General features: G+C 45.2%; 4 protein-coding genes across 4 annotated transcripts in view; 2 read left to right on the top strand and 2 right to left on the bottom strand.

The window, feature by feature from the left end:
• The window catches only part of ryr1b (ryanodine receptor 1b (skeletal)), a 167,975-nt gene extending 130,373 nt beyond the window's left edge, over positions 1-37,602 (top strand). Inside the window, exons 82-109 of the mRNA XM_056283722.1 lie at positions 2,744-2,843; positions 3,021-3,100; positions 3,907-3,983; positions 5,857-5,930; positions 6,466-6,483; positions 12,232-12,312; positions 17,136-17,224; positions 17,772-17,900; positions 18,584-18,688; positions 23,703-23,732; positions 25,243-25,272; positions 25,486-25,567; positions 25,677-26,983; positions 27,074-27,156; positions 27,940-28,117; positions 29,111-29,197; positions 30,366-30,626; positions 31,459-31,589; positions 32,242-32,284; positions 32,390-32,523; positions 32,625-32,685; positions 32,790-32,936; positions 33,248-33,382; positions 34,455-34,611; positions 35,253-35,317; positions 35,420-35,520; positions 37,089-37,140; positions 37,507-37,602. Of these exons, the coding sequence (XP_056139697.1) occupies positions 2,744-2,843; positions 3,021-3,100; positions 3,907-3,983; positions 5,857-5,930; positions 6,466-6,483; positions 12,232-12,312; positions 17,136-17,224; positions 17,772-17,900; positions 18,584-18,688; positions 23,703-23,732; positions 25,243-25,272; positions 25,486-25,567; positions 25,677-26,983; positions 27,074-27,156; positions 27,940-28,117; positions 29,111-29,197; positions 30,366-30,626; positions 31,459-31,589; positions 32,242-32,284; positions 32,390-32,523; positions 32,625-32,685; positions 32,790-32,936; positions 33,248-33,382; positions 34,455-34,611; positions 35,253-35,317; positions 35,420-35,520; positions 37,089-37,140; positions 37,507-37,602 (3,933 nt within the window). The remainder of the gene's footprint in view (positions 1-2,743; positions 2,844-3,020; positions 3,101-3,906; positions 3,984-5,856; positions 5,931-6,465; positions 6,484-12,231; positions 12,313-17,135; positions 17,225-17,771; positions 17,901-18,583; positions 18,689-23,702; positions 23,733-25,242; positions 25,273-25,485; positions 25,568-25,676; positions 26,984-27,073; positions 27,157-27,939; positions 28,118-29,110; positions 29,198-30,365; positions 30,627-31,458; positions 31,590-32,241; positions 32,285-32,389; positions 32,524-32,624; positions 32,686-32,789; positions 32,937-33,247; positions 33,383-34,454; positions 34,612-35,252; positions 35,318-35,419; positions 35,521-37,088; positions 37,141-37,506) is intronic.
• A 9,072-nt stretch (positions 37,603-46,674) lies between these two features.
• LOC130115870 (uncharacterized) lies at positions 46,675-47,776 on the bottom strand. Its single transcript, XM_056283721.1, has 2 exons — positions 47,262-47,776; positions 46,675-47,215 (listed from the first exon to the last, which is right to left on the bottom strand). The coding sequence occupies exons 1-2, from the start codon at positions 47,774-47,776 to the stop codon at positions 46,675-46,677; spliced, it is 1,056 nt and encodes a 351-aa protein (XP_056139696.1).
• A 401-nt stretch (positions 47,777-48,177) lies between these two features.
• Positions 48,178-61,319, top strand: LOC130115997 (galectin-4-like). Its single transcript, XM_056283898.1, has 11 exons — positions 48,178-48,219; positions 48,364-48,452; positions 53,459-53,663; positions 54,912-55,025; positions 55,829-55,855; positions 58,123-58,158; positions 59,358-59,396; positions 59,501-59,530; positions 59,782-59,870; positions 60,187-60,352; positions 61,014-61,319. The coding sequence occupies exons 1-11, from the start codon at positions 48,178-48,180 to the stop codon at positions 61,158-61,160; spliced, it is 984 nt and encodes a 327-aa protein (XP_056139873.1). The 3' UTR covers positions 61,161-61,319.
• A 171-nt stretch (positions 61,320-61,490) lies between these two features.
• On the bottom strand, positions 61,491-119,067 carry LOC130115648 (tyrosine-protein kinase receptor UFO-like). The gene is given in 21 exon segments (XM_056283401.1): positions 61,491-66,679; positions 66,802-66,938; positions 68,316-68,475; positions 68,641-68,750; positions 70,106-70,227; positions 70,557-70,649; positions 70,884-70,961; positions 71,449-71,544; positions 76,425-76,516; positions 76,860-76,989; positions 82,327-82,350; positions 82,793-82,937; positions 83,839-83,978; positions 90,938-91,030; positions 91,033-91,135; positions 97,759-97,874; positions 98,063-98,143; positions 102,960-103,142; positions 103,490-103,590; positions 104,977-105,187; positions 118,485-119,067. Coding segments are annotated over 21 exon segments (2,832 nt in total). The 5' UTR covers positions 118,636-119,067; the 3' UTR covers positions 61,491-66,213.
• Between the last annotated feature and the right edge of the window lie 25,112 nt (positions 119,068-144,179).

Below are 144,179 nucleotides of genomic sequence, written 5' to 3'. Positions count from 1 at the left end.
ATTATTGGATACTTTGATGTTTACTGTTATATCAGGAATCAGTAACAATTTATTGTCATTTCTTTCATATACCTGCATACACAAAAGATACAAAATTCCGTTTCCCCCAGCCCACAGCAGTGTGACACAAAAGACAAACACACACATCCCAGATTTCCCAAAAACGACACCACCAAAACATACAAAAACAGAAAACAAATAAATATATATATATCTATATCTATATCATGTATTTAAAAAAATATATATACATACATACATACATTTATATTAAATAACTATAAAACAAGAGTGTATGTTTGTATGTTTGCTTAAAACTCCAGAAATACTCATTGTAGAACAAAAACAAAGGTATCTTTAGAATCAGCACTTTCCAAGGATTGCACAGTTTGAACAATATTTCAAAAACCAAGTAACAAATGGGATTTATTTGCGAAATTGAGTTTATTTTGTGGCGATTTGCAGCGGTGGCAGGGGATTTGCGGCGATTAATACACACATTGGCAAAGAAGCTTGAAGGATGGATTGAAAATTATGACATTTGATAATTTTCGTTAATAAGATTCATTTATTCGAGATTCGTTTATCATATGTATCATATCATAAATTATCCTATATTTCATCATCAATTATATCGTAAAGATCTGATCGTGTTGGTTGTTTTGGTGAGAACATTTTCCCCGGGCAACGCCGGGTACCTTTGCTAGTATATAAATATAGCATATAATATAGCATATATGGTATATAAAAATATAGCACCCTGCTTCTCCTGGATGGTAGCATTACATACACCTTTTTACAATGTTCAATCATTGGCATACAGTAAGAGTTTAAGGTACATTTTAGTCCATTGAACACTGTTATGGCTGTGAAATCTTTTTAATCCTTAATTCTAATCTGTTTATCCAGAAAAGTGATGTTGCCCACTAAGATTCACTCCACATTAGCAGCTGTTTCTGGAAATCTGCAGGTGTTGCTGTAATACACAGAAACTGACACACAAAACAGATTCCCTTACAGTAAAATCAGCTCTATGCTGTTCCGATAGTCAGTGACCAGTCTCTGGTCCGCCGACCCGACCCCTACCCCCCTTTACCTCGCCTTGCACCACTCTTTGCTGATTTCAACTCATCTCTGTACTCATCCACTAGTTTACATTCCCGCCCGTTCTTGGACTCACATGGTTAGCTCTTGTTTGAGTTCTAACAGCCCCCCCTGTTGATTTTTGTTTGTCTTTATTTTTGAATTGGACTCCATTAACAAGTCATTCTCTCTGTACTCACCAAGGACTACAGTAAGGACTACAGTAAGCCTGCACAATCAGCCAGACACACACACACACACACACACACACACACACACACTTGAACATGCTCCAACGCTCTCACACTACCCCACATACACACACATACACACCAGCCTCACTCACCTCAGTGTATTATGATTCAAACATATTTTCTCCGCAAGGAGAGGAGACCCTCTGCAACCAGAGAGACATGTCTCCCCCCCTTAATGCCTTCTACACCACAGTCAGGCCTACGAGGGAGGGGGGAGGAGGGAGAGGGGAGGGGTAGATAGGACTCTGGCATGCTTTGGGTGGGAGCGTTGGTATGCATGCTGGGGTGGGTCATGTCAATTGTCTTGTCAACAGGATGGTTGTCTACAGTAGTTGAAATAGTTTGACATTTGTTACAGGGGCTGTAGTGTAGCAGTAGTATAGGACGGTATTGTAGTATGTATAGTATGTATAGTATGATATACTTCAGTATGGAATAGAATGCCAGAATATGGCATCGAATATTTTAGCGTGCAGCAATAATATAGTACTCTGTAGTGTTTTGTAGTATTGTGTGATATAATTTAGTGAAGTATAATGTGTTATCAGATAATTTTTATTCTGTTGTATTACATAGTATTTCTCATATATTTTCACTTTACATTTATCATGTATCACAGTCGCAGGACTGGCTTGATAATCCTGGTTAAGCCTGGGTTGACAGTAAAATGGCTGGCTGTGTCAGAATAATTTAACTTTAGTGTTACATTAAATTCTTCCCCCAGTTTGTATTTTATCAGATATAGATTTGCCATTAATTTTACATATCCTATGATCAGGTTTCTATATTTAAATAGCTCTGCTGTAGAGCAGGAGGTGGTATAGAGCAGGACTGAGCCATGCTACTGGAAGTGGGTGGAGGGCATGCTGTCAGTGTTCCCCCAACTACTGTTGTACTACTCTGGAGGATTGTATGAACTATGTGTGTGTGTGCGTATGTGTGTGCGTGTGTGTGCGTGTGTGCGCGACCTGCTCTGGGAAGAGCAGCAGGGCCCGCTTGCTGATGTCAGATGTCCGCTGCTACTTCAAATGTCAAGAGCTCAAATAACGACGTCCATCACTAATACCGTCACTAATGCTCATTGTTTCACAGGAAGTGTGTCCGTGTGTTTGTATGTGTGTGTTTGTTAGCGAGTATGTGTATGTTTATGTTGTTGTATGCATGTTTGCATACGTGCTGGTGTGTGTATGTTTGTTTATGAAAGAATGTTTGTCGTGTGTGTGGGGGGGGTGATGTTCACTTGAGTTTATGTGTTGGTGTGTGTCAGTAAATGTGCCTGTTTTTGAGTGTAGTTGTGTCTCTGAAGACAGTACGTATGTGAGTGCAGTGCGGGGGGCAGTGCAGACTCGGTTTGCAGGGTTACAGCTTTTTCCTGTCTCCCTCTCTTCACCCCCCTCACACCACAGGAAAAGGAGATGGAGAAACAGAGGCTTCTGTATCAGCAGTCCCGTCTGCACAACCGGGGGGCTGCAGAGATGGTGCTGCAGATGATCAGCGCCTGCAAAGGTAGACATTTAGCCACACGCACACACACACACACACACACACACACACACACATGCACCCTCACAGACTCCAACATGGCTATCCATACATACCTTTACAGTTGTGCACACATCTGTTAAAATGCACATGCACGTGGAGAGACGGTAAACTCTCACACCTTTTTTCCCCTTTTCTCAGGTGAACCTGGAGCCATGGTCTCTTCCACCCTTAAACTGGGAATCTCCATCCTCAACGGAGGCAACAGTGATGTACAGCAGGTGAACGGCGAATTCGGGACTTTTTTTTCCCAATAGTTTTAGCCTTTAGCTGGTACTTCCCCTTGTATCGGTTTTAAAAGCACTGCCACTCCCCATCTGAGAGGGTAATTCTAGGTTTTTATACAACCTCGGTCTTATATTCATAATTTTTGCCATCATGCATGTTGGCTATGATATTATTTTACTCACTGGCTTCATTGTGGAGGTCTTGCACATGGGACCAAGGCTGGGCACAGCTTTACAACAGTGTCTTGTGATGCCACAGAATACGATCCCTAAACCCATCCTTTCATCAGCAAAAAACATTTGCCTCAGTTAAACTGTGTACTTGATTTCCCATTATCTATGACTTCTCAGTTGCGCTGGCCAGGTAGTTTATCCATGGTTACTACTTCCTGTGGGAGGAGCAGACTGGTCATTACTGCAAGTTCAGCCAGGAAGTAGCTCAGCAATACCATCGATCAACGATAGTGTCGGACATTTTGGATTACAACTTTTAACTTTCACATTCGTTTTCACCTGCAGATACGTGGCTTAGATAATTGGGTCGAATTAGATTCATTGCAGTATGTCTGAGGCTCTTTTTCCACAGCCCCATAAGACACTGTTGTTAAGCTGCATCCAATAGTGCTGCCGCGTCTCCACAAGAGCTCCACAGTGAAGCCAGGAAGTAAAACGCTGTCATCACCGGTGTATATACGATGGCAAAAACCATGAAAATAAAGCAGGTTGTAAAAAAACATAATTAAGTCTAAAGGTATTGTGGTCATTAAAAGTGTTTGTGTTATTATCCTGGTGCTGTGTAGAGGATGCTGGACTATCTGAAGGATAAAAAGGATGTGGGATTCTTCCTAAGCATTCAGTCTCTCATGCAGACCTGCAGGTGGGTTCCCTGGCTCTCACACCTTTTTGTTGGCGTATTGTTTGTAAAGTGGTTTGGCAGTGTGCTCGAAAGAGGCCAACTACTTTAATTTAGTGTCTTGATGCATTCTGAATAATCCAGGTAAGAAACCAGAGAAGGTTGAATCAGTTCATCTGGACACAGCGTTTACTGACAAATACATTTCATCACTCAGCTAATGGCCCTTTTCCACTGCCAGGTACCGGCTCAACTCAACTCTACTCTATTCAACTCTACTTGCTTTACTTTTTGGGATTTCGTTTTCCACTGCAGATAGTATCCCCTGACGGCGAAGGCCTGCTGATCATTTGTGGGCGTGTTGACTAGTTTTTTTTAAAGATTTTATCTATATTTAAATAAATATAAAGAAATATACATATATTTATATTTATTTATATTTATATGTGTGGCGGCACGGTGGCGCAGCGGTTAGCGCAGTCACCTCACAGCAAGAAGGTCCTGGGTTCGAGCCCCGGGGTAGTCCAACCTTGGTGGGTCATCCCGGGTCATCCTCTGTGTGGAGTTTGCATGTTCTCTCCATGTCTGCGTAGGTTTCCTCCGGGGGCTCCGGTTTCCTCCCACAGTCCAAAGACATGTAGGTCAGGTGAATTGGCGGTACTAAATTGTCCCTAGGAATGAGTGGGTGTGTGTGTGTGTGTCGGCCCTGTGATGGCCTGGCGGCCTGTCCAGGGTGTCTCCCCGCCTGCTGCCCAATGACTGCTGGAATAGGCTCCAGCATCCCCGCAGCCCTGAGAGCAGGATAAGCGGTTAAGATGATGGATGGATGGATATATTTGTATTTTATTTCTTTTATCTTATTTATTTATTCATAGTGGTATTTTCATGTCACCTTTTAGTATCGGCTCAGTTCACTTGGAACCTCGATGGAGGTGGTACCAAAAAACTTACCCGGTACCAGGTACTATCCCTAACTTTTGCCCAATGGAAAACCAAAAAAGCAAATAGAGTTGAGTTGAGTCGAGCCGGTACCACGCAGTGGAAAAGGGGCATAAGTGACATCTTCAGTCTAAACTGACTGCAAGTACCCCCACCCTTATAAACAACACAGTACAAAACGAGGCAAAACAAGTTGAGTAATGACTGAAACCAACGACCAGTTTCATATGCAAATATGGTGTGGCCATTAATTAGAGTTACAATGGCCATGTCTACTGTTCACAGGATTGGGGAATAGTTGCAATCACAGCATTGTAAGACGGTAACAGATGTACTCTTAGGCCCCCCCCCAGGTTCAGGGATGATCGTTCCCTCTCCACATAGATGGCCTATTTGACTCCCCGTTCAACCAGCGTTCCTCCCTATCAAGGATGTGCACATCCTCATCCCTGAAAGAGTGGCCACTGGCCTGTAGATGGGTGGAGACGGTGGAGTCCTGGCCTGACGTGTTAGCTCACCTGTTAATGTGCACATCCTTGATAGGGAGGAACACTGGTTTGAACGGGGAGTCAAGAGGCCATCTATGTGAAGAGGGAACGACCATCCCTGAACTTGGGGGGGGGGGGGGCTAAGAGTACATCTGTCACCATCTTACAATGATGTGATTGCAACTATTCTCAAATCCTCTGTGAATAGTACACATGGCCATTGAAGCTCTAATTAATGGCCACACCATATTTGCATATGAAACTGGTCGTTGGTTTCGGTCGTTATGCAGCTGTATGGTTTATAAGGGTGGGGTGGGGGGGGGGTACCTGCAGTCAGCTGAGACTGAAACGTATCTGTCAGTAAACGTTGTATCCAGATGAACTGATTCCACCTTCTGTGATACTCTTAAATTGGACTTTTGTTTGAAATGTTACTGTTAATATTGTATTGGCTGTCTGTTTGTTGTCAGCGTTTTGGACCTGAATGCTTTTGAGAGACAGAACAAGGCTGAAGGACTTGGGATGGTTTCAGAAGAGGGCACTAGTGAGTCTAATCCTCATTTGACTATTGATTCATGGACATTCTAATTCTATATAAACACACACACGTCTTTGTCCTTTTCAGTATGTCATGAAATAAAAAGTAATCCATAAGTGTGGTTTTATTTTGTGTACTGGTTAATGATAAAGTTTGTTATTTCTTCCACCTGCAATGTGTGTTAAGCCTTTACATTCTTGAGTAACAATAAGTCTGAGTGTGTTTGTTTTTGTCAGTACGTATGTGTGTGTGTGTGTGTGTGTGTGTGAGCATGGACCAAAGTTCCTATGTATATACTACATATGAATGAGTGTTTTGACGTGTTTTTGTGTCAAAAGTGTTTATTGTCGCCTGACAGCACCAGGATTGATGGACTCACACGTCTCTATCTCTCTCTCTCTATCTCTCTCTCTCTCTGCCTGTCTATCTCTCTCTCCCCCCAATGCCATGTTCACAATGCCCCTTCCAATCCCTTCCCAATCCCTTCCCCATCATACCCCCCCCCCCCCCCAACCACCTTTTTGCTGCTCTCGGTTCTCAGATATGAAGCTAGAACGTGGTAAATAAAATTTGGCTCTTCTGTATTCCTCATCTCTGTCCTCTCTTTCTGCCCTGTCCCCTGTCTCTTTCAGCTCCTTTTCATCTGTCTAGCCTTTTTTTTTTTTACCTTTCTATGTAGTTAATATGCATTTCATCTCGCACTCAAGGAATCGATGAAAAACAAGCTTTACAATCACCTGAGCAATTGGATGGTTAAGGGGAATTGGTGGCGCTACATGGGCAGGTGTCATGTTATCCTCACACTTTGTCTTTCTGATTTTTTTTTTTTTTTTGGGTGATTATAAAAGTTGTTTATTCATCCTTGAGTGCTCATACCACAGATCTACTGTAACTCCAGCTCTCTCAGCCTCGGCGGCTGACTGTAGGGAAGGATTGGCAGTACATTTCCTCTACCGCCCTGCGCCAATGTGGTGGCTGAGAGCTCTAAAATGAATTGCAGCGTCCGTAGGGGACTCTCCAAACACTCTCTCTCTCTCTCTCTCTCTCTCTCTCTCTCTCGCTCTGGTACGAGACGCCCAACACAATTTGATCCAAGTAAGTCATAGGCCACAACGTGTAAGGATCCAGGGATTTCACACGCGTGGCTCCTCGACCATCTGTGTCAATATGACCGCATATAAATCCCCACACTCCCCAAAATCCCTCATAACTTCCCATTGTTTCCATTTTATCCTCTTACCAATACACTGCCGAAGACGTTCTCTGGAAAAATCAAGTCATGCTCTTTCGCCTAACCAGGGCTTTATGAACCTGTGTATTATTCAGCACCGGGGGGGAAAATCCAAACAGATATGAACATTATTCAAATGACCTAATGAAAATTTCACTCTAATATATACACTATCATAACTTTTTTAAAACAAACACTCAACGGTAGGGAAAGTGCTCAACAAATAAGGAGCAAAATAATCCAGTGAGTCAAGTAAATTCTTTATGAGACAGTACAAGCCTGTTTCATGCCATAAGCAATCATCAGCTGTCAATAAAGCTGCTAAAGGAGTAGCTTTATATACAGCTGATGATTGCTTATGGCATGAAACAGGCTTGTACTGTCTCATAAGGGATTTACTTGACTCACTGGATTATATATATATATATATATATATATATATAAAGCTTTGTTAAGAGTAACACAAGTAAATATAAATATATCGACATTTCTGTTTATATATTTATATCATTTCAATTTGATTATAATTTTATATATTAATATTTATATGTGGTTGAATTTCTATTTTGTAAGCACATGTAAACTTTATGTAACTTACAAATGTAAGTATAAAGTACGCTTTGCACGTACATTGTGTAGAGAGCACCTTTCCTTATATAATACACAGGGTAATACAAAGTGGTATGTTGAAAAAAAATTGGCTAGTAAAATTTGCAGAATTTTTATCATTATTGCTGTTTGGTTATGAATGCTAGCTTTAAAATCTTTCTGCTTGATTCAGATTTACTGTTCTGTTTGACAGAGAGCATCTTGCGGTGGCCAATAAACGTCAAACCAGATTGCCGTTATATTTAAGGCAGTAAGAAAGCCAGGAAATGGCTCAGTTTAACCATGTCCACGTAACACACCTCATAAACCCATTTCTCTGCAAGTATCTGAGTTAATTTCGGCGGTGAATCCGGCTTCATTTTATTTCCTTTTTTACCTTAACCATGCTAATATGCATCTAACGTGTCTCTCTCGGCAATGTATTTACTGCACAATAAACCCCGGGCTATAAAAAGTGCCACTAATCAAGTCGTAACAAAAATACTGCGTTGTTGTTAAGTCTCTCAGCTACTGCGCTGATGCTGAGCAATTTATTCTGCGTTCAACTGTGGCTCTCATCCGCTCTCTTTTCCATCTGCTGAGAAACCGTCGGTCCTCTCTGGAAGTATCAGTTTCCATTTTGCTGCTTTTCTCTTCCCCTTTTCCACCACTATGAAACCCAAATCCTCTTTCTACACCACTTCTGCTGGCTCGAACGCATGCTGTCCACCTCTCACGGTAGCTGCAGAATAATATGCAGCCTTTGTTTTTTTCACCCTTCACCTGCATTCTGAGGCAAAACCTTTTATTACTACATTTTGCAACCATTTTACCTCAGGCTGTATTCCTGCCGCCTGCATGGCATTCTGGGTATGGGCCCTTCCCCAACTTCCAATTTTGAGGGTAAATCCTGTAAGGTATTGCATAAACAACTGCGTAAGTCCTGTCTAAGTACACCAGGAAATAAACAGTGAACCACGGTGTGCTGACCAGACCACTACACCTCAAAGAGGATTACATACATGATTGTACAACAGGGGTGCCCGGGTAGCATAGCGGTCTATTCCGTTGCCTACCAAGATGGGGATCGCCAGTTCAAATCCCCGTGTTACCTCTGGCTTGGTCGGGTGTCCCTACAGACACAATTGGCCATGTCTGCGGGTGGGAAGCCAGATGTGGGTATGTGTCCTGGTCGCCGTACTAGCATCTCCTGTAGTCAGTCGGGGCACTTGTTCGGGGGGGAAGGGGAACAGGGGGGAAATAGTGTGATCCTCCCACGTGCTACATCCCCCTGATGAAACTCCTCACTGTCAGGTGAAAAGAAGCGGCTGGTGACTCCACATGTATTGGAGGAGGCATGTGGTAGTCTGCAGCCCTCCCCGGATCAGCAGAGGGGGTGGAACAGCGACTGGGACAGCTCAGAAAACAGGGTAATTGGCCAAGTACAATTGGGGAGAGAAAAAGAAGAAGAGATACTACAACAGAGGTTACTAATGCACAAGGCTCAGCGTTTTTGGTTAACCGATTTTCACCAGAAAATACCCAGAATTTTTAAAAGGAGAAGATCAGTTTAAACTCATTTTCACCCGGATTTTATGTTTCCACGGATCTAAAAGTTGTTCCTGTTCGTGTGAGGTTATGTAACAGTGACCTCTTGTGGTGAAATTCGGCATGCTGGATGGCTTTGAAAAATAAAAACCCGAAGACGCTGAGCCTTGCTAATGCACTAATTTGTGCTTCTACTGTCTTCTATTTGCATTATGCATCGGTGTAGTACTTTCCCGACTCATCATTGAATTTTATTTCATTTTATTCTTGTTATTTCTTCTTTATTTTTAAGACACTCCCTCACCTCAGTCCTCCTGGAAGAACCTTTTACGCCGCTTGCTTTAAATGTGCTTTCAATACGACACGCCTGGTTTCCTGTATCTTTCATTTTATGTACCCATTCTCTTCATCCCTCCGTCCTCCTCCTGCGCCCCATTCCTGTGCCCTCCCCATCCCCACCCCTCACCCCCCCCCCTCCTCCTCCCATCCAGACAACCATCACGAACACATACGGTGGTTGTGGAGTTCAGTAGATCTGTCCTGCATGACGGTGTGGTTTTGAGAGGATATACTACAGTGTAATCTGGCTCTCCTTGTTCTCGTCTGTGTCTATCTCCATTTTTCTATGTGTCTTCATCTTCCTGTCTGTCTGTCTGTCTGTCTGTCTGTCTGTCTCTCTGTCTGTGTCTCTTTCTCTGTAAAGATTTCTGTGTATGACTGGGTGTCTCTGTCCTAACAGGTGGTCCTCTCCCATTTCCACCTGTCGTCACCCCATTCATTTGTCTGTGTCTTCCACATCTGTTTCAATGTGATATTGTCAATGTTTGTTAATGATTATTATCGTGGCGTGCGGGTAGTGTAGTGGTCTATTCCATTGCCTACCAACACGGGGCTCACCAGTTCGAATCCCTGTGTTACCTCCGGCTTGGTCGGGCGTCCCCACAGACACAATTGGCTGTGTCTGCGGGTGGGAAGCCAGATGTGGGTGTGTGTCCTAGTAGCTGCACTGGCACCTCCTCTGGTCGGTCGAGGCGCCTGTTCAGGGGGGAGGGGGAACTGGGGGGGAATAGCGTGATCCTCCCACGCGCTACGTCCCCATGGTGAAACTCCTCACTGTCAGGTGAAAAGAAGCAGCTGACGACTCCACGTGTACCGGAGGAGGCATGTGGTAGTCTGCAGCCCTCCTGGGATCGGCAGAAGGGATGGAACAGTGGAGTAATTGGCTGGATACAATTGGGGAGAAAAAGGGAGAAATAAAAAAAAAGAAGGTATCAACCTTTTTTTTTTTTTCACTTGGGTTTTTGTTGAATAGGCTCTGGCTGTTGTGTGCTCTCTACCTCTGTGTCTGGAGAGCTAGACAGGGGTGCTAATGGGGGTGGGGGGGATAAGGGTGTGGTTGTCAATGTGAATGGCCACTGCCTCCCTTTCCTGCTGTCTGACGTCCGCTTTCAAACGGACAGACAAACGGATGGGCACAATGAGGTTTTCGTGTTTTGTTGGTTGTTTTACTAATACAAATGAAGGCGGTACGAGTTGACGGTACCTCATGCACATGCACACTGCTGCAGACACAGAACAGAACAGATATAAATGCACACAAGAATTAACCATTTTAACCCTACAGCACTAGATGTGTAATACTTTGGGAAATACTAGTGTTATTATAGGGAAATACTAGTGTTATTATAGGAAAATACTAGTGTTATTATAGAGAAATGCTAGTGTTGTTATAGTGTTATAGGGAAATACCAGTGTTATAGGAAAATACTAGTGTTACTATAGAGAAATACTAGTGTTATAGTGTTATAGGGGAAATACTACTGTTATTATAGGAAAATACTAATGTTATAGAGAAACACTAGTGTTATTATAGGGAAATACTAGTGTTATTATAGAGAAATACTAGTGTTATAGTGTTATTATAGTGTTATAGGGAAATACTAGTGTTATTATAGGGACATATTTGTGTTATTATAGGGAAATACTAGTGTTATAGGAAAATACTAGTGTTATTATAGAGAAATACTAGTGTTATAGTGTTATAGGGGAAATACTAGTTATTATAATGTTATTATAGAAAAATACTAATGTTATAGAGAAATACTAGTGTTATTATAGGGAAATACTAGTGTTATTATAGTGTTATTATAGAGAAATACTAGTGTTATAGTATTATTACAGTGTTATAGAGAAATACTAGTGTTATTATAGGGAAATACTAGTGTTATTAACGTTTTTTTTTTTGTGGTCACATCATTCATCTCTGTGCCACATCTCACCCATGCAGACACATATGCAGAGAACGATGTGTCAAATATTCAACTTGCATAACTCCTCCTTGAAAACACACAATACTTTCTAGCAAATATGAAGCTGTTATCTAAAAATGCTTGTAAGTTGTTGTTGTTTTTATTTTTTTATACCAAACTGTTCTTTGCTACTTTTTGGATAGTAATTGATGACTAGCATTGCGTTCTCGGATAAACAGTGTTTGAATCAGTGCCATCAGTAAGGATGGTATCCTACTATGCACTGAGATTCATACTTACTGGTTTTAACGTTACCAACATATTGATTATCTATCAGAAACTTTAAGAGGTCATGTGACCGAGGCCCTTATGACGCTTTCATTCCCACTTTCACAACTTGACCAAATTCACACTCCATTTACCCACAAGGAATTGCATCAAATCTCAAAAAAGTGACAATAATTCTTATTATGACAGCAAAGAAAAGTGGTAGCTATTGAAAGAATTAAAATGATGTTCATCTGTTTTGCTCCCTTAAGACATTAGGCAAAATCAAGCGTATGTTCCTCCTAACCTGTCCATGCGTGTGCGCGCGCGCACACACAAACACACGCACACTCTCTTAAGCATGACTCTCCCACTAACACTCTTCCCTAAACACTGACTACTGTTTCCTGTCTCTCTGACCCAGATGAGAAAGTGATGGCAGATGATGAATTCACGTGCGACCTCTTCCGCTTCCTGCAGCTGCTTTGCGAGGGCCACAATAACGGTGAGTTAAAGGATGAGACAAGATGCCTCTCGACACGGTGGCACGGGGTCCTGCCGGTTAAGGTTATTGTCCAGTAAATGTAAAGGTCACAAGCCAGGTCTGAACAATGGTCACGTGTTTTGTGAAGTATTGAATGTCCTTCATCCAGTCCTGGATTGGGACTTCAGTTCGATGGGGAACATTGAACTGCACCCCCCCCCCCATCCTGGGAGAGATGGGGGGGGGGGCAAAAAGGGAATTTCCCTTTTGGTGATCAATAAACTCACATTATTAATTATCAGCACATGTCTAGAACCAAGATCTGATTTTTGCTTTATTAGCCCACTTAGTTTACATGCACATGGAATATTTTACATGGTGGGCTACTCAGACAAAACAGGTGAAATGTAAATCAGCACTGTTAAAAGTTGATAATTGATCTCTTCTATACAATCTGCAAATTGATGATAAATCCGGGGCGTCCGGGTGGAGTGGCGGTCTATTCCGTTGCCTACCAACACGGGGATCACCGGCTTGAATCCCCGTGTTACCTCCGGCCTGGTCGAGCATCCCTCTAGACACAATTGGCCGTGTCTGCGGGTGGGAAGCCAGATGTGGGTATGTGTCCTGGTCGGTCGGGGCGCCTGTTCAGAGGGGAGGGGGAACTGGTGGGAATAGCGTGACCCTCCCACGCGCTACATCCCCCTGGTGAAACTCCTCACTGTCAGGTGAAAAGAAGCAGCTGGCGACTCCACGTGTATTGGAGGAGGCATGTGGTAGTCTGCAGCCCTCCTCGGATCGGCAGAGGGGGTGGAGCAGAGACCGGGACGGCTCGGAAGAGTGGAGTAATTGGCCAAGTACAATTGCAAGGAAAGGGGGGGGGGGGGGGAAATCCACAAAAAAAAAAAAAAAAAATTGCAGGTAAAGACAGGAAGTAATATCTATCACGTTTATAACTAGAAAAAAAACCTTTAAAAACCACAAATTAATGCAATCACCTGGCTGATGCACTCTTTAACTAAGTTGTCTCTTTGTGTGAATCCATCTTTTTCAGGGCGACATTGAGACATTGCTGGCCTTACTCCCATACCACCTGGTCTCTTGCAGAGAGACCATGTGGTAGGGGAGTAAGGCCAGGAGCATCAGAGGTGGGTTCAAACTCTTCTACCATGGTGTGGATTAGGGATGTGAAGGTGTACTAAAATCTGTACACGTTTACACGGTGCAATGTTTGCCGTTTAAACGTGTACACGTTTCAGGATTTCTGTGAATTTTGAAAGTATGTCGGTGCTATACCGCTAGAGGTCGCTGTAGCCTTATTATTCCGTAGATTTGCCGCAGTTAAGGTCGCCGATGTCGTACGACGCAACTAGGCTACACCATTTACAAAAGATCAAATATCTCTGGATGAGTACGCGTTAGAAACTTGCTGTTTTTGGGGGGGGGGTACGGGAGCTTACCGCTTCCACGAAGCCCTTCGATGCGATTAGATCCCACTGAGAAGCTTTCTAATCCATACTCCCACATGGGACTTCGCAGATTTTTACTAGCCGCCATCCCATGCTTCAATCGTGCTTGCACTTGTCACGCAGCAAAGAATGATGACGTTATCACGCATTATATAAAAAACAAAACAAAAACTTTTACGTTTATCGGTTAGGGATTTTTATTAAACGGTTATGGTTTTATTTCCGTGTACACGTGTACACTGACACGCCCCTAGTGTGGATGGGAGGAAAATGGGGTAGGGGTAATTCCGAAGCAAGAGAATGTCAAGAGTGTGCTGGAGGTGAAGAGAGTGTCAGACAGAGTGATGAGTATGAAGCTGGAAATCGAAGGTGTGTTGATGACTGTTATCAGTGCATATGCCCCGCAAGTTGGGTGTAATGGAAGAGAAAGAGGAATTCTGGAGTGAGTTGGATGAAGTGGTGGAGAGTGTACCCAAGCGGGGGTGAGTGCGGATTGGAGCGGAATTCAATGGGCATGTTGGTGAAGGGAACAGAGGTGATGAGGTGATGGGTTGGTATGGTGTCAAGGAGAGAAATGTGGAAGGACAGATAGTGATGGATTTTGTGAGAAGGATGGAAATGGCTGTTGTGAATACATATTTCAAGAAGAAGGAGAAACACAGGGCACAGGGTGACGTACAAGATTGGAGGACAGTGCACACAGGTGGACTATCTCTTATGTAGGAGGCATGGTCTGAAAGGGATTGGAGACTGCAAGGTGGTGACAAGGGAGAACATAGCTAGGCAGCATCGGATGGTGGTCTGTAGGATGACTTTGGAGACCAAGAAGAGGAAGTGAGTGAAGGCAGAGCCAAAGATCAAATGGTGGAAGTTGAAGAAGGAAGACTGTTGTGTGGAGTTCAGGGAGGAGTTAAGACAGACACTGAGTAGTGGTGAAGAGTTGCCAGATGGCTGGGTAACCACTGCAGAAATAGTGAGGGCGACAACTAGGATGGTACTTGGTGTGTCATCAGGACAGAGGAAGGAAGATAAGGAGACTTGGTGGTGGAATGAGGAAGTACAGCAAAGTATATGTACAGAGGAAGAGGTTGGCAAAGAAGAAGTGGGATAATCTGAGAGATGAAGAAAGTAGACAGGAGTACAAGGAGATGCAGCATAAAGCGAAGAGAGAGGCGGCAAACACAAAGGAGAAGGTGTATGATGAGTTTTATGACAGGTTAGACACTAAGGAAGGAGAAAAGGACTTGTACCGATTGGCTAGACAGAGGGACCAAGCTGGGAAGGATGTGCTGCAGGTTAGGGCGATCAAGGATAGAAATGGAAATGTGCTGACAAGTGAGGAGAGTGTGCTAAGAAGGTGGAAGGAGTACATTGAGGGGCTGATGGATGAAGGAAATGAGAGAGAGAGAAGGTTGGATTATGTGGGTATAATGAATCAGGAAGTGTAGTGGCTTAACAAGGAGAAAGTGAGGGCAGCTATGAAGAGGAAGAAGACTGGAAAGGCAGTTGGTCCAGATGACATACCTCTGGAGGCATGGAGATATTTAGGAGAGATGCCAGTGAAGTGGCTTTTTTTTTTTGCCCCCTTTTTCTCCCCAATTGTATACGGCCAATTACTCCACTCTTCCAAGCCAACTGGTTGCTGCTCCGCCCCCTCTGCCGATCCAGGGAGGGCTGCAGACTACCACATGCCTCCTCCGATACATGTTGAGTCGCCAGCCGCTTATTTTCACCTGACAGTGAGGACTTTCACTTGGGGGAAGTAGCGCGTAGGAGGATCACGCTATTCCCCCCAGTTTCCCCTCCCCCCTGAACAGGCACCCTGACCGACCAGAGGAGGTGCTAGTGCAGCGACCAGGACATGTACCCACATTCGACTTCCCACCCGCAGACACGGCCAGTTGTGTCTGAAGGGATGCCTGACTGAGCCGGAGGTAACACGGGGATTTGAACTGGCAATCCCCATGCTGGTAGGCAACGGAATAGACCACCATACTACCTGGATGGCCCCGGCAGTGGAGTTTTTAACTAGATTATTTAACACAATCATGGAAAGTGAGCGGATGGTCTATTAAACCAGCGGAGGGCAGATCCTGAGATACCAAGCTCAGTGAGTGTGGAGAGGAGGATTTGGTGGTTAACCGTGTCAGAGGCAGCTGACAGATCTAGCAGCAATAAAGCTGAGGACTGACCAGCAGCTCTCGCCAAATATTGGGAGGATAGAAGTGCAGTCTCAGTAGAGTGACCCCCGCTTAAAGCCAGACCGATTCGGCTCATACAGATTGTTCTCAGAAAGGAATTCAAAGTTGGTTAAAGTATGTGCACTCAAGTATTTTTGAAAGAAAGTGTAGGAGTGAAACCGGTCTGTAGTTTTCAACCTGGGCTGGGTTGAGTGTAGGTTTTTGAGCAGTGGGGTGAGCTTGCTTAAATGCATTGGGGAACACACTCATAATCGAGGAGTTGATGATGTGTGTGACTGCAGGGTTAAGTGCAGGGGAAGCGGTCTATAGGAGGTTGGATGATATCGGGTCCAGCGGACAGGTAGTGGGACGAGAGTCCTGCAGAAGCTTGGAGACTTCCTCCCCGGTCAGGAGGGAGAATGAGGTGAGTGAAGCACTGTTAGCTGGCAGCGGCAGATGGAGTTGGTCAGGCTCAGAGAGCTGGTTACTGATGGCAGAAGCCTTATCAGTGAAGTACGAGGTGAACATGTCAGAAGTAAGCAGAGTGGAGGTCGGAGGAGGAGGCAGATGGAGGAGTGAGTTAAAGGTAAAAAACTTTTTGAGCATCAGTGGCGCTACAGATAGTAAGTGGTCTTAGCTGTTTTTAAGCTGGAGGAGAATGACGCTAGGAGATGCTGATAGTCACCGAGATCAGTGGACTCTCTGGTTTTACGCCATTTTCTCTCTGCCGCTCTGAGCCTCGCTGTTTGCTCCCTGATGACCTCAGTGAGCCATGGACTGGGGGGGCATTACAAGCAGGTTTGGATGCTAGAGGGCAGAGATTGCTGAGAGAGGAGGCTAGTGAGGAACAGAGTGTGTCTGTAGCCTCATTGACGGAGTGAAGAGAATAGTAAAGATGCAATCATACTGGTGACACATCTGAACATCTTTGACACCCCGGAAAAAAAAAAGTCATCAGCCAAAACTCGAGATCACTTTTCTAATAACAGCATGTGCTATTTACAGTAAGAGTAGCACCTACAGTCTATAAAACATCCAGCAGTTCTGGTGGGAGTGAGATCAGGACTTGAAGGGCTGTCGAGAGCAAACAGATGAATCTGGAGAACTGTGGGGGTCATCTTCAAATGGAGAGCTGGTTGGAGGAGTAAGACTGTCTTTAAATATCTCTGTTTTTTTTTTTGTTTTTTTTTTTAAGATTTCCAAAACTACCTACGAACACAGACAGGCAGCACCACCACCATTAACATCATCATCTGCACTGTGGACTACCTGCTCCGACTACAGGTGACATGTACACGCTGACACTGACCAAAATGAAATGAAATGGAAGAACTAAGCTGATTAAAGAAGCTGATTAAACTGAATCAAATTGAATGTTCACTGTATACCACTGAATAAATTATGTGTAAAGAATGTTACGTAATAAGGCAAAATTCTTAAACCAGAAGCTTGGGAAATTGATCGTTACATTGCAGGATTTAATTACAGAGCTTAAAAATTATTTCTCAAGGCGTCCAGTTAGCACCCTGACTTCATAAGGCCAATACGCAAATCATGATGACAGTCCCATTGTAAAATGATCTGGAGTGGGATGAGTATCATCCATGACAGAATGATGTTTACTCTCCATCCAGAAACATGCTATAGAGCCAGCTTGTAGTGTGAGTGCATCTCTTAAGTCTCTGCCCTCCAGCGTCACATCTTTATTTCCGCAGTTATTCTGTCTGATTTTTCTATTTTCCTCTCATTGTGGTCTGTTTTCAGTAGTTGACTATTCTCCATTTCCTTTTCCATTGCCCCTGCTCCACTCCCATCCTCCATCCGTCTATAGGAGTCTATCAGTGACTTCTACTGGTACTACTCGGGGAAGGACATCATCGACGAACCCGGCAAGAGGAACTTCTCCAAGGCCATGACGGTGGCCAAACAGGTCTTCAACAGCTTGACTGAATACATCCAGGTAAACGGGACAGGATGGGACAGAGTGAAGGCTCGATGAAGTGTGGACTTTAAAGGCTCTCTTTTTGCTTTTGTATTGATTTTCATTGTTTGAATAGATTTAAAACAAAGGATTCAACCCCCTTCCTCCTCTTCCATGTCTGTCTGTCTGTTCATTCTCACTGTATCTGTCCATTTCTCACTGTTCCTCAACATTTTTCTCATCACTTTCTTGTCCCTTCTATCTATCTATCTATCTATCTATCTATCTATCTATCTATCTATCTATCTATCTATCTCTCTCTCTCTCTCTCTCTCTCTCTCTCTCTCTCTCTCTCTCTCTCTCTCTCTCTCTCTCTGTCTGTCTGTCTGTCTGTCTGTCTGTCTGTCTGTCTGTCTGTCTGTCTGTCTGTCTGTCTGTCTGTCTGTCTGTCTGTCTGTCTGTCTGTCTGTCTGTCTGTCTGTCTGTCTGTCTGTCTGTCTGTCTGTCTGCATGCATGTATCTATCCTGTCTTTTTTGTTTGTCATTTCTCTCTTCCTCTTTCTCTCGCCATCCTTCTCTCTTTTTCTTGTTCTCTAACTCTGTCTCGCTTTCTCCTTTTCTCTGTTTATCTTTATCGCTCTCTCTCTCTCTCTCTCTCTCTCTCTCTCTCTCTCTCTCTCTCTCTCTCTCTCTCTCTCTCTCTCTCTCTCTCTCTCTCTCAGGGTCCTTGCACAGGGAACCAGCAGTCGCTCGCCCACAGCAGGTTGTGGGACGCCGTCGTGGGCTTCCTTCACGTCTTCGCCCATATGATGATGAAGCTGGCTCAGGTGAGAAATGATCAGACGAGGAAACTCATTTTCAGTTTATTTCAAACCACAGTCGATATTAATTTTGCCCTGTGTGCACCACAACACTTTGCGGGTATGTCTGTGAATGTTCTCATTCATCCAGGTCATGGTTATCCAAAGGAGTTGAATCAAGTGCAACTGAACTTGGTATATATCCATGAAGACGTTTCGCCTCTCATCCAAGAGGCTTCCTCAGTTCGTGCCTTTCTGACTAGACCAAGCTAGTCTGACTGGCTGGTGATGAGACTCAGAATTTATCTTCTTGGAGTCGTTGTCAGAGCTATAGATGTCCATGGCTCTTTGTGTCCCGATGTTTACCAATGCCTGTCGCTAACAGAGCCATAGATATGAGTGGCTCTTTTGTGTACCGATGTTTGACTGCACCTGTCGTTATCGGAGCTATTGATATGGGTGGCTCTCCTGTGCTCTGATGTCCAGCCGCGCCCGTCGCCATCGGAGCTATTGATTTGCATTTGTTTAGCAGCGACGGTCGTTGGGGGTGTTCGTTTCGACTTCATTATTCAGTGGTCATGAGAGTCGTTGGAGCCATTAATGACCGACTGTTGTTCTTGGAGGCTAGGCTTCTTGCGTCTCCTGGGTAGAGATGAAAGGACGGCATTGTAAGTGGGAGATAGGTGGTGTCACAGACCTCCTCCTCTGTTGAGGGATGGTTTTTCCAGTTTCGCATAGATGGCTTCCTTCACCCCTCTTTCAAACCATCTATCTTCTCTGTCCAAAATGTGTACGTTGTTGTCCTCGAAGGAGTGTGTCTTCTCCTTTATGTGTAGATAGACTGCTGAGTGTTGTCCTGAGGAGTTTGGCCTTCTGTGTTGAGCCATCCGTTTGTGTAGTGGTTGTTTGGTTTCTCCTATGTATAGGTCAGTGCAATCCTCATTGCATTGTACAGCATACACCAGATTGCTTTTTTGGGTGTGTGGTACACGGTCTTTGGGATGAACCATGTGATGCTGGGTTTGAAGTATACCGGGATGCGGTGTTTGTTGAAAATTCTCTTGAGTTTCTCGGAGACCCCAGAAGCATACACTCAGCAGTCTATCTACACCTAAAGGAGAAGACACACTCCTTCGAGGACAGCAACGTACACATTTTGGACAGAGAAGATAGATGGTTTGAAAGAGGGGTGAAGGAAGCCATCTATGCGAAACTGGAAAAACCATCCCTCAACAGAGGAGGAGGTCTGCGACACCACCTCTCTCCCACTTACAATGCCGTCCTTTCATCTCTACCCAGGAGACTCAAGAAGCCTAGCCTCCAAGAACAGCAGTCGCTCACTAACGGCTCCAAGGACTCTCAAGACCACTGAACAATGAAGTCGAGACTAACACTCCCAGCGACCGTCGCTGCTAAACAAATGCAAATCAACAGCTCCGATAACGACGGGCGTGGCCAAACATCGGTACACAAAAGAGCCACTCATATCTATGGCTCTGTTAGCGACGGGCGTTGGTAAACATCGGGACACAAAGAGCCATGGACATCTATAGCTCTGACAACGACTCCTAGAGGATAAATATTTGAGTCTCATCACCAGCCAGTCAAACTAGCTTGGTCTAGTCAGAAAGGCACGAACTGAGGAAGCCTCTTGGATGAGAGGCGAAACGTCTTCACGGATATATACCAAGTCCAGTTGCACTTGATTCAACTCCTTTGGGTAACTTTGCGGGTAAGTTCAATGTACAGTGAAGAGAGAGTTCAAAAAGTGTTGTAAATAACCTTTGATTTATAACACATAAACTTCTTAAACTTAGTGAAACCCAGAAAAAGTGTTAAAGCCATTTTGCAATAACACAACCTGGAGATTTTATCTTTTTTTCATGTGCATTTTTTTACTTATTTTATTTTCACCATTAGCGTATTCATTCAAGTATATAAATGTCCACTTTGAGTAAACTAATCCTGTGAACTGTCTTTCTCATGGCTCCTGCAGAGTAAAGTATGTATTTATTTGATTATTCTTTCATTTAATAATCTGGTTTTTACTGTTAACCGTCTTTTTCTTTCTCCCCACTCGGTTTATGTGAGCTTTTCTTTGTCAGTTTGTTTCTGCCTCTTTTCTGAGCTGTGCGTTGTTTAAGGTCAATGGCAGATTATTTAGGGACTAGGGGTAAATGGGGAATATCCAAATTAAACATAGCATTAAGTACTTAAGGTTAATGGTAATTCCATGGTGGAAATGTAGTCTCTTGGATGGACTTGTGAAGTAGCAGGAAAGAGACTCAACACGTCCGTATTTTCGGAAATTTGAAGACCAACTCTTCCTTATTGGGCACCGGTTTCTTTTCCAACCTTCCCGAATCTCTTGTAAATCAAAAACAGCCATAGAAGTTATACTAAAAGTCAGTTGGCTGCACAAAATAATGATCTGTCGTTTGACAAATATTTCAACATTTCTACTCAGCAATTATTTTAAATACAAGCCAAATTAGATTTAAAAATTCAAGTTTTGGCACTTCAGTGTAGTATCTTTCAATTATTTCATGGCAGGGCGCCCGGGTAGCGTAGTGGTCTATTCCGTTGCCTACCAACACGGGGATCGCCAGTTCGAATTCCCGTGTTACCTCCGCCTTGGTCGGGCACCCCTACAGACACAATTGGCCGTGTCTGCGGGTGGGAGGCTAGATGTGGGTATGTGTCCTGGTTGCTGCACAAGCGCCTCCTCTGGTCGGTCCGGGCATCTGTTCGGGTGGGGGGGGACTGGGGAGAATCGCGTGATCCTCCCACGCGCTACATCCCCCTGGCGAAACTCCTCACTGTCAGGTGAAAATCGGCTGGAGACTCCACATGCATCGGAGGAGACGTGGTAGTCTGCAGCCCTCCCCGGATCAGCAGAGGGGGTGGAGCAGCGACCAGGACAGCTTAGAGAGCGAGGTGATTGGCCAGGTACAATTGGGGAGAAAAAAAGGGGGGGAAATTTACTTCACGGCCAGTGTCAAATTACATCATTACAGATGACACCGACGATTTGATAAAACCGCCTCCACATAAGCAGCATGGATTTTACATTTGACGGCAGAAGCAATCTGGTGAAATAAGAGACCGTAACATTAATTTCACCTAACCAAATTTGAATTTTCTTCCTTTTTAACTTTTCTAATTCTGTTTAATGACACCACCTTCTCTGGTTGGAGTACCTGTTCATCTCTTCATACTGACCGGTGCTTTCAGTTTGATGGGAGCTTTACCCAGTAACCTGTGCCTGAGTGGTGTGAAAAACTGGTGTCTGCAATCTGTGGCCATTACCTTTTTGACCTTTGACCTAACAGGGACGTGCAGTGTGTCTTACTCATTCTAATCTGGTGTGACATTGGGAGTGCTTCACGGCTGGTGTCTCGGTTTATGGTGAATTTTTGTTTTCCTTCGTCTTGGGTGTGAGTCTAGGCTCAGTGTCAAATCACCTTTAAGAGCGTTTTTATGTACCTGAATAAATAGATAGTTAAATAAGATGTAGGAGGAACAGTTGGAAACTTGTTTAGTGATGCGGTTCATCATGTTGAAGTGATCCAAAACCAATCCTTTGTGTTTATATAATATAGGGGGGAAAAAAGCAACACGTACAACTCCCGAATGTCGTTTCCTCTGTTTGTGGTAGTAATGCGATTCAGGCCCGGCATCACAGGGAAATCCCTTTGTAAATCTTGATGCAGGCTGAGTAACCCAGGTAAGAAGATCAAAGAAGGTTGAATCAGTTCATCTGGATACAACGTTTATTGACAGATACATTTCATCGCTCATCTAAGTGACCTCTTCAGTCTCAACTGACTGCAGGTATACCCACCCTTATAAACAATACAGTTGCATAACGCCCGAAACCAACAACCGGTTTCATATGCAAATATGGGCACGGCCATTAACTAGAGTTACAGTGGCCATGTGTACTATTCACCAAGGGATTGCTGTGACTTGTATATTGCGGAAACTAAACAGAAGTTGGCCGAAAGAATGGCACAACGCAGTATATCTAACACATCAGGCCAAGACTCCACAGTCTACACCCATCTACAGGCCAGTGGCCACTCTTCCAAGGATGAGGGTGTGCACATCCTTGATAGGGAGGAACGCTGGTTTGAACTGGGAGTCAAAGAGGCCATCTATGTGAAGAGGGAATGACCATCCCAGAATCGAGGCGGGGGCCCAAGAGTACATCTGTCACCATCTTACAATGCTGTGATTGCAGACATTCCCAAATCCTCTGTGAATAGTACACATGGCCATTGAAACTCTATATAATGGGCACACCCATATTTGCATATGAAATTGGTCGTTGGTTTCGGTCGTTACGCCACTGTATTGTTTATGAGGGTGGGAATACCTGCAGTCAGTTGAGACTGAAGAGGTCACTAAGGGCCCAAACACACCAAACCGACTAGCGGCGATGAAGGCCAACTGTTGCGTCGCCTCATGTCGCCTGCCGTCTGGGCCAAAAAAGTAGCACTTGAACACACCGCAAAGACTAAAGCCGACAGCCTGATTCGCTAGCTTAGCACTGATTCGCTAAGCTGAACAGCCAATCAGAGTGATCTCAGTCACCGACAGGCTCCGCCGATTCAGCATGCTGAATCGGTCGAAAAGCTGCCAACAGGCATCCAACTAGTGCCGAGGGTGCGGGACACACCGCAAAAACTAGGGTCACAGACACTCACCGATGGCTCGATGTTGGCCGACCGTCGGCCTGGTGTGTCAGGGCCTTTAGATGAGTGATGAAGCATTTCTCTAAATGAACGTTGTGTCCAGATGAACTGATTCAACCTTCTTTGACCCTTTCTAAGTCGCCTGGGGGGAAAAAAGTGTTCGCTAAATAAGAAAATATAAATGTTATGTACCCTGAATTGGACTGAGTAGGTACAGGCCATGAAGAAATAAAAGAAACAGGACACCAGCTGTGAGAGAGTGGTCATGTAGGCCAGGGCAGATACAGAAATGAAGTGAAAATGTTGATGGATAACATCTTTATTCTCATGTGTAACCCCGTTAGATGCACCCTGATCCCGGACAACGAAATGGCGTAAGAATATGTGTCTTTCCACCGACGCTGTCTCATTCATAGGCCCCTAATGCTTCTGTAAATAGCTCATACTTCATCTAATTCTTTATCATTCATCCTAATGCCTGCCCTGTTTGTTTTCCTCTTTATTTTTTCTTTTTACATTTCCTTTATCACGCTATCAATTCAAATTTGTATTTAACTACAAAAAGCCCCGTAATTTCTCGGAGGGGCAACAAATTGCTAGAACGCCTAAAGGATCACAGGGAGTAAAGGTGTATTTTAAAAATGCTAACCCTTCTCTTAAACGGGAAAAGTTGCAAACACCAAATTGCAAAATCTACGAAGAGTTTTGTGCCACATCCTACAGACACTTTACTGTTGCTACCTGTTTAATACACCACACACTACTGCATATTGTTGTACATTGTGGAAAAGTCAATAATGTGATAGGTGTCTTGTTTCTTAATAATCTCAGGAGTTTCCTTGTGAGAGAAAAACAGTATTGGTCGAGTTATACCTAGTTAAGTAATTTAATTTCCCAATGTACTCAAAGTCCTCCTAACCTTCTGCTTATAGCTTCTGTTCATTAAAATTGTTGGAGTTTTGTCTCCCCTGTTTTTGCTTTTTTTTGGGGGGGAGGGTAGGTTATTGTTTCTGTCATGGCGGCACTGGCTAATGCTGTGGCGCTTTGACTGGCAGTTGATGCTTGCCCTCACCCCACCCTGCCCCCTTAACACACACACACACACACACACACACATACACACACCCTTTCCTTTAGATCTTCACCACTTGTACAGCGACCCTGAGATGGAAGTATTTCTGGTGGTGCAGATCTTAAAGATGCCTATTATCACCATCACAGTTTATCTTGCTCCGATGTAGCCCCCGTTCTGGTCTAGCACAAACCACTGTGTGGTCGCACAGAAATACATTAACAATTTCCTGGAAAAGTAATTTTAGCACGCTCTGCAGCACTTTTGGATTTGGTAGGGTAAGGTTTCCGGTCCAAAATTTACCAATCTGATAAGCTTTCTGGAATCCTTGAACCCGTTTTCCTTTACCTAAGTACAACATATTTTTTTGAGATGCTTTTAATGAAGTATAAAATCTCACTTTTTTGGTGGCTTGTCCAAGTCTACTCTCAAATGCATCTCTCTCTGCATCTCACAAATTTTGGTCAGGAAACCTTGGCCAACACAAGTCAAATGTGTTGCGAAGTGCACAAAAACGAGTTTTCCAGTAAATTGTCAATGCATTTCTTTGGGACCTAGCACCCATGCAGTGGTTCGTGTTAGTCCCAAACAGGGCTAGCTCCCATGCTGCCACTTCACAGGCAAAGGTGTGGGGCTGTGCTGTTTAACAGTGGCATTCCTCACCTCTCTGCCACACCTGCGTTATTTTGTGTTTCCAGCGTCCAGCTTTCATCGAATTCACTGACTCATGTCTGTATGATGCTATTTGTAATGGTTTGATGTGATGTTTAAAAAAAAAACTTCGTATTTGTTGTTTAAAAATGCAAACGAAGGATCATTTCTGGAGTAGAGCACACTCAGAGGTAATTCACACTGTTGTAATCACCCTTGACAGCAGAGACCTACCAGAAAGAAGCCCACCCTCTCCACTCAATATTACTTGCAATTGATTTTCTTATTGAGGCATTTTAAGTCAGTGCCTGAACACCCTTAATTGGACAGAAGAAAAACACAAATATTTTCTCCACTGTTCGTGTCCATTTTTTTCTTTGTGTGTTTGGACTTGGTTCTGAAAGGACTCCAGTCAGATTGGCCTGCTGAAAGAGTTATTGGATCTGCAGAAAGACATGGTGGTGATGCTCCTGTCTCTGCTTGAAGGTAAAATCCACATCCCAGACAGTTGTTTTCAATTCCCTTATGTTAAACTCATAAAACATAACTGCTACATTTTAATAGTCTCCTCTCACCTCTGGTTGGTCGGTCTTAGGCAACGTGGTAAATGGCACCATTGCCAGACAGATGGTGGACATGTTGGTGGAGTCCTCCAGCAACGTGGAGATGATCCTCAAGTTCTTTGACATGTTCCTGAAGCTGAAGGACATAGTTGCGTCAGATGCCTTCCGCGATTACGTCTCTGACCCCCGCGGCCTCATCTCCAAGAAGGACTTCTCCAAGGCCATGGACAGCCAAAAGCAATACTCGCCCAGTGAGATCCAGTTCCTCCTGTCCTGCTCAGAGGCAGACGAAAACGAGATGATCAACTTTGAGGAGTTTGCAGACCGCTTCCAGGAGCCGGCCAAAGATATTGGTTTCAACATTGCTGTTCTTCTGACCAACTTGTCAGAGCACGTACCCCACGACACCCGCCTCCAGAACTTCCTGGAGCAAGCCGAGAGTGTGCTCAACTACTTCCGTCCCTTCCTAGGCCGCATTGAGATCATGGGGGCCAGCAGGAAAATCGAACGTATTTACTTTGAGATCAGCGAGGCTAACCGCAACCAGTGGGAGATGCCCCAAGTCCGAGAGTCTAAACGGCAGTTCATCTTCGACGTGGTCAATGAGGGTGGAGAAAGTGAGAAGATGGAGCTCTTTGTCAACTTCTGCGAGGACACCATCTTTGAGATGAACATTGCTGCCTCAATTTCCGAGCCGGAGGGCGAGGGTGGAGAAGAAGAGGATGACGATGAGGAGGAGGAAGGTGGAGGAGATGAAGGGGACATCGGAGAAGGCGATGAAGCCAATGGAGAGGTCAGACCTCCAGAGTCAAGCTCGGCCTTTGCTGACTTCCTGAAGAGCATTGTCAACTTCTTCAATATGTTTACTTTCCGAAACCTCAGACGCCGCTACCGCAAACTGAGGAAGATGACAGTGAAGGAGATGATTGTCGGACTGGCTACGTTTATCTACACTGTTCTGATGGGTATCCTGCTCTTTGTCTACAGTATATGTAAGGGCTTCTTCATGCTCATTTGGAAGGCTCTGTTTGGAGGAGGCTTAGTGGAGGGGGCCAAGAAGATGACTGTGACTGAGATCCTCGCCAGTATGCCAGATCCAACGCAGGATGAGGTTCATGGAGACCTGCCACAAGAGCCGGGGGCCGGAGAGATACAAGATGCAGATGGAACGGCTGACCTTTTGGACGTAGAAGGAGGAGAGGAGCAGGAGGAAGATGGGGAAGAAAGGGAAGGACGCCTGCCTGGTTTAGATTCTCCTGGTGGACTCGGTGACTTTGGTGAAACGACACCTGAAGAGCCCCCAACTCCAGAGGGCACCCCACTGCTGAAGAGGAAACTGGTGAGTGGATGTTGCAGACAGCCATTCGTTTTATTAACTTATACCTTATAACCTATGTGTTTTGACAGTCTGTCACCTCTGTTTGTACAGTTGGCAGCAACAGCAGGAGGACAGGGAGAAGAGGGAGAGGGTGAACCCGAGGGAGAGGCTCCACAAGAGACTGAGAAAGCAGAGTGAGTTGTTTGTCTGTTGGTGACATGAACAGGTTTTTTTGTATTTTCTGTTATATATTAAAACAGAGAAAATCCTCACTCCTTATGCTGGTGGCTTCTTTAAATAACAGAGCAGGTTCTTTCTCTCTTAGTAGTAAATGTTAATGGTAAACAATCACAATTTTCAACATTATCACTATATACATATATGTCGTAGGGCTAACACTCCATTAGCAGCCATAATACAAAGCAGTCTTCTGTCCCCAACCACAAATGTTGTGTTTGTCAGTGATGTCCCAGGCAGACAGTCTGTGAATCTGAAAACGCCCACAGGCTGCATTGTATAAGAAGATGGGAATATCGATGCTACATACAGCTGTATGAGAAAATGTGAATAACAACACTAAATTGTACAGCTGTTTGTAGCATTGTTATTCACATTCTCATTAAAATGTAGCCTGTAGGCAAAACATGAGGTAAGTTTTCACATTAATGGATTGTCCACCAGTGATGTCATCGGTGGACACAGTTTTGACGACGTTTTAAAGACTGCTCAATGTTACAGCTGCTAATGGAGTGTTATCCCTACAACATAGTGTATACAGATATAATGTTGAAAAGACCTCTGTCTGTCTCTTATTTCCAAAGAAGTTCAGATTCTTCCCTAGCGGTTAATATTAAAACATAGAATGTTCTCTCGCTCGCTCTCTTGCTCTCTCTCTCATATCTCTTTCTATTGGTGATACAACTTAAAAAGAAAAAAGAAAAACAATCTTTCAAGTTCCCGTCCCTTTTCTCCTCCAGTATGGAGAATGGTGAGAAAGAGGAGAAGGTGGAGCCCGAAACTGAACCACAGCAGGAAGAACCTGAGGAGCAGGACGTGAAGGTGAAGACCAAGACCAAGACCAAGAAGGAGAAGAAACCTGCAGAGGAGGGCTTTGAGCTGTGGAATGAGCTGGAGATTCAGAGAATCAAGTTTATGGTGAGCAACCGACCACTTCGTTTAATCACCTTCTCTGACGGTGAAAGGGTCATGTTTTTTTTTTTTTTTACTTTTAGATTTGATATATGAGATATGAGACATATGCATGACATATACTAGTATGATATATAACATTTATTAGATGTTGTATTTTTTTATATATTAACTGCCTGCCCTTCCAACTGTGCCCCAACACCACCCCACTATATTATATACATAAATTACCACATTTGACGTTACCTTGTGATATTCTAAATGTAGGCCATTACAACAGTGCCCTGGTCATTTATACGCTTTTTCAAAACAAGCCCCAGCCCCTTACCCCATTGGTTGTAATGATTTCTACCCCACCATTGGTTGCTGTGCATCGTAATTACCTACCCCCTTGGTTGTAATAGTTCACATATTTTCTCCTCTGATTGGTTGCTGTCCACCAAAATTAGGGGTGTGACGCGGGGCAACGTATACTGTGTGTTTTCTTTGTTGAATCACATTAGCAGCTGATGAGTGTGCGACGCATGAAACAAGCTTGTACTGCTGTGTATTAAAAGTTTTTTTCCTACATCTATATACATATATATAATGAGATACATGCATGACATATAGTATGTTATATATATATATTATATATGTGGTCAACTTTTTTAACATATTTGAGGTCAGACAAGAAGTTCATGATCAGTGATTCACTACTTTTGTTAATATCTGACAGTTTACATGTGAGGTCATATTATCAACTGCTCTAAAGGGGCTCTAAATACTGGGGGATAAGAATAACAAATTCACATTAAAAAAAAGGCAAAAGAAACTGGTAAAATGTACTTTAGGGTTGTGAGTTGAATAAGCATAACTGAGTCTTCATCATGTGATAGCACAATATTTTTGCTTATTTACAATACTTTTACAGTTTGGTTCACATTGTAAAGGAAAATGCTCCCTCATTGTTTTGCTAACACAAACTGAAGCTCTGCTCCTCTCTTCACTGCCCCCCAGAATTATCTGTCTCGTAACTTCTACAACCTTCGTTTCCTGGCCCTGTTCATCGCCTTCGCTCTCAATTTCATCCTGCTCTTCTACAGGGTCAGTATGGGACGAAGAGGCTTTTTCATCACCTGTTGAATGTCTGTTCCCCTTCTCCTACATATCTAAAGTCTCATTTAAAAATGTGATGTCCATCATCCCAAATCAGAAAATCAGAAACACTTTATTTATCGTTTCATTTCATGCACTTGTACACATGAAATGAAGCAAAACATCGTCCCCCCAGCCCACAGCAGTGCAACACAAAGACAAAATCACATATCCAAAAACTACAAGAACACATTTATCCAAACTAACACATATATCTAAAAAAATAAAAATAAATCACTGTCGAGGAGAACGAACGCCAGCCAGGATGACTGTCGGAACTGCCGGTCTGCATGGGCTAGCAGTTAGCTTAGCCTGCCCCGCTTCCGCATCCTGTCAGACCGCCCTCGGTGTTTCCTCTTTGGGCATTTGGGATCATTTCTGTCATTTGACACTCTCTGATAAAGACATTACTGACATGGAATTGAATCTCAGTGATTATGTTAAATATCTATAATATTGGCTTTTTAAAGTGAGACCGATTTTATTAAGGATGGATTCCATATTTTTAGAATATATTTCTTTTGTCATAAAATTTTATTTCTGTGCTATTGGTTTTTACAGTTGATTTTACATTTGCATGTTCTCATTTATAGCAGACACCTTTATCCAAGGTAACTTACAAGAGAGTCGACAATTAGGACATATGTTTGTATGTCAAACTACAGGCATTTTATAGCAAATAATAGTAATCCTGTCATAGCCAAGAGGGCATGTCTTGTCAGGCGCAATTAATGTACACACCATGTACACATACTTAATGCACACATAAAGTACACACCAGGTACATCACCAATGCTAAGATGGGTAATGGGGGATTTCAAATTACTCAGGCAATGCCACAAGTCAGTATCACAGTCGTGCTCATAGACCATGTATGAATTCACGTGGGCCTGGAAATGAAAAGCTTTGAGTCCTTTTCTTAAATTAGATATAAGCAAATTTGCAGCACTGAAAGACATGTTCAATTCAAGCATTTCCGCATCAGAGATTTTGTCGTGCATATAGACAGCATTCTTCCAACAACAATTAAAGCAAGCAGGAGTCTGCATGTTGTCTTCCTTCAGATCAATGTCTAACAATTCAGACTTAATGCCTCATATCTCACCTCTCTACTCAGGTGTCTGACAGTCCACCAGGCGAGGAGGAGTTTGAGGGCTCCGGTCTGTTTGAGGGCTCCGGCTTATTTGAAGGATCTGGTGCTGAGGAAGAGGGATCTGGGCTGGACGATGGAGGAGAGGGTGACGGCGACGATGACGAAGGGCCCGTGTACTACTTCCTGGAGGAGAGCACGGGCTACATGGAACCCACCCTATCCTTCCTGGCCCTCTTCCATACTGTCATCTCTTTCCTCTGCATCATTGGTTACAACTGTCTCAAGGTGCCCGACTCTTTACCCAACCCCCCACAAATGATGAAAACCCACAGACCAGACAGGGAATGTGTGTCTGTTTCGTAGACTTCACGCAAGAGGTCTATACGGGACTGGTTTATCAATCCCACTCCCACCTGTGACCATGTGCTTTCCAACCTTTCCCAATCGCGACCGCACACATTTCATTCTCATTCACGACCACTCCAATAGAGAATCTGATAACTCCCGCCCGCAACACTGATTTCATTGCACAACGATGATTTTACTTCCTGAACACTTTTGGGTGTATTTTACGGATTTTGGGCTGCTGCTGAAAAAATTTATTGTCCAGTGAATTGAAATCCTGTCTGTTCCTCTACTATTATTTTCGGCTGCTCCCGTTAGGGGTCGCCACAGCGGATCATCCGTTTCCATCTCTTCCTGTCCTCTGGATCTTCCTCTGTCACACCAGCCACCTGCATGTCCTCCCTCCCCACATCCATAAACCTCCTCTTTGGCCTTCCTCTTTTCCTTTTAGAAATGGCAGCTCCATTTCTATTCAGCATCCTTTCCCAATACTATAGTTAGCGGTCAGGTCACTGGAGGATAATGCATTTCCATGCATGGTGAAGCCCAGTGATGATGATAATACCTCCTTTCCATATTCTAAATTTAGCTTTTCATGCTGTGCTCATCCTGTGGTAAGAATGCCATCTGCCTGCTCTTACCTGCATTAGAGTCAAATTCACCCACACCCCCAACATTTGCATTGGGGCCTACGGGACCTGCGGGAAACCAATCCTATTGCAGCTCTCTTTCATGTATTGTGCTTGTCTCTGCCCTCATCCTCTTCCTCCAGGTCCCCCTGGTCATCTTCAAGAGGGAGAAGGAACTTGCCAGGAAACTGGAGTTTGATGGCATCTACGTCACAGAGCAGCCCGAAGACGACGACATCAAAGGCCAGTGGGACAGACTGGTGCTGAACACCCCGTAAGAGCGCCATCATTGAATGGAATGATAGATAGATAGATAGATAGATAGATAGATAGATAGATAGATAGATAGATAGATAGATAGATAGATAGATACAGCTAGCTAGAAAGACAGACAGATACTAGCTAGCTAGATAGACAGACAGACAGACAGACAGACGGATAGATAGATAGATAGATAGATAGATAGATAGATAGATAGATAGATAGATAGATAGATAGATAGATAGATAGATAGATAGATAGATAGATAGATAGATAGATAGATAGATAGATAGATAGATAAACAAAGCAAGAACAAACTGATGAAAAATTTCACCATTTAATTCCAGAATGAGAGACTGGAATGAACATGATCTCACATGGTTATGGTTAACATGAAATTAAAACTCATATGGGCTCTTGTGTGAGTTATTAGCCACTTGAAGAACTTCACATACCAAATATAAACATTTCTGAGGACTTGATCTTGTATATTTTTCAGTTGCTCAACGATGAAGTCCAGTCATTAGTCGCCCTCATTTGCTGAATTTAGAAATCAGAAGATGTAATGCATTCTCCTCGGGAAGGATGTAAATCATGAAAAAGAAAGAACAAAATTAAGCATTCTTTAAAACCTGTAATGTTTATCTTCTCCTTTTTGTGTTTAGGACATTCCCCAACAACTACTGGGACAAGTTTGTGAAGAGGAAGGTGAGCTGGTAGCGTGGTTATGGTCCACTGTTACAGGGGTTTTAAGGCAAATGAGTCGCCCAAACAAAAACAGCGTTTTGAACAACTTTTTTTTTTTTTGTATAGGTGCTGGATAAATACGGTGACATCTATGGTAGAGAGAGGATAGCAGAGCTGCTCGGTATGGACCTGGCGTCGCTCGATGTCAGCGCCATGACCCATGAAAAGAAAGCTGAACCCGACAACTCCATGCTCAGCTGGTATGTAGACCAAATATGGAGTAAAATTGTAAAAGTAAAACACAGATTGTATGTTTTTTTTTTAAGTTGTGCAGCAAATGATCTTGACCCTCTGTCCGTAGGATCACCTCCACCGACATCAAGTATCAGATCTGGAAGTTTGGGGTGGTGTTCACTGACAACGTGAGTCATGCAAGCTTTGTGTAAAGTGTAACTGAGGTGTTGATTCAAGTTGACTTTTGTGTTGTGACTCTGGCATTGGTGACGTTTCTCCTCCCATCGTTCAGACGTTCCTCTACCTGGTGTGGTACATGTTCATGTCGATGCTCGGACACTACAACAACTTCTTCTTCGCTTGCCACCTCCTGGACATCGCCATGGGGGTCAAAACCTTGCGTACCATTCTTTCCTCAGTTACTCACAACGGCAAACAGGTAACCTAAACACCTTAGACTGAGGGCTAGGCAACAAATCAGTATTATCGTTTATCATGAAATTTGGATATTGTCATATTGTGATAGATAACTTTATGGTGACTGTTGCCTAAAAGTTCTCACAAAGGAGGTCCAAAATATTTGAGGTAGTATTATTTGAAATTGAGATATTTACAGAGGCTCTGAAGAGGAAAAAAACTATTTGAGGAATTTTTTTTTTTTTTGAGGGGTTATCTTGTTTGAACGACTTACAATCTGGTTTGAACGACTTACTTGTACTGACGACCTTTGACCTCTCTGTCAATTTATAGTTGATGATGACGGTGGGCTTGCTGGCAGTGGTGGTGTACCTCTACACTGTGGTGGCGTTCAACTTCTTCCGCAAGTTCTACAACAAGAGCGAGGACGAGGACGAGCCTGACATGAAGTGTGATGACATGATGACCGTAAGCAATGAGCGGAGGTTTGGCTTGAGGGGGAAAACATGGAACAGGGAAACGATGAATCTACACACTGCACGATTTCCCCCGTAGGACACTTGTTGACACGGCAGCGTTTCAGTTTGTGGAAGAACTGTTTTTCTGCACACTTCTGTCTAAGCTGCTCTTGCAGGTTGCAGATGGATGTGCATTTTCTACTGACCCATGTAAAGAAGAAATCAGCCCCAAATACCGTTGTTCAGTAGTTGCTGAAATAAAAAGAAAATGGACTCGGGGTATCCGGGATGGCGTGGCGGTTTATTCCATCGCCTACCAGCACGGGGATCGCCAGTTCGAATCCCCGTGTTACCTCTGGCTTGGTCGGGCGTCCCTACAGACACAATCAGCCGTGTCTGCAGGTGGGAAGCTGGACGTGGGTATGTGTCCTGGTCGCTGCACTAGCACCTCCTCTGGTCGGTCAGGGCACCTGTTTAGGGGGGAGGGGGTACTCGAGGGGGAATAGCGTGATCCTCCCACGTGCTATGTCCCCCTGGTGAAACTCCTCACTGTCAGGTGAAAAGAAGTGGCTGGCGACTCCACATGTATCGGAAGAGGCATGTGGTAGTCTGCAGCTCTCCCTGGATCGGCAGAGGGGGTAGAGCAGAGACCGGGACGGGTCGAAGGAGTTGGGTAATTGACCAGATACAATTGGGGAGAAAAAGGGGGCAAAAAAAAGAAAATGGACTCTTATCATTTCTAAATACATGCTATTTTTTTTTCAATTTTGGGCAGAAATATGTTATGTAGAAAACATTGTTATCCTTGCAAGTATGAAATGAGACACTTAGCAGCAATTCTGTTAAGGTATTCTGTTAAGGCATTCTGTTAAGATATTCTGTTAAGGTATTCTGTTAAGGTATCCTTGAAGCAGATTTTTGAAGTTGTGATTTGGAAAAGTTGAGAAAGCCCAAAACATCTAAAGCAAATCCAAAATAATTTCAGAAAAAATGTCTTCACGCTCACTTGCTGTGAAAAGGTTGACGTGAAACGATTTCAACCTCTTTTTGTTTTCCTCTTCCGCTACCTCTCCTCCACTCAGTGTTACCTGTTCCACATGTACGTGGGCGTGCGAGCTGGCGGCGGTATAGGAGATGAAATCGAGGACCCGGCCGGGGACGAGTATGAGCTCTACCGAGTGGTTTTCGACATCACCTTCTTCTTCTTTGTCATCGTTATCCTGCTGGCCATCATCCAGGGTACGGAGAGTCATGTCTGCTAGCTGTTGTAGGTCTGCTTTGTGTGTTTGTGTTGTTTTGTTTGTTTGTTTCTCTTCTTACAGAGCCCCATATAACAGTATTTCCAGAGAATGGAGTCTGAGGTTGCCGAGTATCGAGAGAAAAGGTTTGACTTAACGGAAGGTGACAACTTGGAAACCTTGGATAGGCTTAGAGAATTTGGCGGCACGGTGGCCTAGTGGTTAGTGCTGACGCCTCACAGCAAGAAGGTCCTGGGTTCGAAACCCCGGGATTGTCCAACCTAAGGGGGCGATCCCAGGTCGTCCTCTGTGTGGAGTTTATGGTCTCCCCGTGTCTGGTGGGTTTTCTCCGGGTGCTCCGGTTTCCCCCACCATCAAGAAGACATGCATGTTAGGGTTAATACTCCTGTCTGTGCCCCGACCGAGGCGTCGCATGAAGAACTGGAGTTGGTCCCCGAGTGCTGCACGGCAGCTGCCCACTGCTCTTAGCTACACAGCTAGGAGACCAATAAAGTATCTCAAAATCAAAAAAAAAAAAAATCAGAAGAATTTAAATCCAACAACAATCGATAAAAAAAAAAAGATGTGATGGGGGCTTTAAACATGAGTTGGCAGTTGAGACCCTCTCTGTCCGTCCGCCAGGTCTGATCATCGACGCCTTTGGAGAGCTGAGAGACCAGCAGGAGCAGGTCAGAGAGGACATGGAGGTAAGCCAGCGACTTTGGCCGCCGCCAGTCGACCCTGCCCGCGAACCTTCTCTCTCACTTACAATGTGTTCTGTTATCTAACCCGACCTTTCCCTTCGCCAGACCAAGTGCTTCATCTGCGGAATAGGGAGTGACTACTTTGATACGACTCCGCATGGCTTTGAGACGCACACCTTAGAAGAACACAACTTAGCCAACTACATGTAAGTGATCAAGCAGGTACAGCAGTTGGACAGATTGAATTAATGAGGCATTTCCTTGTTGAGTGTCTGCACGTGTGTGTGTGTGTGTGTGTGTGTGTGTGTGTGTGTGTGTGTGTGTGTGTGTGTGTGCGTGCGTGCGTGTACTCGTTTGTGTAAGTTAATGTTATATTCTAGTACTGAAAACTTTAGTCAGTTAAATTTTTTTCCTGATTGCTTAGGCACTATCTTTGAAACTATAGGCTACTTTTTCAAAAACTCTACACACTGACCACACAACCTCTACACACTGACCACAAAACCTTACACCAAACCAGCAAAACATACACCTCTTGCAAAAGCAAACAATTCTTGCAAAACTCTTCAAACTAGAGTAAAAAATGTGTTTCTGCATCAGTACAGTACACACAAACCATCATCTCAATAAGCACACGAGGTACCAAACACTTGTGCTATTCCATTGCCTGCCAACACGGGGATCGCCGGTTTGAATCCCCGTGTTACCTCTGGCTTGGTCAGGCGTCCCTACAGACACAATTGGCCATGTCTACAGGTGGGAAGCCGGATGTGGGTATTTGTCCTGGTCGCTGCAGTACCGCCTCCTCTGGTTGGTCGGGGCGTCTGTTTGGGGGGGAGGACTGGGGGGAATAGTGTGATCCTCCCATGCGCTACGTCCCCCTGGTGAAACTCCTCAATGTCAGGTGAAAAGAAGCGGCTGGCGACTCCACATGTATCGGAGGAGGCATGTGGTAGTCTGCAGCCCTCCCCGGATCGGCAGAGGGGGTGGAGCAGAGACCGGGGCGACTCGGAAGAGTGGGGTAATTGGCCGGATACAACTGGGGAGAAAAAGGGGGGGGGGTCCGAGAAAAAAAAGAAAAGAAAAACACTCGTGGCTTTTGCTCCTTCTGTGTGCCGGGCACAGCAGTTTGCAATAAATTTGGTCATACATGTAGTAAACACACACACACACATACACACACACACACACAGGTATCCAAATTTGTAAAGTATGGCTGTGTAATCTGAACATAACACAATATCAACACAAATAAGGGGGGGAAATTGTTCATTTTTTTCTGAGAATGTTGTAACACTCCTCAAACAACAAAAATGCCGGAGAAGCAAACAAGAACTTTTGTTAGACAAAAAAAGAACAGAAAAGTGTTGATGGTTTCAGAGATGATGCTTCAACATTCACTGTTAGTGTTTAAGCCTTCAGAACAAACCGGAAGGAAAGTTGATCGACTGCAGGTTCGGCGGCTGATTGACCGTTTGAGTCGTTCGTCATAAAAACACAAAATATCTGCTGGTCGCATATTCCCTCCCGCTCAGGTCTGCTTGCCTCCCTCTGAGTCATGTCATTATGAAGTGAATACTTTTTGGGTGTTTTGGCTGTTGGCAGACAAAGTAGACCGTTTTAAGACGTCTCGTTGGACTCTGGAAAGTCAAGCTGGGCCTCCGTCAGTGTTTCTACTCTTAACAGACCACATGAAGACTCGAGTAATGGACAAATAATCACTAGACGGAACACACATGAACGTAATATGTGAACTCTTTCTGTCCCCGTCCAGGTTCTTCTTGATGTATCTCATCAATAAAGACGAGACGGAGCACACCGGACAGGTGGGTCGACAGACAGTCAAGTCCATTTCCTGTTTCAGCAGCTCTTCTATAAACATGCTCGAGGCTCAGCGTTTTCGGTTTTTACCGATTTTCCCCCGAAAAAATACCCAGATTTTTAAACCGATTTTCACCCGGATTTTATGTTTCCACGGATCCAAAAGTTGTTCCTGTTCATGTGAGGTTATGGAACAGTGTCCTCTTGTGGCAAAATTCGGCATGCTGGATGGCGTTGAAAAATAAAAACCGAAAACTCTGAGCTTTGAACATGCTCTGGTGAGAATTCCCTCTTGCCTTAACAGACGTCCAAAACTGACCTCTCCCGACCAATTTCTCCTTCCTCCCCCCCCCCCCCCCTCCATCTTCCAGGAGTCGTACGTATGGAAGATGTACCAGGAGCGTTGCTGGGACTTCTTCCCAGCCGGAGACTGCTTTAGGAAGCAGTATGAAGACCAGCTGGGATAACGCGCTACGCTGTGACTCTGCGTGTGTGCGTGTGTGTGTGTATGGTGTATGCGTGTGTGTGTGTATGCGTGCGTGCACGGGGCTGAAGGGGAGGAAAGTAGAGGAGGGCAGGCAGGGGAAATACGAAAATTCAGAGAGGGAATGCATCTGCACCTAAATCTTTTTTCTTTTTTCTTTTTTTTTGGAAGAGGTCTGGGGTCTGCACATTTCTCTCTTCTCCTGAAGCTATGCACACTCGCAAGTCCACAACTGTACCTGCGGCTGCCGAATCTTTTTGATGGAGTTAATTCTCCAGACCTTTAACATGGAAGACTATCACGACTGAAAGAGAGACGCAAAGAGCCTCAGGCCTTTTTGGTAAACCCTCTTGTATATACACTACATGGCCTTTTTCTTTTCCTGGTGTAAAATATCGATTGTGTTGCGAATCAAAAGCACCTACACACACACACACACACACACACACACACACACACACACACGCAACTGCCTCTCAGTTGCTCGTGCTGTGCATATCAGTGCCTATAGCAACAGTCATGTTTTGATTCGTGGCACAGAGACGATTTGGGTTTCATTTTATTTGATGGTCGATTCGAACGAGATCCTCGCCATTTGTTACTTTCCTTTCCGACAAACACGTTTTGTGTTGCTGTTGTGTAGGGAGAGCTGGGAGGTAGTCGGCTGCAGTGAGAACTCACTGGTGCCTCCCAGGGAACCATTACACACACGTGAGCCCCAAAACTCCTCCACGCGACTCCCCCACGTGTCTCCATCGTCACAACACTAACTCGGCATTTCTCGACACGGAACGCTGCAAGTGCGAACCCGTGTCTGTGAGGAACACATGCTTGACATGTTGAATGTGGGAGTACAAACTCACGAGATGACAGCGTGCCGCAAATCCACGGTTTGAGATGAGAGAGAGAGACTTTGCTGGTGTTGCACAACACCCGGGGCTTCTTAGCTACCAAAAAAAGCCAGGGCAAATTTTCAGCTTGGCGTTACTTTTCCGAAAAAGGGCAGATATTTGAAATCTTACACTGTTGATTTATCGCCACAGATTTTCTCCAAAGAGAATTTGGTGAAAAAAAAAAACCCCAAACAACTGCTAAACACCTTGAAGTTTGTGGACTCTGCTTTCCTTCTGCCATGGCTGTTAACGTCAAAGTGGATACCGGGATCTTTTGTGTGTCGAGCCTGCCAAGTCGCCAGATGATGCATTATCGATTTAGCTGGCAGATCAACATGCAAAGTTTTTTGGTTTGGGACAAATGACGTTTCATGAGTTCACAAGGACACAAGTACAGACAAGGACACTTACCGAGAAGCAGCCCTCATTCACTGAAACTCGTTGTGCGACTGACCGACCCTCCCATATGATCGACAGAATGTTGTGTACCTACATGATATTTGCTGGTGTGTATTGGCTGTACAGACGAACCAGTTTGCACTTCGAAGTCTTATTGTGCATCCCCGATGTAACTGGTCCCTTCTCTCCACTGGTGTCTCTGAGCCATAGAAAATAGAGGTCATACATACACAGTTAGAAGAGGATGCCAGGGTTATTTATTTATTTGTATACAGACCTAATCTTCTAAATACGACTGTTTTTGCCCTGTCGTATTGCCGTGCGAAACTCTGTTTGGCGACACTTGCACAAACAGGCTCTGACCGGTGCGTTGAGGTTTAAGTAATGATTGTATTTAATGTATACTACATTTTGGCCAAAGTGTCATCTGTGTAACCGAGTATGGACTAGGCTGCATCACAGCCTTTTGAGGTAAAGACATATTTTACATAAATCATAGATAAATATATTTATTTATTTTTCTTTAGGGCTTAAAGTGTTAATACAATCCACGCTACCTTGTTGGAAGCAACACTTTTGTTTTTGAAATCCATAAACGTTAAGAGAAATGTTCTGAAACTGGAGAATATGCATTCAGAAGAGCAGTTTGGTGTTTTGTCTTTGTTTTTTCCTTTTTTTTTTTGCTTTTTAGGTTTTTATGATAGCTATTTTTAGGAAAACAAGCATAGCAGTTATTTTTCTCTATCAGAAAAGCCATGCAGGATGCTTGTCAGAGAGCTTTCTCCCACAGTGCCATCTTTAGAAGACCGCCACACAAATTCACACCTTTTTTTTTTTCCTTTCCGTTTTGAGTTTACTGCTGTCGTTGTTGCTCACTATGTCAGAGGGAGAGGCCATGGCACATTTGCTTTCTGAAGGTGTTGGGGTGAACACTTACTATTGCATTTCACCCTGAACCCAATCACCCTAAAGTTGGACGGAAAACAAGACGTAAGGCCTGACTGAGTGTCCACTGACTGAACCCTGTGTTTCAATACAGAATAAACAGATTATTTTGAGATGACCTTGCAAATTCCTTGTCTTTTATGCATGTGTGTGTGTGTGTACGCGTGTGTGCATGCGTGAGCCTGTACCACATGGTTCTGTAAATACATGCAAGAATACAGAAGTCAGCGCGTCATACGTCTAAACGCATTACAAAATACAGTGTAATGTCAAGATACAGTTACAAATGGAAATATTTCTTTCTTGTAGCTTTTTCGCACATGTGTTTGAGGTATGCGTTTATAGACACTACATTCCATCACCAGTAGGTGGCTCTGTGAGACGGTGGATAGCGGAAAAAAGAATTGTAAGGGGACAGAAGAAGAACAAGTAGCGCGAGGACAGAAAGCTGGACGGAAGCTAACAGTTGGTTCACGTCCTGTGATTTAACTGTACCACCCTGCAACCCCGACGTCCATTAAGCCTATAGAAGAAAGACGGATGGATACAGATAAATAAATTAAATCCCTGATTCATTTAAACCACTCGAAGAGGAATGCCCCTCGTTAATAAACTGCGTGAATTATCATAGGTAACGTTTTTAAAGAGACCATGTCAGGACTGCTGATTCATAAAAAGAAAATGACGCAATCTGATGTAGGTTTTCTTCAGGTGAAGGCTTTTACACTAAACACCAACACAGTCTCACCAGTTCCAGTTTTGTATGAGCCTCGGTGTGTAGGAGTTTTGCTTGTAGTGTTTTACTTATTTGGTGTGTTGAGGATTTTCTTAAAACTGACATAAACGAAAGGAATTATTGTTCTGATTTTAGTGCCTATTATTGGTAGGGACTGAATAAATCCTTAGTCCTCCTCACATAAATCCTAGATTTGTGACGGAGACCATAGAAAAAATAATGCATTTCCCTCCGGTACAGCAGGTGGCAGTGTGTTAACTGTAACGTCTAGTGACGAGGTCGTTCAGTCCAACGGCACCTGGCACCCGCCAATAAATCGACGAAGAAGACGAAGTCGGAGACCCAGGAGAAGAAGAAGCCAACAAACAGTTGAATCAGCTCATTTGACAAGATACGTGTCATAAGTCTCCTAAACATATCTGTCAATCAACGTTGTATCCAGGTGAAGTGATTCAACCTTCTTTGGTTTTCCTGGATTATTGGGCGTGCATAAAGACGAGAAGAAGAAGGAGGAGGAGGAAGAAGAAGAAGAATTAGTTCCGGCGGATGGCGCACCAGGCAAGCTGCTTTTGCTAAGCACCCGTGCAACTGCCCCGACATGTATATGGAAACGATGTTTTCCTCAGTCCGACAAGAACAGACGTTAAAATAAGTGTTTGACTGCTCCACCTGAAAGTACAAGCTGAGATCGACAAAGTACTTTTGAACCAATATGCCGACCAGAAAGACTGACGCTAAGCTAGCACGTGAACGGAGCCATGAAGAGAAAACCCTCCTGTCACGCCAACGAAGAGCACAACGCCACCTACAAAGGTAACACCCCCCCCCCTCAATAACGTCTGTAGCCCCAAAAGAGGCGCTCGTCGAGGCCACAGGAAAGCTAACCGCTAACATGGACAACAACTGTGCCCAGCTGAGAGAAAACTCCGCCGTGGCTGTAATGTTCTCTGTGTTAATAGAGACAGTGTTTGGACCCTCTTGCTAGCTCGGCTAGCTGCTTTATTCTCCCCCTCGGTTCCGGTTTACCCACGTTGTCCTCTTCCTACTTCCTGTCTATACATATCGTCTGTGTCAGTGTTTCTCAACCGGTGGTCCGCGGACCCCTAGTGGTCCGTGATGTAATTGCAAGGGGTCCGTGAAAATAAAATATCTTTAAAAAAAAAGATCCTATGACATTTATAGAAATAGGATTATTTTACTCAAATGTGACTGAGACCTTTATCTACCTAAACTATAAAGGGTAACAGGACTTTTTTCTCTAATTACATCTGTTTCACGAGTGTAATTTATTGTATTTAATAAGAGATCTCGCTCCCGTTTGCATTGTTAAAAGTTACTGAATACATATTCTGTTTTGTTACATATATCTGAAAGTTACTGAATACATATTCTGTGTTGTTACATATATCTGAAAGTTACTGAATACATATTCTGTTTTGTTACATATATCTGAAAGTTACTGCATAAGAATTCTGTTTTGTTAACTATATCTAAGTTACAACTGAAAGCTCTTATTTTTGCCCCAAAGAGTGAATAAATGCTATAATGCAATTTAAAATGCAGTTTCTACTGTTTCCATCAAATTGCAACCCCCCTCCCCCAAGATCAGGTGGAGGAGTCCTCAGGGTAGATCAAAAATACCAGGGGGTCCAGGACCCCAAAAAGGTTGAGAACCACTGGTCTGTGTTATGCTGACACCAACAGGTCACCCATATGTATTGTTAATGTAAACTACTAATAAGATAACAGGTCTGACCCTTTAGCCGAGCGGTTAGTGATGTCGCCTTGTGGTGCAGTACACGCGGTATCGAATCCCGCACCGGGCAAGAAAATAACCGGTTACATAAACATCATTACATCCTCTTTCCAAACAGGTCAATATAACATATTGCATAACAACAACTCTTATATATAACATATTACATAACCATAACGCTTATAGCACTTCAAGTGTAAACATTCTTAACATTCAAAATGTCTCAATGTAGCGCTAAGAAACGTTAAACCTAACCTGCACATTAAAGCGTCATCATTTGTTATTACCCGTTGGGGCCCTGTTTGAATGTAATTGATGTCTTAAATCGCAAGTAATGAAGTTAATCACTACTTGAGTAGGTTTTTTTTATGTGGTACTTTGTTGCTCTTACTCAAGTAGTTATTTTTACAAATACTCTTACTTAAGTAAATATAATTGTAAAGTAGCAATACTTTGTGAGTACCGTTTCTGTTTATTCTACCCACCACTGGTCATGGATATCCCGTCCCAAGATTGCGCTGCAGTGGGCTACGTCGATGAAAACCGTGGTTGACACCGTTCACGGCCTTGGCAGAAGAGTGGAGGGGAAGAGCTACCAAGTCATCGTACTATTCACTATGATATACCACCAGGATGCCTTCTGGAAGCTGTCCAAAAACTCTTAAGGTCTGCAGAGACTTGGGGATTCACTTCAAGCAAGATTTCTGCAAAGCTGAGCGAGAGGCTCGTGCAGCTGCGTGGCTGAAGATGGAGCAAGCCAGAGCTGCTGGGAAGAATGTGTACTACAGAGGACATGTGGAGTACATCAGTGGTAATAGGGTTGCACTAAATCAGACGCTTTACAGAGCACTATGGGTAATGTACCTCGCACTTTCAGATATTTAAGAGTCCTCCCTTGGAGGCTCTGTTAAAAGTAGTATTTCAGGTTTTCTCTTTTGATATGTTATAATGTTCTAAAATGTCTATTATATGCTGCAGTTAAAAGAAGTTTTTCATTTTTGAAGGTCGGGTGAGAGGTAAATGATATAAATCTCAATTTGCGCTGGTTTTACACAATTACATTCTACTATTTACTTCCCTTTTCATTACTGTATAAGGTTTTATGTTCAGGCTAACCGTATAGGGCTAAGCCATTGATAGATACTTTACTCCTTGTTCCATTATCTGTTTTTACACAAGGCTGAAGTGCTTCAGATCACACCTAATATTCGGCTGTTTTGTGTTGAACTATGACATCTCTTTGACTCCGTTTCTAAGATAACAACAAACAAACAAGCTGGTAAGACCTCTCAAATAATAGGGAAAATACTTGGTAATAAAAATATGTAAATTGCATAATATATACATTTATGCTTGCATCTCCCTCGTACGTTCTGATGTTGCCAGTATTTTTTGTTCTATTTTTTTTTTTTATTCATTTAATGTTGATGTCGTATGTATAAATACAAGATGTTAAAGCTGACCAGTTCTCTACGTATTAAACTGACTGATGGATTTCTTTGTATAATATTTTTCAATTCTTGAAATGTGTTTAAAAAAAAAAAGAGAATCGCTGAAGAATTGGAAGAACGGCAGCGTGAGATTCAAGGATGGATGAACGTGAGAGGGATGGAGTAGCTGCCGAAACGGCTGAAAGTTTGTGTAAGTACCTCGCCAAATGTATGAAGGCTTACCTGTACTTAATGGCGAGTAACCCCACGATGAATAAAACGGTGTCCCCCCATCCATTCTCTCACTCACCCTCTCTCTCCCATCATTTTTTTAAATCACCCTTTCCTACCAATCGTCTCACTCGCCAGTAGCCACTCTCAAAACCACAACCGAAGCAAACAAGTGCTGTGTGCATATTCAAGTGATACATGAGTAAACTTCTAAGTGCAGAATTTATACGTTCTTTTGGGTTTTCATCTATATGATGTGGGGACATTCACAGCACTTCACTTTGAACCGGGTCTCTGATTCTGACCACCTGACTGTAGTCACTTCCTTCAGGTAGGAACTAGTTAGCCTCTCCTTGTTGCACTGAAGTTTCAGAGCAAGTGGTTGCCCAGTGATCATTTTAGGATTGTGTACCCTTGTCTAAATGTAAGGGGTATGTGGACAGTGGTAGGGTGGTGGGACGGCCCGGGGTGGGGCAGCGGAAATTTTCCTTTATTTTATAATACCAATGTTGACAGGTATGTGCCCCCCCCCTCTCTCTCTGTTGGATATATGTGCACTGCTTTACTTTATAACCCTCTTGTTGGCACCATGCCTGCACACAGCTATGTATGCAAACACATTAATGTACAATGGTTTTGATCAGTAGATAAGATTGATTTGTGTTGCGGAGCAACACTGTTTACTGTAGGTCGACAAGCTTGTCCGCATTTAAGTGATTCATACCGCACACCCACCCGCAGTCAGTTCAGTTGAAGTCATTGCAAAAGCCCCTCCTCATAATGATTCTCACTGCCCTGCTGCTGACATGGAAATTCATACTCATTCATTCATTCATTCATTCATTCACTCAGTCACTCATTCATTCTCTGTACCTGCTTAATCAAAAGTCAGGTTCACCAGGATGGGACTATGAGGGGGAGACTTTACCAGGATGGGACTATGAGGGGGAGGCTTCAGCAGGATGGGACTATGAGGGGGAGACGTCACCAGGATGGGACTATGAGGGGAGGCTTCAGCAGGATGGGACTATGAGGGGGAGACTTTACCAGGATGGGACTATGAGGGGGAGGCTTCAGCAGGATGGGACTATGAGGGGGAGACTTAACCAGGATGGGACTATGAGGGGGAGGCTTCAGCAGGATGGGACTATGAGGGAGAGGCTTCAGCAGGATGGGACTATGAGGGGGAGACTTTACCAGGATGGGACCACGAGGAGGAGACTTCACCAGGGTGGGACTATGAGGGGGAGACTTCAGCAGGATGGGACCACGAGGAGGAGACTTCAGCAGGATGGGACCATGAGGGGGAGACTTCAGCAGGATGGGACTATGAGGGGGAGACTTCAGCAGGATGGGACTATGAGGGGGGAGACTTCAGCAGGATGGGACTATGAGGGGGGAGACTTCAGCAGGATGGGACTATGAGGGGGGAGACTTCAGCAGGATGGGACCATGAGGGGGAGACTTCAGCAGGATGGGACTATGAGGGGGAGACTTCACCGGGATGGGACCATGAGGGGGAGACTTCAGCAGGATGGGACTATGAGGGGGGAGACTTCAGCAGGATGGGACCATGAGGGGGAGACTTCAGCAGGATGGGACCATGAGGGGGAGACTTCAGCAGGATGGGACTATGAGGGGGGAGACTTCAGCAGGATGGGACTATGAGGAGGAGACTTCAGCAGGATGGGACTATGAGGAGGAGACACATAAAAACAAGGAGAGAAGCTGCAAAGTCACAGTCCAGACACGTGTGTTAGCTGAAATGGAGACTCGAAATTGCCCATCGGTTCAGATGGTGTGTGTGTGTGTGTGTGTGTGTGTGCGTGTGCGTGTGCGTGTGTGCGTGTGCGTGTGCGTGTGTGTGTGTGCATTGGACGTGTTTAGGCTATAACATATTTGCATTGCTTTACTTTATAATCCACTTGTTGGCGCCATGCCTGCACACAGCTATGTATGCAAACACATTAGTGTACAATGGTGTTGATCAGTAGATAAGATTGATTTGTGTTACTGGAGCAACACTGTTTGATGTAGGTAGACAAGCTTGTCTGGATTCAGATGATTCATACTGTACCCACCCGCAACCCGTTTAGTTTTGGGTAAGACACATGCTGATGACGTCATTGCAAAAGCCCCCCCTTTTTCTTTTTTTCTTTTTTTAGGATTTTTTCCACCTAATTGTACTTGGCCAATTACCCCACTCTTCCGAGCTGCCCCGGTCGCTGCCCCACCTCCTCTGCCGATCCGGGGAGGGCTGCAGACTACCACATGCCTCCTCCGATGATGGCGGAGTCACCAGCCTCTTCTTTTCACCTGACAGTGAGGGGTTTCTCCAGGGGGACGTAGCGCGTGGGAGGTTCACGCCATTCCCCCCCAGTTCCCCCTCTCCTCCCAACAGGCACCCCGCTCAACCAGAGGAGGCGCTAGTGCAGCGACCAGGACAAAGACCCACATCCAGCTTCCCACCCCTGTAGGGACGCCCGACCAAGCCGAATGTAACACAGGGATTAGAACCGGCGATCCCCTTGTTGGTAGGCAACGGAATAGACCACCACGCCAGCCGGATGCCCCTAAAAGCCCCCCCCCCCCCGCTTAATGATTCTCGTTGCCCTGCTGCTGGCATGGAAATTCAAACTGTTATTCATTCATTCTGTGTACCTGCTTAATCAAAAGTCAGGTTCAGCAGGGTGGGGCTGTGAGGGGGAGACTTCATCGGGATGGGACTATGAGGGGGAGACTTCATCGGGATGGGACTATGAGGGGGAGACTTCACCGGGATGGGACTATGAGGGGGAGACTTCATCGGGGTGGGACTATGAGGGGGAGACTTCATCGGGATGGGACTATGAGGGGGAGACTTCATCGGGATGGGACTACGAGGGGGAGACTTCAGCAGGATGGGACTATGGGGGGGAGACTTCACCAGGATGGGACTATGAGGGGGAGACTTCACCGGGATGGGACTATGAGGGGGAGACTTCACCAGGATGGGACTATGAGGGGGAGACTTCACCGGGGTGGGACTATGAGGGGGAGACTTCATCGGGGTGGGACTATGAGGGGGAGACTTCATCGGGATGGGACTATGAGGGGGAGACTTCAGCAGGATGGGACTATGGGGGGGAGACTTCACCAGGATGGGACTATGAGGGGGAGACTTCACCAGGATGGGACTATGAGGGGGAGACTTCACCAGGATGGGACTATGGGGGGGGAGACTTCAGCAGGATGGGACTATGAGGGGGAGACTTCATCGGGATGGGACTATGAGGGGGAGACTTCACCGGGATGGGACTATGAGGGGGAGACTTCATCGGGGTGGGACTATGAGGGGGAGACTTCATCGGGATGGGACTATGAGGGGGAGACTTCACCGGGATGGGACTACGAGGGGGAGACTTCAGCAGGATGGGACTATGGGGGGGAGACTTCACCAGGATGGGACTATGAGGGGGAGACTTCACCAGGATGGGACTATGAGGGGGAGACTTCACCAGGATGGGACTATGGGGGGGAGACTTCAGCAGGATGGGACTATGAGGGGGAGACTTCATCGGGATGGGACTATGAGGGGGAGACTTCACCAGGATGGGACTATGAGGGGGAGACTTCACCGGGATGGGACTATGAGGGGGAGACTTCACCAGGATGGGACTATGAGGGGGAGACTTCACCGGGATGGGACTATGACGGGGAGACTTCATCGGGATGGGACTATGAGGGGGAGACTTCACCAGGGTGGGACCATGAGGGGGAGACTTCATCAGGATGGGACTATGGGGGGGGGGCATATAAAGACTAAGGGAAAAGCCTCTGATAATGGTTTCCCCTGTAAACTGTTTAGTCCTTGCTAATTTACATGAACACACACACACACACACACACACACACACACACACACTGACAGGTGCCTGTTTATCCATCTTTTGTTGAAAAGGGCCACTCCTCGCTCTGGGCCGAAGGTTAGCACACATCAGTGTGCTTAAACATTCAAAGCAAGCATGGCGATGTGGACTTGGGTTCAGTACCGGTACCCTGGCCCTGCCCCTCCCTGTGGGATCTGGTATAAAGCGAGGCGTCCGCTGGAGATCACATCATCTCCAGACCTGCTGGCTGAAGTCTCCTGTCTATCGTCCGCCCGTTCATCTCTGTGTCGGCCGCCACGATGTTTGTTGCTCCTCCCGGGTATCAGCCCATCTATGGCCCTGTAAGTACTACTACTGCTACTACTGCTACTACTACTACAGAGTAAAAATCAGACTAAGAATATATTTCATTAACAAGTATGATCACACTAGCAGAGACTGTGACCTTGTGTGTGTGTGTGTGTGTGCGTGTGTGTCTTTTACAGACCATTCCCTACCGGGGGCCCATCTCTGGAGGCCTGAGGGAGGGGGTCTCGATCTACATCCAAGGATCCTTACCTGAGGACATGAGCAGGTGGGTCATGGACTCACTGAACACACTGATGATAAACACATGATTCTGGTTTCATCTTTTAAACCAAAACTCATTTCACTATTTAAACATACTTTTCTGCTGTCCTTTTTCTTTTCTTTTCTTTATTATATATATATATATATATATATATATATATATATATATATATATGTGTGTGTGTGTGTGTATGTATGTATATATGTATATGTGTATATATATATATGTGTGTGTATATATATATATATATATTTTTTTTTTTTTTATGTGTGATATTGTTCAGTTCTGTTGAATCGGGAGGTCCTAGTCACACTGAATCAAACTTTTGAGATTTTTGTTGTTTGTTTTTGTTTTGTTTTTTGGTACATCCAGTCCACGGGTCCTCAGCCAGACTTGATGCAGACCGTTCAGTAATCCAGCAGAAAGCACATTTAATCGATCAGTATGGTCTTGGTAGAATAGCTGCTAATTGATAGAGTACTTGAATACTTGGAAATAATACTCAGTAACTGTCATATCAAAACATTGCAGGTTTCATGATATTACAAGTGGTATTTGTACTGTTACCCTTTTGTGAACTACTTTGGAGAGTTGTGACTGTGTAACGGCACAATGTGCAGCCATCATGGGTCATATGACACAAACACTGGTGTTGGCTTTTACTGCTGTCAGCGTGTAATTGTGGCCTCCTACCTGCACTTGACATGTAAAGCTGTGATGGCGAGATATAACTGTTATACTGATGATATGTGGCGATGTAAATCTACTTTGTACTTTGGTTCTCCTGTTCATTACATCTTGATGATCTATAATGTGCAGTTTGGGCTATGTTATCAAATGTACTAATACTACTTCTACTTCATATAGTACTACTAGGTTATGGTTACTGAAAAACAAATATACTACTACTTCACATAGTACTACTAGGATATAACTATGTAGCAAATATACTACTACTACTACTACTACTACCACCACATATAGTACTACCAGGATATGATTACTATGTAGCAAATATACTACTACTACTTCATATAATGCTACTAGGATATGATTACTATGTAGCAAATATACTACTACTACTTCATATAATGCTACTAGGATATGATTACTATGTAGCAAATATACTACTATTACTACGTCATATAGTAATACTAGGATATGATTACTATGTAGCAAATATACTACTACGACTACTTCATATGCTACTGATATGATTATTATTTCCAATCAATCCATAAAGTACAGGCAAATTTTAGAAAAGTACAAACAAGTTTAAAACTGTGAGTTAGTAAAATAAATAAAAGTGCCATAAACACTGATTAATTAAAAGTAACAACAGAGCAGAATATATAAAAATAGCAAAATATATAAAACACACACACACACTATGAATTTAGCTGTAGGCTGTTTTAAAGAGTAAAGTTTTTAACCTGCTTTTAAATGTGTCCGGTGTGAGGGCCTCTCTCAGGTCCTCAGACAGGGCGTTCCATCCACTTGGGGTGTAAATAGAAAATGCAGCTTCCCCTGCTCTAGACCTAGCACGAGGGATGGTTAAAAGACCACTGCCACTGGACCTGAGCGTTCTTGCTGGTTTATAAGAAATTAACATGTCTTTTATATAGTGTGGTGCAAGGCCATTTAGTGCTTTGTATACAATTAAAAGAATTTTAAAATCAATTCTAGTTTTAACGGGGAGCCAATGCAGAGATCTAAGAACAGGTGTAATGTGCTCATACTTTTTAGTTCTGGTGAGAACACACGTGCTGCTGCATTTTGAATTAATTGTAGTTGGTGCACAACTGATTTTGGGAGGCCGGTGAATAGTCCACTGCAGTAGTCTAGTCTACTTGTTATAAAAGCATGGATTAATTCCTCGCAGTCTGATATTGATAGAAAGCCCCTTAGTTTTGAAATGTTTTTAAGACGGTAGAAGGCTGATCTTGTGAGATGATTGATGTGGCTCTTAAATTTAGATCACTGTCCATGATTACACCAAGATTTCTAGCTTCACCTTTGCACTCCAGAGACATGATATGTGGCAATGTAAATCTACTTTGTAAATCTACTTTGTACTTTGGTTCTCCTATTCATTACGTCTTGATGATCTATAATGTGCAGTTTTGGCTACGTAGAAAATATACTACTACTACTGCTACTACTATATATAATCTACTATTACCATGTAGCAAATATACTACTACTGCTTCATATAGTACTATCAGGATATGTTTACTATGTAGCATATATACTGCTGCTACTAATTCATATAGTACTACTAGGATATGATAACTATGTAGCAAATATACTACTACTACATATAGTACTACTAGGATATGATTACTACGTAGCAAATATACTACTATTAGTACTACTACTACTAGTACTACTAGGATGTGATTACTATGTAGCAAATATACTACTACTAGTACTGTTACATATCGTACTACTAGGATGTGATTACTATGTATTGCTGTATGAAGCCAGCTGGTAACACTCAAAGTTATCTGAAAATGGCTGACTCTCGTAAATCACCTTGGGTTAATGTGTCTGTTAAACGAGTAAATTTAAATGTAAATGTTAATGAAGCAGTTTAACAGGTCGACTCAGTTTATTCAGGAAGTGCCACTCGAGACTCGGTAAGTATCTCACTCGAAAACTATTTATGAAAACATGGTTCGTTCGTTCATTTGGCCCACCAGTGATGGAGAACCTGGAGCTTACTGCTACGGCTGGTAGTGGGTAATGGGTTAACATTATCTGGCTGTGATTAATGTGCCCCCGGACGTTGTTTGCCTCTCCACATAACCTTTTGACACTGTCTTCACACCAAGGGTACACCTTGTGTAATCCCATGCAGGGCGGGGTAGGCTTCTCTTTAACTTCTAGCCTCAATGTGACTGTCAGCAAAACACACATCCGCTGTCATCAGTCATCCCTCCTTCCTCTTTTCCATTCATTGAGAGATGTCTTGCCCAGGGTACTGTTTGCCTTTACAAAGCATTAGCGGGTAAAGTAAATATAAACTCCATCGGACTGAATCCTTTCATATCTTTTTAACCGCTGGACTGTGAGATGGTTTTAAATGTCCGCGTTGAAGCATGTTAGAGTCTGTGTGTTTGGCTGGCACCAGGGTGAGTCTCCAGAACAGCTTTCGATACTGGAGATCACCTCTGTTACAAACCAACCCAAAATTTAAAAGAGCCTAGACTAGTGCCCTGAAAACTCCTGTGGCCACGCAATGATCATGTGACGTGCAAGCAACAAAAAAAAAAATACAGAAGAAGAAGACAGGTGAAATTATTCAGTGTATAGTTAGGTTGACGTGAGACGCCTAAAAAGATGAGGTTTCAGAGAAAGAGAAAAGATAAGAGTGACAGTTATTTGACCTCTAATGTTTTCATCTCTAGATAAACCTTTTCTTTTTATTTTTGACAAAATATTTTGGGGGGGTTTAAATGTAACAGCACAGACAGAAAGGAAATGAAGGATGGAGAGAGAGAGAGAGGAGCACTGAAATCAGAAACACTTTGTCATTTCATTTCATGCACTTGTGCACATGAAATGAAACGACACATCATTTCCCCCAGCCCACAGCAGTACAACACAAAGACAAAAACACATATCCAAAAAATACAAGAACTACAAGAACACATGTGTCCAAACTAACACATATTTCTCAATTAAACAAACAAAAATCACTGTCCAAGGGAACAAACGCCTGGGCATGGGTTAGCAGTTAGCTTAGCCTGCCCCACTTCCGCGTCCTGTCGGACCACCCTGGGTGTTTCCTCTTCAGGCGCAGCTCCGGTCAGGGCTGTGGTCCTTGGGTCCACAGGATGCATCAGACCGAGCTCCTTCAGCCAATCCAGTGCTAGCTCTCCCAGCCAGACACCTTCGACATCCCTCCCCACACGCCACAGGATGACACTAAAAACACAGTCAAGGCTTGGCATGGCCGCCACCAGACCACCCTCGGTGTTATCGCAACTGCCAGTCTGCATGGGCTAGCAGTTAGCTTAGCCTGCCCCGCTTCCGCGTCCTGTCAGACTGTCCTCGGTGTTACATCTTCAGGCACAGCTCCAGGCAGGGCCGTGGTCCCTGGGCCCAAGCTCTCCCAGCCGATCCAGCGCCAGCTCTTCCAGCCATCAAACGAATACAAACTTAGATGCAGATGTGGACAAAGACACTGCATGGACGGTACTGGGTGAGGCCACTGCAAATGTGAATTTGTGCCGCCATCTTCCCACACCAGAAGCGGAAACGTACAGGAGTTTCTAAACTAAACTGAAAGATTGTGGACCATGTAAACTAAATGAAACTTAAAAGGAAAAAAACTAAACTACTCAAAAGCGGGCCACAGTTTTAGTGAGTGAGCTCCAATTAGAAAATTTTCTAACCTCTTTGAGCCCAGCTTGTCTTCAGTAATTTGTGTGGTGAGGGATATCACCATGGAACGAATCTCAGCATCAGAATCTGGATCTACGAGGTCAAATGTCATCTCATCTGCAGTTTTGACCTCTGAACTTACTGGCTTGGTCAAGAAAGCTGGTCCAGTCAGCCATGTAGTGCTTGCAAGCTTGGCAGCTGGAACGGACTGGGACCCATGATCTGCTGGGTGTAGCTCCAAGGGAACATAACTGCCCTGTGATGGCCTGCCGCCCAGTGACTGCTGGGATAGGCTCCAGCATCCCCGTGACTCTGAGAGCAGGATAAGCGGTTTGGATAATGGATGGATGGATGGACTCAAAATTAAACTATACAAAGCTAAACTGAGCAATACTACACTAAACTAAGCCAGAACTGAAGTGAAACTATCAAAGTGAAACTAAATTCAACTAAACTAAGCCAAGCTTCACTAAACTCAGATAAACTAAGCTAAACCAAAGTGAAACTAAACTAAAGTAAGCTAGGCTGAACTAAAATAAACCCAACTAAACTAAAATTCTACATCTCTGAAACATTGTCAGTGTTTGAAGCCCTGGTTCTCAGGTTGTTTTTCCTCACAGGTTCCACATCAACCTGACTTGTGGACAGACTGAGGACGGCGACGTTGCTCTCCACTTCAACCCGCGCTTTGACGGCTGGGACAAGGTGGTCTTCAACACTAAACAGAACGGCTCCTGGGAGTCGGAGGACAGCACCCATGACATGCCTTTCAGCAAGGGCAAGGCCTTCGAGGTGGTCATACAGGCCACAGGCCAGGGCTACCGGGTGAGACATTACATTTTCTTTCCCGCCCATCTCCCAACTCTCTCACACTTGTATTTGTACATGTGTTGTGTTGTATTGTATTGTATTGTATTAGGGACTTGTATTCCTGTACCAAATCACTTCTCGCGAGGTTAGAGACTTAATGCTCCAGATAAGAAACGGATTGATATCAATATATTTCCATATTTCCCCTCCTGCCACCCAATGACTGCTGGGATAGGCTCCAGCATCCCCACGACCCTGAGAGCAGGATAAGCAGTTCAGATAATGGATGGATGGATATTTCCATGATTGATAAGTTAATTAGACTCCTTTCATAACATTTTGAGCTGGTTGGTGCCGAAAAAGAGCTCTTTTAGTTGACGTCATGTTGTGAAGGATTACACTGTGGATTGGTGGGCAATAGCCGGCTAATGCTAGCTTGCTCAATACTGGATCAGTTTAGAAGGATCTGAGACCCATTGCTCAGTTTGACTCTTAACGGTAGCAAAATAGGACCGAGATTAAAAACACAACAGAGTTTCCCTTTACCTCAAGATACTGGGAACTGAAAGTTTGCTTTGACTCTTGGTACTGTGGTACTACTGCTTGTGTTTAGTATTGGTTGTCTAGTACAGTTCCTGAATTTCAGTTTCCTCTCAGCCACGACTAGCGTCAGAAGAGTTAGCAACACGTCATTACTTTATTTTTATTTATTTATTCCCCCCCCCCCTTTTCTCCCCAATTGTGTCCGGCCAATTAGCCCACGTTCCCAAGCTGTCCCAGTCACTGCTCCACCCGCTCTGCTGATCCGGGGAGGGCTGCAGACTACCACATGCCTCCTCCGATACATGTGGAGTCGCCAGCTGCTTCTTTTCACCTGACAGTGAGGAGTTTCACCAGGGGGACGTAGCACATGGGAGGATCATGCTATCCCCCCCTCGAACACGCGCCCCGACCAACCAGAGGAGGCGCTAGTGCAGCGACCAGGACACATACCCACATTCGGCTTCCCACCTGTGGACACGGCCAATTGTGTCTGTAGGGACGCCCGACCAAGCCGGAGGTAACACGGGGATTTGAACTGACAATTTGAACTGACTCCCTGTGTTGGTAGGCAACGGAATAGACCGCCACGCCACTCGGACGCCATTACTTTATTTTTAACTGCATTTATGTGTTGATGTGTTATTTTTGTTTTTAATTTTACAACAATTTGTAAATGTTTTATTGTCAAGATTATTTTATTATTATTATCGGTTATTTCAGATCAAGGTCAATGGACGAGATTTCTACACGTTCCCACATCGTCTACCCATGGAACGGGTGTGTGGGCTGCACATCGCTGGGGAGGTTTTGATCCAGACGATAAATGTCATAGGGGTAAGACTCATTACTTAGCGCTTTAAAAAGTGCGGTGAAATTCAAGAGCAAGTCAAGTCAAGTCAGTTTTATTTGTGTAGCCCAGTATCACAGAGGTTTGGATCATACGGCAGGCGTCGTCGCTCAATAATGGCTTTTGCCTTCCTGTCAGGGTGCTCAAGGTGGAATGAGTAGGTTTCTCCCAGGGACAGGATGGAGGGTACAAAATGATGTGAATGGAGTAAGATAGATTGAGAGAGAAAGAGAGAAATGTGAAGAGAGAGAAGGAGAGAACTAAGAGGAAGATGAAGAGAAAGAGAGGCAGAAAACATCACAACAAATCTAATATGCACTTTAACATCCCTGTAATGACTTTCTTTTTTTGTTTAGGGTGGCATGGGAGGTGGTGTGGGAGGTGGTATGGGGGTAAGTATGCTTTCTTTAGGCTTAAGTTTTGTGGTTAAAGATGTGATGTGTAGCATTTCCTGGGTCACATTATTATTAGTAATTATTATTATTATCAGAGGTTGCTAAATTGTGTTTAATGACACACAGTAAACCCCTTGCAGCCCCCCCCCCCCCCCCAACTACCTGCGTTTCTGCATTCAACAACTCAGAAGCTGGAGCAGCTGGGTTATCTATTTGAGTTGGTTTTACTTGTTTTGATTTAATTTGTTTTGTTGTCCACATGGATGTACAACAGAGATCAGAGTTTAAATGGAATTACACATCGCACCTTGAGTTAATTAATGGATGGAATGAGCAACTAATTGATTGGTTGATTGGTTGAATGTGCCATTTAACATGTTTTCCACTTCCAACAGGGAGGATATCCAGGAGGTGGCGTTGGGGTATGTTATTCTTCTGGATGTTTTCTTGTCTAAGTCGGCAGTTCATCTGCAAAACACAGGTCAATATCATGAAAAGTCAGGATTGTGTTAAACTTTTAACCTCCTGCGCTCGCCAACATTTAGGGAGGATACTCAGGCAGCATGGGAGGAGGCAGAGGCGTGGGGGAGGGGCCCGCGAGGCATGCACTGTGCCCCCCCCCCCAAATTGGATATAAAAAAAATAACATCTTTGTTTTTTTTTTAAATAAAAAAGCCAGGAAGCAAACTTTTATTGTGCTTCCAACCTTAAAATTGTTTTACAATGAATACATTTTAAAAAGATAGTAGCCTGTGTTATCCAATCACAATTGCCCCAGTGATTTTGAACTTGAACCTTGTGTATGTGCCACGTGAAACATTGGCTGCGAAAAGGCGATTCTGCAGCAGCAATTCAAAACCAGCAAGCGAAAATATCCTGGTGGAGCACAAAAATGGCGAAACGAGGAACGGGGGGGGGGGGGGTAAAGCAAAACTACCAAATATATCCTCAGTATTTATGGCTGCGACGGCGATTACAAATGCAGGGGATGCCAGTGCAGATAGCACCGGGACAAACGCAGGTGCACCTGTTGTTAGCAACACGGAGGCTAATGCTACTAGCTGCACAACCCCCCCCCCCCCGGTCAACGGGTCGACATGGAGACTGAGCCTGGTGATGGTAGTCAAGAGGAGGTAACAAATCACACGCAGAAAATGATGGACAAACCTGAGGGACCCTGTCCCAGGGGTAAAAGTGGCAGGTGCTTCTGTTATTTCAGACGGGCTAAGTCTGGTTGTAAGGTCCCTCGTAAATGGCCATGCTGTCCTGTGAAGATGGACTGTGTGTATTGTGAGCCATGTCCCTCCCACCAGCTCTCCTGGACAGTAGGGATAAATGACTGGCAAGGGCGATCTGGCAAAATCAAGAAACACACATCATCCTGTGCCCATCTTGCGGCATGTGTGGCATTTGACACATCATGGAAAAATGACCATACAGTGGGTAGTGTACTAGAACTTGAATACAAAAGTCAAGTTGGTTTTTGGACCGAAGTGTTTGGGGGCGTCATGAGAAAGTGGGTGAGCTCAAAAATGGGAACTTCTTGTCAGTAATAGAATTGCTGGCTCGAGGTGATCCCATTTTGCGGGAGTTACTAGAGAAAGCAAGCAACATGAATCATTTAAGCCTTTCAATCCCAAACAAATTAATTGTCGTGTTCTCACCGTGTTGCTTCTGAAATAAAGGAAGCCGGGTTTTATTCAGTCATAACGGACGCTACTCAGGGTTTAAGTAAAACCGATCAGCTCAGTCAAGTTTTCAGCTATGTCACAATTCGCAAAGACGACAACGATAACGCCACCACAGCTGAAGTTAATGAGGGTTTTCTGGGTTGCAGAGCATCTCGGATCAGTCTGCAGAAGGGCTCGAAGCAAACATCCGTGAACTGATCGAGAGTAAGGGACCGTCACTTAAGAAGTGCAGAGGGCAAGGACATGACGGAGCCGGTGTTATGAGTGCCATTTATTCTGGTGTGCAGAGACGCATCTTCGATAAAGAGCCAAATGCTGTATATATGCAGTGTGCTGCACATAATTTGAATTTAGTGTTGAATGATACTTGCTAACCGATTGCAGAAATCAAAGGGTACTAGAGTACCGTATTGGTCGGGCGTCCTTACAGACACAATTGGCCGTGTCTGTGGGTGGGAAGCCGGATGTGGGTATGTGTCCTGGTCGCTGCACTAGTGCCTCCTCCAGTCGGTCGGGGCGCTTGTTTGGGGGGGGGGGGACCTGGGGGGAATAGCGTGATCCTCCCACGCGCTACGTTCCCCTGGTGAAACTCCTCACTGTCAGGTGAAAAGAAGCGGCTGGTGACTCCACATGTATCGGAGGAGGCATGTGGTAGTCTGCAGCCCTTCCCGGATTGGTAGAGGGGGTGGAGCAGCAACCGGAAAAGCTCGGAAGAGTGGGGTAAATGGCCGGATACAATTGGGGAGAAAAGTGTGGGGGGGGGGCGCCCCTATGTGAGAAGCCATGTGTCCCAGGACAGGCTGGACTAGTGATTCTCAGCATTGAAGGCGAGAGCTCGCCAGATGGATTTAACAAACCTTATCAAGTAATTTATGGTACGCCAGTGCATGTGGGTAAGATTGACCCTGGAGGTTTCGCTCTCTGAATTTCCTCAGTGCCTATGCTAACCATGCTAACCATGTGCTAAGAATCTCTTTTTTTCTTCTTCTTCTTCACAGGGTGGATACCCTGGGGGCATTGGAGGTGGTATGGGGGTACGTACAGCATATTCACAATCAGAAATTCTTTTCTTCCCATACGCATTACATGTACTGAGAATTTAGCTTGGCATTGTTGGTACAGTTGCATGTGCAAGAAAAACATTATCTTAAATGGAATAAGATAAGTATGTGGAACAATATATATATACACACACACACACACACACATATTTATATGCCCCTGTGATTGACTGGTGGCCTGTCCTGGGTGTCTCCCCACCTGCCGCCCAATGACTGCTGGGATAGGCTGCAGCATGCCCGCAACCTGAATTCAGATAAGCAGCTTGGATAATGGATGGAATATATATATACTTGGCACAAAAAGTAAGGAAATTTGTGTTTGGTAGATTATTTCTTTGTTGTAACAATGCTTCTTGGCAATAAATCTTATACCGTTGGACAGCCTGTTTATTTCCCTTTTAAATGGCGCCACATTTGTAAGGAACATGCATTTGTGGGATGAGCAGCAGAGCTGAGTATTTGGGTTGCGCCCATGAAAAATTTACCAAATCTTCTCTGCCAATGCCAAACAGTTTATTTTGCTGTTACTATTGACTCTTGTTTTGAGCTTTTGGTACCCCAGGTGCTGACAATCAGCTGCCTGATATAAGATTTATTGCTAAGAAGCATTGTTACAACAAAGAAATAATCTACCAAACACAAATTTACTTACTTTTTGTGCCAAGTGTATAGTATCTATATCTAAAACAGCAAAAAACATTAGTGTGTATTGATGGTTTAATGGTTTTCTTTGGAGGTAAAATTATGTTTGATAGGTTATAATAGTCTGTAATGTCAAATGGAAACCGTCAAAGCATGTTGTGGTCTATAAGAAACCATCAGGACCAGGTTACCGGTTTCTGGTGGGAACCATTAAAACCATTAGATCCGTGTCCAGAACACATTAAAACCTGATGATTTTGGTGGTTTCCTCTATTGAAAGCCATCCGGTGTGTTCCAATGGTTTCAGATGGGGTTTCTGAGCAGGGTGTTGTGTGTCACTGTCCTTGTTTTTCATCTTTAATTTCTGTGTGACTCTTTGACCTGTTTGGGGAGAGTCACTTTTATAAGTCCATATGAACTAAACTGAATTAAACTAAACTATTTGTGTTCACATGTAAACCAGTATGTCAGGTATCCACTGGACCGCTTCATTCCACCTCTGAAACTGACTGACGTTTTTCCTCCTGTAGGGAGGAGGTGGGATGGGATACCCCGGAGGAAACCTGCCGGTGAGACTGATAAAAGATTTACAAGACTCCACATAAGATGCTCATTTACACCTTGTAGATTATTTAACTTTTACTATTTCACTGCTGTTGATCTGTTATTACAGGGCATGGGTGAGCAACCGGTATACAATCCTGTAAGTAACGTACACCGACCCACAAACAGTGTCTTGATCGCTCTCTCATGTTTTATGTGCTGCACAGAATCAAACAGATGAGGAAGATGAGGAAGCAGTAAATGAGTTGCTAGAGATGAGTCATCTTATCATAAGTCGGTGTGTTTTGGTAAAGATTAGATAAAATGAAAATGTGTTCAGTCCTGTCAGGTCCATACCTAATTAACTGACTTGTGTTGTGGTTGTTTTGTTTTGTTTTTGCTGATTTGAAGCCAGTCCCTTACTCCGACATGATCCCAGGTGGGATGTTTCCAAAGAAGACCATTATCATCAGGGGTATGGTGCCCTATGGAGCAGACAGGTGTGTGGTTGTGCGTTTGTCTGTGTGTCCTTGTGTGTGTGTGTGTGTGTGTGTGTGTGTGCGCGCGTATATCATTAGCCATCATCTTAGTCTCATATCATCTTAACCTTCATGCTTGAATGAAGAATATGATGATGTCCCTTTTGTTTACTACGTGAGCAGCATCACACCATGTCAGATTTAATACCTGCAAACTCACTTCAAAAACCACAAAACCTGTCTTGAGCTGACTTAACATGTACATTTGAATTGACCTTTTGTGCCGTGTGTTTGGACATCTCACTCTCTCCCACCTCCTCCCGTCTCCATGCTGCAGGATGAGTATCAACTTCATGGTGAGCAGGTCCAGGGAAATTGCCTTTCACATTAACCCCAGGGTGAGGGAGGGGGTGGTGGTGAGAAACAGCATGACCAGAGGCAGCTGGGGTCCGGAGGAGAGAGAGCTGGGCTTCAACCCTTTCATGGAGGGGCAGTACTTTGACGTAAGGCCATCCCCATTTCTGCTATATTTGAGCCAATTCCTGAATGTAAGAGTCCCGTGGCCCACTCAGCAACCAGGACAAAGTCAGCAGCCCACCAGCTCCTTTCAACACTGCTGTACGATCGAGACATGAGCGTAATCTGGCCTGGTTCATTTTTATTATATCAACAGGCACAAGTATTCAATTGAAAATCACTTGGAAAAACTGGTTTTCAATGGAGAACAGTGAGTCATAGTCAAAAAAACAAAAAACTAGCAGCCCATCTGCAATAACATTTAAGACCACTAGTGGGCCGTTGCCCACAATTTGGGAAATACTAGTCTAATGTTTGTTTAGCTGGATCAGGATTTTGCCATCATCTTTAAAAATCACTACCTATTATTCAAAATGGGGTGATATCTGTTATGTGCTTTTTTTTTTATCTTGGCAACAGTTCCTCATTTTTATACTGCTCTTTTTACTGGTTCTGTTTGTGAATTTGATGTTTTTTATCATCAAAGTGCTTTTTAAACTGATTTCAACATGTGCTATGTTTGTTATCATTATTATTAGGCAGACATTTATTTTAATTTTTGCTATTCAAGTCATATTTATTTGTTTTTTATAATGTGATCTTTTTGCTTTATAATAAAGCTGGCCATCTCTTTCCTTGCCCTCTCAGATGTCCGTTCGCTGCGGGAACCAGAGGTTCAAGGTGTTTGTGAATGGCCAGCACATGTTTGACTTCTTCCACCGCTTCCAGCCTTTCACCCAGATCGACAAGCTGGAAATCGAGGGGGATGTGCAGATCTCCTACATCCACTATTAAGACAACAGGCAACTGGGGTTCTTTGGGGGGGTTTCGTAGTCATTTGTTAGTTCACACAGTAGACCAGATGTTCAGGTAGAGCAGATCATTTCAGAGCTCGGTCTCTTCGGAACGTCCTGTTGATCCCTGGCTCTGCTGCTGCTGTTCTACCTTCTTGTCCCTTGTCGACCTGCTTAAGTCACCACTAGATAAGAATTTACCTCATCGTCAGGCTGCTGAATTGTCCACAACATGTCATTCTGAATCAATAAATGACCCGGTGTCATATCTGCGTGTAAGTTGTGTTTGAGAATTGAGGAAGGTTGCGGAGAAGCACAGGGGGAGAACACATTCGGGAAACACATTTATTTCATATACAAAAGGTATAAAAAATATTCGGTTTACAAATCGGGGCAGTGACCGTATGAATGTAATCACGGCACGGTCTCCTCCCAGTTCAACATACTATGTATAAAACTAAAGTAGGCCAAAACCAAACACTAATGAACTTTAATGCATAATAATGGCTCTCTGAAGGCACCTTTTAGTGCTGGAGTGTAAAAAATATAATGACACGTAAGGATAAAGCTGAGCTAAAAGAAAATAATCATGGAGGGAATTTCAGTATAAACTGTAAACTACCAAGAAGATTAACTTTGTATTTTTAATGATAAAAATGTACATTCCATTCACACAGCTTCGTACCCTTTACTTTTTGTTTTTGCACGAGACCTAGTCAGATATAGGTATGGAGTGGCTGAGCCTCAGTTTCTGTGTTTCACACACAATACAGGACCAAGATTTGGATATATACAGTACCAGAGGTAAAGCCGGAGATGTACGCTAGCTGTCTCATAGCATTTCAGTAATGCAGTAGTTCTAGAAAAATACCACTATGTTCACTTTGATAGGTAAAGTACCCTTAATCCAGACAAGCCACGTATCACTTGACTTAACCCAATTTTGTTTTCTCCCCAAAAAGTGTGCTGGAGTATGGTCAAGTCCATCCCAATGAGAAATGCTTAAATCTAGGCCAATAAAAGTAAAGTACAAAAAAAAAAATAAAAAAAAAAAAATAAGTGCACGTGTGATGCAAAGTTGCAGTGTGTGAATGTTCTGAAAGAAGAAGGTTGTTGGTTTTGTTTTCCCTTAACGTTCTCCTTAAAGTCATTGCCTTCCAACTCTGTCCACTTTCCAACGCTAATAAATGTCTATTTACAGTGCGTAACCTCTGGAAACCAAAATATCCCTGTGTGAAGGGAAGGCACAGAGGCAGGATGAAGTCATCCATACAGAGGTTTAGTCATGTTTCTGAGTCTCCCTCTTGCTCAGCAACGGAAAAACAGTCCACAGTGTCCTTCTTGTACTGTAACCAGGCCTTACTTGTCCATGTTCAGACTGCCAGCTCAGATCTCATTTTTAGCATATCCAGATTGGAATCAGACGCAAAAAAAACAAAACAAAAACACTGAAGTGATTTTTACAAATCACTTTTAAAACCACGTTCATAGATGGTTTGTGTGATTCGAATCGAATTTCTAGACGCGTCTTAGTCTGGCTGCTCAAATCAGAAGCCAGTGTCCTTTCTGGTGTGACTGCAGCATAAAAAATGGCTGCATATACATCAACCTCCTCCATCGCTGATGCCGTCTGGTATGACGGAGGAGTTCTGCACCGCCACAAGACGGTTCCATGGCATGAGGAGTGAGAGGACATCTCCATTCCTCATGGCCTACCACTGTTTTGGTTCTGGTTAGCATACTTACAGTGCGTGCCTACATTTTTACCACAGTGACCAGTGAAGACGGATGAATGATGTCTGAACACACAAATCCCACCTGATCGCTTGCAATTAACAATGTGGGCATCCGTCCCAAAGATCAGATTTGACAAACAGTTGAATTTGCTTCCAGTCTAAACATGACCAAAATGGCACGTAGGCGAGGCCTTTATGAACATATATGTTGGTATTGGTGGATAACGTCACAAGATGTCCAACAAGCTAAGAATGTACAAAAAGCAATTTAGAAAATAAAATGAAAACGCGCAGGAGACCAAGCAAATATAAACATACATGGTAGAAAAAAGAACAAAAACAAAACACGATACCATTAGTGCAAAAGGTGTATGGATGCAATTAAACAGCAATGAAACAAAATTCATAGGAGCAAAACACATAATAATACTGTGCTTGAGCCACAACATCGTCGGAGAGCTGGGGTGTAAAGAGCATCCCACATACTGAACAGCTTTGGGTAACACCGGCATGCCAAAACTCTCCCGGCAAGTCTGTCCTTACCCCTCAAGATTACCCAGTCTTTGTCCTCTGTTCCCTGTGAATGCCACCAGACTTGATTGGTACTGTACTTCTTTCCTTGTTGAACCGAGTCTAATCTTCCTGAGTTGTGAAAAAAGCAGGAAGTTGTGAAGGGCTGGCCCACAAAATAACCCAAATCCCCCCCTGTAGTCAGTAGAGTGACTTCCATAAAAATGTAATTAGCCTAAAGGGACGGTGCATATCTCCTTATATCATGTCATAGTCCATTCATTTAGAAGTAGGACCCCTGGACCGGATGCTACTAACTTATTTCTAGGAGTCTGCTGGAGGAAGGAAGTGTGCCATGATCAGTGTTGTGTTCTCCTGACAGCAACGTCGAACGGAGGACAAGCTGCTGTTTATCCATCTCTCAAGTCCCCTTTGTCCCTTCAGAATTTTTGAAGATCCGGTCCAATGAAAATCATCTTCTGCGCTTTTTTAAGGGTCGTTAATCAATTTAGAAGTCACCAAAAATATTGGAGCTGCTGCTGTTTTGAAAATACAACTAAAGTTTCTCCATAAACTACGTTAGCCTCCGGGCTGTCAGCACAATTAAACCGTTTCAGAAAACCAATCTGCCTCAGGCAATAAAACCCTGATTTGATTAGGCCAGTCAATTGAATTGTCATCAGCAGTCTGTCAGGTGGTCTGGTCTGTTTTGGGAAAGTCGCCTAGCAACGTCGTGCATGTTAGCCAGCTATCGACAGTCTTGCAACCCGGCTACAACAGTTAGAAAAAAAATCAAATAATAGTTAATAACGTAACCGGTTATTTTCTTGCCCGGTGCGGGATTCGATACGGTGTGTACTGCACCACAAGGCGACATCACTAACCGCTCGGCTAAAGGGTTGGACTCCGCTAGCTAGGGGTTAACGTGTCTTATTAGTAGTTTACAGTAATCCGTGATGAAGCTTTTCTGACCGAATCAAAATCATTGAACTGGATCTTTAAGGAAGCCTACACCTCTAAAGCGATGCAGAAGTGGGGATTCGGGTGGCTGAGGCCACCTCGTGGTGATCCTGCGCTTACAGGAAGTGTGTGTGTGCGCATGCGTGCGTGGGTGCGTGCGTTCACGTTTTGTGCTGAACTCGTAGGAAACAGTTCGAGCTCCTGAGAGTTTGTTCGCCGCTCGGCAGGTGAGCGAGCGCGGTGCGGCAGTGTCTGAGCTGGCTTTACGGAAACGTCTTTTTCATTTTTTATTTTTCAGCTTTAACAAGCGGCGGAGATTCGGGGAGTCGGGCGGAGGTGTCCTGTTGTTGCGGTGGGGTTTGTTTTTCTGTCTGATTGCGCTGCAGTGAATGCGGGTAACGGCCGCATGTGCTCCGAACGCTCGGCCGTAACGGTCTCCCTCCTGCTGCGGCGGTCACCCGTTAGTTTTACACCCACAATGGCTATGCGCTCGTTTGAGAGGATACACGCGGTTAAGGAACAATAGAATCCCTTTTCCTTCACTTCCCTAAAGTACCTTAAAGGGAAACGATCACCGCTTTCAACGTTATCTCTGGTGTAGGGCTAACACTCCGTTAGCAGCTAGCAGTGCGGGCTAACACTCCGTTAGCAGCCATAGCGGCTTGCAGTCCGGGCTAACACTCCGTTAGCAGCCATAGCAGCTAGCAGTGCGGGCTAACACTCCGTTAGCAGCCATGACAGCTAGCAGTGCGGGCTAACACTCCGTTAGCAGCCATAGCGGCTAGCAGTGCGGGCTAACACTCCGTTAGCGGCGATGACAGCTAGCAGTGCGGGCTAACACTCCGTTAGCAGCCATAGCAGCTAGCAGTGCGGGCTAACACTCCGTTAGTAGCCATAGCAGCTAGCAGTGCGGGCTAACACTCCGTTAGCAGCCATGACAGCTAGCAGTGCGGGCTAACACTCCGTTAGCAGCCATAGCGGCTAGCAGTGCGGGCTAACACTCCGTTAGCAGCCATAGCGGCTAGCAGTGCTCTGCGGGTCTGGAAAACGCCGCCCCGGATTGTGCAGAAAGAATCGCCATCTTTACGTGGCGTTCGGTGACATTTGCTACAGGGCTGTGTATAATATTGTTATTCACATTTTCACAAACGATGCAGTCTATTTTGTCGGTGTAGCCGACCGTAGGTGGCATAAATCGAGGAGTTAAGTGTAGTTTTCACATTCACAGATTGCCCACCAGTGACGTCACTGGCAGCCATTTCTTTTCTGTAAAATTGGAGCGTCGTTTCAGAGAGACACACGAGATATTCGTTGTATTTTTTTTCTCTCTGATCCTCTGTCTACTGCTGTTAATTATTGCTTTTTGCAGTATGACATGCATCTTCCTATCCGGGTGTGCACTTTTGTCCCTTTAACTCCTTTTCCCCCTTACCTCAAGAGACTATCTGCCTCTTGCCAGGCCACCATTGTAAATAATAATCTGTTCTTTGTGATTAGCTTGGTAAAATAAAGGTTAAGAAAACTGCACAGTATTATAGCCGAGTGTTAGTCCTACAGCACATATGCAGAGATAACTGAAAAGTTGAAAATTATGATAGTTTCCCTTTAAGACACATATGTGTTTGTGCGTGCATGTGTGTGTGAGTGCATCCGTGTGTATGTCCATGTGTGTGTCTGCAGGTGTGAGTGAGTGTATTTGTGCAAAATGTAGGTAGGGGGTGCTCTGAGTCTGATACAGTTAGTACCAATAGGAGAGATGTAGTTGTGGTGTTGGGGTGGGGGGGTGCGGCACACGGTCACAGTGATCGTGGCCAGTCTTAAGTCTGTCTCGTCTTGGGAGTGGCGTCCTCACTGCCAGGGTACTCGCCTGGAGCCGCCTCCTTCCCTGTCTTCCAGCACCTCCACGGTCGGGGTGGGGGCTGTGGTCAGGGTGGGCGTGGAGCAGCAGGAGGGCTGAAGGGGCAGCGTGGCCGTGGAGGATGACACGGGCATGTCCAGGCTCTCCAGGGAGTCAGAGAGGGTACGGTTGGTCTCGTGCTGCGGACAGAGGACGTAACGGTTAGGGTGGTGCACCTCCACCGTGGTGACGGAGTCCAGGCCCTTCAGGCAAAGAGGGGAGGAGTTGCTGGCAGGTTCGCGGCCCCCAACGGCCCCAAGCTCGGAGGAAGACTCCTCCATGTTGACGTAGAGGATCTCATCCGGGTCCTGGGGGTCCGGTAGCTCCTCAAGGGCCTTCTCCAGCTCGCAGCGGAGGGATTCGAACCCCGGGCGATCCTTGGGACTCAGGAGCCAGCAGGAGAACATCAGGGCATAGCTACAGTGAACGGAGAATAAAAATCAATCGGTCAATCAATTAAGTAATTTCTTCCTGGTGCATTTCATCCATGAAAATGCGACGTGTTGGGAGGAAAACGCAGCGGGGGTCAGGACACTCACATGCAGTCTAGACAGTCAGGCGGCTGTTTGAGACGGTTGCCTTGTCTCAGGTAATCGTAGATCTCGCTGTTCTCCACACCCGGGTACGGCGTCTGACCACGGGTGGCTATCTCCCACATAGTTACTCCAAATGACCACTGGTAGAGAAAGAGAGAGAAAAGAAAAGAGGGAGAGAGGGGCTTTGAATTCCTGTCAGTTGCACACACATTGCCACACATTACTCAAACACAAATCCACACTTCAGCAAACGCCGGCTACGGAAAGAACATGGCTATATTTCTTTAGGATTTCACAACACCCCTCTTCATGTATGAAGTGACAACATATTCTTCATCACCTGTATACACAATATGAAATATGTACGTTTTAAAAGCTCATTCCTGTTCAACACAACACCACACCCACAGACGGAAAACCACAGGAGTATGGACCCATGCACCAATATCCTCAGTTCATATTGACCTCCAATCATTTTCAGTGATTTTCCTTTTACTTCCCCACCCCCCCCACCCCTTTTTCTCCCCAGTTGTATCCGGCCAATTACCCCAGTCTCCCGAGCCGTCCCGGTCTTGCTGCTCCACCCCCTCCGCCGATCCGGGGAGGGCGGCAGACTACCACATGCCCCCAGCTGCTTCTTTTCACCTGACAGTGAGGAGTTTCGCCAGGGGGACGTAGCGCGTGGGAGGAATAGGCGCCCCGACTGACCAGAGGAGGCTCTAAGTGTAGCGACAAGGACACATACCCACGTCTGGCTTCCCACCCGCAGACACGACCAATTGGGTCTGTAGGGATGCCTGACCAAGCCGGAGGTAACACGGGGATTCAAACCGGCGATCCCCGTGTTGGTAGGCAACGGAATAGACCGCTACCCCCCCCCTCCCCAACAGTATACTTTTCACAGACAGCTGCAACAAAACTAACTCAGCTCAAATTTTGGGGTCTTTTTTTTTTTTTTTTTTTTTACTGACAGTCAGGTGAAGGGATTAAACAGACATTGGTAACTTCACCTTATGAATAAAATTGATATCGGAGCTGAACAAAAATCCTCTAAATGCCCTACTGTGCACACACACACACCCCAGATAGCATCTGGGTGTGGGCCACTTCAGGCAATGATGCGGCACTGATGGCCTTCTTCTGGCCCTGACAAAATGGATGTGAGCCTGAAGTGGCCCACATGTATAATAGCAAATATGGCCCAAATATGCCGAATCAACATGTAATCTGGATGTGACCCTGAAGTGGCTCGTGTGGTAAATGGTGAATATGGCCCAAATATCACAAAACAAATATGGGCCACCTTTGGCAAATATGTTTCACATGCAGCATTGCTATGGCTTGGTTCTGGCCCAGAGCTGGCAAACAGGAGCAGACCACCCAAGTGCCATCATTCCATGCGGTATGTGGGCCGGATGAAAGAAAGATGAAAGTCGGGTGTGGGACGGGTCCGGGCCACAGCAATTTTGCTATCTGGGAGACACGCACATACACACACATAGATCAGGTGAACTAACCACGTCGCTCTTTGTGGTATAGACGCGGTCAGCTAAGCTTTCAATGGCAATCCACTTGACGGGCATCTTGGAGATCCGGCCCTGTCGGTAATAGTCTCCGTTGTAGATCTTTTTGGAGAGGCCAAAGTCGGCCACGCACACGTTCATGTTCTCATTCAGCCTGCGAGCCAGAGGGAAAAGAAAGAGTTAAAAAAAAAAACGGGAATTTGCAGACGGAACATATAAGGACTAAAACACAGTGTGAGAAAGTGGTATGGAGAACACACAAACAGGAACTGAGAAAGCAAAGAGAAACAAAACAAAAACAGAAGTGGAGACTGCCTACATGCAGTTGCGAGCGGCGAGGTCCCTGTGGATGAAGTTCTTGCCGCTGAGGTACTCCATCCCTCGGGCAATGTCGGTCATGAACTTCACCAGCATCTGAGATGGAAGATACTGCAGAACAACACCAGAGAGGGATTAGGTTCATGTTGAGACACAACCGGCACACCCGTCATTTGTTTTCCACCCAGCAGAGGACGATATAACCCCTTTGTGTCAGGGCGTGCAGCCAATGGCCCAAATCTCACGGAGGGGAAAACGCTCTGGTGCCGGTACAACTATGTGTTTTTCTCTGTTCCAGGATACAGGCCGTAGTGCGCTCCATTGGGACGGATAGTATTCTGCCCCGCCGTGGGGTTTTTGAGCGTCAGCCTGAATGGAGCATATTTCAACATTGTGGGGAGGAACCTTGTTTTGATTAGACTTGTGTTTCTCTGCACAGCTCTTCGGGGACTTATTGCGTATAGCTGTTCCCGCGTCCAAACAACAGCTTCATCCATTTATAAGCTGCGCTGCTGACAGCAAAGCGATAAATATATCCGCTCTTTTCACTGTACAGTACACACTGGCAAAACAACAACAAAAGCGAAGGGTGGGGCGACTTAATGCCGAGTAAATTACATCCACGTTAACCTTTGGGCCCCGTCTGCCGACACACATCTGATGTGGCACAAACCCGTGGACCCGTTAAACCACTATATGATGGTGTGTGCGTGCAAGTGGGTGCATCCGCACATTTTTGTGTTTGCACGCATGTGTTAGGGTGTATGTGTGTATGTGAACATGTGCCCATCACAAGATTGTTTGTCTGTGTTTGTGTGCCAGTGAATGAGCGTTTGTCTGCTTATATTTGTGTGTGCATGTTTTTGTGTTGCATATAAGTGTGTGGACAAACGTGCAGTGTGTGTGCATGTTTTTATGTTGCATATAAGTGTGTGGACAAACGTGCAGTGTGTGTGCATGTTTTTGTGTTGCATATAAGTGTGGACAAACGTGCAGTGTGTGTGCATGTTTTTATGTTGCATATAAGTGAGTGGACAAACATGCAGTGTGTGTGTTTGTGTGTGCCTGTTTTTGTGTTGCATATAAGTGTGTGGACAAACATGCAGTGTGTGTGTTTGTGTGCATGTTTTTATGTTGCACATAAGAGTGTGGACAAACATGCAGTGTGTGTGTTTGTGTGTATATTTTTGTGCTGCATATAAGTGTGTGGACAAACGAGCAGTGTGTGTTTTTGTGTTGCATATAAGTGTGTGGACAAACGAGCAGTGTGTACATGTTTTTGTGTTGCATATGTGTGTGGACAAACGTGTGCAGTGTGTGTGTTTTTGTGTGCATGTTTTTGTGTTCCATATAAGTATCTGGACCAACATGTGCAGTGTGTGTGTGTGTGTGTGCGTGTGCGTGCATGCATGTGTGTGCGTGCATGCTCCAGCCTCTATGTAATCACTGTTTGTAATCAGACTCACCACGGGGCAGTCTCCCAGTCTGGAGTAGAGCAGATAGCTGTGCAGGTCTCCATGTTTCATGTAGGGCAGGATGACTACAGGCGAGGGGTAGCCCTCACTCTCCACAGTCTGCAGACACACCCCTGGAGACACAGACAAGACCGTCCTTCACTATGAACCCGATCCCTGTGCTGTTTTGTGCAGCTCTGAATTACCTTTAGCAGCTATGGACGACCCCTGTCCAGATCACGGAACAGCACATACAGATTGCACACTTACATACATATACATATATATATATACATACATACACATACATATACACACAGTACATGCAGTGATTAATCTGATGTCACTCCTAATTCCCGTGCTTCCCCAGAAGCTGCGTAACCCAATATTGAATGCTAAATGGGATTTAAAGTGTTGTGAAATGTCCCGGGCGGTATTCATCCTGGTGGGTTTTCTCTCTCACCTAGCAACCTCATGACATTGAGGTGGTCGAACTCCTTCATGCATGCGGCCTCGCGGAGGAAGTCCTCCATCTCGGTGCGTGTGCAAATGGCAACTAGAAGAGACACAGCTGAGGTGAGAACACGCGGCGCTAACGCTAACTGGGTCAAGGGTTCGATCTCTTGTGTAGCTCAGTGGGTAGAGAATGACCACGCCACTGCCCGGCGGTGCAAGTGCTCTTATTTTACAGATGTTTACTGTGTGATCTGCTGTGGCTATACAATCAGCGTGTTCACAGAATCTTAGTTTCTAACAGTCATTTGTGTTTGCAAGTTCGAGGTCCACTCACTCTTCATGGTTTTTACTGCAACTTTAAGAACAGACTCCTCCTGAGTCAGCAGCCCCTCCATGACCGAGCCAAACTCTCCTGGAGAAAAAAACAAACAAACAAAATCCAAATTTAGAAGCTTCCTGCTTGGGTTTTGGAAAATGCTGGAAGCGTCGCCGCATCGCAGTGAGACGAGAATAGTGCATGCCACTGAGCGCTCGCTCCGTGGGGTTTGTTAATTCTCAAATGACTGGGGACCATGCTGTGTTCTCCCGGCCTTGAAGTGGGCCAGCTGAGGTTCTGGGTTATCATAGTCGGACTATTACCAGAATCAGGGGTGGGGTCAGGTGGGTGGGTTCAGCGGAAATTACTTTCGATAATTAGAAAATAGGTGTTGGGGTGGGTGACTGTGGCACATGTGTGCACTACTGACTGACCTTTATATGGAAAATATAACGAAAACGCCTTTTCAGCTCGTCATCCAACTGCCCGCCACAGTTTAGCTGTAACGTATAAACTCTGTCGGCCATTTCACATTTTGTTTTTTCTAATGATGCAATGGTGCACAGGCCAGGCCTGAACTCACCCTCTCCCAGTGTCTTTCCAAGGGTTAGCTTATGTCTGTCCACCATCACATCCTGAAGCTTCTGTTTCAGCTCGTCGCTGATACCCAGGCTGTTCACTGAGGGGGGGAGGGGTAGAAAAAAAAGGATTACTAATGATGACGGGGGGGGGGGGTATTTAAGGATGAAACACAGAAAACAGCAATAACCAATCACATTCTTCCCCAGAAAAGCCCTACTTCCTGTTCCTGTTTATACATTTAGGTACATTCACACCCAGGAGCTGCCCGGCGAAGCCACATAGCTCCTGCTGTTGCCCACTGAGCAGCTTTTGGGTTTTAGTGCCTTGCTCAAAGGATCCCAAAGTCTGAAGAAGGTTCTAGGCTACTTATTCCGTTTCTCCAGCCGGTCAGACTGTGGATCAGAACCAGCAACCCTCCAATCACAAACACACTTCTTTAGAAAGCTGCAACGAAGACAACCTTTCTGGGGGACTTAATCTTGTTTTCATAACGACGGCACAGTGGCGCGGTGGTTAGCGCGGTCGCCTCACAGCAAGAAGGTCCTGGGTTCGAGCCCCGGGGTTTTCCACCCTTGGGGGTCATCCCAGGTGGTCCTCTGCATGGAGTTTGCATGTTCTCCCCGTGTCTGCGTGGGGTTCCTCCAGGGGCTCCGGTTTCCTCCCACAGTCCAAAGACATGTAGGTCAGGTGACTCGGCCATACTATATTGTCCCTTGGTGTGAATGTGTGTGTGTGTGTGTGTGGGCCCTGTGATGGCCTGGCGGCCTGTCCAGGGTGTCTCCCCGCCTGCCGCCCAATGACTGCTGGGATAGGCTCCAGCATCCCTGCGACCCTGAGAGCAGGATGAGCGGTTTGGATATTGGATGGATGGATCGATAATGCAGATTTCCAGATGTTGCTAGCAGAAACATCTTACCTCACTCGAGATATTATCGCCCGTTTCAGGAAAGTGTCACTTTCCCATATCCCAAATCAAGTTTCACGGTTTAACATTTCCTGTTTAGTTAAAATCCCTTCTATTCAGTGATGAAACAAGTCTGCCAGTGGGGTAAGAACATTACTTTTCAGTCCCGTAATGCTTATCTCACGATATTACTAAAACAGACAGAATCTGGTGATAAGCTTGGCTTTTTTTTGGCTTGATTTAGAAACACACACCAGAAGGTTTTACACGCTCATATGACGACATGCAAGCAAAGGGGTGTGTGTGTGTGTGTTTGTGTGTGTGTGTGTGTGTCTTCTAACACGTCGACTACGTCCACTGCCGCCATTATTCAGGTAAAGGCCACGTGACCGACCATGCCATCATTCCTGAAGGGGCGAGTTTGGAGGCAGCACAGGAAATGAGGTCAGAGGTTTTAAATTGAGCTGAGATATTCCCTGGTCCCTTCCAGCCAGCTGGCTGTCCACATGTATGTCTGCTAGAGAGTTGTGCGCACACACACATACACACACACACACACACACACACACACTACAGAAGACAGCGCTGTTTTCCCATCTGGGCCGGGATGTGATGTGACGGGAGATTCGCCTCCAGCTGTTGCTGTGCTATCAATCTGCCACGCGACGCACAACAATGCTCTCAGCGCACAGGCATGCACGCTGACAGCATCGTTAGCTTGACCGGCTATTAGCAAATTCAATTACTAGGACCCCCCCCCCCCACACACACACACACACGCGTATGATGCCTGAGAGGTGGCCAACATTTACCTCACACCCCAGCAAGGTAAATCACACCCCCCTCCTTTCAATCTACCCCTCTCTCCCCTTCGCTCTCTGCACACAATATCCTTATCTGTTCATCTCTTTCTCTCGGCCCCTCTCATTTTACTCTCAGAGCGAGGCCTTTTTTTTTTGTGTGACCTTTTCACCCCTATTTTCCTCTTTCTTTCCCCGCTTCTTTTTGTCGCTGTGGCAAGTTGAGACTCGTGAACGAGCCGGATTCACCCGGGACAAAGTCGGGACTTGAATGCGAGTCGTCAGAGTGAAACGTGACTCTACTCGGCGTGTTCGCAGGTATTTGTGCTTCTAGCTGAGCTGCGAAGTGCTCAGACGGGCCGATGGGACGGCCTCACAAACACGCCAGCCGCCAACCGCCTCCTTTTAACCTCCTCCACGTTTTCCCTGACCAGGTCATCACGGCCGCTCCGCTGGATCTCGCCTCCCTGTTTGCAGAGTAATCTACGCCCTACGAGTATCCCTCCCTGTCTTATGTCATTGTTTGAGAGCTCATCTCCCAAAATAAGAAATAACCTCACATCACCTCATCCTCCATTAATCACATCCCTTCCTTGTTGGTTTTGCTCCTCGGCGTGCTCCATGCTCGCAGGGAGTAGTGGGCTTAGAAAAAAATCCCCCCATAATCACCTCTTAAACTGCAGCCGAAGGCCTGTACATATGCTTAACCATGAGAGAGAAAAGTGAAGTCTGGATGCGGCCCAGGGCAAGGCTACGGGTGTTAACATGTCTGATATGGATATAATTCCACCACTGACAACAGATGCATACCTTCACCACTTCATTAACATATAGCGCATATATATTTTGGCTCTCTCCGACACCGGCTAATTTCTGGAGCTCTGTCTTTCAAATATAAACCACAATAGTGAGAGAAAAGGTCCACGTGTTGGCAATAATTTGCCTTATGTGGAGAGTACAGTCCTCTTAAATCACATTTTGTAAAGTTTTTAATCCTTTCAGCATCCAGATTCATTCTCTTGGATTGGAAGCATTCACTGTCCAATATGTGTGTATGTGTGTGTGTGTGTGTATATATATATATATATGTTGTTCATCAATTTTCATCAATGACGTCATGCAGCACCTTGAATTAGAGGAACTTAGTCTCTTTATAAGGTTTGACTAAACATTTCTACAAAACTTGCCAACCTTGCTTTGATTTTGTAGAAAATAGGCCATAATTCCTTCCAACTACTCGCAGACCTGTCATGTATTAAGAGCCACATTTGGAAAACGGCAGAGGTGTGGACTTCACTCACATGACTTGGACTCGAATCAGACTCAAGTCACAAATTTGATGACTTCAGACTTGACTCGACAAAATTGTAAAAGCCTTGCGACTCGACTTCGACTCAAACACCAATGACTCACGGCTCATGACCTTTAGACTTGAGACACTTGAAACTTTCTCCAAGCCCACAGATAAAACGTGTGCAGGTGATCAAGTCTTCGCTTTCATAATTTCAGACCCACTTTGAATCACTCCATAACGAATACAACTTTTAATTAGCATTCATAATATGAGTAAATTCAGTAATATTCAGTATTACACTGTTAAAATTTTGAAATGACATTGAATTTGACAAGGAGCATTCTATTAGGACTAAAAACTCGAAGTTTAGGACTCGGGACTTGACTGGACTTGACTTGGGATTTCAGTGTCGAGACTTGAGACTTATTTGTGACTTGGAAAACAATGACCCAGTCCCACCTCTGGAAAACGGTGATCCACTGTGGCTTTGCTATTCCTTTTTTTGTCCCTACAAAGGTACGCCTCTCCATGTCCGGATAGTGGGAGCGTGATGTAATATTTGATTGCGCTTTCTATTTCATAATATTAATTAATTAATTCATTCATTCATTCATTCATCATCAGCCGCTTCTCCGGGGTCGGGTCGCGGTGACAGCAAGCTAAGTAGGGCACTCCAGACGTCCCTCTCCCCAGCAACGCCCTCCAGCTCCTCCTGGGGGATCCCAAGACGTTCCCAGGCCAGATTGGACATGTAGTCCCTCCAGCGAGTTCTGGGTCTACCCCGGGGTCTCCTCCCAGTTGGCTTTGCTCAGTAAACTTCCAAAGGAAGGCGCCCAGGGGGCATCCTAATCAGATGCCCGAACCACCTCAACTGACTCCTTTCGACATGAAGGAGACATGTCTTGATAAATAAAAAATCCAACTGACATTAAAACAAAAGATACAGCGCACAACTCAATTAACCCAAAGGGGATGGAAACAGGACACGTCAGTTTTACAAAGGCGATGGTTATCGTTAATCTATTTAACGGGGGGGGGGTGGCCGTCCCATTGCATCCCTCCTCAAACCCGCCCCTGCTTGTTCTCATCTCATCCACTTCTTTTTCATGTGATCGTTTCAGGTTTACAGGAAGGCCAGGACCCGTGCAGTCTGCCTGCGGGGTCACCGATCCAGGAACCAAAACTAATTCCACTCTTTCGCCCAATCAGAGTCGCACCAAAAACGAGCGCAGGTAAAAATGTCAGACTCAACACAGAGGACGTGCAGCACCATGTGCCATAATTTCACACCCTGCCAAAGGAAAACTCTTATCAACGTATCGGCGGTACTTTCACGCCTATTCACCACATGGAAATGTAATTAGGTGGAGCGCAGTCCTCTGATTCACAGTCAGCTGATTTATGGTTAGTTCACCCACGGCCGTAGGGACGATAATGAGGCAAAATGTTAAGATTATATAGTGTAAAGGGCATATTGTTATGAAAAGGTCAGCTGACTGAGCATGACAAGTCCGTTTTCGCAACTGCCGGGAAAGGGATTAACCCTTTCCTTCTTAATACCCCTGACTTGGAGCATCCTTAACCGCCTGGGGGGACATGAGGCCTGTCATGGAAATGTCAGAAGAGGGGCTTTATTAGGTGAGAACGGAAGGGGAGGGGGGATTTGGGAGAGGGTGTATATAAAGATTAATGCAAGTCTGATGTTGCTGATACTGTATTAACAATACCGACGGTTCGAAATCATATGAACAACAGAAGAAAAAAAAACCCCAAACAATGAACACACTGTCGAAAAAAAGGTGGAGCTTTCAAATGATGGTCAAAGGGTTCCTTCATCTCCAATGTTGGGACAACTGAATTTATCTGTGGTCTAATACCGGCACAGACGTAGGTTCGGATGTGTGTGTGTGTGTGTGTGTGTGTCCATTTGCTCTCATCTCTTTCTCAGGTGACATGCATAGGCAGATGGAGGAGCTTACATGTGGCTTCTGTCGTTCTGCGGCTGTAGGTGCGGCGTGCACGGTACCTCACCACCAGCTCCCCGCTCTCCATCATGGGCTCAAACGCCTCGCTGTAAAATCACACACACACACACAAACACAGGTATACATTCCCATGAAACAAAACACAGAAACACACCCGAAGCAAAACACAATTAAGGACTCACTCCTCGCTGCGGCAGACGTGGTAAACACAGCTGGAAGCCTGCTTTTACCCCGGTAAATCAAAAAGAGCCCAACAAAGACAGTTGCTTGCACAAAAACAGATGTCTACTTTTCTATCCAAATCCTCCAGAATGCACACAGAAACGAGTCAAATAAGTTCAAACGGAAAAAAAAAGGAAAAAGAGATGGCTATCCGGGTTTTTGAGTCACACCCTCCCACCCACAAGTACCATCGGGCGGCCTGCTCACCCGAAACGTGTCTCCTTGCGTCGCAGCTTGGCCACGTAAACAGCCATGAGCACAGCTATGGACACGGCACCAGCAACAGCCATCACCACATACCACCAGTGCCAGGAAAAGGCCGGGGGCGATGACAGACCTTGTGGAAAAGGGATGGGAAAGAGAGGGTTTTAGTCGCAGAAAGGAGAGGCTTAGATCTAGTACAAATGATGTGTAATGGAAAGGCTACAATGGTGCTGTTGTTAAATGGTAAATGGACCGCGTTCATATAGCGCTTAGTCTGCTGACCACTCAACGCGCTTCACAGTGTACGCCTCACGTTCACCCTTTCACACACACATTCACACACCGATGGCGGAGGCTGCCATGCAAGGTGCCAGCCTGCTCATCGGGAGCAGTTAGGGGTTCAAGGACACAACAACACGCTGTCTGGAGGAGCCGGGGCTCGAACCAGCGACCTTCCGATTACTAGATGACCCGCTCTACCTCCTGATCCATGCCGCCCCCATGTGTGTGTGTGTGTGTGTGTGTGTGTGTGTGTGTGTGTGTGTGTGTGTGTGTGTGTGTGTGTGTGTGTGTGTGTGTGTGTGTGTGTGTGTGTGTGTGTGTGTTCAAAAAGGTCAGCAGGGGTTAGATAAGGTTGATATGAGGCTTATAATAAGGCACTTCTAACGAGGAAAAGCATAAATCTCATTTAGCCGCTACTAGCACTGCTGAGCATGGGGAATGCAGAATGACTTGGACCCTATGAACACTAATCCCCAAAACAGCCATTTATAACAGTAAATAGCTGTCTCATATGGGCGTTCCCACGGAGACGCACCTTATCTCAGCCTCTGACTGGTGCACGATGCTGACTTCCGTGTTGAACGGACAGCTGCTCAACTTCACTGGAGCCCACAAGGCGTCAAGCTAGTTAGCCACACTCCAGCTAACCTGGCTTGAACCAAGCCACGGTAAGTGACAAGCGCAGCTGTCGATCGTTGATTAATTAACTAAGGGACCCAGGGTATTTGTGATATTTGTTTTGAATAAATTATCTGTAAATTACAGAGTACGTTTAAGCCAGAATTGGCTTAAGCTAGCTTACGCTAGTATGTAAACAGCTAGCTAGCTTACGTTAGCTGTCCAGCGTTAAACGCACGACAGAGAGAAGCCCCGCGGGGCAGGCTAAGCTAACTGCTAGCCGAGTAGGGCGAGGGCGGTCCGGCGGCGGCCTCGCCTGGCGTAGACGGCGGTGTTTTTTGGTGTCGAGTGCGGGGAGGTGTGTCGAGGGTGTCTGGCTGGGAGAGCTGGCGTCGGATCGGCTGGGCCCAAGGACCACGGTCCCTGCCCGGAGCTGTGCCCGAAGAAGAAACACCGAGGGCGGTCTGACAGGACGCGGAAGCGGGGGCAAGCTAAGCTAACTGCTAGCTAACTGCAGATTTGTAACTAGGATAGCTAGGCTAATGACAATGCTTGTCTGTTTTGCAGATAACGTTAACCAGTTTTTACGGAAGGGTTGGGCTTACCAAACCGCGTTTTGATGACCAAACTGTCCAAATGTTGCCATTTTCCCCTGAGTTTAAAAGAAACGTCCGCCATTTTCTTGTTTTCACGACAGCCAGCGCCCAGGGGCCACGTGATCACAGCCTGGCCCGCGATTACGTGGGTTACATACGGATTTTAGTGCATCACTTTCCCTACGTTTTACTACGACCAGGGAACGAGAACAGCCTGAGTTTGGATATATTGTAACGTGCATGGATAAGTAGACACGTTGGTCCTTGACTAACGAGTCGGACCCTTTAGTCGACTGGTTAACGTTGTCGCTTGCGGAGTGGGGGACGCGGGTTCGCGTCGCGGCTGTGGCGACGGTTCCCAGACTGCCCCCCGAATTCGCTACAATATGTTAGTTTGGTTGTGATTTGTGTAACCGGTTACTTTCTTGACCGGTGCGGGATTCGATACCGGGTGTCCTGCACCACAAGGCGACATCACTAACCGCTCGGCTAAAGGGTCAGACCCGTTAGCTAGGGGCTAACGGGTCTTATTAGTAGTTTACAGTCGTCACCCTCCCCGGAAGCGCGCCCTCGCGCTTTGTTATTCCCGCGCTCCGAAGAGACTGCTGAGGATCTGCACACTTCCGGATCCCACCGCTGCCACCAATGTAACCGAGGGTTTGTAGGTGTCGCCTATACTGTATGAAACTATAAAATAACAAATACGGAGGCTCCACTTTCACACGAGGACCACTTTATTTGGATTCTTCCCCCAACAGAACTGCACAGCAACAACGCTGCGTACAGCACTTCCGCTCTCTCTTCAGCCTTCAAAATAAGAGCTCAAGGCATATGCTCTGGCAACAGCTTAGAACAGGAACTTAAAATCACTAACAGGCAAGTCCAGAAAAATAGGTTACATTAGTTTGGATATGTGTGTTCTTGTAGTTTTTGGATGTGTTTTTGTCTTTGTGTTGCACTGCTGTGGGCTGGGGGAAACGATATTGTGTTCAATTTCGTGAACACAAGTACATGAAATGGAATGGCATGACAAAGTGTTCCTAATTCCTGATTCAATGCCTAATGTGGCTGCAGAACGAGTCTTGAGAACTGACCAAAACAGGGTAGGAACAGACTTGCACTAGATGGGATGCTGTCGTCCATTATGCGCATCAAAGATAATCAGATTGAACCATGTTGCTAAAAATACGAACCGCTGGTAGAAAAGTTGATCAGGTCCAAGTCTGCTGTTTATTGTTATACTAGGCCAAAACGGGCCCCTGCGTGTGCATGTGTTCCTGTGTCTGCTCTGTGTCTGCAGTGGGATAAGGTCCTTGTGTTCATTTGTTTCTTTTTGTTTTTGTGGTCCTTGCTACCGTTCTGATTCTCCTCACCCTCTAAATCCTCGTTATTTCCTTTTTAACTTGTGAACATTCAATAAAAAAGTAGTTTTGATGTTGGAAACAACGCGTCTTTGACTTTCATTGGGCTAGTGTATGTTTAATATTGTGAGAATTGTGAGTGGAAGTCCCGGGGTGGCATAGTCAGGCTGTATCCTTAAATCTTAGACCTAAGCTCCCGTTCCCGCCACATGTGTAAGCCGCATACTTTTTTGAACCCTGATGGTGAATTAAGTCCAAATATGTGCATGTGATTAAGTGCACATACGCGTGATTAAGCCCATGGCATCAAACTCTCCCTCCAGCCAGGTACCCAAAGTTGGCAACCCTGACCAGTCAGCTTCAGTTAGCTGTAATGCTAGTGCTGAAAACAAGGACTAGTTATGATGACTAGTGATTACTAAACGGAAAATTGTGTTGATATTTAAGTTGTTAGTAATGGGGTTTTTTTGTGTGTGTTTTTTTTTTAGCACTTTAGCCCAATAGACTCCCAGTCTATTGAGCTAAAGTCTCTGCACTCCCCTGATTCACCAGTGCTGTATTGCAGGTTCAATGTAAACCTATGGAAGATAACTGGGTATATCTTGCAATGAGATAGAGGCCCTGGGTATCCACATGTGGTCAGTGTACTAGAACGACCGGGATTTCACTCCTACCTAAAACGACCATGGGCGGTCAAAATGACCGCCGGTTTTTTAAACTCTATATTCTGTCTGTCTGCTTGTGTGTCATCACTGGAATGAGTCCCTCTGATTGTGTGTGTGCCATGACCCAATTGCATTGCATATGTATGTTTGTTAAGAAATGACTGACACCAAAATTAAAATTTTAACAACTTTTAATACTATGTTTCAAACAATTTAAAATTGCCACTGTCCAATGCCTGTAAATACTGTAATGCCTCGGTGGTAGTCATGATGTGTCTGAAACGGTGTCTGTACCCAGACATGTTGGAAATAATCAAAAATCATCCATCCATCCATCCATCCATTATCCTAACCGCTTATCCTGCTCTCAGGGTTGCAGGGATGCTGGAGCCTATCCCAGCAGTTATTGGGCGGCAGGCGGGGAGACACCCTGGACAGGCCGCCACGCCATCACACAGGGCCGACACATACACACCTTCATACCTAGGGGCAATTTAGTATAGCCGATTCACCTGACCTACATGTCTTTGAACTGTGGGAGGAAACCGGAGCCCCTGGAGGAAACCCACGCAGACACAGGGAGAACATGCAAACTCTTCACAGAGGACGACTCCCAAGGTTGGACTACCCTGGGGCTCGAACCCACAACCTTTTTGCTGTGAGGCCACCGTGCTAACCACTGCGCCACTGTGCTGCCCATCGAAAAAATCAAGTTTAGACTGTTACTCTGCACTGGAGGACGCTAGTGTGTTTCTAGGACAGAGCAATGAACGTCGCAAAGGAAATGACGCGACCAACACAGGTCATAAATAGTGACATGATGTGCGCCATGACGCGTAAATTACATGTGGTCATTTTGACCGCTCATGGTCGTTTTAGGTCGATGTTATTATAAACTTTTTTTGTGCAATTGATCTAAAACTCATTTGAATACAAATATAGACCATTTTTGGAGGATTCAGGGAGTGGCAGGCCTGTACCCCCCCCCCCCCCCCAAAAAGTTATCAAACTTTGAAAATCCAAAATGGTCAAAATGACCGCCTTGGTCGTTCTAGTGTATGAGATGTCCTTAGCCTTCATCGATCAGTCTTACTGATATGGACCTACAGTACTTAACAAGAGGAGGGGGGGGGGGTAAATTTGCTCAGTTTTGGCTTGTACCATTACAAAAACAAGTCAATACTGTGCTAGTGCTTTGTGTACTTTCAGTACTCCTTACAAATTACACTCGTCTCAAATGCAAAAAACAAAACAGATGGCTGACCTATGACCTCAGGTTTACGATCTTAACTTCTGTATTATCAGTTTGAGATATTGCTCAGAAACATGTTTACGTGATGTTTGGAGTAAACGTCCTGAAGATTTATCTTTAAGGGTGTAGTCTAATCTCTGCATTACAAAACCTTGATGGAATTGATTCAAAGGGATTTTACCCTCCACTAAACATCCCCATCCAGCCCCGCAAATAAGAAGAAAAAACAGCTGTTACCAACTTTGTACAATCTCCACTTGCTCTTCTTTAACTTTTCCCATTTGGACCCGTCTGTCCCACCTCCCTCCTCCCCGTCACCCCTCATTCTTGTCTGAATCGTCCGTCTACCTCTATTAGACTAAACAAACAGAGATGCTACACTGTTGGTGGCGGTTATAAATATTTATTAAGATCTGCCCCCCCCCCCCCATCCCCAAACTCTTCCCCTTTTGGGTCTCTTCCTTCCTTTTTTCTCAAGATTCATGAGAAGGAACTATCGGGGCTTGCAGAGGAAGGCAGTGATAGAGATTGAGGAAGAGAAGTTCTGCGGTTTCAAGGAAAAAAATGCACGAGGCCATCTTCCACCGTCACCGTGTCATTATGTGTCACTCAGATAAGATGAATGACGCAGTGAGGTTTTGTTTTTTTTGGGGGGGGGGTGGGGTTAGTATATAAACACACCTGGTCCTTACTCACCTCTTGATTTCAGTTCTTCCTTTTCTGCAAGAGAAGACAGACAGACAGATGGACAGAGTGGCTTTTAGTTGATATGCTGACATTGGCTTTGAGGAGAAAACAACATCTATTTTGGGTTTTATTGGTATCAGGGTTTATTTTTTCTAATGGAGTATTTACTACAGCAAAAATGGACGCCATCTTGGAAGTATGACTGCTTATTTTTAAGTACAAATCATTATAGAATATTATTGACCTTACAAAATACCACCACTTTTACCTGCAAACTCAACTTCCGCTTATTTATAAAAAAAAAATTTTTTTGAAAGAATAAGTTTCCGGGAGACCACCATTTGTAATGGAATATCTCTATACAGATGGATCTAGAAAGATATGGTGCTCATGTCAGCACTCCTGTTTTCAGCCGCTTCTCTTTGCTCTACTTTTGACAATTCTAACTCAACTTTGGCTTTTTCATGTCTCTCACCAGGAGTGATGAGGGTCAGGGTCTGTACTGGGGTCCAGGGTCCTTGACCCGCCCCCGTATAGGCACACACTCTGAATGACACATTGGAAAGCGGCGCCGACAGATTGATTGACAGCTCCGTGTCCAACCCAGTGTCCACGACAGCCTGTCAATGAGGGAGAAGAAGTAGAAAGGTAACTATGAGCTATCCAAATGTAAGGCACATTTTTTTAATGAACATTTGAAAAGTCAACATTCTTGATGTGGATTTGGCATGTTATGTGGTTTTAAGCAATTTAACAACATGCCTGTGTCAGAGATGCATCTAGAAATATTTGTGAGAAAAAGGTGACAAGAATTATTTACCACTGGAGAAAATTGGAAAAGTTTTTTTTTGCAATATGTGAGTTTTCTTTTTTTTCTGCTGGATTTCCCCCCTTTTTCTCCCCAGTTGTACCCGGCCAATTACCCCACTCTTCCGAGCCGTCCCGGTCGCTGCCCCACCCCTCTGCCGATCTGGGAAGGGCTGCAGACTACCACATGCCTCCTTTGATACATGTGGAGTCGCCAGCCGCTTCGTTCCACCTGACAGTGAGGAGTTTCGCCAGAGGGGACGTAGCGCGTGGGAGGATCACGCTATTCCCCCCCAGTCCCCCCCCCCCATGAACAGGCACCCCGACCGACCAGAGGAGGCGCTAGTGCAGCTACCAGGACACATACCCACATCCGGGGATGCCCGACCAAGCCGGAGGCAACACAGGGATTCAAATTGGCGAGCCCCGTGTTGGTAGGCAACGGAATAGACCGCTACGCTACCCGGACGCCCGAGACTTATCTTTTGTAGAAGGTGAGTTTATTCCATTTAGTTTTAATAGTGTTAAACTTTAAAATGCCCTCAACAGTAGCTTGACAGAAGCACAGCTCCTAACTGCAATTTTGATAACAGGGGATTGACCCTGCGTTTTATATGCATGTTTATTACGTGTATGCCTGTGTGTACACATATGTGCATGTCATTGTGTGTGTATCTGTGTGTGTGTGTGTGCGCGTGTGTCACACAGACTGACCTGCCCCATGCTAGGGGTGCCATATTCCACCATGTAGCCCTGCAGATCTCCATTAAGCCTTCCAGGGGGTCCCTGCCACATCATCAGCACCTCTGTGCCGTTGAGCTGAGCGCTGACGTTGACCGGAGGGTTATCGGGTACTGCAACAACACACAGCAAGGTAGAACGTTACACAACAAAAACAGCAACAACAACACCCATCTCAAGCGTTTCACGTTTCACACAGATACATGCATCTCCCATCCTTCCTACTTTAGCTGTTTGTTTTTTTTTGTATTTTAAAAGTGGAGAAGGGTAAGATAAGCGGGCTGCAGCTCAGGGTGTGTCGGTGTGTCAGAGGCTTCTTAGTATGATGTGTGAGGGAGTCAGCCACGGTAGTGTGAGATATTGAGGCCCCCGGGGTCAGGGGCCAGCAAGGCTGTGGGTTAGCCAGGTGTGGGTTGTTTTGAGAGCCGCAAGCTTCCAGGACCTGAATAACAACAGAAGCCAGGCGGAGAGGGTGTCAGAGAATGAGGGGAATTTGGCTTTATTAGGACAAAACAAGGAAGAAGAAAAAAAAGGCCGGTAAAGGGCACTGCAAAAAGGGCCGAACGGGCCGAGTTCAGATGCCACAAGTGCGCCCTCTGTTTTAGCTCAGGCTGGATGAAAGCAGTCTGGAGACATGCTGAAGTCAAACTGCATCTCCCCTCAGCCTTCTCCATCTCTCTCTCTCTCTCTCTTTCTCTCTCTCTCTCTGTCACTCTCTCTCCTGTGCTCCTTCTCTTTCAGTCACTTGTTCTTTGTTTTAATTTTCTCTTGCTTGCCTTTTTCTCGCTCACCTTCTCACCCTTTGGACCTGACAGCCAAGAAAAGTCTGTTGGCAGCAAAGAAGCCCAGTGGAGAGGAAAACTAGCTCAACAACATGCTAGAAATAGTGTCAGGAATGTGTGTGTGTGAAGAGAGAGAGAGAGAGAGAGAGAGAGAGAGAGAGAGAGAGAGAGAGAGAGAGAGAGCGAGAGAGAGAGAGAGAGAGAGAGAGCGAGAGAGAGAGAGATAGTACACACATCCAAGAATCCCTCACAAGGAGACGGCAGTGCTGATTTCCTCCTTTGTTCCAGCCTGAGTTAGGCCTTTCTTTGTCTGTGCTTCTTGTACTCTCCATGCAAGCTTACAAAAGCAGTCACACACCCATCTCACACACACAAACACACACACACACTGAGCTGTGTGAGTTTGGGAAACGCTGCCCAGCCTATGGATGATGTTATCAGGAAGTGTTTGGCGGCTGATTGTTTCCACATGTGGTCCTTGCTCCGGCTGCCAGCGGCAGCAAAAACAACTTCCATGTCCCCGCCTGTGGCCTGCTTGTCCATCCATCCGTCCGTCTCAATCCATCTATCACATCCATCCATCCATTTATCTTTCTCCACCTCACACACCCATTCACTATGTCTTTGGGCCTACCCCGCTCCCCTTTTGTCTTTGTGTGTCCTTCTCTTTCTTTTTCTCTCTTTCCTTCGTTCAGCATGATTAAATCCCCTGCTTTCCAAGTTTTCTTCCCTCTCTGCCTTCTTTTGGTAATCTTTCTCTCTCTCCCTCTCCCTCTCTCTCTCTCTCTCTCTCTCTCTCTCTCTCTCTCTCTCGCTCGCTTGCTCGCTCTCCTTCTCTTTCTTTCTCCCTCTCTCTTTCTGATCGTAAAGCAAGGGAGCCTTTAGTCAAAGTGAACAAAGATGTTAATTGTTGGCGTAAAACTTTGGAAGGGAAAAATGCTCTTGCCAAACAGCCCAGTGAGTGAATTTTGGGAGGCTTAAGGTGGAAAAGTGAGGGGGGAGTGCACGCCAATTCCACCAACTGGAACACAAACACATGCGCTATAAAGAAAAAGAAATGTAGATGAGGCCTGGGTGTCTTGTGTTGTTCCTTTGCTTTCCACATTAAAGCGACTGGGACTTAGCACCAGGCCGAGGAACAAACTCCTAACAGCCGCAATTAGTTCACAACAGCCGAGATTAACAGCTGCACGTTTGGCACCTTGACATCGTACGTCATACACTCGGACATGGACTCGGTGAGTTAACATGTTAAAATGAAATCTCCCCGGCTCATCCTCTGTCTCTTTCTCAAATCGGCTTGTCTCCACAAAGGGTCAGCGGGAGGACGGAGAAGGGTCACCGTCAAGACAAACACTGAGTCACATCCCTGGGATCCGTCCTGCCTCAATTTGTCCGCCATAAATAAGAACAAGCTCAGCACTACAGCACAGGAAGCATCTCCCCACCATGAGTCGGAGCGTAAACACCGGTGTCATCCAAAAATTCACGCGCCGCTTTCATTTTACTGCGGAACGGCATTTGTGTGATACTCCCCCGTCAACATGACTCATTTCCAGGTTCCAGAAACTTCTAGATCAATGGAAGTCAGATATGGAGGAGGAACTCAGAGATCATTTTAGCGTCATGGATGGGTGTGTGAGATGATTTGACATCTGGATTTCGATTGTTGTCACATTCAGCAACCCAGTTCAAGTTTTTTTTTTTTTTAAATCTGCGTATTTCATCTTGTGAACACATTTTGGATCTAGATGTGTTTCCACACCTCATACCTGCATAGCCCACCAAAGCATGATGTATATTTTCCACCCAAATAAGGGATTTCGGTTCCATTGCCTTACCGGACAAATGAGAAAACGAATAGGCATTTAAAATTATCGCCTTGAAGTACATCCAGCGGCAAAACTTTATTTTCCTCAAAGCCTTTGGACATGATATGGATTTCTGTATTTGTTAAGATGTGTGAGAACCAGTTTTGTAGCCGCAATTGAAAAAATTGCTAGCCTTAACTAGCTTAGCACTTCATCATTTGATGCTAATAGCGGTTGTGATTGTAGGCTGTAAGAGAAATGGTGGGTTTGTGACACACAGCTACACTTGGTTCATTAGAAAATTTTAAATTAGATTATGTGGCTAACATGTATTCACTGTAAGATATTGCTAATGTCCTTGTTTCTGCCTCTGGTGTGGGAAGATGGTGGCGCGAATTCATGTTTGCAGCGGCCTCGGCCAGTACCGGTGTGGGAAGATGGCGGTGCGAACTTACATTTGCGGCGGCCTCACCCATTACTGTCCATGCAGTGTCTATGTCTAAATTTGTGTCTTCGTTTCATGGCTGGGAGAGCTGGCGCTGGATCAGCCGGGAGAGCTTGGTCTGCTGCGTCCTGTGGGCCCAGGGGTCACGACCCCTGCCTGGAGCTGTGCCCAAAGAGGAAACACCAAGGGCAGTCTGACAGGACGCAGAAGCGGGGCAGGCTAAGCTAACTGCTAGACCATGCAGACCGGCAGTTCCGATAACACTGAGGGCGGTCTGGCGGCGGCCTCGCCTAGCCTTGACTGTGTTTTTGGTGTCGTCGTGTGGAGTGCGGGGAGGTGTGTTGAAGGTGTCTGGCTGGGAGAGCGGGCATTGGATGGGCCAGGGGAGCCTGGTCTGCAGCGTCCAGTGGGCCCAGGGACCACGGCCCTGCCTGGAGCTCCTTGGGTGGTCTGACAGGAAGCGGAAGCGGGGCGGGCTAAGCTAACTGCTAGGCCACGAAGATCAGAAATCCTATTCATTTTCACCATAGGTGAAAAAAATAATGGAGCCGGAAGTCATTCAAAAGCCCTGAAATGACACAAACACTCTTGTGGTCTGTTGCACTGCCGTGTCACTGTAAGTACGTAACAAGTTAAGGAGTTTTTCATTAAGTACTCGCACCGTATCAGTGGCCATTTGCAGTACTTCTTACTTGAATTACAGTACGACAACACACAACTTAACACGCTGTGACAAATCCAGGATAAAGTGAAGCGAGGTTTCATTTTGTTTACCGGTCTGGGAGGTGAATTTCTGTGATTATTATTAAAAACGTGGAAGGCAAATCCATTTACAGAACGGATATGGAGAGAGTAATCCAGTCCAGTAGCAACTTTGGGATTAGACGTCTTGGCACAGGTCACCTCTCTTCCTGTCCAGCCATCGTGGCCTTTACCCCGTCTCCCCTTCTGTCATCCCATCCATAAGCTGGGAAAACAGCAAAATGCATGTTTTGTTGACGTTTATTTTTTTTCCTGTCCCCCCCTTTTTTTTTTACAGCCCCCTTCCACTATTTCTCTGCTAGACCACTCCTCGTCTACACCCACCGTCGTCCCTCTCTTTCGGTTTTTTCCCACAGTGTCTGGCTGTGTTTTATTCCCCCCCGACTCTGTAAAGTGGAATCACAGGTCATCTGGGGTCAAAAAAAGGGGGTGAGGGGGCAGAGGGGCGGTGGGTGGGGGTGGAGAAGGGCGGAGACTTGAAAGTCGGGAAACTTGAGGGAAGACTGCTTCTGCTTGTTCAGAGATGCAGGAAGTGAATTCTTCAGAAGCATTTGTAGGATTTGGGAACTGCTTAAGGGAAAAGCGACGGATGAGAGAGGGAGAAAAAGAAACAGGCAAAGTGAGAGAGAGAGCGCGAGAGTGAGATGGAAAGAATGAGGAAGAAAGACATAGAAAGGAAAGATAGAATGTATGCAAAAGAAAGGCAGATGGAAGCAAAGAATGAAAGAGGGAACACGCAGACTAACAAAGACAAAGCATGGGAGAATGAGAGAAAGAATGAGAGGGAAAGGAAAAACAAACAAACAAATAAAGGATGGGTGATATGAGATGAAGAAGAGTCGGGCAGGGGAAGATTTTCGTTATCCAGATGAAACTGTTGAGAGGGAGGAAGGAGACGGAGGAGTGAACTGGTGGCTCGGCGAGGACACGACTCAAGGACAGAGCAACGCCTTACAGTAGAACATAACAACTGATACCCGAAAGAAGGAGAGAGAGACGGAGGAAGGGAGGGAGGGAGGGAGAGGGAAGTGTACAGTCAGTCAATAAAAACAGTCACCACATTGAGGTGAGAAAGAACAAAAATATCAAAACTATATCCAAGCTTTCATCTATCTATCTATCTATCTATCTATCTATCTATCTATCTATCTATCTATCTATCTATCTATCTATCTATCTATCTATCTATCTATCTATCTATCTATCTATCTATCTATCTATCTATCTATCTATCTATCTGTCTATCTGTCTGTCTGTCTGTCTGTCTGTCTGTCTGTCTGTCTGTCTATCTACATGCCTGTCTGCCTGCGTGTCTGTCTGTCTGTCTGTCTTTCGCTCTTTCTGCATGTCTTGTCTGTGTGTCTGTCTGCCTGCCTGTGCGTTTGTCTGCCTGCCTGTCTGTCTGCCTGCCTGCCTGTCTGTCTGTCTGTCTGTCTGTCTGTCTATCTGTCTGTCTGTCTATCTATCTATCTATCTATCTATCTATCTATCTATCTATCTATCTATCTATCTATCTATCTATCTATCTATCTATCTATCTATCTATCTATCTATCTACATGCCTGTCTGCCTGCGTGTCTGTCTGTCTGTCTTTCGCTCTTTCTGCATGTCTTGTCTGTGTGTCTGTCTGCCTGCCTGTGCGTTTGTCTGCCTGCCTGCCTGTCTGTCTTGTCTGCCTGTCTGTCTGCCTGCCTGTCTTTCTGTTTGCATGCATGTCTGTCTGTCTGCCTGCCTGCCTGTCTGTGTCTGTGCCTGCCTGCCTGCCTGCCTGTCTGTGTGTCTGTCTGTCTGTCTGTCTGTCTCTCTTTCTGCCTGTCTGTCTCTGTCTGTCTGTCTGCCTGCCTGTCTGTCTCTGTCTGCCTGTCTCTCTCTCTGCCTGTCTGTCTCTGCCTGTCTCTCTCTCTGCCTGTCTGCTTGTCTGTCTATCTGTCTGTCTGTCTGTCTGTTCCTTTGACTGGTGCTGCAGCTTGCACTATAATAGCACACCAGCTCATTCCTATCGTCTCTCCTCATCCGTTGACCCCGCGGTTAAAACAGGGAGGACAAGTGCCGAGACAGCTACCAGAATGAGAAGAAGAAAGTGTTATCTTCTAAGAAATGAGGTAATTTAGCACAACAGCAGGAATGTCCTGCTAAAACGAAACGGAGGTCGTGGTCATATCGCAGATTGAAATGAAGAACAGAAACATGGGGCGTTTTTTTTTTTTTTTTTTTTTTTTTTTTGGTAAAAGGAGACATCCTTAATGTATCTCAGAATCCCTTCTCTCTTTTCCTTCTCCATCACGGTGGCTTTTTCTGGTGACGCTAACTTCTCTTTTCCCGTGTGTATAAGAAACGCCGGGGTGGGACATTTTCATCTTATAAACGACTTCCATTGTGGGAAAGCCCCCGTCATCTCTCCCATGGCATATCTCTCCGCTTAGTTTTCCCGTTTTGTTTCTTTCTTTTTTTCCCCCCATGTGGTTCAACCGGGGGAATAGAGGACAGCATGGCGCGGGCATGGAAAAGAGAGAGAGAGAGAGAGAGAAAAAAAAAAAAGAAGACATACCTCAGTGTAAATTCAAACATACTGCAGCCCTAGCATACCGCTTGACGCGGTACAGCAACACTGACTGCAGCCTTTCAGAAAACTTTAAGCCCGGCAACCCCCCCCCCCTGCCCCCCCCGCCCCCACCCCCGTCTGTTTCTACCCCTGCGCTGATTCTTTTTCTCTCCAGCCTCCCTGCCAGCCCGCGCTGCCCCAACGGTTTACATTCAAGGGGCCGGTTGTAAATTCAGAGAGGTACAGTCACCGGTCTCTCTCCATAAACACAGGCTGGGTTTTAAAGGGGGCACAGGAAGGAATATTATGATTCATTGTGCCGTGTAAACCTGACTCTCTCCGCTCTCCTGGAAATCATAACCTCTCACTGTGCATGACTCATTTTGAGAGAGCGAGGGAGACAGAGAGGGAGAGAGAGATATTCAGTAGATATTCAGATATTCATCTAATCATTTCCGTTTTCCCAACACGCCATATTCACTTTGAGGCAGTTTAGGTTCAGCACTGAGCAATTACTCTTTAATGATTGGAGAAGCCAATTAGACGCCTCCGCTGTAGTTATTATACACGTTGGAGGTGGGTGGGTGGTGGGAGGGAGGGAGGGGTGGACATGGTCCCACGGTGGTGGTCACAGATTACTGTCACAACAGTTCCCACACACACACACACACACACACACACACAGCCAGCGTGAAAGCAAACATGGCCCTCCTCTGCGGAGAGCTCTTACCTCCTTCTTTGGTCCTCAGCTCCATCCACGGGGTCCACTCGGAGGGCCCCTGGCTGCTGTGACAGGCCACTCTGACAGCGTAGGGGCTGTGGGCTCCAGATCCTCGATGAGGTGGGATGCCGGGGGCACGTTGACAGTGCCGGTTGTGGATCATTTCTCCCCGGGCCTGCGGCTGAGGGACACGCCCGAACGCTTGGCCTAAGGAGATGGTTTCAAGTCAGCGTTACAAGATTCATTCAGAGGTCGTTTGATTTGAAATGGAAAAACAGTGTAGGTTCATCCCCATGGAGTGAGAGCTGAGAACCTTTCAGACAAGCGCTCCCGTTTTTCAAACAAACAAATGGTTTCTTACACAAGCACGACATAAAAAAAGACGGAAAAAATGACATTTGCTTTGGTTTTAAAATAGCTTTTGTTTTTAATATCCCATGTATGAAAGGACCCAAAATGATCCCTTTATAAGCAAACTTGATCATTATAACCAGATTACTTAAACCTCTTTAGTATAGGAATTATTCTAACAGGTGGCTTTTGTAAGTGGTTGATCATATAATATATATATATATATATATATATATATATATATATATATATATATATATGCAGTGGTTAGCGTGGTCGCCTCACAGCAAGAAGATCCTGGGTTCGAGCCTCTGGGTAGTCCAACCTTGGGGGTCATCCTCTGTGTGGAGTTTGCATGTTCTCCTCGTGTCTGCGTGGGTTTCCTCCCACAGTTCCAAATGTAAGGTCAATTGGGCCGTACTAAATGTCCCTAGGTATGAATGTTTGTGTCTGTGTGTGTGTGTCGGCCCTGTGATGGCCTGCCGCCCTGTCCACGGTGTCTCCCCGCCTGCTGCCCAATGACTGCTGGAATAGGCTCCAGTATCCCTGCGACCCTGAGAGCAGGATAAGTGGTTCAGATAATGGATGGATGTTTATATATATATATATATATATATATATATATATATATATATATATATATATATATATATATATATATATAATATGTACCACTACTTTTGGCTGCTCCCGTTAGGGGGCGCCACAGCGGATCATCTGTTTCCATCTCTTCCTGTCTTCTGCGTCTTCCTCTGTCACACCAGCCACCTGCATGTCCTCCCTCACCACATCCATAAACTCCTCTTTGGCCGTCCTCTTTTCCTCTTCCCCTGGCAGCTCCATATTCAGCATCCTTCTCCCAATATACCCAGCATCTCTCCTCCACACATGTCTAAGCCATCTCAATCTTGCCTCTTGCTTTGTCTCCAAACTGTCCAACTTGAGCGGTCCCTCTTAATATAATCATTCCTAATCCTGTCCTTCTTCGTCACTTCGTCACACACACACACACACACATATATATGTATATATATACAAACCCCAATTCCAATGAAGTTGGGACGTTGTGTAAAACGTGAATAAAAATAGAACACAATGATTTGCAAATCCTTTTCGACCTATATTCAATATTCCTATATTCAACAAAAGACTGGGAAAGTTGAGGAATGCTCAAAAAACACCTGTTTGGAACATTCCACAGGTGAACAGGCTAACTGGAAACAGGTGAGTGTCATGATTGGGTGAATATTTGAAAGAAAACAATAAAGTTTTAGCAGTTTGAACATTAAGTATCTTGTCTTTGTAGTGTATTCAATTGAAAATAGGTCGAAAAGGATTTGCAAATCATTGTATTCTGTTTTTATTTATGTTTTACACAACCTCCCAACTTCATTGGAATTGGGGTTTGTGTGTGTATATATATATATAGCGTTTTTTTCAGAAACCGTCAATGGTGTTGTTAGAAGTGCTCAACTAATGAGGAGTGGAAAATTGCTGAAGCATTGCACAATACCACAAAAAAAATATATATATATATTATATGTGTGTGTGCTGTGCAGATGGTGGTGGTGGTGCTTGTGAGGGTGGGGGCTCAGGTGTTAGCCACATAAAAATTACTTTAAATCTGTTTCAGTCTCCAAACTCATTTGGACACCGGCTGGATGCGGGCCAGGCTCAGCGAGGTGCACAGAAAGCAGAACTCGTCAACAAAACATCACAGGCCGTAAACCTGCTGCCTCAGCAAAGCCTTCTGTGGTAAAAGAGTTTTCAAACAGCGACACAAAGGGAGTGGAAGAGCTCTTTCCCAACAGTCTTCGGCCACATCAAAGTCTCTGGTCTGGACTATTGTTCCCTGCAAGACTGCTTGTATAAAACTGCTCATTGCTACTGAAGGCTAATGGCTGCACACTGTATGTGTTGGAATTGGCCAACATTTTGTGGTTAAAAACAAAGAAACAAACAAAATGAAAACCTCTTCATGGAAGTTCTACATTGAAACTGTGGATCAAAAGCGCACGGAGTTGATTGTACGTGTGTATGAACAGGTGGTATTGTGCAATGCTTCCACAATGACTGTAAAGCAATACGTGGAAGATTAACTGAGAAGTCGCATAAAGCAGTAAGGCAGGTTCTGCATGGTTCTGCATAATGGCGTGATTGGGGTGGTGTGACAGAGGAATGTGTTGCCATTCGTTTTTGAATGAGGAGTGTATGTGTGTGTGTGTGTGTGTGTGTGTGTGCGTGCGCATGTGCGTGTGTAAGAGAAAGATAGTGGGTGAGAGAGTAAGGAGTCATTCTCTGAGTCCCCCATGAGTCACCCCTCCAGTCTGTAAACAAGCGTCCTTAATCCAATTGTACAGCTCAGTCCTGAGTCACCAAGACAGAGCATTCCCCTCGCATGGCTCAGACCTCGGGCTAAATACCTGCTGCCAGTGGCCTTCCTGTTTTCTATCTATCTAGCTAGCTGTCTGTCTGTCTGTCTGACTGCCTGTCTGTCTGTTTGTCTGTCTATCTGGTCCACTCTGTCCTGTACCCTAAGCCAATTTACTCTCTCAAAATGAGAGGGAACCAAGTGTCCACTGGCAGCCTTGGAACAAATCTGTCAAGCTTGTTCTGTGATACCCGAAGTTTATTTTAGATTGCCTTTGGAATACTGTCATACCAAGCATAAGAGGCGTAGTCAAAGTGACAAGGAATTAGAGCACCAGACAGTATTTTTCAAGTCCAAAACTGTTGAAATCCTAGCCAAAAAAAAAACCATAGCTTATGATCAACCCTTACAAGTACCTTCAAAGCCATGTCCTCCCAAGATAAACGATTATCCAATATACAGCCAAGGTAATTAACTGCATACTTCTCTGCTATTGCGGTATCATCAACCTTGATTTCAAAAGACATCAAAAGACATGCATGTTTGGATTAATACTCCTGCCTGTGCCCTTGACCAAGGCAATAGGAAAAAGGACTGGAGTTGGTCCCCGGGCGCTGCAGCTGCCCACTGCTCCTATACAACTGGATGGGTTAAATGCAGAAAACAAATTTTGTTGTAACCTGTACAATGAGAAGATTAAGTGGCTTTCTTCTTAAAGCCATCAGACTTTTTCAAATTACGCCTAGAGTCAAATAGAATAGACTCAGTTTTGCCAAGATGGAGAGATAGCTTATATTCACTTAGCCATCTACCAATCGATGTAAGCTCTGAGCTTAAGGTTTTTTCAATCACACTTTTCTTTCTTTTTTTTTTAGGATTTTTTACCCCGCTTTTTCTACCCGGTTGTACTTGGCCAATTACCCCACTCTTCCTAGCCATCCCGGTCGCTGCTCCACCCCCTCTGCCAATCTGGGGAGGGCTGCAATCTACCACATGCCTCCTCCGATACATGTGGAGTCGCCAGCCGCTTCTTTTCACCTGACAGTGAGGAATTTCACCAGGTCACACTATTCCTCCCAGTTCCCCCTCCCCCCCAAACAGGCGCCCTGACCGACCAGAGGAGGCGCTAGTGCAGCGACCAGGGCACATACCCACATCTGGCTTCCCACTCGCAAACACGGCCAATTGTGTCTGTAGGGACGCCTGACCAGGCCGGAGGTAACACGGGGATTCGACCCGGTGATCCTCATGTTGGTAGGCAACGGAATAGACCGCCACACCAGCCGGATGCCCCTCAATCACACTTTTAACTTTATGTGACATCAGCAATACAGAATCATCTGCATAAAGAAAGGGATCATATGATAATACCGATTTTAAATAATTTTTAAATGGCAGGAAAAAAGAGGCACGAGGACCCTTCCCTGGGGAACGCCACTCTCTTTTTGTCTCATCTATCTATCTATCTATCTATCTATCTATCTATCTATCTATCTATCTATCTATCTATCTATCTATCTATCTATAATACTAATAATAGTAATAATAATTTTATTTGTATAGCACTGTTCTTAACAATGTTACAAAGTGCTTTACAAAAGAAATAAAATCCGACTAGGCAAAAGTGAGGATAAGACCAAAGAACATGAGCAAAGAGGAGGTAACAACAATTCCAAAAGCTTTCAGGAAGAGAAAAGTTTTAAGAAGAGATTTAAAAGAGGCTAGAGACTTAGTTTATCTGAGTTCAATAGGAAGAGAGTTCCATAGTGTGGGGACTCTTAACAGCAAAAGCCCGATCACCCTTTGTGACAAACCATGACTTGGGAATAACCAGCAAGGCTCCATCTGCAGATCTTAATGGTTGAGAAGGCATATACCAGGTCAATAAATCAGAGATGTATTTAGGCACAAGACCATTTAAGGCATTAAAAGTGAGCAATATAATTTCAAAATCAATTCGAAATCTAACAGGGAGCCAGTGCAGGGAGGCAAGCACAGGAGTGATGTGATCATGCTTCTTTGTCCTGGTAATGAGTTGAGCAGCAGCATTTTGTACCAACTGCAGACAGTGGAGGGAACCCTGGCTGATACCTGAGTAAAGTACGTTGCAACAATCAAGCCAAGAATAGATAAAAGCATATACAACTTTTTGTCGATCAGTTACAACTACTACTTTCGGCTGCTCCCGTTAGGGGTCGCCGCAGCGGATCATCCATTTCCATTTCTTCCTGTCCTCTGCATCTTCCTCTGTCACACCAGTCACCTGCATGTCCTCCCTCACCACATCCATAAACCTTGTCTTTGGCCGTCCTCTTTTCCTCTTCCCTGGCAGCTCCATATTCAGCATCCTTCTCCCAATAAACCCAGAATCTCTCCTCCACACATGTCCAAACCATCTCAATCTTGCCTGTCTTGCTTTGTCTCCAAACTGTCCAAACTGAGTGGTCCCTCTAATATAATCGTTCTTAATCCTGTCCTTCTTCGTCACTTCCAATGAAAATCTTAGCACTTTTTGTTTGTTTGTTGTTGTTAGCATAACTTTTTGCTATCTTAGCATAGCTTTTTGTAGCTCAGCAATTGATAAAAATTACCTAATTTTAGAGATTACCTTGAGCTGGAGAAAACATGACTGAACAGCATGTTTGATTTGATTATAGGTTAGCATTGAATATTACCCTAGATTCCTAGCAGCCTGTTTAAGACTATTTGAAAGACCACCAAGATTGGTACCAAAAGAGCTAATGGAATTTGGGGGACTAAACAGAATTACCTCAGACTTATCATCATTAAATTTAAGAAAATTTTGAGACATCCAGGATTTAATGTCAGAGAGGCAAGCTGTGAGATACTAGGCTGCTAGGATCTGTGGGTTTTAGTGGCATGTATAACTGAGTGTCGTCAGCATAAAAATGGTAAAACTTATGATTTTGAATTACCTGGCCAAGAGGCAGCATGTATATAGAAAATAAAAGGGGGCCAAGAAATGAAACTTGAGGGACACTACAACTCAACTGAGCCATCGAGGAAGTAGAGTTACCCAGAACAACAGAAAAAGTGCTGTTGGAGAGGTATGAGCATAATAAACCAAGGGCTGAGCCCTTGATGCCTACCCAAGTGTCCAAGCGATGTAAGAGGATATTGGGATTGACTGTACCAATGGCAGCACTTAAGTCAAAGAACTAAAATCGCACAGTCACCTCTGTCTGCAGTCAGCAGAAGATCATTAGTGATCTTAACTAGAGCTGTCTTGGTACTATAAAGTGCTCTAAAACCAGACTGGAAACTATCTATCTGTCTGTCTATCTATCTATCTATCTTACTTGAGACTTTCAGTGCAGTTATTTTGGTTTTTGATGCATCCCCATTTGTGTTTTAGTGAAGGAGCTTTTAAAAATCTTTCTTTCTTTCTTTCCCTTCCATTTAAAGGGGTACTCATTTTCCTTTTTTATCCCTTTCTTCTTCTATCTTTCATTCGCCTGCACTGTAGCTTATTCATGTTTCTGTTCATTGCACAATGGACCGTTAAATTCAAATTTTGCCCCATTCTGCTATATACTGTAGCTGCCCTCCTTGGTTGTTCCCGCTGTGGGGAGCAAGGGGGTGGGGGATGGGGGATGGGGGGGGGGGGTCAACAGCAGCATGAGGTACAGACAGAGGAGGTGCAAGGAGGGGCAACTTTATTAGAACCAGACGTTCAGGGGTGGTGCTGTGCTGTTCCTCCGCTCAGCTATGTGCTGTAATGGCCACAGAGAAAGGTTGAGGGAGGGAGAGAGAGAGAGAGAGAGATACACAGAGAGGGAGTGGTCCTCCATGAGATTAGTCCAGGAGGCCACTTTTCCAGGGTGAAACCTGATCCAGCACAACATGTATAAGAGAGGGAGGGGTGGAGGATGAGTTAAAGGAAGAGAAGAAGAGAACGGCACTCTTTTTCTGTGGACAAAAAAAAAAAACTTACCAAAAGCTAATGTCACAGGTGGACAAAATTAGGGCCCCATGGGTAGATCAGTGGAGAGATGTGTTTATTTAAATCGCAGGTCAAACACCTTTGTTGTTCATCAGCGTGATATTTTGACAGCCAGATATGTGCCCCCCCCCCCCAGGTCCTCACCTGAACAGAACATTGGATAATGGGGTAGTCTCCTCCAAAGCCAGGCTGCCATGTCAAACGCAGGCTGCTCTGTGTGATCTCCACTGCTCTCAGTCTCTGAGGGTGGTCTGGAAGAACTATAGAGGGAGGGACACAAAGAAATAGATATAGAGAGAGGGATAAAGATTAGAATTTCATCATCACTAGGACGATGGTTAAAAATACTGTAATAGACAAGGGCTAAGTCGAGCTAGCTAGCTAGATGGATTCTTTGTGAATTAATCCCACCCAACTTTCAGTCCACTCATAACCATTCTACATGTACCTGTGATGGTACCAGAACCGGAGGTAGCCACGCCTTTGCGGTTATGCGCCTCACAAGAGAAGGTGCTGGTCCTGTTCAAACCTGGAATGGGAAAAAGTAAAATAAAAACAAAAAAAAACTGTGTCACATGACACACAGGTGTGAAACAGGAAGTTTGAGCAGTTCTCAATACCCAAAATCCCTTTGCTCAGCACTCTGAGGTGGGGATAGTGCTGATACATAAGAGAGAGAGGCCAAGCTGAGGTCAGGGTTCGAGATTCTACATGTTGTTGTGATTTCTCTGTCACTGGTGTATAAGGCTTACACTTGGTATAGATTTTACTTCATTATGTGGGCTCATTGATTTGAGAGCGTGTCTTTGTTGAGTTCAACCTAAACTATGCCTAAAACTAAGCCTTAAATATGTCCATCTTGTTGAATTATTTCATCTTGTATAAAACTGCATCAGAAATGTTCGGATAAACTTTTCATCTCGGTGTGGGGGTAAAATCAGTCATTTCTTTTGTAAAGTGCTTTTCCAGAAATCAGACGTTGTTGCACGTAAAACACAAATGGAAACAGTTAGTGAATGTTCTGAGAATCTGATTCCAAGATGGCTGATGGGGGGGGGTGATGGGGGGGGGGAGGGTGAGTGAATAGGTCCTCTTCAGATGGTGACTCACATATTCAAAACTATATTCCGCTCAGTCAGCCGCACGTGCATGCAGGCTGTGCACGGACATGTACGTATTCACATGCAAACACACACACACACACACACAAACACACAACTTGCTCAAGCACGCACACGCAAACAGGCAACATGCAACAAGGGCCTCCCACAAAACACAAAGCCTGCAGAAACATTTGACATTTAAGCTTCATCTGCGTTATCTAAAATCTTGACACTGGTGTTCTCTCTATCTCAGACGCACACACACACACATGCACACACATACACTGTGCTGTAGTGTGCTGCATTGACAGCACCAAGCCTCCATTGTGTGGTCAGCGGAAAGAGAGCAGGGGCAACAATCTGCGTGAGCAAGCGAGGGGCTTGCAAAGGGAGAAAAGGAGCGAGAGACAGGAGAGAAAGAGACAGACAGACAGACAGACAGACAGGCGGAGGGGGGGGGGGTGAAGACTGACCACTGGGCTGTATGTGGGTGAATGAACCGCTCGTCAGGGCCATAATGCAGTTGCGCCATTCTCCCTTCTGTCTCCTTCCTCTCCTAAAAAGCCCTTCCTCAGCAAACTGCACCAAAACATCCCTCCCGCGACCGGCTGCGTGTCATCAGCGGTCACCAGGGAGAACTCCTTCTTGTGTGAGAGAGGAAGTATGGACTGACAGTGTGACACCATATTTGTTCCATTTTTTTTTAAATCTGTGAAACTTTGGGGGGTACATTGTGTCGTCGGGGATGGCTGAAAGATTCGGTCTGCTTTGGATTCACATGTACGAGTGCCCAGCGGCCCATGAGCAAACGCCCCCGGAGCGTTCTCCCATTTGCATTTACATTAATTGTTTTCGCACCTGCTTTCATCCAAAGTTACAACGGGCTTACGAGAGAGGCAGCACTTAGCAAGAGCAAGCCGAGTGTTACCAACGAGCATTACGGAGCGTTACATAGTCAGTATCATGTCATATTATCATGTCATAGCCAGTGTGGGAAGATGGCGGTGCGAGTTCATGTTTGCGGCGGCCTCACCCAGGACCGTCCGTGCAGTTTCTTGGCCCACGTGTGTGTCTGTGCTTTGTATTCGTTTGATGGCTGGGAGAGCTGGCACTGGATCGGCTGGGAGAGCCTCGTCTGCTGCGTTCGGTGGGCCCAGGGACCACAGCCCTGTCCGGAGCGACGCCCGAGGAGGTAGCACCGAGGGCGGTCTGGCAGGATGCAGAAGCAGGGCAGGCTAAGCTAACTGCTAGCCCATGCAGACCGGCGGTTCCGATAACACCGAGGGTGATTTGGCGGCGGCCTCGCCTGGGCGTTGACTGTGGTGTTTTTCTTGTTGTCGTGTGGAGTGCGGGGAGGTGTCGAGGGTGTCTGGCTGGGATAGCTGGCGTTAGATCGGTCGAGGGAGCTGCCGCGTCCGGTGGGCCCAGGGACCACGGTCCCTGCTCGGAGCTGCGCCCGAAGAGGAAACGCCGAAGGCGGTCTGACAGGACGCGGAAGCAGGGCAGGCTAAGCTAACCGCTAGCCCATGCAGACCAGCAGTTCCGACAGTCGTCCTGGCTGGCGTTCGTTCCCTTGGACGGTGATTTTTTTTGTTTAGTTTGGATATATGTGTTAGCTTGGATATATGTGTTAGCTTGGATATGTGTGTTAGCTTGGATATATGTGTTAGCTTGGATATGTGTGTTAGCTTGGATATATGTGTTAGCTTGGATATGTGTGTTCTTGTAGTTTTTGGATATGTGTTTTTGTCTTTGTGTTGCACTGCTGTGGGCTGGCTGGGGGGGGGAACGGCATTTCGTTCCTGATCCCTGATATGATGTCTCCCTCTCAGCCTTCCAAGAACACTTAAAACCGCATTAAGCAATCTTTTTGATATTAACAGTGAATCGAACGTCTTGCCGCGACGTGAGAGCACGGCGAGCGCTGCCAACGCCACTAAGAGTCAACGGCCCCCGTCTGCAGCTTTCCTTAGAGTGAGTGAAACGCTCAGTTTCATTTCCAAAATAAACCTCGTGTGTTCCTTGTGCCGTCCAGGGAAGGGACAACGGCTTAGCAGAGGTGCTTTCCTCTGATAGTTAGCATGTGACTTCTTGTTTTTTTTTTTCCCCTGCTGTGAACAAGACAAGGTCGCAGCATGTAGTCCGGGTAATGTTCAAGACCGTAAGCGAGTCACAGCGGATGAGTAACACCGAGGGGTTTTATGGGTACGGGCACATTTGAAAACAAAAAACAACAAACTGTGTTGCCTTTGATTCCTTAACGGTCGGTTGCAGCGGTCTGTGCGCCACATCGCTTTATGGCCCGATTGAAAGACTATTTGTGCATGCGGCCCCGTGAGCCTGCGGCGTGCCAGAGCCGCCGTCCATTCCTGAGCGGTGAGTGTAGGTTACCGCTGAACCAGCTGACCGGTCAGCACCAGCCAGTCAACCTGCCCGATGAGTCAAGCCAGACACCTTACACGAAGCCCGCCGTGTGCTCCGCTGGCGGCTCCCCCGTATGCCTCACTCCTTCCGTGTGACTCACCCCGGCTCCTCCCGTCCTCCTCCTACAACTGGACCTTACACCGGCCGGCTCTCTGGCTGGCAGCTGTGGCTTCCGTTCAGTAGACCTCCCTCTCCCCGCTCGGCTCTTTCCTCCTCCTCCTCCTCCTCTTCTTCCTCCGTTTCCGTCTTTCATCTCTCGAAGCCCCTGTAAAGTCTACTAACTCCACCCCCCCCCCCATCTCCCTTTTAGCCCAATTATTCCCCCCTTCGAGCCCGCTGCTCCTCCACTGCCCAGCAACCACACAACCACAAGGAACATCTTCAATGGCCTCGCTGGCCCTCCGCCAGGCAGCCCGCACGGTGGTTCATCACTGGCTCTGTGTGTGTGTGTGTGTGTGTGTGTGTGTGTGTGTGTGTGTGTGTGTGTGTGTGTGTGTGTGTGTGTGTGTGTGTGTGTGTGTGTGTGTGTGTGTGTGAGAGAGACAGTAATGGAAGGCATTGTGAAAATTCTTTGAAACCAGAGAAGAAGATACTTGTTCCTTTAGAGCTCTGGTAATTGTAAGCAGACGGAGGAGAGTAAAAATGCAAGTTTTTGAAGCATTTACTTTTTAAAACGTCCTTCCTCATAGGTGTTTGAACGTCATACGACTTGGGCTAAAGGCTGCCACTATACGCCCTTCTCCTCCGACCAATTTATCAGTCGTCGAGTGTCGAACCTGTGTCTTCGGGAGGGTAGAAACCTCGTTAACCACGTTTACGTCCAAATGAGGGGCAGGTTTCACGCGAACCCTTCGAAAAGCGCCGAGCGTATATAAAGACCTTCTGAAAAGTAGGAAAAAAAAATGAAAATGCAAGTCATACGTTTTTCCATCCGCCGGTTTGAAATGATTAAACAACGTCGCCGTGCACGGGACTATGTCATCGAAAGCCTTCCATAGCAAAACGGGGGACGGGTCGACGCGAGTTTCCGAAGGAGAAGTTTTAAATTTCCCTTTTCCATGTCTCTTGACCGCATAATCTCTTAATCGGCATGTTGACTTCCCCATCTCGAGGAAGCGCGGAAACGTCTTTGCAGTATTTTTTGTTCCTTTCCCGACAACTTGGATGTTTTCAGTCAGGCTTTTTTGAACTTGCGAAAAAAAAAATTTGGTGGCATCACAACCAGTGGAGCAATATAGTTTATCCACCATTTTTAGGGCTGACATGCATCAATACGTAATTTTTTTTTTGTGTGTGGATTTCCCCCCCCCCCTCCTTTTCTCCCCAATTGCACTTGGCCACTTACCCCACTCTTCCGAGCCGCCCCGGTCGCTGCTCCACCCCCCTCTGCCGATCCGGGGGGGGCTGCAGACTACCACGTGCCTCCTCCCATACATGTGGAGTCGCCAGCCGCTTCTTTTCACCTGACAGTGAGGAGTTTCTCCAGGGGGATGTAGCGCGTGGGACGATCACGCTATTCCCCCCAGTTCCCCCTCCACCCTGAACAGGCACCCCAACCGACCAGAGGAGGCGCTATAGTGCAGTGACCAGGACACATACCCACATCCGGCTTCCCACCCGCAGACACAGCCAATTGTGTCTGTAGGGACGCCCGACCGAACCGGAGGTAACACGGGGATACGATCCAGTGCTTCCCGTGTGCGGTAGGCGACGGGATAGACCGCCATGCTACCCGGACGCCCTCAATAGATAAATTCTAACCAAACCAATGCAGACGTGGTGGTGAGTACTGTGATGAGGGCGGATGAAAGCTGATACCTGTGAGGTTGAGCATGGATGGAGAAAGGGCCACGGGGTCCGTCAGGGCGTTGAGCGGCGCTCCATCCTGAAGCCAGATGACCCTGACCGGCTCCGGGGGGCCGTGGGCCACGCAGCGCAGGCTGACGGACACGTTGGCCGTGACGGACATGTGCTGGGGCTCCACAGAGAAATGAGGCAGCCCTGAGTGAGAATGAAGCGATATAGTAACTCAAATTGTGATGACTTTCTTTCCTCCATTTTTGTGCTTTTGAAATACCCATGATGATGGGGCTTGCAGTGAAGGCTGTGTGTGTGTGTGTGTGTGTGTGTGTGTGTGTGTGTGTGTGTGTGTTATTGACTCCAGCTAGGGATATGGGTGAGGGAAGGCATATGGTTTATACAGCGCGAGGAGTGGTTGAGAGGATCTCGACACTATAAACAATGTCACTGCAACAGAATACCTCATCCAAATAAACTTTCTTTTTTTTTTATTCGTCATCATCTCAGCGCATGTTTCCAATGATCTGGTGTCTGAGAGCCAAACTCACCCTCTAGCTGGATGCTCCCCTCCTCAGACACAGTCTTGGGGCCCTCTGACAGCACGGCACAGCGGTAGGAGCCCATGTCGGGGAGCTGGACCTTCTCGATCCTGTATGGACAGAGAATGGTGTGAACAGAGAGCTCTGGCAAAGAATGGGGTGACGTCAACAGGAAAGAAGTTGGACCGATTTAATAGACAACTGGGTAGGAGGGGATGCAAACAGCCATCCAGTATTCACAGATGGAAAAATGTATGATTACCCAGAATTACTACTTTTGCCAACCAGGATGACATGCAGACCTGTAATAGTAGACCTAGGAGCCAGACACTTGTGTTGTCCTCTTTCTTTATTTAGATGTAGTGTTTTGAGTTTGGCACGGGGTGCAGCTAAATTCTTTTGATTGACAGGACATATAATGCTAATCTCCATTTTACTAGTTGGCGTTTGCATGGCACATTTAGTTTTTCGACCATATGTCGAATATTAGTTTGTAATGGGAAATATTGAATCTGAACTTTTGACATAAACAGAAGGATCTATTCACTGAAAATGTGCGTAGGATTTTAACTCAGTGCTGCGGTGGTACTGGAAAATTATTGTAAATAGCCATCTTTATTTCACTGGCATTCGCTACAACAAATGTAGGTGGCAAGGTTATCCCATTAGAGATGTGCTAATACCGATACTAGTATTGGAAATAATAATAATAATTATTATTATTATATTTATATCGCACTTTTCTAGACACCCAAAGCGCTTTACATTGAAGATTTGACCCCTACAGTGAGGCGGTCCGGGGGCTCTATTATGTTCAGGCCAATACCAGGCTAAAATGGAGTATCAATATCAGAGATTTTACCCAAGACTAAAATTTGATACCAAAAGCCATTAGTAACACATCATAAATAAAAGCAAAATGGGTTGATTTATTGCTGTTTTAATGCACGGAAGCCTGTTTTACTTTAATGGTGGAAAAAAACCTGATCCTAAATTATTTTGCCCATTAACCCCAAACTAATAGTGTAAGTCTGCACCGTTCAGCAAAAATAATGGATTGGATCAGTACTCGTTATTACACAGTACTTAAAGATTTCTACACAGAATCGGTATCAGCAGCGGCAAACTGATATTGGCGCATCCCTGTCTCTCATTCAACATAGCCTATTTCAATGTAGCCCACCAAAGGTAGCGACAAACCAGGAAGTAATTGTTGTAATTTTCGCAGTCATCGGCGACACTCGTCAAAGCTTATCCACACAGTTTCAGTGGCATTTGAAAAATAGCGTAGTATTACTTCTAACGGCGTGTTATCCCTACAGCTCATTGATGTTGAAAATCATGATCGTTTCCCTTTAAACCCCAATTACGTTGAGGAAGACTGGCTGCACTGAGGAGGCTCCTAGGCGTGGATGTGAGCTTGGTTGACTCTTCAAGGATTAAAAAAAAGTAAAATGGCTTAAAAAGACAACAGTACAGCAGTTAGAAAAAGTCACCTGAGTGTGCTGATAATCATCCAACTTTCATCACCAATCTGGACTTGGACCTGGTTGGTGTCAGCAAACTCCAGCGGCTGACCGTCTCTCAGCCACACCACATCGGGGGGGTCCTCCTCCTCACCCCCCGTACCCTTCAGGCTGCAGTGCAATTTCACAGGCTTCCCCAGCGACGAAACGATGGAATCAGGGCTTCGGTTAAACTCCAAATCTTTGATCACCAAAAGGGAAATTCATAAGGGCAGGTTAGCTTCGTTGTCACACGTCAAAAGATATCTTACTTCATACACGTATTTCATTGTGGAGCTTAAATATCCTACGACATTGTAGTAAAGAAAGACATCTGGGCTGTTTTGCTGGCTCGGTGGCCCAATTTGTTCCTTGATATTGACCCTAAGAAGCAGTCATGCAAATGGATGGAATTTGACTTTACATTGATATTGTAAACTGAAACTTTAAAGGGAAACTGAACCCTAGTTTCCTATCATTAGAAATCCAACTGAGCGATGGGTAGCAGAATCTTTTCAATTATAGTATAGTTTTGGCACTAACAGATGTTATGAGAAGTGTCTGAAAATACCCTCAGTTATGAAAAGACAGTCCCAGTACAGTCAGTCAATGTGCAACACTGAACCTTTTTTACATTTTCCTTGGTCCATGTCTCACATTTCGTCTGTTGTCCTCCTGCAGCAACTCACTCTTCGCAGGATTATAGAGTGGGGCTAAGAATGGATTGATATGCGTATATTTCCATGACTGATATCGTGACTAAGACTAGACTCATCTCAAAACATTCTGAGCTGGTTGGCACCAAAAGAAAGCTCTTTTGGTTGACATCATTTGGTGAAGGATTACATTGCAAGTTGGCACGTAGCAGTCGGCTAATGCCAGCTTGTTAAAAACTGAATCAGTTTAAAAGATTCTGCTACCCATCACTCAGTTTGACTACTAACGAATGGAAAATAGGTAGGACTGTGGTTGAAAATGTTCAACATTTTCCTTTAACTCAAGACACTGGGAACTAACAGAGTTTGCTTTGACTCTGGCTGTGATATGGTACCACTGCTAATTTGGTTTTTGGCTGTTGTATTGCTGTAAAGCCCCTTGAGACAAATATGTAATTTGTGATATTGGACTATACAAATAAAATGGACTTGACTTGACTTGTCTAGTACAGTTCTTGAATTTCACCGAGTTCCCTTTCACCGAATCAGCAACATGGACGAAGTCCACACCATTGCCTTTAAACTAGAGCCGACTGCGCTGCCTTCTCATATACCCATAGTAAAGGACTTTTAATTACTTAGGGATTGATGTTTATCCATCATTAGGCAAAAAAAAAACTTACCGGCATCTATAGCCGTATAGAGGCAGACCTAGAAAGATGGCCTCATCTTCCTCACTCACTGTGGACCCATGTCTCTATCTATGTGCTACATCGCCAAAGAAGAGCTACCATTCACAAAATTCAAGGGTCACATGGACTTATTAATGGACGTTTTGATGGATGTTTTGCTACAGGTGAACTTCTTCTCCTCTATGTTACCCCGGCCTCCTCCCACCAATTACTGGGACAAGATACATTCCCTCGTCTCCAAATTCACGTGGAGGGGGAAGGCGTCTCCGGCTCAAGATGTTTACCTTGCAACACCACAAATCTGAGGGGGGGTCTTTCTGCCCCAAATTTCAAACACTACTTCTGATCATTTGTGCTTCGTCTCCTCTCAACATGGTTCAGCCCTAATGCACCAGTCTCTTGGAAGCCTGTGGAGGAGAGGCTCACCTTTCCCCACAAGCTGCATGATTTGGTTCATGCTGCTGTACCACTTAAATGCTCCAAGCTACACTCAGGGCCTGTTATTTACTTCCTTCTTACTGTGTGGTGTGCAGCAGAGAAAGCATCCAAAATAGCCCAAAAGTGGGATTTGAATAGTCCAAATTTTAACAATTACGCACTTCTCACTGGAAATGTCCTCTTCTCGTTTCTTACCTGGAGTGACAGAGGCATACATGCCTTTAAAGATAATGGTCTTCGCACCTTAAGTGACCTATGCGCTACATATAACTTGCTTGAGTTCTCTTTCTGTATCTCCAGTTAAGGTCCCCCATGAGGGCATATGGTGTCCCTTGGAATAAACTACTCATCCCTAACATTTTGCATAGCATTTTAGATAAGGAGGCTCAAACCAAGAGCTTGGTATCTGTGTCAATTATGATCTAGGGATCTAGGTGTTCTTCCTGCTAATAACCCCCGAACCCCTAATAACCCCTGCTAATAACCCCGATCATCAGCAGATCCACTTGAAGTTTATTCATTGGACTCACCTTACTTCGAGAAAATGCCACATAATGAAGATTATTCCCTCCCCACTGTGTGACCTCTGCCCTGGTGGACACCGAGGGGTTTTTTTTATGCGTATATTTTGGGAACGCAGTGATGTGGCAGATTTTTGGAGTCAGGTGTCCTCTACACCGTCAGATGGGTTGGGAACTGCAGCACCATATTCATCCACAACCATGCTCTTAAATTACTTACGGTTATCATATCCAGGGAGACGCGTATTGTCAGCAGTCCTGACCGCAGCTAAGAAAATGCCGGCTGTTTGCTGGCAACCTCCTCACACACTTACACGTACACAAAGGCTAAACACCTTTCCTGATGTGATTGTTATAGAGCTCTCTGTGTCTAGAATGCACGGTGCAAGTGGGTCAACTGTTACACAATGGACTGGTACATATGATCATGTAAAGGAGCTATTTAAATGAGGGTGTTGTCTGTCTTCTGGCTGTTTTTTTTTGGGGGGGGTTTCCCCTTTTTTCTCCCCAGTTGTACTTGGCTAATTACCCCACTCCTCTGAGCCATCCTGGTCGCTGTTCCAATGCCTCTGCCAATCCGGGGAGGGCTGCAGACTACCACATGCCTCCTCCGATACATGTGGAGTCGCCAGCCGCTTCTTTTCACCTGACAGTGAGGCGTTTTACCAGGGGGACGTAGCATGTGGGAGGATCACGCTATTCCTCCCAGTTCTCCCTCCCCCCCGAAAAGGCACCCCGACCGACCAGAGGAGGTGCTAATGCAGCGACCAGGACACATACCCACATCCGTCTTCCCACCAGCAGACACAGCCAATTGTGTCTGTAGGGGATGCCCGACCAAGCCGAAGGTAACACGGGGATTCGAACCAGTGGTCTTCTGGCTGTTTGATGCAAGTATGACGCTGTATCATTCCAACTTATCCTGAGATCTGGGGGGTCACCACCTGCATGGTTTGCAGGGAGAGTGGGGTCAAATGTTTGCAAAAATGCTGTATTTTATAAGTATAATGGATGTAATTTCCTTATCTCCTTTGAGAAAATATAAAAAAAAACATTAATTGGATGATTTTATATGATGACATGCTTTTTCATTTTTGGCTTTAGCGCGATTTGCAAATGTTTTATTGTTTGTCAAGTTTCCCTTTAACTTAAAACCACCTATTTAACCGGTGTTATCATTTGTAAAATGGCTAAGCCATTCACAGCAAGATTTATGTTGGCTAAACAGGGGCAAGGTTTTTGCTTTGCTAAGATATGATAAGGACAGGTAAGCCAAGGTTTATTCACACAGGCTTTTGGTTTAGTCCCACTTCTCTTCAGTGCCTGACTGATCGAACACCTGACCTGAGAAGGACGAAGCTGATACTGGGACAATGGCTTCTTGTTGATAAGAGGACGACTGCTCCTATTGGTCCAACACCGTGTGAGAGAAAACAGGGAGCTCAACATAAACACTAAACACATTCGGGCTTTATTTCAAATGACTCTCAAACGGCAACGGTAGGCCTCCAGGTCGCTTGCCAAGACATCTGCAAAACTCTTCAATGTCCAAAATACGCACATGTGGGCCAGTCATAAATACAATGAACATAACTCCCCCTGTATTTCTTTCTCTCTTACTTTTGTTCTACGGGATCTAACAAAAATGCGAAGTATTCCTGTAAGCTGGCGAGGTCGAGGCATTCGTACAACTTCAGAGATGAAGGAATGTTCAACCCTCGGCATCTAATTCTGCATCTTTTTTTGGGGACAGGAACACATAGTCCCTCCTTCAGTGAGTGTCGCCTGTAAAGATTTTCTCAAGCTTGTCAACCCGCCCTCCTAGTCTGTTTCATGGCCAACCTTCGACCTCTAATGCTTTCACTCTGACCCTCCAGGGGACGCCGTTTGACCCCGTCTCTCACACAGATGCACATTAAAGTAGCAACTTGAATGTGCTGAATACGTCAAAACAGCTAGCTTACCGGGGCAAAGGTTGCCCACATGCCCACCCCATCAGCAAACTTTTGGCCCTGTGTCATCTATCTATGTATCTACTATATATCTATGTATCTGTCTGTCTGTTTGTCTTGTCTGCCTGCATGCCATTCTGTCTGTCTGTTTGTCTGTCTGTCTGTCTGTCTGTCTGTCTGTCTGTCTGCCTCTGCCTGCCTGCCTGCCTGCTTGTCTGTCTCTGTATCTGTTCACACACACGCACACACACACACACACACACATCTATATGTACACCACCAGACTAGCTCACATGAACCACCCTGCTTACTGAATTATTGATCTGTGAGTATTTAATAAATAAAGTATTGATCTGTGAGTATTTAATAAATAAAGTATTGATCTGTGAGTATTTAATAAAGTATTGATCTGTGCATATTTAATAAATAAAGTATTGATCTGTGAGTATTTAATAAAGTATTGATCTGTGCGTATTTAATAAATAAAGTATTGATCTGTGAGTGTGTAATAAATGAAGGGGCCCCTCAACCTCTGCCTCACCGCGGCTCTGTTTCTGTGTGTTCCTTGGCATGAAAAGTCATTCCTCTCTCCGTCTTTAAGCTTGGCTGGTTTCTTTCAAAAGTCTGCCCAGTCCTGACTTTTCTTTTTCTGCCGGTGTGCCGGGCGAAATAAACCCCCTCCCACAGCGGCCAGCTTTACATTCACATTCACATAACAATATGACCAGCTTTACATTCACACAACAATATGACCAGCTTTACATTCACACAACAATATGACCAGCTGTTTCCAGGTTCCGCCTTCGTGAGATCGATAACTTTTTTTTTACTATTTCTTCTCTATATTCTGCCCTAACCTCTTCATTTTGTTCTGATTTAGCTGTTTTCTGTGCTTAGTTCACTTATCACTTGATTCTCTAGCTTTCTCTCTTATACAACTCTTGTGTTTAGTAGGCAGCTTCTCGTTCCTAGTTTGTTACTAGCTTTGAACTTAGCCTAGCTTAGCAGTTAGCCCTATTACATTCGCAGTCAAAGCAGCTCGTTAAAACGATTGTTTGTGGTGACTGCTCCGTAGTTACAGATAGGTTGTCTCTACTAGAGGGACAGAGCAGCTGCTTTCGGCTAGGATTACGTTAGATGTGATGGGCACTCCAGATAGCCTTAGCCCTGGGCCTGACAGCAGACCTTCTATTGTTAGCACTAGCTCTACTTCGTCGGCAGGTGCGGCGGAGTTTGTCTCTGTTTACCGACGTGGGAAGGCTCGCAAGAGCAAGCCACCGGTCATGTGGCGTGGTCTGCAGTCACCTCTCTCGGCCGCAAACCGGTTTTCACCACTCACCAGCCCTGTTGGTAGTTCTACCGGCCATCATGCTTCTCCCCCTCCTGTCGACAGAGTAAAGCAACGCATGCTAGTGATAGGAGACTCCATTACCCGCAATGTTAGATTAGCTTCGCCAGCCTTGGTTCACTGTTTACCTGGGGCCAGAGTCTCCCACATAGAGGATAATCTTAGGGTGCTGGCATCACAGAGGGAGAGTCAGGGAACCCCGGCACACACCACTACTTTCAGCAACATTGTTATTCATATTGGCACCAATAATGCTAGGATGAAGCAATCAGAGATCACAAAAGCCAGCCTAGTCAGAATGCTTGAGTTTGCCAGAAAGATGTGTCGGCATCGATTGTCTCTGGCCCCTTACCTGTGAGGGGTAATGGATGAGATGTACAGTAGGCTCACCTCAATGAACCGCTGGCTGGCTCGTTACTGTAATGAGCAGGGATTCAGCTTTGTTGATAACTGGCCTTCTTTCTGGGGCCACCCTTATCTGCTGAAAGTGGACGGCATTCACCCTGCTGGGGATGGCGCCGCTCTTTTGTCTAGCAATATAGATAGCTGTTTACGTTTAGTTTGACACTAGGGATTATCATTCAGCAGGTTGCAGGTTATTAGAGAGCCTGCTAGGTTTAAGTCTAGTGCGGATGTGGAGTCAAGTAGTTTAATTAATATGATTAGTTAGGGAATTTCTCATAATGTTGATTATCAGTCTGATAGCTTGGTCTATAACATTGATACTGTCTCCCTACCCTGCTGTATTGCTCCCAAGTTCTCCTCTCCTAAATGTGTGAATCACAATAATTAGTAATTATTCCTACCACCGGTAGTAATGAAATGTGCAACAAAGTACCTAATAATCTACAGAACGAAACAGCTAATGTTATCAAGAATGTGACCACATACCGTCCAAAGCGTTGGTTGCCAAAACTGTCAACAAGGTGTCTAATTCCAATTAATCTTTCACCTATTGGTAGCTCTAACGTTCTGCGTACTACTGATCACTTCCACAAGATGCTTAAATTTGGTATCATAAATATCAGGTCACTGTCTACCAAAGCCTTACTAATAAATGATGTGATTCTTGAACATAGTTTTGATATGATTGGGTTATGTGAAACATGGCTGAAACCAAATGTTTTCCTTCCCTTAAATGAAGCTTCCCCACCTGACAATACTTATGCCCATGTAGCTTGGGCAAATAAACAAGGTGGGGGTGTTGCCTTAATATATAAATCTATTTTCAATCTGATTTCTAGACTTGAATCTAAATTCCAGTCTTTTGAGGCTCTTGGTCCATCTCTCTCAGCCATGAATGGACTCGGCTCAGTCCAACTTGTGATACTCTATCAGCCTCCTGGCTATTACTCGTTATTTCTTGAAGAATTTGGAGAATTTGTCTCAGGCCTTGTTACTCACTCTGATGAGATTCTAATTCTTGGTGATTTCAATATTCATCTGAATAAGGCTGCTGATCCTCTAAGTAAAGCCTTTCTGGCACTAGTTGGTACTTTTGGGTTTACTCAGTTTGTTCAAGAGTCGATTCATTGCAGTGGTAACACCCTTGATTTGGTTTTATCTAAAGGGATAGCTGTTTCTGATCTGAATGTCTTGCCAATCACATCCGCTGTGTCAGATCATTTTCTTATCAAACTTGAAGCATTATTTGCCTGTCCAGTTAATGTCAGCACAGATATAATTGCCACTCGCGCCATTGGTCCCTCCACTGTAGCTGCATTTGGCCAGCAGCTGCCTGAAGTCTTGGCTCCTTTCACTGTAGTAACTGACTCTGTTAAAAATTTCACTAGTGACTTAAATGTGGCCCTCTCTAGTCTCCTTGATTCAGTTGCACCTCTCACTACCAGAGCTAGGCAACTAAAGAGGTCTACACACCCTGGTTTAATGATGAGACACATGCTCTTAAGTGGACCTGCAGGAGACTGGAACATAAATGGCGAAAATTGGAAGTTTTTTACCTATCATGGCATGAGTATTTATTGAAATACAAGCGTGCTTTATCTGCTGCAAAAACCGTGTATCTCTCACGCTTAATATTAATAAACATAACCCCAGATTTATCTTTGACACTGTATCTAAACTTACTAAAAAACAGCCGTCTATTAGCTGCTAACCATTCACGGCCCATGCATTTCTAGATTTTTTCTGCAATAAGGTTGATGAGATCTTAAACAAAATTAATTCTTCAACTCCAGCTAATCCTGCAGATCCTGTCTTACCAAATTCATATCTATACAATGAGTCACTGACAGTCCCAGTTATTACAGCTTTTGAGACTATCACTCTCGATACTTTGACTAAGTTCGTGTCAGCTTCTAAACCAACTGCTTGCCTACTTGACCCCTTACCAACAAAACTTTTTAAAGACCTCTGGTCTTTTCTGGGACCTACAATGCTAGACATTGTTAATTTATCACTTACTACTGGCATTGTTCCCAGCAGTTTTAAGACAGCTGTGGTTAAACCTGTATACTTAAAAAAAATGCACCTTGATCCAGGGTCTCTTAATAACTATCGGCCAGTCTCTAATCTTCCATTCTTTTCTAAAGTACTAGAGAGAGTTGTGTATCAACAACTTTCGACCCATATAAAAGAAAACCATCTATATGTGCCTTTTCAATCGGCTTTCAGGCCCTGTCACTCCACTGAAACTGCTCTGACCAGAGTGGTAAATGATCTTCTACTGGCTATCGACTCTGATTCCACTTCTGTGCTTCTACTACTGGACCTCAGTGCAGCCTTTGGCACCATTGATCACTGTATACTATTAGATAGATTAAATTGTAATTTTGGTGTCTCTGGCTTAGCACTCTCTTGGCTTAAGTCCTACTTATCTGGAAGAACACATTGTGTCTGCTGTAGTAATATTATATCAAAATTTTCTGACAGTAAATATGGTGTGCCTCAGGGCTCAGTTCTTGGCCCTGTACTTTTCTCTCTTTACATTACACCTCGTGGCCAAATTATACGCAGTTATGGAATAAATTTCCATTGCTATACTGATGATACTCAGCTGTATGTGCCCATAAGGGCTTATGATTATACTCAAATGACTAACTTAGAGGCCTGGCTACTGTGAAAAACTGGATGTCACTTAACTTTCTGCTTTTAAATTCGGATAAAACCGAGATGCTGGTCGTTGGCCCTGCTAGACACAGACACCAATTTGATCAAGTAACGATAACAATCGACAACTCTGTGGTTTCACAAAGTGTGGCAGCCAAAAATCTTGGTGTTACGTTTGATCCCAGCCTTTCCTTTGATAAGCACATCAAAGAAATCATCTAGACTGCCCTTTTTTCTCTTACGTAACATAGCTAAAATTAAGTATTTTTTTCTCCGTGGCTGACGTAGAGACTCTAATACATGCATTTGTTTCATCCAGACTTGATTACTGTAATGTTGTGTTTTCAGGTCTGCCCCATGCTATTACTAAAAGTCTTCAGATGGTTCAGAATGCTGCTGCTAGAATCCTAACTAAATCTAGGAAATTTGACCATATTACACCAATTCTTGCCTCCCTTCATTGGCTTCCTATCCATGTTAGATCAGAATACAAGGTGCTTCTGCTGACTTATAAAATCCTAAATGGGCTTGCCCCATCATACCTGTCTGATCTCCTTAAACCACACATTCCATCTCGAGCTCTTCACTCTCAATATACAGGGCTCCTGTGTACCCAAAGTTAAAAAGAAGTCAGCTGGTGGCAGCAGGGCCTTTTCCTATCAGGCTCCGTTCTTGTGGAATAACCTGCCTGCTGCCATCAGACAATCAGAGTCTGTTGAGTCCTTTAAGTCCAAACTTAAAACTCATCTTTTGCCTTAGCCTACAGTTAGTTGCCTTTAAGTCGAGTGCTTCACAACCTGTACTGCATGGCAGGTCGGTTTTCTGTCTCAGTGAATTTACCAACCACTGTTCTGCCAACGAGATTATATAGATAATGACTAATTGATGACTTAATTGATTATGACTAATGACTATGCAAACTGTTCTCTTCTCTCATGTCTTTTCTCTCTCTCTGAATGCTGTCTTCTCCTTTCTCTTTTTCTGTTTGTGAATGGTGTCATGTGAGTCTCCCTTGTGTGCACGTGCAGTCGGTCCTCCTCCCAGGTTTCCGTGGTGATGGTGGTCGCCACTTGGACGCTGTCTGCCTTTCCTCTCATCACATTTTCTTTTTAAAAAATCCATATAATATTTTTTTTTTAACATGGTGATGCTGGTCGCGTGGCTTGGGTCCTGGACTGTTCCGATGGCATCTGGACACTGCTTGGCATCCTGCGCATCATATTGTTCATAAATTTTATAAGTCCATGATAATTGTGTTATCCTCTTTCAATGTTGTGTTGTGTAAACTGTGTAACCACAACATCCATTGCACGTTGTCCGTCTTGGGAGAGAGAGATCCCGCCTCTGTTGCTCTCCCCGAGGTTTCTTCCTATTTTCTCTCCCTGTTAAAGGTTTTTTTTTTAGGGAGTTGTTCCCTATCCGATGCGAGGGTCTAAGGACAGGATGTTGTGTTGCTGTTAAGCCCACTGAGGCAAATTTGTAATTTGTGATATTGAGCGATACAAATAAAATTGATTTGATTTGATTTGGCCAGCTTTACATTCACACAACAATAAGCTGTAAAAGTTTCATGAGAACACAGAGGCTCAGGGGTAGCATGGGCTGTGATCACACCGCGTGTGTGTCTGTTAGATCGTGCGCACGTGCATATGAGTGTGTGTGTGTAATTGTGTGGGTGTATTTTGTGTATAAGCATATCTTTTTTTGTGTGTATGTGCATGTGTCTGTCTGTACCTATGTATGTATGTATATATCTGTCTGTGTCTATGTGTCTGCCCATATGTGTGTGTAGTTGTGCATCTGTTGTTTTGTGCATATAATTGTGTGTATGCATGGGCATGTATGTCTTTGTGTCTGTGTATGTGTCTATCAGTGTGTGTGTGTGTGTGTGTATCTCAGATTTACTTGAGCTTAACTGCTTCATCTCCAGTCCCCCTGTTTCACCTGAGGTTCACCCCCCCTTCCCCTTTAGCTCTCATTCCATTTCCATTCCTTCTCTCTCTCCCTCTCTCTGTCTCTCTGTCTCTCTGTCTCTCCCTCTCTCCCTCTCTCTGTCTCTCTGTCTCTCTGTCTCTCCCTCTCTCTGTCTCTCTGTCTCTCCCTCTCTCTGTCTCTCTCGTGCTTTCCCGCCTCTCTTTCTCTGATGAAAACACTCAGATGTTAAATGTCAGTGGATGTTATGAATACCAAGAACATCCACCACGGAGCGACCGTCCGGTCCGCTCTTTATCTGTCTGGCTTTTAATGCAGCATAACTCAGCCCGTCCATTCAGCCTCCCTCGCCAACCCCTTTTCAGTCTACCCTCCTTTTCACGCCATTCTCCAGGTCCAGCATTACACATCTTGACACCTCCCCTTCTAACTCCTTCTCCCTCACTCTTGCCCCCTTAGCCCATCCATCATTCCCCTTGGCCCGGCCCTGAATCAGGCCTGCTCTGACTCGCGAGCAAAAGCATTCTGGGTTTTGTTTTGGGGGGTTTCCCCCCCCCCCTCTATGTCCCTGCAAACCCCCTCCCCAACCCTTCCACCACACTGCTCACGGGGTCTCCACCTTTCCCTGCATCCAAATGGGAAAGTGAGGATTCGGTAGAGAAATACCCTCTTGGTATTTCGTGAGGGTCTCTGTCTTAAAAACGCCTTTCAGTCTGAGCTCATAAATCACGCCGGCGTCCACTCATCTGTGTCCTTTCCTGATCATAAATCTGATGTGGACAGCGGCTTGACCTCCTCCTCCCTCCTCCTCCTCCTTCTTCTCCTCTTCTTCTTCTCTTCCTCCTCCTCTTCTTCTTCTTCTCCTCCTCCTCAGATCACGTCGGTACAACCATAATGGTCAAAACACATGGGCTTGTCAGGTGGAGGCTGCTGTCAAGAGTACTATGGGTAGAAAGAGGAAAGAGCAGCCGCGGTGGCTCATGGATTTGAAAATCCATTGGTTATTTTTCCTCATGTTTCCAGCCAAGTGAGATTTCTTTAGAAATACAACAAGAGCGTTGCGTCAGGGCTGAACAACATATTGTTTCAAAATCGACATCCCAACACACGAGTGTGTCATAGTTCCATTGCAAAGGATGCTGTGAGGCAAATTGGGTCCATCGGTCATGTTAGGCTACAAGTCTTACTGCTTGGTAGAGAGCAAAATCTAGTCCACTTTTTCACGACTACCCCTGAAGAAATGTAGTCTGATACTTCTGCCGAGTCACATAGCTTAGTCTGATTCGGTGACTTCTAGAAGAACTGCCTCGTTTGCTCCTTTAAAGTCACCCTAGTCGTTGCTGAGGTGATAAATTCTTCACAAATGGAGCTTCGAAAGTTAAAAGCTGCGCAGCGAAATGATGTATAAGTCAACATATCAACAAAACAAAAAAAATAAGACTAAGACTAAACGCTTCACAAACAGTTGTTCCCCCAGGCCATCAGGACTCTGAATTCCTCCCTGTGGTCCCCTCCTCACACACCACTGGCATAAATGCCACCATTAACCTAATTGTTATGCGTGATGTGCTTATTTCTGTGATTGTGTAACTGTATTGTTCGTGATAATATGTGGAGTGTAGTTGTTGTCCATGTATGTGTTGTGCTGCAGAGTTTAATGTGTACCGAAAACAGATTCCACCGGCCTTCGTGTGGCTAATAATCTAATCTAATCTAATCTGATTTTTTTTTCAGTAGTCCTGGTCTGAATGATGGCTCGATTACCTGCAAAAAACAACTATCTGGTTGAGAGAAGACAACCTTGTCGGCCGCCGCAGTCAAGACTTCGCCAGCATTTCAAAGCCTGTACACGATGAAGCCCTGCTCTCCAAAACACCATAGTGTTTTAAAGGTAATCCACCCGTTACCGTTCCCCGGGACTTGCACACATGCAACGCAGTGATGCTTTATTTCCAACATGTAAATAAGCAGGATATAATTGCCAATAATCTGAAGTGATCAACAAAGCCACACATCAAACTGAGTTAAACAAATCTCTGCATGCATCAGATTATGTTACATGTTGGAAAAGGAGTAGGAGGAAGTATACACTGACTTTTTCCTACCCCTTCTCACCTACTCATAAATGAATCCAGCTACTATACATTTACAACCCAATTCCCACCGTACTGTATGGTTCAAATTCAACACAAGTTGTGCTGCACAATACAAACTCAACACCACGTACTAAAAGAAACGCATTCAATTAAGAAGTCAATCGGGCAGAGGATGTTATCCCTGGACACTTCTCTCCAAATCACAGACTAATTAAGTAGCAGATGGGTTGTGCTAATGGTTCACTAACCTGCATATAGCATGTTACTGAACCATATATATATATATGTACCATATATACCATGATACCATACATCATCCAGACTGAGAACATGGTGACCTGTGGTTGAGCTCCAAAGCTGCAGTTTGGGAGGCTGATCTTTTGTGTGTGTGTGTGTGCGCGTGTTGTTTTGCTCGTGTTAGAAGAGGTTTTTATGAGCTCTTCACCGGCCAGATGTTGAACACATAGGCAGCTGTGGTTGTTCTCGTAACCCCAAAGCAAATTGATATAATGAGAAGGGAGCAGCAAGGCTGGCTGATTGCTGATTGCTTATTGCGTGGTTTAATCTTAATCTGGAGGGTTTGGCCAACAATGACACGTTGAAAAATCAAAGAAAAAACCGAGAAAGGAGAAGAAGAAGAAGAAGGTGAAGAAGGTGAAGAAGGTGAAGAAGAAGAAGAAGAAGAAGAAGAAGAAGAAGAAGAAGAAGAAGAAGAAGAAGGTGAAGAAGAAGAAGGTGAAGAAGGTGAAGAAGAAGAAGAAGAAGAAGGTGAAGAAGAAGAAGAAGGTGGCTTGCCTGTCAAGGTGCTGGCAGTGACCGGCGTGAAGGAGGCGCAGATGAGGAGGAGCAGCGCCGTCCGCGCAGAGCCGCTCATCGTCTTGAGGAAAACACCTCCGACAAACTTGGACTTCTTCTGCTTCATGTGCGGGGCATCGCCGGGGCCCATCAGCGCATCTCTGCCCAGAATAATCCCAGATGCTGGAATCGCGATTAAATCCACAGGTATATGATCCCGTTTTGGTTCCTGTTTTTTTTGGGGTTTTTTTTTTTTTTAGCGGAGGCTAAACTGACAGCCTGGCAAGAAAACAAAAGTGACGCTCTTCTTATAGCCGCCTGTATGTGGCGCCTCAAGTCCGATCGGGACGATGCGACGGTGTCAGCTTGTTGTTCGGGTGACAGCGGCAATAACCGCGCTAATGGACGCAACTACAACGGCACGCAGCGCAAAGCGCGCGCGCGAGCGAGCGAGCGCGCGAGCGGACAGTTGCGGAGTCGTCAGCGGAGCGGTTGCGGGCACGCGGGCAGCGTCTTCAGACCGGTCTCACCCCTGCTCGTCTGCTGCGGCCCCACACATTACTGCGCCCCTTGCTTTTCCTCCTCTCCCCCCTTCAAACACGATTCAAATTCCTCAACTCGAGTTCTTTCCATTCTCTTTCCTCCTCCTCCTCCTCCTCCCCCCGCCTCCTCTTCCTCCTCCTCCTGCCCCCTCCACCTCCTCCTTTCTCTCTCGCTCTCGCTCTCTCTCTCTCGCGCGCGCGCGTGCTCTGTCACTCTCTCTCTCTCTCTCTTTCTGTCTGTCTGCCCCTCTGCTTCTGTCTCTCTCTCTCGCCGTCTCTTTCTGTCTCTCTCTCTTTCTGTCTCTGTCTCTCTCTCTTTCTGTCTGTCTGTCTCTCTCTCTTTCTGTCTGTCTGTCTCTCTCTCTTTCTGTCTGTCTGTCTGTCTCTCTCTCTTTCTGTCTCTGTCTCTCTCTTTCTGTCTCTCTCTCTTTCTGTCTGTCTGTCCCTCTCTCTCTCTCTCGCCGTCTCTTTCTGTCTCTGTCTCTCTCTCTCTTTCTGTCTGTCGGTCCCTCTCTGTCTCTCTGGTTCTGTCTGCTCCTCTGGTTCTGTCTCTCCTCGCTCTCTCTCCCACTCTCTCTCTCTCTCTTTCTGTCTCTCTCTCGCTCTCTTTCTGTCTGTCTGCCCCTCTGGTTCTGTCTCTCTCTCTCGCTGTCTCTTTCTGTCTGTCTGTCCCTCTCTGTCTCTCTGGTTCTATCTCCCTCTCTCGCTGTCTCTCTCTCTCTCTTTCTGTCTCTCTCTCGCTGTCTTTCTGTCTGTGTGCCCCTCTGGTTCTGTCTCTCTCTCTCGCTGTCTCTTTCTGTCTGTCTGTCCCTCTCTGTCTCTCTGGTTCTATCTCCCTCTCTCGCTGTCTCTCTCTCTCTCTCTCTTTCTGTCTGTTTCTGTCTCTGTCACTCTCTGTCTGTCTGTCCCTCTCTCTCTCTCTGGTTCTGTCTCCCTCTCTTGCTGTCTGTTTCTGTCTCTCTCTCTTTCTGTCTCTGTCTCTCTCTCTTTCTGTCTGTCTGTCCCTCTCTGTCTCTCTGGTTCTCTCTCCCTCTCTCTCGCTGTCTCTCCCTCTCTCTCTCTCGCTCTCTTTCTGTCTGTCTGCCCCTCTGGTTCTGTCTCCCTCTCTCTCGCTGTCTCTTTCTGTCTCTGTCACTCTCTCTTTCTGTCTGTCTGTCCCTCTCTGTCTCTCTGGTTCTATCTCCCTCTCTCGCTGTCTCTCTCTCTCTCTCTCTTTCTGTCTGTTTCTGTCTCTGTCACTCTCTGTCTGTCTGTCCCTCTCTCTCTCTGGTTCTGTCTCCCTCTCTTGCTGTCTGTTTCTGTCTCGCTCTCTCTCCCACTCTGTCTCTCTTTCTGTCTGTCACTCTCTTTTTCTGTCTGTCTGTCCATCTCTGTCTCTGGTTCTGTCTCCCTCTCTTGCTGTCTGTTTCTGCCTCTCTCTTTCTGTCTCTGTCTCTCTCTCTTTCTGTCTGTCTGTCCCTCTCTGTCTCTCTGGTTCTCTCTCCCTCTCTCTCGCTGTCTCTCGCTCTCTCTCCCTCTCTCTCTCTCTCTCTTTCTGTCTCTCTCGCTCTCTTTCTGTCTGTCTGCCCCTCTGGTTCTGTCTCCCTCTCTCTCTCTCGCTGTCTCTTTCTGTCTCTGTCACTCTCTCTCTCTTTCTGTCTCTCTCTCGCTCTCTTTCTGTCTGTCTGCCCCTCTGGTTCTCTCTCTCTCTCTCTCTCGCTGTCTCTTTCTGTCTCTGTCACTCTCTCTTTCTGTCTGTCTGTCCCTCTCTGTCTCTTTGGTTCTCTCTCCCTCTCTCTCGCTCTCTCTCCCTCTCTCTCTCTCTCTCTCTCTCTCTCTCTCTCTTTCTGTCTCTCTCGCTCTCTTTCTGTCTGTCCCTCTCTCTCTGGTTCTGTCTCCCTCTCTTGCTGTCTGTTTCTGTCTCGCTCTCTCTCCCACTCTGTCTCTCTTTCTGTCTGTCACTCTCTTTTTCTGTCTGTCTGTCCATCTCTGTCTCTCTGGTTCTGTCTCCCACTCTCTCTCTTTCTGTCTCCCCTTCGCTCTCTCTCTCTTTCTGTCTGTTTCTGTCTCTGTCACTCTCTGTCTGTCTGTCCCTCTCTGTCGCTGTCTCCCTCTCTGGCTGTCTGTTTCTGTCTCTCGCTCTCTCTCCCACTCTGTGTCTCTCTCTGTCTGTTTCTGTCTCCCTCTCTTTCTGTCAAAATTCAGATAGCTTCATTGGCATGAACAAAAAAATATGTTGTTGCTAAAGCAGTTTGCAGAAGATTCAAACATTACCTCACATATTAATTACACATTAAATTCACATTACCTCACATATTACATACACATGTGTCATCACATAAGCAGGTTCCATATATTTGCCTACTGAAGCAGTCAGGTTTTTCTGTCTGACTGTCTCTCTCACACACACACACACACACACACACACACACACACACACACAGTGATGTGATGGGAGACTCCCGGTGGTGTGCTAATTGTCTCGACACTTTTTCATATTAAACACACACGTGCACGTGTACGCGCGCGCACACACAGAGTTGTAAATGAAGTTGTAAACGTAAATCACACACATCCTCCGAAATCACAGTCTCCATCAGTTTCAGCTGCAAGGACATCCGCTGTCCACTGTCCATCCGCTGTCCACTGTCCATCCACTGTCCACTGTCCACTGTCCATCCACTGTCCACTGTCCACTGTCCAGTCACTGCGATGAGGACCTGTGTTGTATCTGGATAACAACTGGGCGAGATCTGACGATGTGCTGTGCAACAGACTAGAAACTAAACATGTCCTCTAACGTCACCACACACACACAGCAGTCAAATAACTTGGCTTTACGGTGTAGTTATATAGCTATATATACAACTATGGTGTAGTTATATAGCTATATATACAACTACGGTGTAGTTATATAGCTATATATACAACTACGGCGTAGTTATATAGCTATATATACAACTACGGCGTAGTTATATAACTATATATACACAACTACGGTGTAGTTATATAGCTATATACACAACTACGGCGTAGTTATATAGCTATATATACCACTATGGTGTAGTTATATAGCTATATATATACAACTATGGTGTAGTTATATAGCTATATATACAACCACGGTGTAGTTATATAGCTATATATACACAACCACGGTGTAGTTATATAGCTATATATACACAACTACGGTGTGGTTATATAGCTATATATACAACTATGGTGTAGTTATATAGCTATATATACAACTATGGTGTAGTTATATAGCTATATATATAACTATGGTGTAGTTATATAGCTATATATACAACTATGGTGTAGTTATATAGCTATATATACAACCACGGTGTATTTATATAGCTATATATACAACTACGGTGTAGTTATATAGCTATATATATACACAACTACGGTGTAGTTATATAGCTATATATACTACTATGGTGTAGTTATATAGCTATATATACAACTATGGTGTAGTTATATAGCTATATATACAACTACGGTGTAGTTATATAGCTATATATACTACTATGGTGTAGTTATATAGCTATATATACTACTATGGTGTAGTTATATAGCTATATATACTACTATGGTGTAGTTATATAGCTATATATACAACTACGGTGTAGTTATATAGCTATCTATACACAACTACGGTGTAGTTATATAGCTATATATAGTTGTATAGTGTTTCGTGCCGTTGAAGTGTGGCCCGTGATGTGTTTGATTTGGACGGGCATAGTCTGCATTCCTATGGTAAATGAATGTGCATCGTACACATGAGACGCGGTCGGTTTGTTTCACACATGTGGGCGAAACCATCAAACAAAAACCAAAAGTATTTAGTGGTCATTTCAAACCTTTGCTTTTGCCTCGTGCTCTGTTTGGATCAAAATGACCCGTTTTACATAACTGTTGACCGTGTATATTGTAAACGTTGTTAATAATTCAGACGAGGATAAGCTATATTGGGTTTAAGTGAATACATATTATCCATCCGGGTTGCTAATGTAACCGGTTATTTTCTTGCCCGGTGCGGGATTCGATACAGGGTGTCCTGCATCACAAGGCGACATCACTAACCGCTCGGCTAAAGGGTCAGACTCGCTAGCTAGGGGCTAACGTGTCTTATTAGTAGTTTACAGTTGTCACCCTCTCCCGGAAGCGCGCCCTCGCGCTTTGTTATTCCCGCGCTCCGAAGAGACTGCTGAGGATCCGCACACTTCCGGATCCCACCGCTGCCACCAATGTAACCGAGGGTTTGTAGATGTCGCCTATACTGTATGAAACTATAAAATAACAAACACGGAGGTTCCACTTTCACACGAGGACCACTTTATTTGGATTCTCCCCCCAACAGAACCCCGCAGCAACAACACTGCGTACAGCACTTCCGCTCTCTCTTCAGCCTTCAAAATAAGAGCTCAAGGCATATACTCTGGCAACAGCTTAGAACAGGAACTTAAAATCACTATCAGGCTAAGTCCAGAAAAATAGGTTACACTATCAAACCCAACGACTGCCCGGGTCGGTGTGCCCGGCCAACAGCACCGTACTACCGCTGCTAACTGGTGAACACGACACGAGGGATGGGAAGTGATGTTCCGTTTTCCCACAGCGCGTTACGGGCCACTTCTCCACATGGGCGGGCAGCACAGTTCCTCCCTCGCTGGGGACTCTGATCCGAATACGAGATTGGAAAGCTACAGTGGACCGCTAGACGTACACAAAAAACAGCACCAGACGCGGTAGTCTAAATAAACACTCCTGTCCCTGATTCCCATCTGCACGGGTTTGTGTTGTGGCGATATTACAGATTGCCATGTCTAAAGGTGGATGTGCCTGTTGGGGCCCGGCTACGGCGAAGGTGATGCTGGTGGAGGGGGCTGTCAGGTTCATCGAGGGTGCACACACACACACACATGCACACACACACACACACACACACTCTTCAAGGATTGGCAGGGTAGTGCCATGTTGTTGTTGTTGTTGTTTGTTGTTCCTCTCCCCTTGACAACTACAGGAGCCACTGTGGGAGCTCGGGCTGACGGAGAGCCCCGGTCCCGCTGGCCCTTTAAGAGCGTTTCCCCGCGGACAGCGTTGTGTTCCCAGGGTCTTTAATGGAGACGGAGAGGGACTGAGAAAGACCCTATTGTATATTCTCCCTTTTCAATAGGGGCTTGAGCAATGGTGCTCTCACTGCTCCCAGATAGAGAGCGAGAGAGAGAGAGAGAGAGAGGGACACAGACAGAGGGGGAGGGAGGGAGGGTCACGGAGGGGGTCCTGTACAAGAAAGAGGGGTGTTCTACTCAAAAACAAGAAAGTTTCACAGAATGAATGTTTGGGGTTTTGTTGCAGGGGATGTAAAGGTATGGGGGATGGGTCCTCGCTGCCGCGGCCCGTGCTTAGCCTTTAAGTCAACCCAAAGGAATCCATCAGATCTGTTGGATTGTGCGATCCAGACTCGAAAAACAACAAAAACCTGGGAACAAAACCCCAGAGTGGACTAACAGATCGGAGAAGGGAAGACGTGGTTGTACACAGCCATTCACCTCTGTTGTGTTACAACCGATTGTTGTGATTTCCCCGACACAGAAAAGTGCAATGGTGAACATATACAACCCTGCTAGTTTCCGTTCAAAGGGCTGTCGAACAACAGAGGCTGCTGGATTTCAGAGACAGTCCAGGTTGGTTTACTGACACGAGATTAGCTACCCCCGTCCCCCCACCCCCACCCCCAGTCCCACCCACTGTATAAAACCATGCCTTCACCCGGGGTTACTCCGTTCATCAACCCCTGGAGAGTAAAGTCGATTATCAGGTTGCTGCACCACAACAACTTTAGTGCCTTTTTTTTTGTGCGCAGCAAGCGTCCAGGAGAGGGCACTTGTGCCCCCTCCTGGTGATAACCATGCAAGTTATTTGGCAAGAGGGAACAAGGGCACTTGGTAAAAAAAAAAAAAAAGTAAAATCATAGCTATCAAAGGGAGGATTCTAGTTTTTCCTCTCAGCTTCAAGTCACACGACCACTCATTTCTCCCTGTGTCTTTATGTTTGACGCAAAATTCCTTCCTCGAGTCAAGGTAAATGTTACTTGTGTGGCCCTAAATAACAGTTCATTCCCAGAGGGGTTTACAACCACGTCACATTCTTTGCAATATGTATGACACAGCCTATCCTTAACCTTGATTTAGACGATGGAAAAACTCAACAGAAAAATATCAGGAGGGGGAAAAAATGGTAGAAACCTAAAGAGGAGTATTGGAGGTAGGATCAATCTCCATGACAGATAAGATGGGCAACAGGCAAGTAATAGCAGGTTTCTTAATAAAACCCCTGTGCATTGTGGGGAATCAGGTTACGCGTTCACCTCCGCATCTGGTTTACTCTTCCATGTCATCCTCAGGGGATTCAGAGATAAGAGACAATGACGTTCCAGTCATAAACCTGCCGTCTCCAAGCATAAGCCAATATTTGTACAATTTGGGTGATATTTTTGTAGTTTTTGCCATAGTACATATTGGTTATGGTATCACTGTAGTCACTAGCTTTACTGTGGAGATTTTGGACCACCGCTGGACACAGCTTCACAACGGCGTCTTATGGGGCAACTGAAAACAAACGTCAGATGTGTTTCTGCAAGTCCAATTCAATGCAGTTATCTAAACCAGTGTTTCCCAACCCAGTCCTCAAGGACCCCCTATCCTGCAGATTTTCTTTGCAGCCCTGAATAGGTACTTGTTTGTAGTTATTCAGCCAATCAGCAATGAATTATTTCAGATGTTGCACACCTTGCATAATTAAGTGCTATGAGATGATCGGCTGAGTAAGTACAAGCAGGGCTACCTATGCAAGGTTACAATGAAAATCTGCAGGATAGGTGGTCCTTGAGGACTGGGTTGGGAAACACTGAACCATACACTTGAAAGTAAAAATGAAAGTGCAAATTGAAAGAAATTACCCGACGTCCATTGTCATCCATGGTTGATTACATTGCTGAGCTACATGCTGGTTCAACTTGCAGGAAATGAGCAGCCTATACTTCCCATAGGTACTACATGGTATTAACCAACAACAAACTACCAGCCAGCACAATTGACAAGCCATGGGACATTATGTACACAGTATAACTGAGGCACTAAAGGTTTTGTTGTTGTTGTTGTTGTTGTTGTTGTTAAAAGGGCAGGTTTAAGGATAGTTGCCCTGTAAGACACCACTGTAAAGCTGTGTCCTGCAGTGGTCTCATGTCCAGAATCTCCAAAATGAAGCTGGTAGGTAAAATGATATCACAACTGATATGCACGATGGCAAAAATAACAACCCAGGTTGTAAAAAAAACCCGGAATTGTCCTTTAACTTCTGGCCTCCATGGCCCTGCTGTATTTGTGAACCGTGCGAGAGCTAAAACGAAGCCTGCCCCTCGTCGCTCTACTCCCACCGCCAGCCCTGTTACGTAATGTTATCCTCAACTGTAACGAGTGAGCGCAGATGAGACAATGAGTGATTTTTAATCCCGCACTGACATATGAAATTGGAAATCAGTCAACATCTCGGAGGGTGTCGCCTGGTGGCAGGATGTACCGCAGGTCTGCAGGGATTAAATCCCGGTTCAGCCAATCCACATCACAGCGACACCGGGTTTCCAGCTGTGCTGGAATGGCAATCCTCCTTATTTAATCTCCTGGCACAGGAGGTAATCCTGGGGTCCAGGGGCCACTCGGGGGCGGATGCATACACACTGGGGGGAATAGGTAGCACTTGATGACAATTCAATGATAAAATATTGTGGACGGTCCATATGTTTTAGACATGCTCACAAATAGGGTCTTCAAATCTGTGTGTGTGTTTATGCATGTGTGTGTGTGTGTGCACGTGCATTCTTGTTCAGTTATATTTGTGAGGACCAATTGTATGGGCATTTTGGTTCGTCCTCACTTCTTTAAGAGTCTATTTTAGGGTCAGGGCTTGAGTTTAGGGTTAAGGTTAGAACTAGGATTAAATCGGATAAAACGAGGAGCCTCTGACGGAGTAAGCTGAGGTTTAGGAAGGTTCTGACTTTCGCATTAAAATTATTAGCATTTGGGCTGTCAATAATTGAGTAAATGGGGTGAAACTCAAGTGTAAGTCACATTACGACCGACTATAGCAGTTGATATGAAAAAAAATTTGCACAAAAGTAAAACGTCACAAGCACAGAAAATGATAACCCCTTTCACTGTTGGCAGTCCCAAACTGACGGACCACTTTGAGACCACACTCTCCTTACAGACGCTGTGAGAAGAACTACAAATATGTTAGATATGAGGCTGTGGCATACATGAGGTTGTTAGATATGAGGTGGTAGTTTTGGTTGTACACATTACACACGCTAGCATAATACAGTGGTTCTAGACCTTTTTGGGCCCGAAAGTCAAACCAGAATCACAAGGCACACCAACTCACAGTACTAATCAATTATTCAGATTGTCTCAAATGTCATGATTATATTGTCATATTTCTCCTATATGGCACGCTGACAAATGATTAAATCTGACGGGCATCAATGACGTCACTCATCAAAAATTGTAGGTCTATTTATATGAATCAGTACAAGAGCTTGCAAGACAAATGTGCTAGACATTATTGTTCATATTTAATAAGAAAAACAAAAATAATTATGATTATTATAATAAGATAATATGGCAACAGGCATGGGTGCAAGTCCATGAATACTGGGATGGCATCCAGCGCTTTACCTGTGCCCCCGTCCAGAGGGTTAGTGGTTGTGTCAGGAGGGGCATCCTACGTAAAATTTTGCCAAATCCTTATGCGGATTGACAAGATCGCCATTGCTGCTGTGCCCTCACAGGGTACCGATGGAAACGATCAAAGCCGCTGTGGCGACCCCTGGGAAACAGGGAACAAGCCGAAAGAAGAAGGAGAGGACGGTAATAAGACAGTGTCTTTTATGACTTGGGGATATCGATGCCTATGACTGATGCAGTAAGAAAATGATGCCTTGTTGATGTGCAATCAGAGATTGCAGAAACATAGATGAGAGAACAGTGCAATGTCAACAACAGCACGAGCAGCACTTCTTTGAGGAAGTAATAGGCATCTGATTAACAAGTGAAGATATTGTACAGTATTTATATTTATCTCTTAGCTGGATTAAACAAGTGGCATGTTCATGTAATAATCATAATCCTGAATTTACAGACGTGAAAGGAGGGGTGTGGACTTGGGCAACAGACATCAAAATAAATGGGGAGCGCGAGAGAGAGAGAGAGAGAGAGAGAGAGAGAGAGAGAGAGAGAGAGAGAGAGAGAGAGAGAGAGAGAGAGAGAGAGAGAGAGAGAGAGAGAGAGAGAGAGAGAGAGAGAGAGAGAGAGAGAGAGAGAGAGAGAGAGAGAGAGAGAGAGAGAGAACAGCTCTGGTGATACAAAACAGACTGGGCAATCAAAGCAGCCCGAATCTTTCAAGGGTAGAATTGAACTTTCAGTTTGCAGAAACACTAGTTGATGCAATATCAGAACAGAATGAGTGGACGGGAGAAGCTGAAAAATCACTATTAACGTAGCTCTTTCATTAATGTCACCACTTCAGGGAAGGAAGGGGGGAGAGGGGATTACCTGAATCTGTAACAAATAGGATTGTTATTGTAGCGAATTCGGGGGGCAACGCAACCACAGGAACTGCCGCGGCAGGGAAACGAACCCGCGTCGCCCGCACCGCAGGAGACATCGCTAACCGCTCGACTAAAGGGTCAGACCCGCCAGCCATCGGCCAGCGTGTCTTCTTATCCATGCACGTTACATTATTCCTAGTTTGTGGTTCCGGGGAGCAATTAAGAGTGTGACACAGACCGCGAGTGACGCTGGCTAGAGACGAAAGTAACCGAACTGTACGGCCTAAGGATTCCTGTTAATAAACTGATAAGTAAGCTAGTGTAAACTACTAATAAGACACGTTAGTCCCTAGCTAACGGGTCTGACCCTGTAGCCGAGCGGTTAGTGATGTCCTCTTGTGGTGCAGTACACCCCGTATCGAATCCCGCACCGGGCAAGAAAATAACCGGTTACACAAAAACTGCTGGCCGAACACCCGCCCGGCAGCGAGGTGGAAGCCAACGATGTAGCAGAAGTTTTGGGGTCGCGGGTCAGACTGTAGGGGTGGCACTGACCACCCGGCCGCCCCCTTAAAACTGCGCATGGTGGGATTACCCCTCCTCAACCCCGTCAACGTTTGGATTTGGAGCAATATTTACTTTATGCCCCCCGGCCCCTGTACAAGTTAATGATCACAGATCTGGGTGTAGCCTGGGTGCATAAGATGGCGTCGTTCGACTTCCGACGTACGAGTACTTCCGCAAGAATTTCCGGTCTGGCTTGTTGAGCGAAGCAATGGCTTTGTTTTACACCCGCGGTTTGCAGGACCTCCCTAAAATCACGGGCAACGATGTACGTCGCATCGTGAGTGCTTACTCTGTAGCTCAGACGAGCAGAAAAGAAATGGGGTTTAAGATGTACATTTCGGGCTCCATCGACAACTACGAGGGTGAGTAACGGCATCATTAGAACTATGCTAGCGCTAGCTAGCTAACTAACGTTAGCTGGCTGGCTTGCAACTAACGTTACCTTGCTACTTTGTTTTTATTAGTCAGCTAATGTTTGTAATTTACATCTTAATTTATATCTTTACTTATGTAAACTACTAATAAGACACGTTAGCCCCTAGCTAACGGGTCTGGCCCTTTAGCCGAGCAGTTAGTGACGTCGCCCTGTGGTGCAGTACGCCTCGTATCGAATCCCGCACCGGGCAAGAAAATAACCGGTTATATTGGTGGCAGCGGTGGGATCCGGAAGTGTGCAGATCCTCAGCAGTCTCTTCGGAGCGCGGGAATAACAAAGCGCGAGGGCGCGCTTCCGGGGAGGGTGACGACTGTAAACTACCAATAAGACACGTTAGCCCCTAGCTAACGGGTCTGACCCTTTAGCCGAGCGGTTAGTGATGTCGCCTTGTGGTGCAATACACTCCGTATCGAATCCCGCACCGGGCAAGAAAATAACCGGTTACACTTATATGGTTTTAGGCCAGGGCATCATCCAAAGCGGCAGGATTAGGAGCCACGTAATAGTCGTGCTCTTGCAGGCAACTCCTGACATCCATCTCGTCAAGAGGAGTCCAGAGCTGGCAGAGGGGTAACAGCTGGACGCTCCCCGCGCTCCCACACACCTAGCCTGGGTGTGGTTTTGGAGTACTGATTCCACGCAGAGTGCGGGGACAACCCCTTTCTCGAGCCTCCTTAACACACCTGTAGCTGGCACAGCGAAATCATCCGGTTCAAAATGCCGACTACACACTTTCGTACTCTTCGTGACGGTAAATGCAGCCCTTCCAATCTTCGCTAGCCGCTTAGCTCTTTCCTCGCAGCTACTAGGGAATGAATGGAAACTTAAAAGAGAATTATAACGCGCCGAATTCGCACACCGTGGCACACAGCAGTACTCAGTGGAGCCTGATTCACGGCGTTGATACTTGACCGCCCCTTTTTGCCCTGTTTGATTCATTGATTTTCAGACAAAATTAAGATTTTGGACAGATAAGTTAGCAGCTAACTAATGATTAAGTAGGACGTAAGCAGCTGGTTGTACCGGAAGTTCTTATGCAAACAGACACACCCGGAAGTTCCGCAGTGCGACGTTAATGCACCGAGCCTATTTCCCCTCGATCTACCAGGCAGGGGTGCCCCCTATCTCCAATGCTCTTTGCGGTGACGGTTGAACCACTTCTTTTTGGGAGCATCAACAGCATACAGTTGTATTGTTAGAGCAGACTATGAGCACAAAGTCTCATTATTTGGGGGCAATTTATTATTATATATGTCAAACCACTCCAAGTCATGTAACTCCGTGTTACAAATACTTTTACGGGTCTCTACAATCAAAATTTCCTCAAAAAATTGAAGCAAACAATCTGCAGAGATGGTCTCATCTCCCTATATCATTAGCAGGGTGAATTAATATAATAAAGATGACTGTTCTTCCCAAATTTCTATTCTTATTTCAATGTATTCCATTACATCTTAATAAATCTTTCTTTAAGAACATAGTTAAAGCAATTTTAGAATTTGTCTGGAATAGAAAAACACCAAGGATAATGAGGGAATTCTTTTAGAGACCCAAATCGACAGGAGGGATTTTTACCACATTTCTAACTGTATTACTGGTCAAGTAACTTACGAAATATCTCATACTGGTCCCAGAAACAATACCCATCTTGGATGAACATGGAAAGGGTCTGCTGCGCTCGCGCCTCCTCACCAGCACTGCTCTTCTCAGCCTCACCTATGGTGTCTCTGAGCTCTATTGTTAATCCGGTGGTCTCTCACTCTCACAATCTGGATTCAGATTAAAAAAAAAAGTCTATGGCTGGCATACCAGCTGCCTTTTTGGCCCCCTTTATAGCAAATCATTCTTTTGCACCGTTGTTTAGAATAGAATTGAAGAATAGCATCCCATTAACTCTTTTTTTCTTCTTTTTTTTTAATGATCCACTAATTAAAAGGGCTATATCAGTTATTTATAAAAAGCTGTCTCAGCTGACATGTACAAATACTATGCAACACCTGAGATTTATATGGCAGGAGGAATTAGGAGTAGAGATTTTACAAGAGCAATGGGAGGAGGCACTTGGCTGGATCCTTTCTTCGTCTATTTGTGCCAGACACAGCCTCATACAATTTAAGGTGTTGCACAGACTGCACTGGTCTAAACAAGAGTTTAACAGAATATTCCCAAAAATTGACCTCTCGTGCGAACGTTTTGGGTTTCTGCAAGCATCACTTAAACACATGTTCTGGAGCTGCCCTAGTTTGTTGAAGTATTGGAGAGGTATTTTTCATACTTTGTCGAAGGTATTGAATAGAAATGTTGATTTAGGCCATCTATCGGCTGTTTTTGTGTTGTGGATCCTCATGTGGTGAAAACTAGTTCAGAGTGCAATGTGATAACATTTGTCAGTGTGCTGGCATGCAGATTAATACCACTTAACTGGAAACAGGCAGCAGTACCTACCCATGCTAACTGGATGAGAGAAATGATGACCAAAAAAAAAAAGAATTAGGGTTAAACCAAAGTTAGGGTTAAGGTTTATATGTAGGTCTGATGGTTGAGGGTAGGGGTTAGAGGCACCTCACAAGAATAGACAAACAAACGTGTGTGTGTGTGTGTGTCCATGTGTACACACATTTTTGTGAGCATACTACATGTTACTGTTTGTGTGTGTTTATGTGTAGCCTTTTCTTAACGCACGTGTGTGTTGATGTGCATGTTGAACGGGAGCGATGGAGACGGAAACGGGGGAAATAGGAAAGCGTGAGAGAGATGAGAGAGGGAGACATCTGGTGAAAGACCTGAATAAATCCCATCTTTCTGGCAGGATTTATTCATGGATGTTATGATTATTCGGGACTCGTACATTCATACGATGTTTATGTGTGCATGGCAAGGGGCAGCTCCCGTTCTACTCAGCTACGGCTTTAAAGAAGGCCTAAATAGTGGGGATTATTCTCTCGCTCTCTCTACCTCTCTCTCTCTGCATCTCCCTCTATCCCTGTCTCTCTCCTCTCTCTCTCTCTCTCTCCTCACCCTATTTTCCAGCATCGAATGCTCTGCCTCTCATTACAATCCCTGCTGTTTGGATGACCGCAGGCATGAGCATGGCAGGCGTCCATCGGGGCTTCCTGAGGAAATACGGTAGGACCCTTAACTCATCCTTCGTCTTTGTTCACTTCCCTGTAATCATGTGGCGAATGACAAACCTTCATTTTGTTGGTTTTGTTTTTCCCCCATGTGTGTTAGCTAGCTGCTAGCTGTAAATGCTTTGAAATGAGGTCAGATATTTTTTATTGCGTCGGGCTGTATTGTGTTGTGTGTTGTTAAACTGGAGTTGGGTTGGCCAATAATGTGGGAATTTTTGTTAGTTTGTTTTTTTGGGATGAAAATATCCATCTAGTCTCTCTTTCTTTCGGATGTTGTCTGTTTACACGTACTAGTTCTCATCCTTTACTGTGAATCCTGTTAATTGGGTTGAAAATAATCACAATTTATACAGTGTGCTAAATTATGAGATGAAAATCAAAATATGACTATATAACTGGCCACAACACAATGACACGTCACCCATACTGACAAAGTGACAGTTTTAAAATGATTAATAGCTTGAAAATATTGTTTTACAATGGACAGTTGCTAGCGTCAGTCCATGGTAGAGAAAATCGTTTTTGCAGAATAGATTCTCCACGTTTTCGAGATATTTAGCTGTTTTTGTTGGGGAGGTTTTTGTGCACATTGAAATGAACACTTCACATCAATCTTCTAAAAATACCTTTTGTCGATATCGGATCGTTGACTCAACTATGACCTAAGACGAAAGCCGTCTCCGACCAGCTTTTTTTATATTTCTTCCAAGATATTTGAGACCTACGGTCTCGAGAGCCGCTCGCTCGCGTGTAACAGGTTGCAGATGTGCGTTTGCGGAGCAGCCAGATGCACGCTTAAGCCTCAAGTCAACACGCTGCGGCAAACAAACCCCGACCGCGTCTCCTGTCTTTATGCAGCGTCTGTTTCGCATCTCCCCAAATTCATTTTGCCAGCCTGGTCTGAGACATGTTTCATCCACAAATAATGTTTGTGGCTCAAATCCAGCTCCGGACCGTTGTCGTGATTCATTGCCCATTGCCTTATTCCTCTCTCAGCTCCGGATCAGAAGACCAGGAAACACATTGAACGCGACTTCTGCCGACAGTGAAATATAACCATGACTATTACGGCCATTTTTCTGCTGCGGTGCTGTGCTGACATCTTGTACATAAAGGCCAGTTGTTCACCTGCCCCCCCCCCCACTTTCTCTCACTTTCTCTTTCTCTCATTCACTCTCTCTGACACACGCTCTCACTATCTCACTCTCACTCTCTCACCCTCTGTCTCTCTGTCTCACTCTCTCTATTAGTGCTTCTTTTCTGCTCCGGTGCTGACATCTTGTACATAAAGGCCAGTTGTCCACCTGCCCCCCCCCCCACTCTCTCTCTCTCATGTTTTCTCTGTCTCTCTCATTCACTCTCTCTCACTCTTTCACCCTCTGTCGCTCTGTCTCACTCTCTCTCACGCACTCTCTCTCACACCAGCTGTCTCACACTCTCTCACACTCACACGCTCTCTCACCCTCTGTCTCTCTCACTCTCACCCTCTCTGTCTCTCTCACTCACTCTCTCACACACGCTCTCTCTTTCTCTCACTCACTCACTCACTCACTCACTCACTCACTCACTCACTCTCTCTCTCTCTCTCTGTATAATCCACCAAATCATCTCTAATCTCCTGGATGGAGAAATGGAGCAGACTCTCCCATCCATCAACATGTGCTCTCCATCTATTATCGTTATTACAGAGCCAGCAGCTGTCTGGGACACGTATGGCCCGCCCTCCCCTTCTACCTGTGTCCTTTGACCGATACATTTAACAATGCTTTTTACCTTCGTTGGTCATTGTGTCCTCTCTGCAATATCCTGACCAGCCCTTCACCTGGAGGTTGACAGAGAAAACGTCTATTTCCGGAGGACTTTTTGCAGAAGAGTTTTACTTGACTGGTTTGCACAAGGGCACATGGGTGATAGTTGTCTTGGGATGGGACAGTGAGTCTTAATTACTCCCACCACTGTCACACTGGGGTTCGAATAAATGCCAGTCTTTCATTCCTAAGCTTGTTTTTTATTTTTTTGGAACTATCTGACCAATCTTGGCTTCAACCTCCCTGTACATTGTTTATGTCTTCTTCTTTATTTCTTAATTTGGATCCTCCATTAGCTGCTATGATGGGAGCTGCTACTCTCCCTGGAGTCCACAGACAAGACATGTACGGCAACAGCCAACAAAAACATAACTCGCAACCTCGCAGGGAAATCCATCACAGAAGTAAAAGCCATATCAAATAGAAAAGAAAAAAAGCAACACAGATGTAATATCAGACAGACAATCAGAAACACTACAACAGAGAACAGGCAGGAGTCAGAGGGATTCGGGAATTGCAGGTATCCCACCCTTATAAACAATACAATGGCATAACAACAGAAACCAACGACCGGTTTCATATGCAAATTACCGTGACCATTAACTAGAGTTACAATGGCCGTGTGTACTATTCACAGAGGATTGGGGGAATTGCTTTTATTGTGATTAGAATTTAATGGCTTACTTTTGTTGTTGATTCAGGGGGCTTCATGTTTAAGCAGTGGAAGGAGAAATACCTGGTGCTGACCATGGAGGGCAGCCTGCTGGTGTGCCGTGATGCAGAATCTCCCCCAGACCAGGTGGTGGCACTGCAGACCAGCTGTGAGTCCATCGTGGAGGGACGAGAGATCCTGGACCTGCCTAAGCTGCCCGCAGGGGGGAGACGGGACTGCTGCTTTGCCCTCATTCTGCCCCAAAGCAAGTTCCTGCTGCTACTCTCAGACAACCCTGATGATTGCAAGTAGGTCACACACAACACACACACACCCACACACACACACTGTGAAAGTAGTGTATACACATCATCACATGTTGCATAAACTGGAACTTGCACCTCCTTTGTCAGATATGGAGGCTGCTGTCTAGTTCTTCGTTTCATCAACAGATTAAAACTGCTCAGCACTATGTGATGGTTTCTGTTTTTGATAAGAGGGGCTCAATCGGCATCTGGTTAAAAAGTCACTTCTGTTTGTTTTGTCATTTGCAGCCTGTGGCTGAAGTTGCTGAGGAAAGTGAGGGAGGTGAGACATTTGTGTTGATTCTGGCCCAGTTCTACCCTCCCATCATCCAGCCTTGTTCCCAGGCCTCTGTACTGGCTCTAATATCCGACCTACCCCGAGCCAAAACTCCAGTTTGCGTATTTCTGATGACATCTTATGAGATGCTTTCTGTGTTTCTTATAATTTGTGTGACCTCCCAATTTCTGTTGCACTTTTTATCTCAGTTTTACATAATGAACAAAAGTAACTGGTTGCTTTTTTGGGGGGTGGTGTCAACTCCCAGGGAGTCACGTCGCCCCTAACTCTCCAGAGACAGAGGAGCATTGCACCTTGCATCACCGACAGAGACCCCCTCCCAGATTCCTCCAGTGACAAAGACCCCGGCTCACCCAGGATCAGCGAGGGGACCCCACCTGTGTCACGCTTCAGTGAGCGGGGAGGCTCCTTCAGAGAGAGAGGACAAAACCCAGGTCAGGAACCAGCTCGTTTCAGTTAACTACACAGGTGTGATGTGAGAGCGATGAGCTTTATCATAACACTTCGGCAGTCTCTGATGTCTGTGACTGTTCAGGGCTCCCACGTGTCCTTGAAAAATGATAAATTTGATATCAAATGCCCCAGAAATATGATGGAGTTCATGGAAGTTGCATCATCCATTTAGAGTAGTAGTGTGATAAGCTATGGATAAGTGGAAAATAACAACACTATCTTTCAAAATGCTGTATCGGTTTTGAAAAACTTTGCATCGCTTCTTAAGATTACGCTCAGAGACAGCGGCGTCGTAGTGGGTGGGGATCTACCAGGGCCCAGAAGGGAGGGGGTCCCTCGGGAAGCCTGGAATCAAAAGTTTTTTTTTGGTTTTTAAATTTTTATTTCTAACTAATTAGTGTCATAACTTCAGTTGAAATTGGCTCAATACATCGGTTGAGAGACTTAAAGAAAATAGTGGAGGCTCTCTGAGGCCCCTCTCACCCCTCTCTGAAGCCCCTCTCACCCCTTACAAAAAGGTGCAAAATGGTTTAGTCCGCCCCTCACTAGCATCTCTCAATGCAGCTCATCTAGTCCTGTGACGAGTCACTGAACGGGCTTTCAGCGAGTTGAAACTAGTTAAAAACTACCTCAGAGCAACGATGTCCCAGGAGAGGCTGGACAGTCAGGCACTACTCTCAACTGAATGCCGATAAAGTATTCTGATTCTGATTAGCAAAACAACTGGACTTTAAAGATCTAGTCAATGACTTTGCAGACAAGAAGTCCCATCAGAGGGCATTTACTGTGGAATAAACATCGTGGTGTCAGCATCAGTACCCTAACATGCATCAAAGTTTGAAGTGATACTGTACATTTTTGCCATCACTGCAAGATAGTTAAGTTAGGTTAAATTAGATTAATATACTGATTGTAATTAAGATACACTATTCTAGAACTCAAAAAAGTGATGCGTGAGAGACAAAAGAGGAGAGGGGCCCACAGAGACTGCTTATGTATAGGGCCCAGAATTTTGTGCTACGCCACTGCTCAAGACGTGGGAGCGGCGCTACGTCATTGTGTTGTTCATATCTCTGACCACTAGGTGGCATTGCAGTATTGTAACAGGGCTGCTTTGAACTAAAACAGCAGCAGGTGTTGCCAGCGACATGCTAGCTATGGCTCTGATGATTGATTTTTATGCACGTGGTGGTGTTTTCTAAATGACATTTAAGAAAATACAGCAATGTATTGTTTTAAATGTTGTAATATAATTACAATATATTAGTGTATAATATGTATTGTGATATGAATCGTATCTCCACATCCTTGCCAAAGTCAGTTGTCATTTCACATTGTCTTTGGAATCTTGTTATTTGTGACATGTGTGATTGTGTTGTTGCTGTTTGTACAGCCAGAGGGCACAGTCAGCCGCTGCGCAGTTTATCTGTCGCCCCGCCTCACCGCGTGTCTGACTGTCTTCGCCATGGCAACAGCAGTGACGCCCGGGCGGTGAGGGCCGTGTGCCTGCTGATGGGCGGGGCGGCGGCCTCTTCCGCCCTTGGCTACCTGAACTCCTGCGCCCCCTCCTCGCCCCTCGCCACCAGAGCCCCCGAGATCACCCACGCCGCAGGGGGCTTCTCCGAGCTCTCGGCCGGGGGCTCCTTCCACGCCTGCAGCCAGGATGTCGACTCCCCACACTTCAACAGCTTCGACTTCGAGGGAGACTCCGACTTTGATGCTTTCGACTGCGGGGGATTTGCGTTTTAGTGTGGGGGGAGAGGGAGAGAGACTGCTCTGAAGACCTTGTTTTGTCGTGAGAAACCCCCCCCCCCCCCCCCGTGTCAGTACCTGTGTACATAAGGGAGTTGTTCATTATTAACCTGTTTGGTTTTCTGTTCTTTTAATCTACTATAAATTAATGAAGGCGTTCTTCCTGGCTTCAAGCCCACCGTCCTCAGGTAAATCATTTATGATCTTGACTCGGTCCGATCACTGTCTGTCTGTGTTGTATCACTGTTTCCACTGCCACAGGATGCCCAGAGGTCAACCAGGTGAAGGGCACCACGAATACAAAACACAAGCCCTAAAGAAACTCATGTGGGACTTTTAGAAATAGTGTGTGCTCATTTCTGTCAGATTGTTTGGTGGTCATTTTCATTTTATATATATATATATATATATATGTGTGTGTGTGTGTGTGTGTGTGTGTGTGTGTGTGATGGACTGGCGGCCTGTCCAGGGTGTCTCCCCGCCTGCCGCCCAATGACTGCTGGGATAGGCTCCACCATCCCCGCGACCCTGAGAGCAGGATAAGCGGTTTGGATAATGGATGGATTGATATATATGTGTGTGTGTGTGTATGTATATGTATATAATGTGTGTGTGTGTTTTTTAACTTGACACCACTGTGTAAGAATTATCGAATATGGTCTGGTTAGGTAGTCCGTCTGCACTTTGCACGATATCCGTTTCACCTGCTTTCTTTTAATTCAAAAGTTAAACCTCCCTCCCGGCAAAACCCTACTGAGATGCAGGCCAGTGGTGAGCATTGAATAAATCCTACTGTCATCATGACTACGTATGTTTCTCTGTCCATCTGCTGTTTGCTGGCAAGCATGGAGCAAGACAACGCACACACACACACGCACACAAAACACACTAAGATCTGGAGAGAAGGGATGATGAGGCAGATTTGTACCAGAGGAGGATGATGGAGCTTGGATGGCTGGGCTGTGTTTATCTCAGATTTTGCATCACAGAAAAAATAATCTCCCACGTTTTAGGACTCATGAGCGGAATATGAACTTGCGTGGTGTGTGTGTGTGTGTGTGTGTGAGAGAGAGAGAGAGAGAGCTCTGTTATTATCCAAATTTAAACATAGAGGAACATAAAATGGTGTTGGCCACTCCACATGCTGTTTGTGTCCTCTCACTAAACACTGAATCATTTGGATGACAGCTCTCACTCAGGTTCGCTTTAAGGCGATAATCTTATTAGACACTTCAAGACACAAATAGTCATAATTGACATCCCGTTTAAGATATTCAACTGCGTGACATTTGATGGAACAGATTTTAAGTCGGCATTCCTGTTATTCTCCAGAAGCTTAGGCTACCCTAGAGTCTACCATTCCCAGCTTGGAAACAAGCCTGGCCTTAAAATCTTCATAACTGCTGTTTCAGTCACATTTGCAGACTTGTGTGAAATCACAACTTAAATTGACCTACACCTAGGGCAGGGCAATAATTAAATATTACCGTTTATCATCTTTCAGTGGCATTGTATCAGGAAGAAATTCGGATATTGTCAAATCAGGGTACACAATTTTGTCAATTCTATTTGTGTAGCCCAATATCACAAAGTACAAATTTGCCTCAGGGGGCATTACAGCAGCACAAAATCCTGTCCTTAGATTCTCCATCGGATAAGGAACAACTCCCTAAAAAATAACCAAAAAAAACCCATTTAACAGGGAGAAAAAATAGGAAGAAACCTTGGGGAGAGCAACAGAGGAGGGATCTCTCTCCCAAGACGGACAACGTGCAGTGGATGTTGTGTTTACACAATTTACACAATACAACGTTGAAAGAGGATAACAGAATTATAATGGAGTTATAAGATGTATAAAGAATATGAAGAGGAGGATGCCAAGCAGTGTCCAGATGCCACCAGAATAGCCTAGGACCTGAGCCACGTGACCACCATCACCATGTAGACCTGACAGGAGGACAGACTACACATGTACACAAGGGAGACTCACATCACACTATTCACATACACAGGAGAAGAGAAAGGAGCAGACATCATTCAGAAGAGAAAAGACGTGAGAGAACAGTTTGCAATAGTCAATAATCTATACTGTGTAATCTCGTCGGCAGAACGGTGCTTGGTAAATTCACTGAGACAGAAACTGACCCGCCATGCAGTACAGGTTTTGAAGCACTCAACTTAGACAACTAATTGTAGGCTAAGGCAAAAAGATGGGTTTTAAATCTGGATTCAAAGGATTCAACAGACTCTGGTTGTCTGACAGCAGCAGGCAGGTTATTCCATAAGAACGGGGCCTGATAGGAAAAGGCCCTGCTGCCACCAGCTGACTTCTTCTTAACTTTGGGTACACACAGGAGCCCTGTATTTTGAGAGCAGAGAGCTCGAGACGGAATGTACGGTTTAAGGAGATCAGACAGGTATGATGAGGCAACCCCGTTTAGGATTTTATAAGTCAGCAGAACCAGCTTGAAGTCTGATCTAACATGGATAGGAAGCCAATGAAGGGAGGCAAGAATTGGTGTAATATAGTAAAATTTCCTAGATTTAGTTAGGACTCTAGCAGCAGCATTCTGAACCATCTGAAGACTTTTAGTAATAGCATGGGGCAGACCTGAAAACAACATTACAATAATCAAGTCTGGATGAAACAAATGCATGTATTAAGAGTCTCTGCTTCAAACAAGAAATACTGAATTTTAGATATGTAATTGAAAAAAGGCAGTTTTGGTGATTTCTTTAATGTGCTTATCAAAGGAAAGGCTGGGATCAAATGTAACAGTAAGATTTTTGGCTTTCACACTTTGTGAAATCACAAATTTGTCGATTGTTACTGTTACTTGATCAAACTGGTGCCTGTGTCTAGCAGGGCCAACGACCGGCATCTCAGTTTTATCCGAATTTAAAAGCAGGAAATTTAGTGACAGCCAATTTTTCACAGCAGGCCTCGAAATGAGTTATTTGAGTATGATCATCAGCCCTTATAGGCACATACATGGAATGGAAATTTATTCCTTGACTGCATATAATTTGGCCAAGCGGTGAAATATAAAGAGAAAAAAGTAGAGGGCCAACAACCGAGCCATGACGTATGCCATATTTAACGTCAGAGAATTTTGATGTAATATTACTATAGTAGACACAATGTGTTCTTCTAGATAAGTAGGATTTAAGAGATGTTAGATTCTGTAGTTTATTAGATACTTTATTGCACATTTTCACCATCGCCAGTGGTAGGAATGATTATTAATTTATTGTGATTGACACATTTGGGAGAGGAGAGCCTGGGAGCAATACAACAAGGTAGGGAGATGGTGTCAATGTTACAGACCAAGCCGTCAATCTGATAATCTACACTATGAGAAATTAACTAAACTAGTTGATGCCACACCTGCACTAGGTTTGAACCTAGCAGGCTCTCTAATCACCTGCAACCTGCTGAATGATAAGTCCCTAGTGTCAAACTACACGTAGACAGCTATCTACACTCACTGGCCACTTTATTAGGTACACCTTCCTAGTACCGGGTTGGACCCCCTTTTGCCTTCAGACCTGCCTTAATCCTTCGTGGCATAGATTCAACAAGGCACTGGAAACATTCCTCAGAGAGTTTGGTCCATATTGACATGATAGCATCACGCAGTTGCTGCAGATTTGTCGGCTGCACATCCATGATGCGAATCTCCCGGTCCACCACATCCCAAAGGTGCTCTATTGGATTGAGATCTGGTGACTGTGGAGGCCATTTGAGTACAGTGAACTCATTGTCATGTTCAAGAAACCAGTCTGAGATGATTCGAGCTTTATAACATGGCGCGTTATCCTGTTGGAAGTAGCCATCAGAAGATGGGAACACTGTGGTCATAAAGGAATGGACATGGTCAGCAACAATACTCAGGTAGGCTTTGGCGTTGACACGATGCTCAATTTGTACTAAGGGGCCCAAAGTGTGCCAAGAAAATATCCCCCACACCATTACACCACCACCACCAGCCTGAACCGTTGATACAAGGCAGGATGGATCCATGCTTTCATGTTGTTGACGCCAAATTCTGACCCTACCATCCGAATGTCGCAGCAGAAATCGAGACTCATCAGACCAGGCAACGTTTTTCCAATCTTCTATTGTCCAATTTTGGTGAGCCTGTGCGAATTGTAGCCTCAGTTTCCTGTTCTTAGCTGACAGGAGTGGCACCCGGTGTGGTCTTCTGCTGCTGTAGCCCATCTGCCTCAAGGTTCGACGTGTTGTGCATTCAGAGATGCTCTTCTGCATACCTCAGTTGTAATGAGTGGTTATTTGAGTTACTGTTGCCTTTCTATCAGCTCGAACCAGTCTGGCCATTCTCCTCTGACCTCTGGCATCAACAAGGCATTTTCGCCCACAGAACTGCTGCTCACTGGATATTTTCTCTTTTTCGGACCATTCTCTGTAAACCCTAGAGATGGTTGTGCGTGAAAATCCCAGTAGATCAGCAGTTTCTGAAATACTCAGACCAGCCCGTCTGGCACCAACAACCATTCCACGTTCAAAGTCACTTAAATCACCTTTCTTCCCCATTCTGATGCTCGGTTTGAACTGCAGCAGATCGTCTTGACCATGTCTACATGCCTAAATGCATTGAGTTGCTGCCATGTGATTGGCTGATTAGAAATTTGCGTTAACGAGCAGTTGGACAGGTGTGCCTAATAAAGTGGCCGGTGAGTGTATATTGCTAGACAGAAGAGTGGCGCCATCCCCAGTAGGGTGAATGCCGTCCGCTTTCACCAGGTAAGGGTGGCCCCTGTAAGAAGGCCAGTTATCAACCAAGCCGAATCCCTGTTCATTACAGTAACGAGCCAGCCAGAGGTTCATTGAGGTGAGCCTACTGTACATCTCATCATTACCCCTCACGGTTAAGGAACCAGAGACAATTAATCAATGCCGACACATCTTTCTGGCAAACTCGAGCATACCGACTCGGCTGGCTTTTTCTGATTTCTGACTGCTTCATCCTAACATTATTGGTTCCAACATGAATAACAGTGGTGCTGAAAGTAGTGGTGCTGTGTGCCTGGGTTCCCTGTTCCTCCCTCCGTGTTGCCAGCACCCCAAGATTGTCCTCTATTTCGGAGACTCTGGCCCCGGGTAAACAGTAAACCAAAGCTGGCAATATTGCGGGTAATGTAGTCTCCTATCACTAGCGTGCACTGCTTTACTCTGTCGACAGACACAGTCCTACCGTTATGCTGGCCGGTAGGACTACCAACCGGGCCGGTGAGGGGCGAAAACCAGTTTGCAGTTGGAAGGGTGACTGGAGACCAGGCCACACGACCGGTGGCTTGCTCTTGCGAGTCTTCCCACGCAGGCAAACGGAGACAAACTCTGGCATAGTGCTAACAATAGCAGCTCTGCTGTCAGGCCCGGGCCTAAGGCTATCTGAACTGCCCGTCACGCCTAACGTAATCCTAGCCGAAAGAAGCTGCTCTAACGTCTCTCTAGTAGAGACAGCCTATCTGTAACTGCGGAAGTCACCACACACCAGTTTTAACGAGGCTGCTTTGACTGCAAATGCAATAGAGCTAACTGCTAAGATAGTGTAAACTACTAATAAGACACCTTAGCCCCTAGCTAACGGGTCTGACCCTTTAGCCGAGCGGTTAGTGATGTCGCCTTGTGGTGCAGTACACCTCGTATCGAATCCCGCACCGGGCAAGAAAATAACCGGTTACACTAGGGCTAAGCTCGAAACTAATAAACAGACTAGGAACGACAGGTTGCCTACTAAACACAAGAGCCGTTTGAGCAAGACAACTAGAGCATGTAGCGATAAGTGAACTAAGCACAGAAAATAGCTCGGAACACAACTTTCAGGCCACAACAACATCCGGGGCACAACGCCCCTACAGCGATACGCAGCCGGCAAAGCAGCATCACCTAAATTCCAACAGGTGGCAGTAACGTGCCATCTAAGGCCCGCAACAGTGACGAGCAGGGAGGTGGACTCGTCTAAATCAAAGACGCTCCCTCACAAAACGAGGTCTGAGTATTATGCTGAAAGTAGTTTTGGTTTGACGTTAACCTTTGCAGCACCGAACAGTTCAATGTGATGAACCTAAGTTGAACCTCGGGTGTTTTGCATATTTGAATTCACATCCATGCCGTGCAAAATTCCACGTGGTTGA

Source organism: Lampris incognitus, chromosome 7, assembly GCF_029633865.1.
Source record: "Lampris incognitus isolate fLamInc1 chromosome 7, fLamInc1.hap2, whole genome shotgun sequence".
In the NCBI taxonomy this organism is placed as follows: domain Eukaryota; kingdom Metazoa; phylum Chordata; class Actinopteri; order Lampriformes; family Lampridae; genus Lampris; species Lampris incognitus.
Note: the sequence above shows the minus strand (reverse complement) of the source record. Positions and strands in the feature narration are given on the sequence as shown.

Bases quoted from the DNA above. Each gene is read 5' to 3' on its own strand.
- LOC130115870 (XM_056283721.1), bottom strand. From the start codon at position 47,776: ATGAAGTCTCCCCCTCATGGTCCCACCCTGGTGAAGTCTCCCCCTCAT. The intron at 47,216-47,261 runs GTCTCCCCCTCA...CCCCCCCCATAG, and splicing joins CATAGTCCCATCCCGATGAA to TCCCATCCTGGTGAAGTCTC.
- LOC130115997 (XM_056283898.1), top strand. From the start codon at position 48,178: ATGTTTGTTGCTCCTCCCGGGTATCAGCCCATCTATGGCCCT. The intron at 48,453-53,458 runs GTGGGTCATGGA...TTTTCCTCACAG, and splicing joins TTACCTGAGGACATGAGCAG to GTTCCACATCAACCTGACTT. The intron at 55,856-58,122 runs GTATGTTATTCT...TCTTCTTCACAG, and splicing joins ATCCAGGAGGTGGCGTTGGG to GGTGGATACCCTGGGGGCAT.